At 42.6% G+C, this 139186-nt stretch overlaps 2 protein-coding genes across 6 annotated transcripts; both read right to left on the reverse strand.

Moving 5' to 3' along the window:
• Positions 1 to 6835: 6835 nt before the first annotated feature.
• ANKRD12 (ankyrin repeat domain 12) lies at positions 6836 to 62425 on the reverse strand. 4 transcript variants are annotated; one of them, XM_048507461.1, is made up of 14 exons: positions 62355 to 62425; positions 50764 to 50859; positions 47536 to 47672; positions 42825 to 42972; positions 36265 to 36333; positions 32411 to 32557; positions 29895 to 30095; positions 29133 to 29275; positions 28189 to 28336; positions 21313 to 25844; positions 19608 to 19706; positions 12266 to 12409; positions 9415 to 9510; positions 6836 to 8265 (listed from the first exon to the last, which is right to left on the reverse strand). In XM_048507461.1, the coding sequence occupies exons 3-14, from the start codon at positions 47620 to 47622 to the stop codon at positions 8080 to 8082; spliced, it is 6000 nt and encodes a 1999-aa protein (XP_048363418.1). In that variant the 5' UTR covers positions 47623 to 47672; positions 50764 to 50859; positions 62355 to 62425; the 3' UTR covers positions 6836 to 8079. The 4 variants fall into 4 exon arrangements, with proteins under 4 accessions (XP_048363418.1, XP_048363417.1, XP_048363419.1 ...); XM_048507460.1 differs by lacking the exon at positions 62355 to 62425 and adding an exon at positions 61757 to 61896; XM_048507462.1 differs by lacking the exons at positions 50764 to 50859; positions 62355 to 62425 and adding an exon at positions 61757 to 61896.
• A 7077-nt stretch (positions 62426 to 69502) lies between these two features.
• On the reverse strand, positions 69503 to 83992 carry NDUFV2 (NADH:ubiquinone oxidoreductase core subunit V2). Of its 2 annotated transcripts, none has more exons than XM_048507465.1 (8): positions 83822 to 83992; positions 75206 to 75271; positions 74446 to 74508; positions 74243 to 74359; positions 72901 to 73069; positions 71032 to 71141; positions 70443 to 70519; positions 69503 to 69661 (listed from the first exon to the last, which is right to left on the reverse strand). In XM_048507465.1, the coding sequence occupies exons 1-8, from the start codon at positions 83861 to 83863 to the stop codon at positions 69568 to 69570; spliced, it is 738 nt and encodes a 245-aa protein (XP_048363422.1). In that variant the 5' UTR covers positions 83864 to 83992; the 3' UTR covers positions 69503 to 69567. The 2 variants fall into 2 exon arrangements, with proteins under 2 accessions (XP_048363422.1, XP_048363423.1); XM_048507466.1 differs by lacking the exon at positions 83822 to 83992 and adding an exon at positions 83624 to 83692.
• Positions 83993 to 139186: the final 55194 nt, after the last annotated feature.

Here is a 139186-nt window from a genome sequence, read left to right on the forward strand (position 1 = left end):
TTTTTAGTAGAAGCATCAGAATATTTACGTTGATATTTGATAGAGGCTATTACTTTTCTCAGTAGGCACTGGAAATGATCAGCAGAGAACAATTTGGCTGACTGCTGCTGAGATTCCTCCTCATTCAATGAATTTATGCCTGCACTAGAACCTGAGATATCTCCAACAGAGAGAGATGTGAAAATATGAATCTTGCAGGTCAATTGATGTGAACCAGGCTTCCAATGCCAAATGGGGCAGAATGTCCAAATAGATACCATCCAAAATTTGCACATGTTGAGATGCTTTTGCAATGTGTGTAGGTACAAAATGGGATGCTTGCCTCTGGATTTCTTGTCAATCAAGAAATGATGAGAGTACAGGCTTCTGTTGGCTTGGTTGGTGGGAAGGGGAATCTCAACAATCGCACCCTTCTCACTCAGAAGACTGACCTCCTGCAGTCATTCTGGTGGGGGTCCCCCAATGTGAATCATGATTTCAATCAGGAAGAGACAGATACAAATTGTAAGTAGTAACTTGACTTTATTGATCGTTGGGTGATGGAGCTGAGGCCCATCCAAGTCACAGTCTGAAGTCTCCTGAAGGTTAGCTGAAAGCTAATTAGGAGATATTCTGGAGCCATAAGGGGAGTCACAAGCTACAACTTAACAGCCAAGAAGTCCTAGCACTAGAGGGAATCTAACAATGGCTGAGGACTGTAGAAAGACAAAATGCACCAAGCAAGTGACCAACCCAGCGCTGCCATGGGCTGTGTGAGCCACAATGCCAGGCTGGACTTCAGCATCAAGGTGAGCAATAGAATCAAGGACTCATTTTTAACTGGCAAAGAACCTTGAGAGGGAGTTCTACAATGACTGTGGGTACAGAACTCCAAGCGATGGCTGAGTGAAAAGGTTGTTCAAGCCATCAATCTTCCTGACACTGAGTGATATGACACCAAGAATCTTTAGAGTTGGATTGATGGGCGAGAGACTCTCTGGGACAATGACCTGGGACCTGTGTCACAGGCTGTCCCAGTGAAAGGGTCAAGGACTGGAGGGTTTCCCCAGAGCCTGTTGCTGATGGAGATTTCTGCATTGGCTTCACACTGGCCTGAGATGGTCCAAGCTATGGCAGTAATGAGTGGCGAGATCGACTTATAGACAAGGAGTGATGACTCCTAGAGTGACTAGGCTGCGAGTAAAAACCAGACCCATGTTGGTTAATCAACAAACTGGAGCCTTGACTCTGAGCACCACCCTAGGTGAACGGTGACAAACTGACATCAATATCTTGATGCTGAACTTCTATGGGTGCATCCTGGATGCTAGTGGAACTTGGGAAACAATCCTGGCATTATCCTGACTAGAGGTGGATTTTCTCAAGGAAGAGGACTTTGACTACTGGCAACAATGATCCCCAAGGGATTCCACGCTACGACCACGGGAGTAGTGCAGGGCCTTCCTCAAAGGGGACTAAGAACCGGACCAACGAGACCTCTTGGAAGTCACTCAAGGGGAGCAAGTCCTCATTACAGGCTTGGATTGTTTATTTGGCTTAGGGATGGAGGAACAAAGCCCTCTTTGGTTGGTTGGAAGATGAGGGTTGGGGCATTGGTATTGAGGAGTCTGAAGGGGTTTTCGAAGACCTACCCCCTGAGCAAACCACCAGGTTGGGAGCCAAAGATCTCTCATAAAGGATGGCCTTGAACTTGCTTTACAGTGAGCACTGAACATACCCATGCCCAGAATGTGTCCTCCTCCCAGGCAAAGAAGCTAGTCAAAATGTCTGTCGTCGTTAGACATCTTAGCTCCACACTTGGAGCATTTTTGAAGCAAGCTGAGCTCTTCAAACACCCGTTGGCTTGCAAGACAAACCAATGCAGGCCAAATGCAGAAGGAACACTAGAAAACACATCATCTGAACATGGCAGCAAAAAGAGAACTGAGGGGACTTCTCCCTCCCTCTCTGGCCTCATAACTGTTTCAGTGAGAAACCTTCCCATCTATGGTTCCAAGGGGAAGGGGGCACTCTTTTGCTAAGGGAATGCTAGAAGAAAAATTGCTATTCTTCTACACAGCATGCCTGTGCATGTACAGTCCCATGTGGGACTACATATGACACTATGAAGATGAATTGGGAGTTTTATTTAGTGGTTGAAGCTGAAGGTGGAATAGTAGTGAGACTTTTCACAGGTGATCATAAATAAAAGGGAAGGAAATATATCTTTTGGGAGAAGAATTCCTAAGGTTGGTATTAACCTTTAAGGCCTTTCACGGTCTGGGGCCTCCATACCTGCGGGACCGTCTTACCCCATACGTCCCGAATCGGTCTCTGCACTCGGCAGAGGCCAATTTACTGGTGATCCCTGGCCCCTCAATGATGCGGCTAGCCTCCACCCGGTCCAGAGCCTTTACAGCTCTGGCCCCGGCCTGGTGGAACACTCTCCCTCCAGCTGTCAGGGCCCTGCGGGATCTTAATGAGTTCCGCAGGGCCTGTAAGACCGAGCTGTTCCGCCGGGCCTTTGGGGAGGCCGGCTGCTGATGCCCCCCCCAGAACATCAGTGGGTCCTGACGTCCCCCTACCCCCTTTTTGTTTTAGGGGACTTGATAGTAGGTGCCATCTTTATGCTGATTTTAATCATGCTGCGTTTTAATAGGATGGGGTTATTTATATAGAGTTAAAAAATTACCTAATATTTATTGGATTTTAGCTTTGATTTATTATTATTATTATTATTATTATTATTATTTATTAGGTTTATAAACCGCCCTCCCCCGAAGGGCTCAGGGCGGTGAACAGTATAAAGAGCACCGTCAATTAAAATACAATGTAATATAAATAAGGATGGCTCCGATAAAAATAAACCTTACTCTGTTAAAATGCAGCATTAATACTTTAAAAGTTACGGATGGCTTCTAATATCCCCATTCCTTCTACAGGAGTCACAGAGTTGGGTTTTATAGGCCTTCATAAAAGAGCAACAAGAGGAGGGAGGGAGGGAGGGAGGGAGGGCCCTCATCAACGGGCTAGTCTCCCCAAAGGTCCAGTGGAACAGCTCAGTCTTGCAGGTCTTCCTGCGGAACTCAGCAAAGGCCCACTTAGGGCCCGGACAGCTGGGAGGTGGCTGCCTCCACAGAGGCTGGGGCCAGAGCTGTAAAGGCTCTGGGTCCGGGTGAGGCTACCAATGTGATCATGGAGGCCAGGGATCACCAGTAGATTGGCTTCCCTGCCGAACGCAGAGACCGGGTTCGGGACATAGTGGGGTCAGGAGACGGTCCCAGAGGGTACCGGGAGGGCCAGGCCAGGTCACAGCAAGGCCTTGGGCTGCTAACACCAGCACCTTGGAAATGATTCGGTATTCAATTGGCAACCAGTGCAAGCGGCGAGTATTGGTGTATGCTCTCCCATGGCACCTCCCACAAGCATGCGTACAGCATTCTGGACCATCTTTAATCTCCTAATCAGACGCTAGCGGAAGGCTCATGTGTAAGCGAAGCTGTAATAGTCCAACTCTGGAGGTAACCGCTGTACGGGACCACAGTAAGGCCAAGTCAAGCTGGGAGAGAGAAGGAGCCAGCCGCCGGGCCCGTCGTAATATTTGCGTAAACGCTTGTGACTGGGTTATATGGGCCACCTGGGTCCTGCATTAGAAAGAGACTAATCCAGAGTGGACCCCCCAAGGTCGCTAAGGATTAGAAGGGCTGGAGTGCCATTAAAGCCCCCCTCCCACACAATATGTGCTCTATTCCAGTTTTGTTCATCACTCTTGAGCCCTTTGGGGGAGGGGCGGTATAGAAATATAACCAATAAATAAATAAATAAACTAGTTAGAACAAAAAATTGGATTCTTGTTCAAATGGATTCCCTGTCTAGAGTAATAGTGTTCTGCTAAAGTTGCCAGCATGGTAGAGTTGACTTTGTGAAATGTTACCAGCCTGTTAGAACCCAAAGTCATCATGAATCTATTAACCAGTAAAGAACCTTTCATAACACCTAAGCAACTGAAAAAACTTATAAAACTTGATTAAGAACTGTGCCTGTGCCAAAACTGGTATCTGTACATAGTTATCTCTTGATTGATCTCCATCCATTAAAAATATCTCCTGATCCCATCTACTTTGTTCAGTAAATTTTACTTTTATTTGATGAACTCGCCTCAGTTCTCTGGTGCCTTGAAATGGGAGATTTGCCATGAGGGAAAAACAAGTTCCCTTCACCTTTCTGGAGTTCTTGAGGCTGAGCAGATAAGCATAAAATACCTCATCCACTACCATCTCAGTCTTGGAAAGGCCCAGAAAAAGCCTTCCTCTCAGGGTTGGTCTCCTAATGTAGCCTTCCCTTAACTTCAGCCACTTGATACTCACAGAAGATTGCAGAAGCAGCTATAGGTGTGCCCATAGAGGTGGGACCTGTAGAAGATCTCTGTAGTACACTTAGGTGTCCACCTAACCATTTCTGAGTGGAAGTTTTCTGGAAACTGCTCTATTGGCAGTAGGTTTCATTCCATTCCTTTTGCTGCTGTTTCCTCAGAAGCGATGCGGCGAAAGGTTTCCTTTCTTTAGAGCACATGTGGGTGGAAAAAACTGATTGCCAGTGTGCACAGGCCTGAGATTTGATTTTGGCTGCTTCACCCCTGAATGGCAAGAGTAACCATGGATTTTGTAAGCAAGAATTGTTAATTTTCCATCCGAAAGATCCTCAGGGAGAGTTCAGTAACCGGAATCTCTTCTGGAGCTTCATCTGCTGACATGAAGTCCCCTTCATCTGATGAGTCTACCCTACTAACTGAGGAATCAGTGAAATCTCTACCATGGCTTATGCAATAGCTTGTCTTAGTGTGTTGTGAAGAACCTCCCCCCAGCACTTCTATGAATGCTGGGGTGCAAAGTATGGATTGTCCTGGGGTCTGACATGGATCAGAGAATCCCAGTGCCGCCAATTGTTGAGCAACTAGTCCAGGAACCCCTGAGAGTGCCTCTAATTAAAAATACTAACTAATTAAAAATATTAACTCCAGATGCTTTTACACCTTGCTTCTGGGTACGTCTGCTGCACTTAAGAGGCATCACAAGGGTCATCCTCCTCTTCTCATCTGTTTCCAGGCCATTTGCCCTGATAAGCTCTCTGCATGAGAGGAATCGCGCCTGAAAGGTCATGCTGCCATTTTGCCTCTGCGCACCATATTTGATTGTTTGCTACAAGGCAGTCAGGATGAAGTCTGCTGTGGCTTGGGTCGGGACAGCCCTCTCAGGGGTTGTGCCCACCCTGCAGTATCAGGCCTCAGCTATGCTGGACTCCTGCATTTCTTCCTTGGAAACAAAGCTGCCATCAAAGGCAGAGTTGAGTGCATGCATCTTAAAGCCTGGGCGGCCAGTCCTTATTGAAGCTCGCTTCGCTCTTCTTGACTGGCCAAACAGCCACTTAGAAGTAGAAGGTTTGGAAAAAAGTAGAAAAAAAAAAAGTATAGGGTAAAAAGATAAAGCTTAAAAATGAGATAATAAGAGGCAGAAAAGACTAGAGGAAATGAGAAGCACGAGGCAGCTGGAGGCTAGAGACTGCAGCTCTTCCCGGAGAACGGAAAGAACTGAGGAGAGCAGTCTGCCTAGCAACAGGAAACAAGAAATTTGATCCTGCGTCCCTGAGAAAGACAGTAGGAAACACTCAGGTGTCCTACAGCTCAGAGAGAGAACAAGGCCAATTTGATAATGTCTTACTACTTCTATAAATTCTGCTATATTCCACTAAGGAGTCAGAACAGTCAAAGATTCTGAACTTCTAGCCTATTTCTTCTCTATCATGAATGCTGATTCATATATTTTCCCCTACACAAAGTATTTCTACGTAAGGAAACACAATGCAAAACCCATCATAGCAAATATCATGTGAGGATTACACATGCATTCATTTTGAGATATACATGCACTGGGAAGCCACAGCCAAGCTTATCATAGCTAATACATGTGTAGAAAATACAGACAATGACCACTTACGGGGTTTGTACCTTTTCCTACATGCCAGTGGTGTACAGCACTGTTACAGAAAGGTCAAGTAAAATGTACACCACAGATCTGAAAGAGTACGAACAACTCCAAGAGGACACCTTTGCAGTTAATTGCCAGCATCACAGATACTAGATTTTTACTTGGTTTTGATCCCGCAATCCAAGTCCTATTACTTTGTTTATTGGATATCCCATCCTACTGACTACATTGACTTATATTGTTTAATCTGCCTGGAATGTCACTGGAAAAGATGACCTATAAATAAAATACATGATAGAAAATAAATGAAGGCTTCCAGAAGCGGGAAGAATAAAAAACAGCAACCAAGTGTCAAGGAATCTGAGAAGTAAATTGCTAAAGGAGTAATAACCAACATTTCTTTAGAGACATCATGAACATATAACAATCCAAGGAGATTATAGCTTAGACAAAAAAGCTGAGTTTTTCTCCTGGAATTTATTAACTAGGACTCACATGAACAGCACTGCATTAACAGACTTGTCTTGGGGTTCTAAAATACATTATCATGCTTGTATCTTGTTCATCTTCATAGGAAATCAGAATGGGCATAGATTATTTTTAAATTCATTTTGTCATAACAATCCTGTGAGGTAGACTAGGCAGAGTGATAGTGACTGGCTCAACATCATTCAGTGATTTTCTACATAGCACATTAGGGGAGCTTGAAGGGTAGGGGTCTTATCTGAATTTTAATTTAAGTTCCATATTCTATCCCATAGTTCTTCTGTCCACATATTCCATAACTTAGTAGCAAGCATTTTGTTAGTATAATACACATATATTAGTAGTTATCTAAAAGTTATAAGAAAAGTGCTCAGAATGTACAAGGATTATCTTATAAATGGAACTTTCAAATATTTATTTGTCAAATTGTATAAAACTTCAAGGATGAAAATTTCACCATCACAAGGATTCAACCGTTTGTTAGCATGACCAATACAATTTATTACACATTGTATTTACAACTATTTACATATGCTTTAATAGGTAGATATTAAAATAGGCAATGTACAATTTTAACAATTTTTCATTGAGAGGCTTTTGGAAAGGGTGGGGTAGAATAGCCTCATTTTGAGATTAGCGTGTAAGAGCACGTTAATAATCATTAAGTTTTTAAACAAAAATAGTCTCAGAATAGTAAGTCACAGGCATGGAATTACAGTAGCAGAACAATAAATGCTTCTGGGAAGTTAAGGTGAAATCCATTAAGCCCTGCTGCAATGTACGCTGAAATGGACACCCATGCAAATTCCTCTGGAGTTTGTGCAGAAGCAGTGCTTGGTGGATTCGCAACCACACGTTGCTATCATTTAGGGACCACACACTAAGGAAAGCTTGAACTGAACTAGCATGCGATACCGCTCAGTTTCAAACCTTTACAGGGATGGTGATGAAACAAGCAGCTCAATCAAACACATGCCTCTTAAAAGAAAGTTGCCACGCTACACATAAGGAACAACAAATTTGGTCCAATAAAACATTAGACAAAACAGTTTTACACAATTAAAATATCTATCTTTATACAGGATTGAACATTAAATACAAGAATATTTACATTTGCACAATATGTATAAAATAAGTTATTTTAAAAAATGAAAAAATTACATCTTTTTCCAAAAAGAAAACTGTACAGTTAACCTATAAATTATATAAGATGAAAACACTAACTTCCCACATCCACACAAGGTTGTGATTTCTTCCACAGGTTGGTATTTTTTCCTGCAGGAATTTAAGCTGAATAATAAAAATCATTAAAGTGGACTTTAAATAACAAGTGCTTTTCAGTGGCTCTCTTGTAACAGCTGCCAGCGCTGTTAAATCTTCAGCAAAAGATTGTTGTATATAAATAGATCTGCTGGGAAGGAAGATGCCTTTTGGGCTTTAGAATCTAAAATAAATACCATCTATTACTAAATGGTATGCATTTACAATATTGAATGTGATTTTGTGAAACATTCTGAAGGAATACATGGAATACAGAAAAAGACTGTACTCCATATTATTCCTATATTTTAAACAAGTAATTACATTTATGCCCCACAACCTTAGGCAGAAAGTCAGGAGATGCTAATTGTCATATAGGTGTCAATTCAAAGTCGTCATTAACATCTACAAGAGGAACATAGAACTCCTGAATTTCATAAATGCTGATGGATTTGTAAGTTGCAGGATCAAGTTCTTGTAGTTTAAGCTGCCATTCCAATCTCTGCACAGCATTTAAAGCTGCTGCTTCATGTTGCTGCCTCATCAACAGACATGTCTAAACAAAGAGATGAATATTCAGTTATTCCAACCTATTCCAATGTGAACTATGCACTTCATCCTCTAAAGCAGTGCTGTCCAACTTGGCCATCCATAAACTTATGAGACCCATAAAATCGTTTTGTCCGGCTCTTTTGATTAACTATTCTATGATGTCCTAAGATTTGGAAGAGGCTAAATAATTTAGAAATTATTATATTTGGTTAATTCTCAGTAACTACTTATACTAATGAATGTGCATTCCCCAAATATTATAATTTCTATATTGTCTTTCCATACTTTTAAAAATTCCAGATCCAATTAGATATTTTCTGAAAATGAACTGCACCTTAATTAATGAAGCCCTATGTAATTATGTACAATGGCTGCTTCTCCTTTCTCCAGATCTACAAGTCTGAACATGCATAGGTTATATAGTGAAAATCTACTTATTACTTACACACTTAATTCACTCTATTTAACCGTCAGATTGATAGCATCCATGGCAATAAGGTCAAAGAATTCCTAAAGTGCCTGTAAGTTCTTAAGTGCATGCATCAGGATTTATCTCCATTCTCCTGCACTACCTGCAACTCCTAATGCTACACTGGGGGCCACTGAGAGTAGCTTCAAAGCAATTATCATGGTAGGAGCCACAGAGGGCTGCTTTAAAAAAACAATCTCTCTGATGCATTGTGTGGAAGGTATAAGGTGGTCCTTTTAGTAAGAGTCTGCGTCAACATACTCCATATACAGTTGAGTGTACATTCACAGAAAGTTTTGCATATTTAGTTCCCAATGAAATCAACACTATTAAATGCATACACATTTCTCTAGACTACATTCTTGATTGCTATGCTGAGAAGAGCTGATCCTGAACTCTGGAAATGTTCTGGTGGACACAAAGCACACTAGTAATCCTGAGCTCCAATGGAATACTGAGGGACAACTGGTTTTGATTATGAATGAAACTGAAAAACCTAATCCTTTTTATAGGAGCTTTATGTATCCACTAGACTAGAGCCCCACACCATTTTAAAACAAGCTTTAAAAACAAGACATACTCATTTACACTTTAATCAGGCAGAAATGTGACAAGAGATTGAGAGTTTATTGTTGTTTTCTGGTGAAGATAAGCTTCGTAAAAAGGTACAATAAACATACTTACTTTTAATTTGTCAAATTTATCATCCACATCCTGTAGCCATGACATAAACTGTCTTGCATTAAATCGATCTCTGACAGAAGTTTTCCCATCATCCATCTGAAACAACCCCCCCAAACATATTAGAAATTATAAGCAACATTAAATTTTATGGCAATTATATACCATTTGCCTGCTATAAAACTTTTCCTTTGATCTCTAACCCATTCAGAATAAGTCAGAATATGCATTTGTACATATTATAACACACAAAAGATACCCAGTAATGATCCACCTCCTCCATGCTGTGACCTTCATTCTTTTTAAAGTGTTACTAGTCCATATAGTATATCTAAAATACAAATTTAAAATTTCTGATCACCTACTTTGAAAATCGTTCAATGAAACAATGAACAAAGTTCTGGTGCTGGAAGACAAGCTCACCAAGTTGGCTAGCACTCAGTTTGCTACTGTACAAGAGCTGAGGACAAGTATGAGTAGCATTATCCTTAACTACACAACTGGATTAAAGTCAAAAGGATGTGAAGTTGTTGTGCATGGATGCAAAAGGAAAGTCCAAAGCTGTGTGATTGTTAAAAAACCTACCTCCCTGAGCAATGGGCGGGGATAACCCATATTCTGAAGATGCCCTTTGCCTCAGAGAGAACCATTTACACCAGTATTGGGAACACATGGAGGGAAAGGAGGAAGGGAAAGAAAGGAGGGGAGGACGGGAAGCCAATAGATGGAATATCATTGCTCATCCTGCTCAACCTATACCAGTGGTGGCGAACCTATGGCACAGGTGCCAGAGGTGGCACTCAGAGCCCTCTCTGTGGGCATGCGCGCCAAGACAGAAAGTTTACAGAAACAGGGAGCACAGTAATAGGCTCCTCAGCCAGGCCGAATTTTCCAGCTTGCTGAGGTGCACACACACACATCAAGTCCAGCGGCCCAGGCCAGCCTAAAATGTGGGGGGTTGAGGGGGGTGATTTCCCCTTTCCACATCTATAGGCTGGCCCAGCTGCTGGACTGATGTGTGTGCACCCCAGCAAGCAGGGAGGACTTGGCTGACGGGCTTGGGGCCTGTGCTCCAGGTGATTGCTGCCCAGGGGTGGGGGCAAAGGTGGGAAGAGATGTGCTAGAGAGGCACAGAGCCATGCATACGTGGGACTTGCCGGGAGGCTATAGCAGGCTGGCCCCTGCCTCAAGGGGGGGGTTATTCTAGGTTAAATTGCTGCATTGGCACTTTGTAATAAATAAGTGGGTTTTGGGTTGCAGTTTGGGCACTCGGTCTCGAAAAGGTTCGCCATCACTGACCTATACTCTAGATAAGAAGCTATGACTAGGACAGAATATGGGGAAACAGAATGGCACATGTGCTGGACAAGGATTATTTTATATCCCTGTCTGTTCAGTCTATATGCCAACAAGGAAACCTGCATTAGATTTAGATGGAACAAAAATTGTGGGAAGGAACATTAACCATTCAAATATGCAGATGACACCACATGACTGGCAGAAAATAGTCAAGGCTTGAAAGGACTCCTGATGAGTTAAAACTGAAAGCGCCTAAGCAGAGTTACAGTTGAACCACAAGAAGACAAAAGTAATGACTGCTGGGGAATTACACAACTTTAAGGTTAATGATCGAGACTGAAATGGTTGAAGATTTTCTATTCCTTAGCTCAATCATGAATCAAAAGGGATACTGCAACCAAGAAATCAGAGGCAGATTGAGATTGCGAGGGTCAACCATGAAGAAGTTAGAAAAGATCATCAAGCATAAAGATGTACTATTGATGGTGACCAAGATTTCAAGATAATAATTCATACTCGTGGGTGCTCCCCCATTACTTTGTCTGGGTATGAAAGTTGAACAGTGAAGAAAACAGACAACAAGATAGTTGATTCATTTAAAAAGTGGCGTTGGAAGAGAGTTTTATGGACACCATGGACTGCCAAAAATGTAGATGTGGGTTCTAGATCAAATCAAGCCTGCATTTTCCCTAGAAGCTAAAATGACCACACTGAGGCTATTGTACTTTGATCACATTGTGAGAAGACTAGAGTTATTGGAAAAGACAATTCTAGGAAAAGTGAAAGGCAGCATGAAAAGAAGAAGACACAACATGAAGTGACTGACTCAATCAAGGAAGCCACAGCCCACAGTTTGCAAGATTTGAGCAAGGTTGTTAACAACAATACATTTTGGAAGTCATTAATTCATAGGGTTGCCATAAGTCAGAAAGGACTTGACAGAACTTACTCATAATGCACCCATAAATATCATGCCATGCAATTTCACTGAGTGATCCTAATGATATAGGAAAGAGTGAAAGATATGTATCTATGGCTGCCCTCTTTGGTACTTAGAATCTTAAAAATCTTACAGCCCTACCAAAGTGGCTGGGTTCTTCAACAGCAATGCCACCCCAAAAGAGGCTTCTCAGTGGTCTGGGGAAGCTTAAAATGCTGAAAAGCCTCCCCACTGCCAGGAAGCCTCTGTTGGGCTGAATAGACTTATGCTACCTTTTTGGTGGTGCAAGTCAGCAGTCCTGACTGCTGGTGCAATGGGGTGAATGGCAGGGAGGGAGTTGACTAAAGTTGACTCCTCCCACAGTCATGTCCTTGCTGTGCTGGTGGCAGCAGGGGTCCAGGGAGGCTGGTGCAGCGTCCTGTGCTGCCAGGGAGGGTGGTGGTGGCTGCATGCTGCTTTCCCCAGCAGATTCGCCCACCCATCCCAGATGGGACCATTAATCTGGCATCTATTCAAAACTGTCACAAAAGGAATTGAACAACTGTGACTAACAGCAACTGTAAACAGGTCTACTCAGAATCTCACTCAGGGGGCTTGCTCCCAACTGTTTCTTACTTGGGTGTCCATGGGCACATTGTACACTTCAGCATCCAGCAGTACTGTGCATGCACTGAATGGCAAAGTCTGATTCGCTAGAGTTCTTGCAGCTCGATAATGGACACGAAGAACTTCTTGCTCATTGGAAACAATAAGTTTTTCCTAAGTAAAACAAAAAGCAAAACATGTAGACTTAAATAATATCTAATTAAGAGAACCATTTGCTCACTCACCTATCTGAAGTACGCTGCTGATTTGGGAGAAGAAATGTCTTTTTATGAATTGGCTATATAGAATGGAACAAATCCATTTTTATAGAGAAAATTCTGTGAGATTTGCCTCAGAGAAATAAAATTCAGGAAATAGAATTTTCAAAGATTCTTCAGAATAGTGACTAAACTTCTTGAATTAAAAATAGAAGGATATTTAAACTTCTTGAATTAAAAATAAAAGGATATTTAGTATTTTAAAGTAATCACTGTTTCAAATATTTTATATCAATCTTAAATATTAATTTTTATAAAAGATATAATTTTGGAAATCCACTTTTTATATAAATTTGGTTCCCTTTAAGCATTTTTTTTAAGCTAGGAATTCTTTGTACTACATTTTTATGACATGCCAAATCAGCTACAAAGAAGTACAAATAAGTTTATTTATGCTAGGAAGTTTGATGTAATTGCTGTGCCAAATCACAGGGAATTAAAATGGGCTTTTCACAGCTGAATTCTGTGAGGGTTAGAATTAAGTTAGAAATCACCGCAATATCAATCCTTTGGAATGATACATTTAGTCTTAAACTACCTGAGCCTCAATATCTGTAGAAACCAAAAGAAGCTCCAAATAAATATGCCTTATATTGACAGATGCAACTTCTACACAGGTTCTTTATCACCAGCCTTCTTATTATGTCACTGACACTATGCAAAATAGATAGGGCGCAAGGCAAAACTATTTAAATAACAAAAAAACCCCAAAAATTCAGAACCCATCCTGTACCTAGTAACAATACAGCAACATGAACTTCATGCAGAATTCTACAGAACTTAATTTTAAAGAAATACTCATTAATGTGATTTTACTGTAACAGATCAAAATTGTTTCAGAGGATATGGTATGGAGAGAAAAAAAGAATAGCGACTATATACTTTAAGGTTTGTAAAGTATACAGTTGCTTTTCTTTTTTTTCTTCACACCATATTCTCTGAAATGGTCTATGGATTTTAGCTCACTTAAACACACTTTTCCATTTTGTACACTGTGATGGTTTACATAGTTGGTAATTAGGCACTTGTAATTTTTAAGGTTTAGATTTTTGAACCTCTTATTACAGTGCAAGGTTAATTCTACCATGCTGGCAAGTGGAAAAAACTGTTATATTTGCTTATCACTTTAGAAGGATCCATTGGATACTCACCGTGAAGGGTCTTTCTACTGTAGGTAAGTGGGGCATTCCGTGTGGGTGCGGATCTCGACCAATTGCAGAGAGGCAGGAAATGATGAAATTCCTTCCATGTACTTCCCAGAGGTCTTGGGGTCACCTTCTTCAGTACCCCCCTTCGGCATAGTAGTATAGCACTTAAGCAACAGGAACATATAACCAAAACACGGAAGGAAAAACAAGCGGCTGCGAGCAATAACCAGGGATCACTAGAACAGTGACAACAACAACAACAACCCTAAACGCTGAACGAGTCTGAGAAACATGAATTTAGTTGATAACTGAGAGTAAATAACGCTTCGGAAACAAATTGAACTAGGGAGGGTTAAGATGCCCCACCACCGCGAAAGACCTTCACCAGTGAGTATCCAATGGATCCTTCTACTGCAGGAGTGGGGCATCTTCGTAATAAGCGAATCTCCTCGAAGCCAGTGTCCAGATGCTAGATTCGGTGGGTTTCATTAGTCCCCGGCGATACTTTTCCAGTACCCTTTTGCCAAAGGCTGATTCTGCCGAGGCCAGGGACCAGAATTTTATAATGACGTGGCGAAGGTGGAAATGGTATCCAGGTGCAGCTTTGCAGATGTCTTCCACCTCCATGCATGATTTCTCGAAGAGTTCGTTGCTATCGCAGTACGCGAACGAGTGAACTGCACTCCCTGAGGGACCGGTAAGTCAGAGCTTTTGTATGCTCGCGACATACAGGCTTTCAAGGAGTACTACTGATTGCTGCCTTGGACATTTGGCGCCCTGTTGGGCGGGCTAATGTTGATGAACATACTCTCTGGATTTAGCGTGAACTCCTCCGCACTTATTATGTAATGCTTTTACGTCCGTGCACAAGCATCCAATGTGTTGCCCACGATTTCTCTCTTGCCCCAGGATGAGAGGGTTTGGCATGAAGTTGGGAACGGCTTAGCGATCTCCTGGCGCATATGGAAAGGGGAGTTAACTTAGCCGGAATGAAAGTTGGATCTCTGTCACGAAGACATACTCTATCCCATGGAACAAGCAGAATTTTTTGAGTTTATTGAAAGGGCGCCGGTTCAGTTTCACTCTTCTGGGCCGGCGTTATTGCAATTAAAGAATAATCGTTTCATTCTTACCATTTTGATAGCTGTACAGTTTGAATGGAGTCTCGAACAGGACCCTAGTGAGTGCTTCGACAGGACAGCCGCTTCAGGCTTAAAGAGGGGAATTCCTGTGGACTACCGCGAGGTTGGGACAATTTTACCGCCCCTCTTAGGAAGTTCAGAACGCCCGGATGTGAATGTCAATTGGTGATGGGGTGTCGCCTACACAAATAAGCGATAGACGGTAGCAAGAGCTGCCAATTGGTTCGGCGTAAAGGTGGAACACTTGAGTCCCATTGAGTAGCCCATGTTGCAGGAACTCCAAAGATAACGTGACGTGGATGGTTCAGGTCGAGGTAGAGTCATGGCGATGGCACCACCTGACGTAGGCCTTCCATGAACAGTTGTAGAAATATTGACCGTCGCACTCCGGGCGCCTGGCTGTTAAGATGTAAAGATAGCGGAACTTCTTCCGGAAAATTCTTTATCCTGAGGTTTGCCCGCTCAAGAGCCATGCGGTCAGCTTGAACCAAAGCGGGATCGGGATGTATGATGGGGCCTCTGCGGCCAGGAAGTCGGAAGTGATTGGCAGTGTGAGCTGCGGTTCTGGCGATGGCCAGTTCCAGGATGGTAGTGAGCCAGGGTCTCCTACTGGAGCCATCTGGGGGCTACAAGAAGGATCACCAAGGCTGCTTTTCGGATATGATCCCGGCGCAGGAGCCGCAGGGATCAGTATGGAAAAGGAGGGAATGCATAGAGAAGATTTGAGGCCATGTCACACCAGGGCGTTCAGAAGTCCCGCTGCTACTGCCTGTGGATGTAATTAGTAGTCGACCATGAACTTTGGAAGTTGATGGTTCTTCTGAGGAGAGGCTTAACAGGTCTCTACCTCCGGAGTGCCAAGGTGTTGCATATCTTGAAGAAGACCTTGGATCGAAGTCGCCATTCGGCTTTAAAAGCACAGATTCAATGTCACTCGCCGAGTTTCTCAACCAAAATCGCCCTCTAGATTCTGGACTCCTCTGATGTGTAGCCAGGGCTGCAGGCTTATTACCAAGTTCTCCTCGGCCCATCGAGGAGGATTTTTTGTTGCTTCCAGTGCGTTCTCGCTGATCTGGAGCCGCCCTGGTTGTTGATGTACATCTTCGCCGCAACATTGTCTGTTCTGGCGATGACATTACGTTGGTGACTTAATTCTGTGGCTGGAAAATGTTGAAGGGCAAGGGAAGAGTCGCCTTCGAAGCCTAAACACATTGATGTGGGAGCCGAAGATTCTTCCTGGCAGACCAAAGTTCCCTGGGACATACATTTGACTGAGGTGTGGCCCCCCTCAGCCCTGAAGGCTGGCGCTGGGCCCGCGGTGAAGACTTGAGCTCGAAGGAAGCAATGCGGCATGTAGATAATGCTTTTCCCGTCTGAGGTTGGAGCGGCCCGGTTAAAAGGTCCCACCAGGAGTAGCGCTGAGACCGGACTCTTGGGGGGAATTATCAGAGTCAATTTTTTTCTGTCATATTTTTCTTTCGGCACAATACCCGTCCAGCTGGTATGCACGTAGGGAATCGTTGGAAGCGTCTCAAGGCTATGGAAAACGCGATTTCACAGGGCTTTCTCAGTAAGGTCGACATTGAGATGAAGGTTCCAGCAGACTTGCCAGTTTTTTTAGCAAGGGACGATCTATCTTCTGTTGGACATGACTCAGTACGTCGCTTTCCCCTGATTCTTTCTACCTTCTCTTCTGGCAATTTATGAAAAGCGGGAGTCTTTGTACCGCGGTCCAGCACTGTGCCTAGGTGTTCTAGCCAGTTTCACGGCATAAAAGCCATGCTGTGCTAGGGCTTTGAACTACACTCGGCGTCGGCTGGCGGCCTTGGGGACGGAGCTGAAATCTAATCAGCAGATCGCCGGCCAAGGTAGGGGGGGTAGACGTGTATCCCCTTGTTCCCTCAACATGATGACTGGAGCCAACAGTATCTTTGGCAGAAGGTTCTTAGCCGTGGGCTATTAGTCCGAATAATGGCAACGCTCTTTGAATTGATACAATGTTGATCCTGCTATGCAAGCTAATCTTCAGGATTACTTTCTGTGAGAGTTGCAATTAGGGATGTGCAAAATAGGCTTCGGCTCAGATCTAACGGCCAAAGGGCAGATCTTGATGACGCATTAAGAGTTGCCGCGTGATAGACCGGAAGGGCTTCCATCCCTGAATTTGGGGACCACGAATTTGTTGATGCGCCTCAGGTTGAGGATTGTTTCTTCCAGTCCCCTACTTTTGGGGACTGTAAAGAAATGTGAATATGTCCCTGAGAAAACGCCTCCGTCGGGTACAAGGTTCGGATGGCTTGGATCTTGAGCATAGGAGTGGAAACCGCCTCCAGAGTTCTGCTGAAAGCTTTGGCGAGGATCCTTTGAGAGCGGCTTAATGAAATAGGTGGTGATGTGGAATAACGCTTGAATTTAATCACATAACCTGTGGAGATGACTTCCTTTGTCCACCTGCCACGCGGTTTCCTGCCAACGGTGCTGAAAGTGTGTTGGAGACTCTGCCTCCCACCGGGATGCTTTGATCGGCCATTGCTTGTTCTTATTGGAGTTGAAGGACTTGCCCGGGCTTGTTTGTATTGTTTGAAGGACTGTTTGTAGTCTCGGAAGGAATGCTGATTCTGGCTAGTGTGGTTCTTTGCCACGCCTCGCTATGCGTCTTGAAGCGGGTAAGGGGATTTGTAATGGGACCGAAGGTAAACTTGCTGTTGGTAGAAGACCTGTCCGGGTGCCCCGGACAGATTTTGGCATCGCTCTTTTGTTTGTCCTTGGTTTGGACAAGGACTTCGCCCACCTCTTTGCCAAATAGGGGCCCTCCATGAGTAATATGAATAACCAGCCACTATGTGTTTAGATTGTATGTCAACGGCATGGGCTTACGGGCTTAATCCAGGCGCTATGGCGTCTTGCTATCATGTTAGAGGCTAAGGATCTCAAGCTACCAGTGACATGGCATCGAGAATTGCGGCATCTGCTATGAAGGAATTGGCAGAAAGGGACCGCTTTCGATGCTCTTCTCCTGATGCTCTTTGCTTTGACTGGAATCATCTCCAGGAGACGCTTTTGAGCCACACCATGGAGGCGTTCTGGCCACTGTGGAGGAGGGCTTAAAGAGTTTTGATGGCTGCCAACCACTCATGGGATCTACGGCCAAGCTTCAGACCTCCTATCAAGCGGGTCCTTCCATATTGCCCTCCCCTCTTTGGCAATACCAGTGCCCCTGAGAATGGTGGATGGACACAGGGGCATCAACTGGAGGATTCTGGAGTAGAATGACGAAACTGCTGAGGCATCAGGATATTTTTTTCTTTAAAATTAGGGCAAGCCTCAGGGCGAGTGGGATTGAGCCATTCCCATGGCGAATCCTTTTAACAAAGCATTCTGCAGCCCAGGGGAAATACTTGTCGCTCTCCCCATCGAAGCTGGGAAGTAGGATGATGTGCCTTTTTTGGATAGCCCCTTGATTGGCTTGTTGGAAGCGTTAATGGAAGGCTGGGGAATTTGTCTTCTCTCCGGCGTCCCTCAGGGTCACGTGAAATCCAGAAGCCGAGAGATAGTTTTAGAACATTAAGGATTGGATTTCTTCCAGTTTAAAGAACTTTGTATGGGATTGTTCTACAGCTGGCTCCAGGGGTTTCCTCTGTGTCAGAGAATTTTTTCTCCCCATCAGAGTCAGTTTAAACTGGATGAATTCTTCTTCCTCCTCATTAGGTAGGGCTAAGGGGTCCCTTCTGTAGGAGCCGGAGTCCTTCCCTCGGTGGGGATCTGGCGGGATCTATGGGACCCGAGTAGAGAGCCGGAGCATTAGCTGTTCTTTGATCTCTCTTGCATCAAAAGAGCTTTGTCTATCTCCCTTCTAAGGAACTCCTTCCAGCTGAACTGCAGGGGGCTGCTCATCCAGGAGGTGAGGCTGAAGTTAACTGCTCCAGTGTTAGATATCTCTCCCTTTCAGGATCCTGTGGGTCTTGCCTGTATTAGGGGCACAGGGAAGAACCAGTTGATCGGAGGCCCGCTGAGGTGTAGCCACTCCACTGCTCCGGAGGCCCTTGGAAGGCCGGAGGAGTCGGGCTATGGAGATCTCCTCGTTAGAGGACAGCACCCTGGGAAGGCCCTAGAACTCCCGTCAAGCTTTTGTAGTCTTTTTTCTTTTTCTTTGGCGGGTTGGGATGACCGCGCATGCCTTCGAGGCGCCAGATTTTCCCGCTGCTGCGCTATGTAAGGCGCCGTCCGCTTGAGTGGGAGCTTCCCGCTTCTTTATGGGTCACTTTGATTCTTTTGCGGGAGTGTGTGGCGCTCGCCGCTGGCCAAGGAGCCAACAAGGTTTCGCTCGCTCAGGCTAAAAGCTGACCTACGCTGGCCCATGATTAACTGTCTATTTGCCAACGCTCCTATTTTGCCAAGGGTGGGGAGGGGGGGTGGGTGGAAGGAAAGCGCTGCTTGCTTAGCGTCAGCGGCGGCTAGAGCTCACTCTCTTCCTCAAGCCGATCGCGGCTACTTTACTCACCCTCTAAGCGACTTCTTCAGACAAAACAGACTGACAATGGAAACAGGACTATTTAATAGGGTTTTTTGCCAGAGCCAAAAAACGCGTCTGCTCTCTGCAGAGGCAGGAAAATACTGAAGAAGGTGACCCCAAGACCTCACAGGAAGTACATGGAAGAATTTCATCATTTCCTGCCTCTCTGCAATTGGTCGAGATCACACCCACACAAGATGCCCCACTCCTACAGTAGAAGTGGAATTTCTCAATTTTTACTTGGTAGCATACAAAATCAAATCTACTGATCAAGATTTGTAGTAGCCTTACCCTTTCAATACTGTGTTGTAGACGAAGTTTCATCCTTACAACTTCTTGCTGTCGAAAGAGCTCTTTAAGTGGATCTAACAGGGAAGGAGGTGGCGTGATCTGTGGAAGGAATACCCATGAAACAACTATTTTGATGGGACAGACATAGTACATAAATATGAGTAAAAATATGATTAAATATTCTCTAGTTGACTAGAATGACTACATTCACAATCTTGAAATATTGGAAACACTCTCCCCTACCCCAACAACAGAAGTGCTGTTCTATCTGCACAAATGCTGGTGCATGAATGGAATAGCACCTTTGGTTACAACCCAATATATTTAAGAATAATTTCCTCTGAGGTGGCAGAGGGATGAAATGCATTTACATTTCTGCCCTGGATGCACCTCATCTCCTTCCCACCTCAGAAATGGACAAAACATATATCCAACTACACAAACACTCCACAGTGAGTGACACATCTTTCTGTGACATGCCTTTGAAGATGCCAGCTGCAGATGTGGGCAAAATATTAGTAGCTACAACTACCAGATCACAGCTACTAACGTAACAGAATACAAATTAGCTTTACTTTAAAAAAAACCCAAAATAATGTGAAAAATATTAATATGGTGCTCAATGAAATTAATCAAAGCACAGTGATGCTCATTTTGTACTTGATTAACTTTTTCCAGCTGTTAGAAAAAGTATCAGCAACAGCAAGGGGATAGGGGCATAACAGCACTGGATTAAATGGAAGAAACACCTGCGTTTCCACTGTGATACCATTAAGATTTCCACTGTGATACCATTAAGATTTCACTTTTTATTTTATATCAGCCTTCCCCTATAAGCCTATGGACAACATGTCATCCTTGTAATGCTTAAACCACGTAAGGCAGAGTTCCCTAATGTGGTGTCTGCCAGTACTTTCCTTGGTGCTTGCGGAACTTTCCAAAAAGTGTGTGTATGTGTGTGTAACAGGGTTTGTTGTTACATGATGTCATTCAAAGGAAAGAATTTTTCCAGTGGAGGAACAGTGAACATTTGGCCCTTCCGTAGTGTGCAGTTCCATTCCCCCTTAGTTGTTCCTCCTTCCAAGAAAGTATGAGGAGGGAGAGATTGCATTTGGCTCCACCTACTGTGGCGGCTGTTTTGGGGTGGTGCTCACCATACCTCTCAAAATTCAAAATGTGCCCACAGGCTCAAAAAGTTTGGGGAAGTCTGACATAAGCAGTGGGACCAAACTAATAAAAACATGAAAAAAATTGCTTAGAAAGAAGCTGTTTAAACCAAATGGTTAAGAGATAAGAGAATTATTTCCTACATTGTATCCAAAGTAATTCTGAATTATGTTTTTAATATTAATAAAATTTATTTTTTTAAAAAGAAAACTTGCTGACATAATTTGGGGGGAGGGAGATGAAGATTATGTTACTTATGTCTGTCTACTTGGGCTTTCTCTCTACTGCTACAGTGTCACATTACATGCAATTTGCTTTTTATTTGTTCAAAAGCAGAAAATGGAAGTACATGTATCCCCTTGCAGCATGGCTATTCTATCCCTTCTCTCATTTATTACATGAGGAATGTATATTGCACTAGTGTAATTGAAAAATGAATATGCACAGTTAGCAAATGATAAAACATCATTATGTATGTGCAGACATTTAAAAGCTCATCAAGAACATTAAAGTTTATTATAAATATTTAATCACTCACAGTTGGAATGCATATCTTGCTTAAGGGGTTGCCATCTAGGAGGTACGACCCATTGAAGGTCACATATTCATCATAATACTGAGGTGCTTGAGGAATCACACTACATAGTAGTTTACGTTTTTCTTCTATTTTCTTCCTTATGTGCAAATATTCAAAATATGGATTCGCTCTTTCTGAACTGTATGGCTGAATCTCTTCTAGTTTTAGAGAATCTACAATAGCTGCCAAGGACTGATGAGTTTTTTCTTTAGCCTGTATCAACGACGGATTCACCTGCACAGGCTGAGGAACACGTGAGAGCTTTCTTTTTCGTGAATGGTGTGTCTGAGCATCATCTTCCTCAGTTAATCTAATCCTGCCTTTTGTAGAAGCAGAAGAGTCAGAATCCCTTTCTGATATCTGGGAGCAACCAATAAGATTCTGCTTACTCTGATTAGCAAGCATATTTGCTCTGTTCCTTGTAATTCTCTGAGGAATTTCGTACTGCTCTGATTTATGGTCTTCCATTGTGTCTTCCACTTCTGACTTAATGGTTGGACTATACTTATGCACTTCATGTGTAGTTAACTGCGAATGGCTTTCCAAACAAGGCAAAAGGCACTGTTGCAAGTTTTCATCAGCTGTATAACGTCCTGTGCTTTCTACATTAAAAAGTTTTCCACTAGAATCATTTGTAATTCCTTTCAGCACTCTGGCATTTAGTTCTTGAAGATCTAAGTCATCTTTATTATTAGTCATATGGGACAAAGAAAGATTGTCACTTTGGATCCGAAGATCAATCATACTACTACCAAGTTCATCAGCTTCTGATGTCTTATAGATGAGCTTACTGACAACAGATGAATTAGCATTAAGGTGCAGGCGAGGGTCATTTGCAGTAAAATCCTTTTCAAAATTTTGTAAATTATCCTTAGTGAAACATTCAGGATATACAGTGATGAGCACATCTGCTTTTTTATTGTTTGAGAGAAACAAAGCTTTTTCTACCTTCTTTTTACCATTAGTGTCTATGTCTAAGGTAGAACTGGTCATTTGACTGGCACTTTGCTGGTGTTTAACAATCAGAGGCTCTTGGGTGTTACTATCAGCATTCTTTGACATATAAAGAGTCTCTGTAATTGGCTGACTCCGAGACAAGAAGGATGACTGAACAGAGAAAAATGCTGCTTCCTCATGTGATACAGGATTTATGTTTTCAGCATGATGAAGAAAAGGTTCTAAACTTTTCTGCTCTTTTAAGATTTTCTCTTCAGAATTACAAATGGCTGGAAAAGCTGTATCTTGTTCAAAACCAGCAAAATTTGAACAGCTGCACTCACTGTTTAATGGATTATATCTTTCCAAAGGCACATCCCATGATTTACTTGACAGAGTCATAGTATTCTGGCCCCCCTGTTCCAAAATCGTGTTACTTTCTCCTGATGGGCTTGACTGAGCAACAATTTTAATAACTGCTTCTGATGTAATGTGCTTGTTGTCAGAATTTCGAGCTGGTGATGAAACAGCACTGGAATACAAGTCTGATGTATCATTTTGGAAATCCTTTTCAGTCAAATTACAGCATGGGGATTCATGTTTAGGAGAAGCGCTACTATGACTCTGAACTGAGGACATAACACTGTGATTATTTTCTTCTGTCATTCGGGACTGCTTTGTATGTTCATGAACAGCTGGCATACTGCATCTTCTTACTTCTACAACTGGCCTGCAGTCATTTAGAACAAATTTAACATCTTCAACAGATGCTGATCTAACATAAGCTGGTGGAAGTCTGTTCTGAAAAGGTATCTTATTGCGCTCTGGCAACTCTGGTAAATTATCAGTTTCATGATGAGCTGGTGATTTGGCACTAGGTAAAAAAGGTGAGTGTGAGAAAGACATCTGAGAATCTGATCCTTCAGGTATAAAGTCTGAATCATATTCAGTTACAGGTCTTGGAGGAGTCACTATAGTATGGCAAGAATCCTCTGAGCTTGCTACTGAAATCATGGACACGGATCTGGACGTTAGGCCCATCTTTTCACTTTCTGATCTTGGGGATCTGCTTAAGCTATTGTCTGGCAGTAATGCTGTTTTTCCACCTGCACCATTCTTTACATCAACAGACTGTGACCTATTAGTGGTAGACTCTTTCAGTTGCTTTTCTTTCATATAAGCATCTGACAATTCTGAGCTTTTTGAACGAATAAGCTCTTTGTTTTTTGTTTCAATAGGGGGGTGTTTCATTTTTTCTTTATCTTTTATTTTGTTAAGTTCTGAACAAGATCGATTCTTTAATCTTTCTTTCTCTTTTTGTTTTATTTTTTCTTTGTGTTTCCTATGCCGCTGTTCAATTTCCAGATCTTTCAGGCTAAGCATTCTTTCAAAGCTTGTCTTCATCAAATCATCATTTAATAATCTCTTTTCTTTAGGTCGAGCATCTTTAGGTGCTGATGCAGGTTTACACTTAAGCTTTTCAGTTTCAACCTTTAGCTTATTAAGGTTATTTTGCTGTATTTTCTCTTTGTGTTTGTCGCGTTCTTTATATCTGTCTATATCTTTATCTTTTTTATCTTTCTCTCTTCCATCTGGAGTTTTCAGTAATTCATCCTTTGGCTTCTCCTTCAAGGACAATGTTTTTTCAATACTGCATCGCCTCTCTTCTGGTATATGCCTTATATTTGAAATTGTTAAACTATCCCGCTCTCTGGATTTTTCTTTTTTGTCAGTCTCTTTTTCCTTTTCTTTGTTTTTGCCTTTTTCCAGCTTTGAATATTCACCTTCCTTTTCAGAAACCTTTGCTTTCTTTTCAATACATGGTTTTTCTTTGCATTCAGACAGGTGTCTATCATTTTTTTCTCTGTCATGCTTCTTTTCAAACTTTTCCTTGTTTTTTTCTTTGTCATCAAACTTTTTAACAGTATTAAAGCTTTTTAATTTGTCATTTTCTTTATGAGTTTTTTCTGTTGGTTTTTCTTTTGCCTTTTCTAAATTTTCACTTGGTTCTTTTTCTGACTTATGCTCATATTTCATTTTTTTCTCCTTGTCTAAATTTTTTCTATCTACTTTTTCAGTAGCAGAATTTCGTTTTTCTAGTTTCTCTCTATGTTCTTTGGTGTTTTTTTCCTGTTTTTCAATGTCTATTTCCTTTTCTCCCAAAGAAACACTTGCTACTCCATCCCTAATATTTAAACTAAACAATTCTGTTTCTTTATCTATGGATATACTGTCTTTTTCTTCTTTTGTATCTTTTACTTTTTCATCCTTATCATTTTCTTTTTTATTTTTATCTTTCTCTTCTTTAAAGTTTCTGTCTTTCTGAAAGTTTCTCTCTTTCACCAAAGCCTTTTCCAACTTTGATTTCTTCTCTGACAGTTGAGAGTCATGGTCGATACATGATATATCTTCTGCCTCATCAGTTTTAAAAAAGTTCTCTTTCCAAAATTCTCTATCAAACTCAATGTTCCTTTGGACATCCTTAGAATTTTCCCTGTGTTTATGCTTTTCCTTCTCCCCATCCTGCTCTTTTTTGTGCTTGTCTTTTTCCCTTTCTTTGTGTTTCAATTTATGCTTCTTAAGAGTTTTTCCATCCTTGTCAGTCTTTTTCAGCAGACTTTCTGAGTTTTCAAAAGGTAAGCTATTGTCTTCCTCTTTAAATTTAGGACTAGATTTTTCACCAAATTCTAAAAGAAATTCTTTTTGATGCTTACTTTTGTCTTTGTGCTTGTAGGGTTTACCACTGGAACTTTCCAGTAGATACTCAGAGTCTGTATTTTGATCATATCGAACTAGTTCAGATTGTGATGATACTTCAGACCCTCCTGGAGATACACATGTTTTCACATTTTCTTGTTTAAGTGGTGTTGTCTGCTTTTCAATCAACCCACAGGGATGCTTTGGAGATCTGCTAGCATTAATATGGAATAAGTGTAATGAAGAATCTTCTTTCGAGCCAAAAGACTTTCTCAAGTTCTCCTCTTCTCTGGTTTTGTCTAAAGATTCTAATACAGAAGCACTCAGGTTAGCTACTCTGGAATTTTCTTTTTCTAGCTTCAGTTGTTGATTCTCCTTATTCTTGCTTTGATTTTTCAGTTTTCTTTTCACTTTTCCTTTTTGTTTATATTCACTAAAACTATATTCTTTTTTTACCTTTGTATCAGAATTTGAAGTTTCTGTGACAGTACATGGAGCTGAGATGATCTTTTTGTCTTGAAGAATATCTTCATCTGAACTCTCAGAACTTGAATATAAAACTCTGGAGGGCTTCTGTTTTTTATTTTTGAATGATTTGGAAAATGCTGTCTTTTCCTGGTTCATAAATAAATTGCTCTGGTCTACCTCTGAATCATCATCTTTTCTCAAATCCCTCCTGTCATCAATCATTTTTTTAACTTCTTCTTCATCATCTTTAAACTCATATTCATCAAGAGGTGATGAAAGTGGTGCCTTATTGGAAAGGTGCTTGTTGTCGTTAACTACACATTCTTTCTCCGTCTCAGAATCCATATTCCCATCAATACTAGAAGGATTTATAGAAGGTGTCTCTTCAAGGTCTAAAATAAAAAATGAAATATGTTTATTGTCTGCTAAGTATTAATTTTCTTAATATTAATGACAATTGTAGAGAATCCATCTTTAAGTTGTATCCATCTTTAAGTACTTGCTTTTATTTTTTTTGTAGTCCAAATGATTTTGGAACATAATATAAGAGATTTGGATCTTGTGGCAAAAAGCTACTTTCCTCAAGGGAAGACAGTACATAGTATTCAGGAGAATTGAGAAGCAAGAAAAGGAACAAAGGGAACAAGAGAAGAGATGTAGAAGCATGGTAAAGAAGCTATGTTCATGGTTGTCCAAGCAAAGGTCTGTCATGAATACAGCTGCGAAGTCCCAGGGGGAAAAACCCAAAAAAATTGGGGAAAAATGTTTTCGGGGAAAGTATTGAAAGAAACTCATGTGAAATATTTTCTCTTTTAGAATGAATGAAGTGCTTTTACAGAAAAGGTGGGGATGCTGTAGAGAAATACAGCTCTTAAATCCAAGATGCATTTCTCCACCTAAAAGGATATGTAATGTTCTCGACAGGAGCATGCAGAGTTTTCAATGCTTCTCAACAGTTGTAAGCATTTGAACTTAATGTGGTTGACCTTTACACCTCTCCTTCAAACCACTGTGAAAGGATCAGAAGGAGAAGGGGCAGAAAGAGCACCAGAGCCTCAGTGGAAAACTGAAAATTTCATTGAGAATTTAGATAGCACAGGGTGCATCAGCTTGCCATTTTCTCCCAACACTGGGTATATTTGTAATTTTGCTAAGGAGTTTATAACTTAAATTCCATAAATGTGCCAAATATTGCAATTTCATATGCTAACTAAATTGTAAATGATGCATTTTAGGTTGTTAGAGCAGTAAAATTAGTCTAGGTTTGATAGAACAGGTAACGTCCCCTCACATTTCAATTTCCCACCCCAAAAACAGAGAAATACCCAGAGGCCCTTTCTGCACAGGCGGAATACAGCGTCCCAGGGACGGCAAAAACGAGTGCTCGCAACGCCCAGGTGACATGTAAACGCCCCTTTTGAACCTCGCTCCACAAGTGAGGTTTTTCAAAAGGGGTGCCTTCCAGCCGCTGCCGTGCGAATGGCAGCGGCTGGAAGGCGGCGTTTCCCTCCCACCTCCCTCCCACTCCCCCCTGGCCTCCATCTCCAGCGCCGTCGCTCTGACCAGGGGGCGTGTCCCCTGACCTTCACAGAACGATGGGAGCCAGCAGGAGAAGGTAAACCGGTTGGGGAAGGCGCAGCCTGTGCAAAGGCTGCGCCTTCCCCTGTGCTCCTACTGGGACCTTCTGTGTCAACGGTCCCGGAGGGGGAGCATTGGCATAATTTATGCCGATGCACCCCCACTCAGTGCCCGTTCGGAAAGGGCCAGAGTCTTTTTCCCCCTGTAGCTTCAAAATTTCTGGAAATGCCACATCTCTAGTCATGTCATCTAAGGGTGGAAAGAGGAGCAATAAGATCTATAGTGTATCAGAAACACATTGTCCCTTCCTTGAAACACTGGATCTGTCTTTAAAAGGAGCAGGACTAGAAGCGCTGGTTCCCTCTCCCATTGCCCACAGCCCGAGAGACGGCCAAGCTGCCTAGTATGAGTAGCCCCAGTACCTAGATTAAAATAAAGTTTTGTGCCTTTCAACTGAATCTTAATTTGTCCTATGAAGCTCAACAGAACAATGAAAACCAAACTAGCCTCATTTGTGTAGCCTTAGCCACAGTGCTTTTTCTTAGTTACTCTAGAAAAGTTGTCTTCAATCCATAATTTGGGACCTTCAGGTTGACTGCAGAGCCCCAACTTATAGGTTGTGAGCCTCTAGAGACAGGTTTTTTTAAAAAAAGGAACTGCTGCTGAAAAGAAGATTGCCAAGGTGAGATCACTTAGTGACACAGTGGATTCCTCCATGACTATGCCCCTTAGCAAGTTCCTCAGCATGATATCCCTCATGGAGTTCAACATGCATTCCCTCTCCCTGGCTCTCTAGAATTGCTGGTTACAGTCCTGACTGTGGAGCTGGCAGGATCTTGAGTCTGACTTTTTTACTTCCTGTTGTCAAGTGATACTGTTGTCACATAACTTTCTTTCATGTGCCTATAATTCAGTAGGTCCATGCTGCTACCTAGCAGTTAAAACCATATCCAAGTCTGGAAAGAATGAAGACCCTTGCTCTAAAGTGTGACAGGATATTTTAAACAGGCTCTTAACAATTGTGAGATTTATTTGTTTATCTAATTTAGGTATTCACATCCAGCTTTTTCCCTCAATGGAGACCCAAAACAGGTTACAACATTGTTCTTATTTAACTCTTTTTAGCTACATAAATGCAAACAAAAGTTGAGTTCTGACCTGAGCAACCATCTTCATCATCGGAAATAGAAACTTCCCTTTTCAATAACTGTTCCAATTCTTCTGTTTCTGCTAAATCAACTGGTCTCTCTCCTTGCTTATTTGCCTGAAATGGATTTCCACCATGTCGGAGCAACAGCTTCACAATCTGAAACAGTTATGTAAATTTACTTATATGCTGTTTTTGGCTCTACAAATACAATCACAGGGGGTGAGCAAATTGAAAGTTACATAGTAAATTTCTGCAGGCAGGGACTGGCCTATTTTTTTATCCCACTTTCATTCCTGAATACTAGTACTGTGTTCTAGCCGATTGTTGCCTTTGAGAATGATCACTATTTTGTCTTGTATACACTTAAGCTTTTCATAGTAAACTCAGACAGTACCATTTACATTTAATTGTTTTTTGATCTCACTGTTTGTATTTTTCCCTGTATAACTTCCAGTATATGATAAACTTCATGCAACTGATTAAAGGGATGCGAGTTCATAAAAGCTTATGTCTTAAACAAATCTGAATGGTGTTCATCCTATAAATCCATTGAAATGGTGCATTCCACCAATGCAAGGAGAATTCCATTAACAAAAGAGCTTCTTTAGTTTGTGGAACATTTCTGGCATTAGAAACATACCTAAAGAATGGACTGGTAGGATCTAATCCTTAACTCTTTAAGAGACCCAAAAATCCTTATGTATTTTGATGGCATTAAATAAATATGATAAGATATTAGTGCTAAAGACTACACCACTTACTCTGAAAAAGTCCCACATTTAACTGGAATAGCCCAAAATCAATTTGTGAATTATAGCTAATGAAAGTATAAAAATATGCAATATGAACAGATACAACTCTTGTAATGTAAGACTGTGAATACTGTTTGTGCTTAGCTGGCGTTGACTGCTAGCCTATTAATGAGTTGAGAGACTACAGGGAAAGTACATACTTTTCTATGTCCACTGCTTGCAGAATCATGGAGAGGTGTATCATCATCCAGTCCTTGAGTGTTCACATCTGCCCCTGCTGCTATCAAAAATTTAGCAACCTCATAATGACCAACATTGCATGCTTCATGGAGTGGTGTCCAACCTGTTATAAAGGAAATCAGACCTTAGGTTTTGTTTTAGTAACAGTACTGTAACCTGTGTCAAACTTTCTGTATTGTATAAACATAAATTGAACTACTAGGTTTTAAACTACTAGGTTTTATTATGATTTTTTAAATTTAAAAAGTATTAACCATTTAAAAACTTTACAAGGATAGCAGTTCACAGTTAACACTAATATTCACTCCATTTCCAGAGACTGAACCACAGTTTCAATCTTCAATTCACATGAAGCTATTTTTTGTGCCACACACTTTGGATTGCACTGTCAACCCTTAAGCAAAAATGGGGAGTCGGAGGCTTGACATGCCCCAGTTTTCTTCCCTGCTTTTTCCCTTCTTCTTCCCCAGTTCTCCTTCCATTATTGCAACCAAAGAGGAAGTGGGTTACAGCAGACTGGTCATGCAAGGGTGCTTAGGATGGTATTCAAGGACTCTGCTTGGAGGCCAGGAAAAGAGCAAAGAAGTAGATTAATACGTGTTTATAAACAAATGGGCTTTTAGATATGCCTGGTAAGCCAACCTGGGTTTTTCAACAAACTGCATTGTAAACAAGTGAGGACATCTGAATGAAGTCAGAACTGAACTACTTTGCGAACTTACCTGCAAAATCTTTAACATTCACATTTGCTCCTAGACCAATTAACTCTTTAACTTGCTTAATATCGCCTCTAATTGCTGCTGTGTGTAAGGGGGTTTCCCCACGTTCATTTCTCTTGTTAACTTTGTCTTTTTGTCGCGATGAAGAGCTTGGAGTTTTCTTTTGTGCTGACACTGTTTGTAAAGGATGATTTAGGTTGGGATCTACAAAATAAAATTTTACGTATGAAATATATTTTTGCCAGTGAACAAAACTCACTTCAGTAAAACATTTTAACTAATTAATTTTTTCTGAGGAAGAATTCAGATAATTCATTAACAAAGCACCCAAATGGTGAGACTTTCTTCCAATTAAGAAGCTTTGGAAGCTCAGTAACTGTCATGAAAAAAATGTTATGAAGAAAGCTTCAGATATCCAGGCTTTCATATGATTGTTTACAATAATCACACAGACAATATGATCTTTGAATCTATCCAGGGAGGTAAAAAAAAATCTGTCCAACAATGAATATAATCAGAACCAAACAGAATTACATTATTGAGAAAATAAATTATAGTCAAATTAGAAAACCAAGGTTGGCCATTTCACCCCATTTAACTGCCCCATTTAAGAAATGGAAGCCATTTAGATTCCAACCCACTGTTTTATTTTGCTTTTCTTTAAGATTTAAAAATCTTTCTTAATTTGTTTTGGTAATCCATTTACACTACTGAGGTGTCTTCACTTTTCTACAAAAATGGATGTTGCCAGATTTGGAAAGTTAATGACGTTTCATTTAGGATACAGAAATGACTGGATCAAAGCCCTCTTGCTAGATTTTCAGAGAATATTTGGGTATCTCGATCTGACTTATTTTCTTAACACAGTTCATAACAGTTTCAAAGATAGTTTGTGGAGAATATCACTATACACTTAAACATCACTAACTTGGTTAGCTCTTCTACTGTAGGTATCATTAAGTCATTATATGAAGAGGAACTTCTTACTATATACAGAACTAAAAGACCAATCCAGAGCAGTGGCCCCAGACTCAGCCCCAGGTGCAGTCTTGTACTGATAGGAGTGTCCACCTCACTGGTTCAAGTTTCAAATGAGCTGGCAGAGGGAACAGATATGCAGGTGCCTGGCATGTCCCAGCCCCATCGGTGCTGGACGCTGCACTGGAGTGGCAGGGGGTGTTCTGGAGGCGTTTCTGCGGATGCTGCTGGAAACAAAGCACCCTGGTCCTTAGACTTATGCCACTCAGTCCATTAAGTCCCAGAGAGGGCTACCTGGTGGCAGTTTTTTTATTCTCCCTCCTCATGTCAACAGAAAGCCCTCAGGAGGTGGCAGGGTGATGCCACAGCCACACCACTCCTGGCCACTCAGAGCTCTGGACTGGGCTGCCCATCAGTTTGTTATTGCCTTTCCCAGTTGTCTACACTATACCTCCAGCAAGCTGGCGGAGAGGGCAAGATGTGGTGTGGCAACTCTGCTGGTGGAGAGGGCATCCCACAGTTCCAGGCATCCCACAGTTCCGTGGTGATGAAACCAGGAAGTGTATGGCACTGCTGGCACGTAAATGGATGCTGGGGCGGAGGAAGGGGGTGGGGCTGAGATGTTCCTGGGGATGGAGTCAACTTTAGTTGGCTTCCACTTGGGCTTTGGAACTAGAAACTAGAAACTAGAAACTAGAAACACTGCAGTGCAGGCCTTGGAGTGATGCTGCCCAAAAGGGTGGTATGACTTCATTTCATGCTATGGAGGGCTTTTCAGATGGCTAAGCGATTTTTCTTTTTTGTTGCCTCCCCATACCATCTGAAAGCTCTCTGGAGGCAGTGCGGCTGTGACACTGCCCCTGGCTGCTGGAGCCCTGTGAATTGGGCTGCTCATCAGTTTACATGCAAATAGCTTAGTTTGTCTGACCTGGATTCCAATGAGAGATGGGGGAGTGAGCTTGCCTATCTCTAGTGGGAACTGACAAGGCTAGTGAAACCTGAAAGTGGTCTTAAGTACTAGAAATATGACCAGTATAACATGAAATATTATAATTTGTAAATGAGATGGCAGAAATTAAACAGGGAAATGAATTCGGATTAATATTATGTAGATTATCCATAGAAAATCATACTTGAAAGTAAATAAATCTATATATATTAGAAAGAAAGAATAGTGATACATGTATATATTGGTAGCAGTTGATGATGATAATGCAGGTTCTGGCAGTTCCACTGATTTTTTTAACCCTTACAGGTTAACAAATTTGAGACTAAAAAAGGGAAACAAAGAGGAAGACCAAGAGTCTTATGCCACATATAAAACCCAACCTGTAGGCTCCTGCATACTTAGTTTGCCTCAGAGCTCTGCAGCACTAATGAGAACATTTAACCTATTTGAAACCAGCTTCCCATTCTGCTGTTAACATTTTAAAAGAGAAAATGAGGCAACCCTGAGTCATACTAAGTTTTGCATTTTATGGATGGAAGGAGTCAAGTGACCCTCCTGTGCCCTTGGGTATGCATATAGTATGCAGAATTACCTGGACTGTTGTCTCTAGCAGTCATCTGCATAAGAAGGGCCATCTGTTTGCGTTCTGATAGTGGATAACCAAAGAGAATGCTAACAGGTGCTGTTTTCTTATTTCCAGCTTCTTTTTTCATTTTCTTTTTCTCTGGAACGTCCTTCTCTGGAAACAGAAGCACATTTGTAAGTACAGTGAAGCAATACCAATTATACACTCTCTCTCTCTCTATATATATATATATATATTTGTAAATTATATATGTGTAAATTATTCACAAAATACAGATATATTATTCGGTGTAACGTTTGGAATGCTCTCTAGAAAATCAGTATGTGTATTTCCACTTGAGCTGGAAAGGCAGGAAAAATCAAATATTGTCTAGAAAATATTTGACAAGCTTAACCCAATGTGATGTAGTAGTAAAAATGCTGAACTTCGATGCGAAAAAATTAGGTTGAGATCCCCAGTCAGTAATAAAGCTCAATATACAGCCTTGGGTAAACCACGTTGTGTTGGAGGCCAACCTACTTTACAGTGTTGTGGGAAAATATGCTACTCTTAGGACCAAATTAGATAAGATGGCAATTATATTTAGGTGACTACTTAATTATTACAAAGCAGAGTGGGGTACTTAATTACAGAGACAGGTGGGAAGAAATGCTGAACTCTTCCCTTCTCTATCTTTTCCCTAGTAACTAGTGGCACAGGGGAAGAGTTTAGCATCCCTCTTCATACCTGCTCTTAAGTGCTTCAAACTGCCCCACCATTCTTTACAACCATTCAGTGTGACCTGATTGTGATATTATGAGTTGCATGATGCAACTTTGATCTAAAAATATTGGAGGAATGGAAATTAATATAATTAAACTGCACAGAATACCTTTATAAGTAAGCAAAATTTGTACTATTTTCATATTCCTTGTATTTAGCAAGCATATATATTTTACGGAATCACTCATTTAAAGTAAACTTTAAGTATCTGCAAACACTTGTACATTCTTCATTGCTCACACTTTATTTTGGTGAAGGATTGCTGCTCAATGGTTGAACACATACTTTGAATGCCCAAGATTCTCTGGAATTTCTAGTTATCTCAGGTTCAAGGTATTAAGAAAGACGCTTTTTCTGTCCAAAACTGTGAAGAGCTGCTGTCAGTCAGAGAAGAAAAAGTTGAGCTAGATAGACCAATAGTCTGACTCAGTATAAGACAGTTTCACATATTTGTATTTTAATCGTGAGAGATATTCAAGATGATATATGAAAAAGAAAGTGTGCTTATGCATTTTCAGATTTCAAACAGTGATGTATCTTCTGGAGAAAAAGTTTTGACAACGTGTTAAGGTGCACAAGAGAAAATGTTCTGATTAAATATAATATTTTTTTCTGGAAGAAAGAGCCTGGAACCTGGTTGGTGTCATGAACAGCCAGTCAAAACAAGCTGATTGACAAGAATTAGCATTTTTACCAGTGAATTGTCCATCTGCAAGTTTTTGTCCCTGTCCTCTGAAGGGAAAAGCCTGAATTCTGAACTATATCAAAAATCCAGAGGCTATTAAACCCCCTGGACGGCTGTAAAAATGTAAAATCTATAATGAAGATACAACATCAACAATGTAAGCTGCTTCAGAAAAATCATCCTGAGTTTGCCACTACAAGAAGTTAATCTTGGTTGAAAAATGGAAGAGAACACACGTAATTTTGAGCTACAACCATGACTCTAAAGTCCTTTCATAAATCTAAGTCAGTAATTTTCAGACTGTGTAATTGTGAGCAAAAATACAATTTGTGTGCATGAGGTATGTGTGTGTTCAGTAGCAAAGCCTCTGTATTGTATGCAGAAGGTATCAGATTCAATGACAAAAAAGTTATATGAAACTCTGAAAGTCATTGTTAAAGTAGACAATATTTACTATGATAGACCAGTGTTCTCATTCAGCAAAACACATTTCAATTTGTCAATAGGACATGCATAGCAATTGCTGGTACAGACTCCTCAATGATTTCAGAGATAACAAAACTTTTATCCATACAAATTAACAGAAAGACTACTACTCTACTAACTTGTAACATGTAACATGATCAGGAGAACTGTTGGGGATGGGGAAGATCATGGGGCAGGGGCAAGTCTGTCCTTATCAAAAGCATTTCTCCAGCTTTTACTTGTACCTCTTGTAGTTACCAGCATGTCCCGTCCCCCCCCCATCTGTTTACACATCTGCCTCTGTGACTCACAGCTCACATTTGTGGAAAAAACTGAATGGTCATGATCAAGATCAGACTCTTCCCCCAACAAACATAATTTAATCTGTGTGGTTTTTGTACATGGAAAAGATTGACTTTAAGGAATCACTAATTAAATAGGTAATTACATTGTTTTATAAATACTTGCATTATAAACTAATTTAAAATAGTCAGATATTCATTTATCAGTTTTCAAAAAATGTAGAACATGAAATAAATAAATAAACAAACAAATCGTGGCACCTGGCTCCTCCTTGCTTGGATCTTAGGACATGAAACATCCTGAGAAGAGGGGGACAGAGAGCCTACTGCTCAGGCAGCACCCTCTCTAGAATGAGATGCACAGCAGCAGCTGAATCCGCCCTGCTTGGCTCTTAAGATTGTAAAGATATCTTGTCCCAGGAACAGGGACTAAAATGGTAACTTAGAAGTAGAGACTAGTATATCGAGAATTGGGCAAGGGTTAATGTATTTGTTTTAAGCCACTTTCAGGTCTTCACTATTCATAAATAAATAAATAGTTATCTACTACTCAGCTTTCTTTCCGTCTTAATTTTTGGATAAATGCCACCTAAAAAGCTTCTACAGATGAGGTTTTCCTTGGTACCATTAATCAACCAGCATTTGAGAAAAAATAGTTATGTTTGGGTGCTGTGTGGTTTCCGGGCTGTATGGCCGTGTTCTAGCAGCATTCTCTCCTGACGTTTCGCCTGCATCTGTGGCTGGCATCTTCAGAGGATCATAAGTAATCCACAGATGCAGGCGAAACGTCAGGAGAGAATGCTGCTAGAACACGGCCATACAGCCCGGAAACCACACAGCACCCAAGTGATTCCGGCCATGAAAGCCTTCGACAATAAATAGTTATGTTATTCTTGTCAAAGTATTGGCAGAGTATTCAGTTTGTTCTTGCCAGAGTATTCAGTTTGTTCTTTTGCTTATTCTGCTCGCAAGGACATCCCACTTAATGTTCAAAGAACAAATCTAGACTGCAGAACCCTCATGGACAAACAAACTAACTAACTAACCGGAAAGGGAGTCAAGGAGGAACCAATGAAATAACCTGGCCCCTACTTCTACCAGCGGTATTTCCACTTCAAGAAGTTCTACTGGTTTCAAAGCTGGTGTCTGCTAAGTTCCTCTTTGTTTCACTACCTTTCCCAGTGATATTGCTTTTGGTTAACAAGAGTCAAATCATCTCTAACATCAGTTTTTCAAAGATCTCAGGGGGTTATTTGGGGAAGAGAGAAAGTAAGAAAACATGGCATCCATGAATGCATTTATACTTCATTAGATCCAAGTCTCTGGAAATTATTTTTATAATTTATCACATTTGTAATGTTGCTTTATTCCTGTTTTACATGAAATTTTATTCACTATGAAATTTTAAAAAAATGTTTACTACATGGTAACTGCCACCTTTCACCACAGACATGAGTACATTTCACATGCCCTCTTTGCGGGACATTTAGGGTTCTCCGATGACAGGAAGCATACATTGTAGTTATATTACTATGGGTGCTGTTTGGACCCAGGTCACTGTCACAGAAAAGAACAAGTGAAAGGTAGTATAATGATGTTAATAGGAATAATTCAACTATAGTAAGTACACCTGATGATTAATTTACCTGAATATGTCCTGTAAGTAGGTATTAATCTCTCCCCCCAGCTTTCATTTGCATGTCCTGGATCTGAATCTACAGAATGAAGAAGACATGGGAGAAAAGCAGGTGGAGGAGAGCAAGAGAAACCAAGTGGGGCATACAAGATAGAAATACTGTAACACATAGGAGTTTAAAAACTGTTTCACAGCACCTTTATGTTAGCTTTTCAGAAATCCTTGAATAAGAATTCCTAATACTGTTAAGTAGTTAGTAATACACACTATGGGCAGATCAACTGACTTCAAATATAAAAATATTACATAAAATACATGGGCAGAATACACATCATCATACAACATCTCCTGCTTGGTGCTCTACATCAGAGCTGCTTCACATGAAAGCCATTATGTCAAAAAAGAGAAGGTTAGCCATAGCTAGACAAACATATCATGATAGTCTTCATTTGGGCCATGGACACTTCTACCGCATGTCCAGAGTCTTTTTCCTGTTCACCTGATTTTGCACAAAATCCATCAAAGATATTTTGCATGGGTTCAAATCCCCACTCTGCCATGAAGCTCAGTGGATTCGTTGGAGCTAGACTCCTCTCCACTGGGCACCTGCGCATCAATCTGCATTTCAAGGGGTGTGGGGGGATTTTTGCACCTAAAGCTAGCTGTAGAAATCTCCAAACCATAGCTCTGCCATCCTCAACCCATTGCCAGCATAAAAGATGCATATAATACCTCAGATCCTGCTCAACATTAAGATATCACAAAGTTCCTAAAGATCTCAGGTCTGCAGACTTTCCAAATGCCATCCAGGAGATGCGTATTTCCCAGGAAGGCACAAAAGCCCCAGAAAGGCCTGCAAACTGAAATAAGTTCCCCAAACTTCTTATATACTGCACTGATGTCTCCCTTGTAAGCAGACTTTATGCAGAACTGCATGCTGTGCTATCCAGCTACCACTGTCCACACAGGCTTGTATAGAAGACTGAGCAGACAGCAAACGGTGGGAATCACTATATAGTGTGAATACTTTTCTAGTGTTGCGTCCTAGTGGAAAGAAGCGAATATGGCTTAACTTGAAGGCTTAATACAGCTGAACAACTGTTAACCAGTACTTTCTTTGTTAGCCAGTGTCACAGAATCCTCATTTATAAATTTCTGTGTTATTTTTCTAATGTTCTACAAAGGTGCCGTGAGTTTTACAAAGTAATATATCTAGTCATTTAAACATATAATTATCAACTGCATCTGAAACAAGATACCTTTTCTAGGTACATTTTTCTACTCCCTACATTGACAGTTTAATATTCACACCAAAGAGAGTGTGAAAAGACAGGGACTTCCTTTTAAACCAAACTCTTCAAAAGTTATTTATAGGATCTTTGCTGCTCTAGAGGAGAGGTTTCTGTGATTCATACCATTGTGCAATATCATCTCTTTCCATAGTTTAACTAGTGCTCATCCCCTCCCCCCAATCACATGTTTTTGGCAAGCATGAAGACTTGCCACCTGTAAAGATGTTTGGCATACTGTACTGAGCCTAAATATTGACATAAAACTACAAAAAAATCACAAAGTACTTCTATGAAGCATCTAGTCCTGAGTCATTTCATACTCAAAGAAGAAAAACCAAACTAGCAGCATTATACAACATTTTTGATACATTAAATAAGCAATGTGGGGATAACCTTGGTGTAGCTTTAAAAATTCCCATACAACATAGGCAGCCCTTCTGCCCCAACACACATAATACTTCTTGCAACAGCCCTAAACTCAACATAGCTTCATATACCAGCTAAGCATGCAGCCCATCACAGCCTTCTTGAGCACTATGCCAGCCACCTATAGTTCCAATGCAAGTGCACACGTGGCATGGGCTATACCTCCTACCCTCATATGGGACAACCCTTGAAAGAGCATTTTGCACTAAAAGGAACAAACTGCACAGACACTGTATATGTAATATGCATCTAACACAACTCTACTCACAGCATTGCTCGGAGGTATGTTACCACAGAACAGAAACACTAAACAGGAGTCTTTACTCCTCTGAATAAGCAAGGGGAGGGGGCAGTGTCTCAAGTCTTAAGGTGCGACCAGCCCTGGATTAACCATTAAGCAAAATGAGCACACGCTTGGGGTCTCAAGAGAGACCCATAGAACTTTTCTCTCCTTAGCTCTGCTAAGTAATGAAGCAGATTTTTTTACTTCAGATAAATTTTAAGGATATGATCAAAGAATTTGTAATTTAAAAATGCAGGAGAAAACTTTTTGTAGTATAAATAAAGTTATAAGTACACAACAGTAAACATTATTTTGCATCTTTGATTTGTGTAAGTTAAATTCTATGCATCTTCAAGGCAAGAAAGCAATGGAATGATAGGTGTTTCGTTTCATACAAATAATATTTATTCATTAGAATATATATATTGATGGTTTACTATTTTTACTTTGAATTGCATGTACTGTATATGGTGGTTCCATAATCTTTTCAGTGCTTAGGCCCTCCAAAGGTCTTAAATCCAGCCCTGGGTGTGACTGTTCCAATGTTTTCCCTATGCCCTATTCCAGTGGTGGAGAACCTATGGCACGGGTGCCAGAGGTGGCACTCAGAGCCCTCTCTGTGGGCACGCAAGCACAAAGTTTGTCATGTGGAGCACAGGCACCAGGCCCGCCAGCCGAGTCCTCCCTGCTTGCTGAGGTTCACACACATCAAGTCCAGTGGCCCAGGCGAGCCTAGATGTGTGTGTGTGTGTGGGGGGGGGTGATTTCCCCTTTCCACATCTAGGCTGGCCTGGGCTGCTGGACTTGATGTGTGTGCACCTCAGCAAGCAGGGAGGACTTGGCTGACGGGCTTGGGGCCTGTGCTCCAGGTGATTGCTGCCCAGGGGTGGGGCAAAGGTGGAAGAGATGCTAGAGAGGCACAGAGCGGCGCATGTGGGACTTGCTGGAGGCTATAGCAGGCTGGCCCCTGCTCAAGGGGGTTATTCAGGTTAAATTGCCGCATTGGCACTTTGTAATAAATAAGTGGATTTTGGGTTGCAGTTTGGACACTCAGTCTCGAAAAGGTTCGCCATCACTGCCCTATTCTGTATTGTCCTAAACCTCCCTACTACTTCAACAATTACTGACAGTATGCAGAAAAAGACAAAGTGGATTGTGAAGAGCTACAGGAGGGGAGTGGGCTACAATGTGGCAAATGAAGTTCAGTGTTGGCAAATGTAAGATGATTCAGACTGGAACAAAAATAATCCTAACTTTAAATATGTGTTGATGGGCTTTGAATTGGCTGAGACCAAGAATGCAAAGATCGTGGGGTTATAGCAGATGGCTCAATAAAAGTGCCAACTCAGAGTATGACAGTGGTGAAAAAGGCAAACTCCATGCTAGGAATTACTAGGAAACAATAAAACACCCAATATTGTTATGCCCTTGTATAAAACCACAGTGCAATCTCATTTAGAATACAGCATCTATTTCTGGTGACTATCTCAAAAAGGATACTGCAAAGTTGGAAAAAGGCTGGAGCACCTTTCCTATAAGCAAAAGCTCAAGAGTTTAGGACCTTTTAGTTTAAAAAAAGATCGCTTGGGGGACCCATGAAAGTATTTATAAAATGATTTATTGTAGGAAGGGATTTTTTCTTCTCCTTCCCATAACACTAGAACTCGGGCAGCTGATGGGCCATATGGGTAAGACAGTTAAAAGAAAATACGTCTTTACTCAATGAGTAATAATTTTAGCACTATTGCAGAGGGGCAGTGAGTTATAGCAGATGTGACAAGCTATGCTGAGAGCCAATAAAAGGCTGCTGCATAACATGCATGGAAAGAAAAAGCCAGACAAAAGTTCAAGGAAAGTACACAGAGAGCTTCCAGGCGTGGAAGCTCTGTTGCTAATATACATACTTCTATATTCTATAATGACAGCAACAATGTAAACAATATGGAGAATCACTGCTGTTGGAAGCTTTGCTGTTCGCTACTATCTTGTAACTGATACTGTCCTTCTGCCTTGACTTTCCAAAAGGGACAGAGTCCAGGATGGATTCCAGCCAACAGGTCTATTTATTTTTTAGAAAACTTTGAAGCCATACCAGAGGGCAGTAATCCCTAATTTTCCCCCGGAAAAAAAATGGAAATTTGCAGAAAAATGAATATATACAATACTGATTATCAGGCCTAAAATTCTGTATTATTCATAACTCAGCACATAAATGAAGTTGTATTTGGAATATTAACTATATCTAAAATTGTAAATGCAATTTTGATTGCAGAAAACTAAGGCAAATAAATTTAAATACTAGACAAAGAGAATAAGCTACAGAAGATAGCACTGCATACCATCTACCACAGGTATCTTGGTATACAGTGCAGGTATCTTAGCTTTTGCTGTATGAGGGGAAGCAAAAAGAAAAGAGAGAGAGAAATGACAGTTTTTTTAGCTAGAGAAGATAGTGTGTTATTTGGCCAGGAACAGCCACATACATATTATAATGAACAATTCAAGAGGGCATTATTATCCACATTATGGCATATTTAACCATGGACAGTTACTTACAAAAAAACAATAAAAATAAAACATCTTGTAAACGTTGCATTGGCCTACAGCATACACAGCAATTACCAACATCTAACAAGAGTAAGCTGTTTCACATAAAAAATCATCATACTATATTATACATTTGGGGGTAGGGGTGGTAAAATCTTGTCTTAAAAAGCATTCCATTCATTCCAACAGAGAAAATATTTCATGGGGAGCTGTTTTTTTTCCCAGTGCTCCCACAAATTTCCAGTTCTTTCTCTAGGAAAAAAAATCTGAGAAAGTCCTTCGAAAGAAATTATTTTCCTTTTTCCCTCTGCATTTTTTCATAGTCCTTCACAGCTCTAACAGGGAACATGACCAACAACTGCAGTGACCAGTGTGTATGCAGATACTTTTTGTGAGACTAAAACTATTGCTTTAGTCAGATTTCTTAACAGACCCTTAACTGACACTACAATTAACCACATTTTAGAAAAGCAGAGATAGGGACAGCGCTGTCCGTGATTATGCAGTCTGTCAGTAGCTTAGAATGGCACAAGAGCATTTCAAGGGACAAAGGCGTCAGCAGTCACTTCAATCTACCTTGTTTTGAATATCTATGCCTGATGATGTGCAGTACGTATATGGACTGTGTCTGAGCTATATCTTTGTATTAGAGTGGCTGTATGCATAGGAATCTGTTCTCACTTTCACCTGTTTATTAACTTTAGCTGCTTTTAGCACACTGAGACAAGATGGAGAATTCATTCAATGTTTATAGAGGTATGCTTTTGCAAATTGTCAGGTTGCATACTCCCCCAATTGCTGCTAGTTTTATAAGCCACACATAGGGGTGGGGAGAATTTAGCATAATAGTTTCTTGGATAAATTTAGCACAATGGTTTCTTGGATAAGAGGTGGAAATGATCACTTTTGAAGCAGGGGGTCAGTACATGGGCTGATCAAAATAGCTGATGTGTGGGGCTGCCAAGCAACATGAGTAGCCCATCCCAGGAAACTATTTTCCATGGTACAGACATCAACTGTGATCGGGACTCCATTCTAGGGCTGACTGATTGATATCCCTAAGTGATGCTCAGGCTCATTCCACACATGCAGAATAATGCACTTTCAAACTGCTTTCAGTGCTCTTTGAAGCTGTGCGGAATAGCAAAATCCACTTGCAAACAGTTGTGAAAGTGGTTTGAAAATGCATTATTTTGCGTGTGTGGAAGGGGCCTAAGTGTGGAGATCTTGGGCCTTCCTGGCAGTTCTCCTTGTCCTGTTATACATGGCTGATGAAAACACCAGGGTTGCTGAGGAATTCATAATGACCTTTTCCTGTGTGCCCAGCTGGCTATGTGGTCAGAGGATGGCACCCAACCATGTGAGATGTTTTTTGTCTAACCTCTTCCTTTTGTTTTGCTGCTAAATAAACTTGTTGTTGGCCAAAAGGTATGTTTTGCCTTCTTGCCAACCCTCAGTGGGATTGGAACACATGGACCTTGCTTGTCACAGTGTCAAGGATTTCTCTATGAAAATCAACAGGATTCAGAAGTGCTTAAATCTGATGAAAGATATTTACACTACAGCAAGTTGTGTCAAAATCTCTACCCGCAGGCTTCAATTGTTAGGTTTTCCTCATTCATTTTGCTCATCATAGGTCATACATGGGCATCAGTAAGATAAAACTAATTTAGATGCTTCATTTAAGAACAGTAACTTCGATTCTCAAAGGATAAACATCAAATGGACACAAATGGATCAACCAATATTGGAAAAACACCAGAATGAATAGATAAGGGGATCAATATGCCTAATAAAGGTCTTTGTATTGTATTGCATTGATAAGAGGATCTATGCAGCATGAACTGTCATAACATGTACTTTTTAAAAATTTGATTTCAGCCCCATCAGATTGCTGGACTGGTGACAAACAAACAGGATAGGAGCAAGCACTACACCCTCATTACAACTTTTGTGATAGGTTTCATTAACAAACTTGTCATCACCAGGATGCATCAAAGACAAAAATAAAGACCATCCTACCTGTGTCTGAATTTCGATCTTCATTTCTGGATGGACTAACATTAAACTGAAGTTTACGTTTCATGGAAGACTTTTCTTTCATTTCCTTTCCCACATCACTCCTATCCAATTTTGCAGTTTTACTGTAGGAGGCAATCTTGTCCTTGCTCTGATATAGATAGAATAATTTAAGTGTCATTTTTATAAAAGGACTACTAACAATTATAAATCTTACAAAAAGAAAAATTATTTAAAAAACTAAACAAACCAATCACAAAATAACTTTCACAGATCACATCAACTTAAGACAGCTAGACTTTATCAGATATAGTATAAAATAAAGAATAATAATGAAATACTAAAGAATCTGCCATCCTCTCATGCTGTTTTCACTAGTTAAGAAATAAAGCTAATAAAATAGAGACCAATAATGCTGAAAACTATTTAACATCACATTTCTATATTAAGGAAAGATATTAAACACAAGACACACAGACAATTCAAACATAAATATTTCACTGAACTCAGAAATAAAAATTAGCAAGTGGCTCAATCCCAACCACCACAAATGTAATCTTCAGGCATATCAGACTAAAGAAACAGGACCTTTGTAGCTATGTCTGAGTGTGTACGTACACACATATGTAAATTTTAATATCTCTCTTGCATACACACATATAATCTTTGCTGTTAAAATATTGTGGTAACTTTTCAATGTTGATCTCAATTGCAGCTTCCATGGTTTGGGATGATTGTAAATATTAAAATTATGATTACAGTAAATGTTCTGTTTCTATCTGAAAATGTCCATAAAGTCCCAAGTCTTACAAACTTGGCAAGAGACTGCATTCAGATTTATCTAGCCTAAAAAGGCCTAGAGTATCTTTGCATATTGCCAAACAGAAGAAAAAACATGAAGGTGGGATACAATCTTCTAATTTGAAGATATATCACCAAACAATTAAATTAAAATCACTGTTGAAAATGGTTACACAACTGAAATATGCCTTACTATGTGTTAAACAGTGTTACAACTCCACCGATGTAATTAAAATTTTTTGGCAGAAGACACTGAAATAATTATTTTTATCAATTTCTTAACTACATTACCAGATCATAAAGTATCCTAACATTTTATGCAACAGCACTTCACCAACCTATCAAAAATTTTTTCCAGTGTCAATACTTAGATTTTCTTAGCTTTAACACATTGAATTACATTAAATATTTCCATATATTGTTAGTTACATGCTAATCAAGAATAAATTCAGTTTAATCAAATGAAATATTATTATTATTATTATTATTATTATTATTATTATTATTATTATTATTATTATTATTTTATTAGACTTATAGGCCGCCTTATCCCCGGAGGGCTCAATATTATTGTTGTTGTTGTTGAGATATATTCCCTGCTCTATAAAACAGTCTCAGAGCAGGTTGCAATAAAAGATATAATACAACCATATACAATAAGACAACAAAACCACTATAAAACCAATCCTAAATCCATAAAACATTATAAATTCTAAAACTCTTACCCCAACTACCTCAAGAGTGAAAGTAGTGTACAGGACACCATGACAAAAGAGGAGCCTGGCGGGCCTCTGGTGGAAGGGCATGCTACAGTGCAGGGGCCAATATTGAGAAGGTATTCATTCCACCCACTCCCCTCACCTCCAAAAGGAATGGGACAGTTAGGTGGGTCTCCCCCTCCGACCTCAGTGCCCAGGCAAAAATTTATGGGCAGATGTGCTCTCTCAAGTAGTCAGGATCAAAACTGTTTAGGACTTTATAGGTTAGTACCAGCACACTGAATTGGGCCTCGTAGTGCATTGGAAGCCAGTGCAGACGCCTCAAAATTGGGGTGATGTGGTCCCAGTTTAGGCACCAGTCAGAGGACAAGTCGTTGTATTCTGTACTAGTTCAAGCTTCTACCATTCTCAAAGGCAGCCCCACATATTGCATGTTACAATAATCCAGTCTGGTGGATACCAAAACTGGGATGACTGTGGTCAGGTTAAAGCAGAGTTGGTGCACCAGCCAGAGATGTTGATGGGCCCTCCTGATCGTTGCTGCCACCTGGGTTTCAGATACAGAGTCCCATCCAGGAGGATCCCAGGATCCTGCACCCAGTCTTGCTGGGGTAGAATCACCCTTCCAGTACTGGTTGTTCCTCAATTCCCAGATTCAGGAGCCTGGCACACAGAGCATTTCCATCTTGTCAGGATTCAATTTCAATATAGCATGTGTCTGTGAGGAGCTCCACTGATATAATTACCCTGGTATAAATTTTTAACATGTGTCAATGAAATAATAACACATCTTCCAATTTATCCATTGTCATATTTTGTATTTAATCAGGCATTTACAAGTGCAAATACAATTTCAGCTAGGATGGGGGGGGAGAAGGCTGAAGGGTGTAACTGTGAATAGACAATTCATTTTATTTATAAATGTGAGATAAAAATTGGAAATCTAAATTTGTGCCAGTGCCAGTATGGTTATGCACTTATACTGTTGACAGGGTATATTTACTAAGGATGGCACCCAGGGCAAGCACTTTCTAGCTCTCAGCTGTGTGCTACACCATGTGGGAGGGCACAGTTCAAGGTTGGGATTACCTGGCTCCGGCTTTAAACTGCGGCTCCACCAGCTGTGTGCTACACCATGTGGGAGGGCACAGTTCAAGGTTGGGATTACCTGGCTCCGGCTTTAAACTGCGGCTCCACCTCTGAAGCCTGCTATTTAAAGCTAGACCCAGCCATGTTGAGCCCATTCTTGAACTGTGGACTCTGCCCTGGACAAGTTCAGCTTCATACTGCTAGCTCCACCTCTGAGGTGGAGCCAGCAGTATAAAGCTGGATCTAGCTGGGCTGAGCCTGCAGTTCAAGGCCAGCTTCTACCTGGCCAGGTCCAGCTTTACACTACAGGCTTAAAGAGTCTGACACAGACTTCCAAGAATCCAGGGAAATGTGAACAGTGCCAAGAGTCCACCAAGCCCTGCTCAGCCTGGCCTGGGTAGGCTGGCAAGAGTGTTCCTCCATCTGATCCTGGGGAATGGGTGCTTTGGCTGCAGCTGTCAGTGCTCCTCTGCTGCTTTCTAAAGCAGTCTGGAGGGAGGAGATATTTCAATCATCTTTTTCCTATACAGTCACCTTTACAACCAACTGATGACTACTCTGTATAGGGGATGGCCAACTTCTTTGGCGTATATAGAAGGGTGACAACATAATGCCACTATTATGCCACTTAGAAATATTTCTAATTTATTTCTGCAAGGGATACTAGCCAGATTAGAAGGGTGCCCGCACTGCCTTTTCCTAATTAGCGTTGCTTCTCAATAAACTGTTCACTCAGAGTTAAATGAGAAGATACCAAAGATCTCGGGATTATTGTTTTACAGTTAAAGCTAGCAACCCTGTGATCAGGTTTTATCAGTTTTAGATCATTTATTGGTGAGATTCCACTATAATCAAATTGGCTCAATAAACTCCTCAGAACAGGAACCAGACTTTTTGAACCAAATATTCTTCTATATAAACAAATGCTATCTTAAACTAGGCTTGAGGGAAGGCAGTCCTGCTCTCTGGAAGGAAAGGGGAAGGGAACATTTGGGAACCAGTTTTGGCTGACAAGTATAGTAGAAATATAAATAATACAATTTTTTCCCTTCAAACTATATTGTAATTTAGGGCCCCAACTAGCTGAGGTTAGTTATGATCAAGTTCAACTGGAAGAAAGAGAATTTAAATTAGACACCACTATTTGCTTGGGATTAGCCACAGCACATTCTGGCTGGGCCTTGGCTTACTGAATTGTAAGTTAACACTGCTGGGTATCTCCAAAAAAGTCATTCATGGTAATATGCAAACATATTTAAACATACTCAAATGTAAATGATTAAATAAATCAACATCCTTTCATACATTAATATCCCTTTCTAAAACATCATACAGAAGTCCACCTGGAAGCCTGTCAGGTGAGGGTTTTCATAAAGACTTCAAATACAAGAGACACATAAAGGAACAGACCATTTTTAATATGGTAAGCGGAATTCTACTAAAAAGGTCAAGGGCTTTCAATATAAAGCTTTCAATATAAAATCTTACTAAACATACTATAAAAATTAATGTTGCAGAAATCTCTACTGCAAAAATATGCAAAATTCCCTGAAATCAGAGATACAATTATCACTTAACATGCCTTCATCACAGTAACACTTTCAAACAAAATAATGCTGTCAGTTATAATACATGATACATAGTAATGTTATAAGGCTTAATATCCCCACCAGAATAGAATGAGAAAAGTTATACTAGGTTAGAACCATTTTACTTTAAGCCCCTCCTGCAACTCTTTATAGCAGCGGTTCTCAACCTGTGGGTCGCGACCCCTTTGGGGGTCAAACGACGCTTTCTCAGGGATCGCCTAAGACTCTGCATCAGTGTTCTCCATCTGTAAAATGGATAAATGTTAGGGTTGGGGGTCACCACAACATGAGGAACTATATTAAAGGGTCACGGCATTAGGAAGGTTGAGAACCACTGCTTTATAGCATAGTTACACCATAACTTTATATTCTATATAATTCCTCTGGGCTCAAATATTATAGCATAGTAATATCATAATTTTATATTCCATATAATTCCATTTGGCTCTTATATGTTATATGCTTTAATGGATTAGCTGGTTTTCAATATAATCTTAATCATATTTCGTTTTATACCTTTCTTCCAGTTGGCTTCTCCACCATGGTGCTATCACTGTCAGAATTTTGAATCTGAACTGTTTTTGCTGACCCAAATCTGGGCATTTTATAGTCCTTTGCTAACTTTATCTTGCATCAGTGTGTTCATTATGTATCTGTCAAAAAGAAAGAAAGAAAATAACTGCACAAGTTTTAACTGCATACATGAAATTATTAAAGTACATACATAACATGTAAAAACAAAATATTTTCCCAATGTGATTAATCAGCTCAGTTATAATATTTCAAGATGGCAAGCAATCAGAACTTAATATTGCCAATATTTTTATTTCATTATCTAGTATCTTTGTTGATAGAAAGCAAATCAGTGACAGGGATCAAGTTTTGAAACATGTACACAGCTTCTATCTTCCTATTTGATCAATTTCAAAGAACAGATTTTGCTGATTTCCCAAAAATCATTGACAATGACATTGTAGACATCTGTTACAAATGTTTCTGTTAATAGAGAAAATTTAAAATCAAGCTTCCTCTTACCTAAAGAAAATCTCACTGGGTTCTGTATTTGGGTCATACTAGAGCAGGGGTAGGCCCCCTGTACTAGAGTAACAGAACAGAAGGGAACACTGGAGGTTTACTGTGAAAGTTGATGCACTAGGAGGTAGGAGGTAACGAAGGTAATGAAGGTAGCTAGGAGGTAACGAAGACAGAATGAGGGATTCCCACCATTTTGTCAAGGAGGCAGGTCTTAACTTCAAATTTCCCAATAAGTTTGGCCGGAAGTTTCCGCAAGAGCTGACAAGCTAAAAGTAATTGCCTAGATTGAAACGCGAACTACTAGCGGGTTACACAGGGTTATCTAAAGGGTAAATCCTCCACATGTTGCAGGATAGCAAATAAGGCCAGCATGAGGTGCTACTTCTTCATTTTTTGCCTAAGTCTGCTTGCAGGAAACAACACACTTGCTGAGCTCGAAGTTTGAAAGCATGCAGCTTCCTTCTCTGACAGCAACATGTGTAGGCTTACTAGGTAAGATCACAGATTCTGGATGTGGATTATTTCCTTCAAGAAAACACAGTTTGGGTTACCTGAACTGAATACTCTAACCCTGTGGTTCCCAAACTTTTTCAGGCTGCTGCCCCCTCTGCTCCTAGGCCACATCCCTAGTGCCCCTCCTACACATATGTACGCACAGTGGTAAAGCTAAAGAGCTGGGGGGTGGGGGTAGAGCTCCAGGTTTCACTTTATAGGGGAGGACAGCAGGGCAGCCCTCCCTCTTGCAACAGCACCTTGCTCCAAACTCACTGGGGTTTGGGCAGGGGCACAGTTGAGGGCTGGCAAGGGGGCTCGCTCCATTCCCAAACTTCACGTGGAGATTGGGAGCAGGGCCAACTTGGGTCACCCCCCATCTCCACATGGAGGTCAGGAGTGGGACCAGCAAGCTTGCCCCAATCACCAAGAGGGGGTCAGGAGTGCCAAGGGCCCATTTAAACCTGATCAGACTGAGCTCAGCTTCTGTATAGCCTCTAGCTTTATACTGTTGGCTCCGCCCCGAAGCTCCACCTCTGGTCAAATGGAGCTTGGGAATGGAGCCAACAGTATAAAGCTGGAGACAGTGAGCTCAGAGGCTCAGTTCAATCCTGTCCTCAGAGAGGCTAAGGTCGAGCTTTAAACTGCAGGATTAAAGCCTGGAGTTTAAAGCTGGACCGGGCTACCTGAAGCCAGCATCAAATGGGCCCTCCCCATTCCCATTTTCCACTAGGGATATCAGTTTTCAGCATTTGGAAACATCCTCCTTCGTCTTATTAGGATTTTCAGACAGTCCCAAGCCTGTGATAGCTTTGGCTATAAAACCCTGATAATTATCCAGATTAAAGAGGTTGCTCTAGTCCAGTTATTAACTCCTCATAAGTTTTTGCCTCTTCTCTATTTGAGGAGTGTAGTCTGAGACCTCTGGTTCCAGGCTATGACAATCTACCAGAATAAAGGCACTTTCTTTTGTGCAGCCCTTGCTGACCAACTTCTGTGCCAACTGCCCAGCTGAGCTCCAGGGGCTGTACTGCTGCCAGAATTTCCTGCTTGAAGGAGGGAGGGAATGGTTGGGAAGCTCTAATTCTCCAATTGCCCATGCTGGCAGGGGCTGATGGGAATTGTAGTTCATGAACATCTGGAGAGCCGCAGGTTGCAGACCTCTGTTCTACAGGAGCATAAATTCTTCACCAATTGCTCTTCTTAATCAACCTTCCACTGAGGAGGAGGGTCTTAGGAGAGGTCGTAGTTTGTGTACCTATAGCATCTCTGGAAGACGTCCTAGATCATTCTAGGGCAGCCTCCCATGGCCATTCCAGTGTTTCCACACTATCCACTGTAGTGAAGAGTTTTCTGTGCAAATTCTTCCTACCTGTACACTCTGTGCTGATTCTCAGCCTCTGAGCTTGTACTCCTTACCTCTAGCCTAGGTTCTATACATGAGATTCTTAAAGGCTATTACATTGGTTATAATGGGGATCTGCTTTCTTAGCAGAGATCCATCACAGGCAGCCTCTTGGAGACAGTATTAGCTGGAGCAGGCTGCAGGTAGAGGGTTTTTTTTTTTAAGGTAAAGATTAGGAACAACTAAAGCAGAAGTGAAGAAAAGTGAAAAAGATGTAATGGGAAGACAGTCTTGAGAGGGGATGTCTTAAGTAGCAGCTCTAAATAATCACGCACTCCTTCATCCTAGGCAGGAAATGAACTAAGGATTAGTTCAAGGGCCCCAAATGTGGGTGTCTGTCTGTGGATGCTATGACACCAGCTGACACTTTTCTGGCACCTGCCAAGTGTTATTAGGAAGTGGGTGGGGCCAGATAGGTCTTTTGCCAGCAAGGCTTCTGGTAGGCTATGAAAATATTTTAAATGTTGTTTTGGAAGCAGCTGCAACCAGGATCTACACTGCATTACTGAAGTTAAGTGAATTGAAATTGTAACCTTTAATGGCATTGAAACTGAAGTTAAGTTGTGGCAATCATTTTGTGGTTGACTCCACCTCCTGCAGCAGCCATTTTGTTGCTGTACCCACCATGCCAAGTGCCACAAAAAGGTTGAGGCCCCCAAGATTAGAATGGCCTCCACCAATAGAAACAGGAAGTCTGAGATTAAGAACTGCCTCCTTGACAAAATGGTAGGAATTCCCCATACTGAAGTACCGTCTCCCTTAGAGAGTGAAGAACTGAACAGCAACAGCAAGAACAGAGGAAGATGTATTACCTAAAGTAGAATTGTAACAATCTGTTCCAGCCTGTCAGCAGTATACAAATTTTAGGTCAGTTAATCTTCAAGAGTCGTGAAACAGCCAAAACATACCTAAAAAGAAATTACAATTACTTAGACAAGTGAACTAATAAAGAACTAGGCTCAGGTAGCTTGGCACATGTAGGACCTATCATTAGATCTGCCAATATATATAATGCCAGCTACTGGAACCCAAAAGAATATAGATCACAGGCATAACATTTATTTCACAAATTCAAATCTCTGTTAAATGATGCATTTATTAGAGATGAGCATGATAACAACAGGCAGATCCTTTTATGACTACTGGGCAGACCAGTACTGAAAGAGTGCTATTACTTGCAGTTGCTACATTATGGACATGCTAGTTTTATGTTCAAGTAATGCAATTGCAATCCTATGCACATATAACAGCAAAGTAGAGACACAGCACAACCAAAAGATGCTGAAACATACAAACAATATCCCTGATCACCAGTAGAATCCCACTTTACCAATGAATGAAAGGCACCAATCAACCTATAGCACAGGTGGCATCACATTATATCATCATAACCAGGGCACCAAAAAAAATCATGTAACCACAAATACCATAGTATTCTCCCTTAACTATTCAGTGGTAGTAAAATAAGGCCAACTAATTACACCAGCAGAAAGATACTACAGGACTCCCTATAGCCAGAAGCTCCTATGAGATGAGCAATATGCTTTTCCTTTTTTAGTATTCACTTTGATAGCGTGCTGTTACAAAATCTTCCCTTCCCTTGGTGTTAAGCTGCTGTTGTCCTCCTCACTTGAACAGTAAGTGTGCTGTCTGGGCATGTGCAGACAATGCTTTTTTAAAAAACAGGGGGATTTAAGCCCCCCAATTCTGTTTAATTTTCAGACTTTTCTGCAGACTTAGGGGGGCCTCAAATCTGCAGAAAAACCAGTTAGGATCAGTCTTCCACCAGTCTGAGGTTTTAAGTATCTGCAGGAAGGGGGCATACCTCAGAATTAGAAGTATAGATAGGTGCCACTGCAATCTGTGTATCCCTATGTTGGGTTATGTTTCTGGGCCCAAAAATAAATATAAAAGATAGCAATTAAATCAAGAAAATTCAATTTCTTCAGAAAGTAAGAATGAAGAAACACAGGAAGAGATACCCCAGAATAAGAGCTTCACATGCAAAATTCACTGGACTTATTTTTAAGTGACTTTCCAGAGTACCCTCTGGTTCCTCTCATGTTGATGATGCATTGGACAGATTTCTTACGTTAGATCGTTACATTGCATAAAACATACTCAGTTCAGGAACAAGAGTACAACAATTCTCAAAATGACACCTCAGATCTGTGATACACTGAGCTATTTATGAAAATATATTGTTTTGTTGAAAACTCCTGAGTGGTCTAGGAGAAGTTAGGAAGTCACACTCTTATCACTCCACCATAAGTTATTGTGTGGAGCAGGCATCTTCAGTACACTGGTGGTTTTAACAACAACAACAACAACAACAACACAACAATATATTTTCATAAATAGTATTAACATAATATTTCTATATATCCTTGCATGTGTACAAAACCCAAACAGAAATCTGTTTTAAGTAGACACAAGTCTGCAATGTGTACAAGCTATACAATCAAAGGTTATGGATTATGTTCCCAGGTTGCATAAAGGAACAGTTGAAAGCCAATACGCTTTAATTGTTGTTGCTAGTATGCATGCTTGTTCAGGAAATGTATTAATTTCAAAGTAGAAATTTAATATGTCACTGATCTAAAACGGCCCCTTTCCTTAGTGATTTAAATGATAATTTAACTCAGTGTTCAAAGTCCACCCTGCTGAAGGCAGAACTCAAGAAGCTGACATAATTATTTACAAGGCCAGTAATTTATCTCTGATTTAACCTTATGATTTCCTCCAAAACAAGTAGATATACATGAATATTCCTAATATGTGAAAAAGACAGAAAAGATAGCAAAAATAAGACATCCTTGCACTTATCTGCACAATTCTATTTGGTTCTTTGGTAAGTGCTTCCATGCCAGTGAGATGAACCCAAGGTTTTCTGTACCAGGAGGACTAAAACCAATTATTTCTCTGTGCCTTCTCCTCCAAGCAAAGACAGGCAGAGACAAAAAGTCCAAAAAGTTGCAAAAGGCAGGCCACCTACTCTTTCACAGATTTTATTTCTAATTTATCCTAGTTTTTACAGGATGAGATGAGGAATTTTACATCTGCATGGAAAGGCAACATTATATTTAACCTAGAAATTAGATCTTCAACTTGAACAGTTAAACAGATCAAGATTTTTTTTTTAATGTGCATTAATATACCTCGCAACTGACTCTACCAAGCCAGTTTATCTGCCTGTTTCATGACCCCACTTGTGTGATGTTGGCCACTGGGCTGGACCTTGTCACATGGTGGGGGGGGGGGCATGTGACTGTGTGTAATGTACTCTTATTTTAAAAGGATCTGCTCCCATAAATATTAATTAGTATTTAATTCTGAGAGTTTCTGACATTGGTAATTAAAGCTTTATAAACATTCTGATCTCCCAGTTAATTAAGATTATTTCTCCTTTTTTCCTGGACTACCTATACTATCTTTATGCAGATTAGGGATGTAATTAAATGGCTAATTTGGAACATTTTTATGCTCTCTCTTGAGGAAAACCTGCTTGAAGAGGCTTACAAAATAAATGATAATGATTAAATGATAAAGATTCATTTACTGTTTATACAGTACTGTAAATGTAGAGGCTTTTTCCAACACTTAGAAAACTGGCAAGTGTTACCTGAGTATTCCAGAACCATCTAGGCGTGTAGAATGTGCATCTTTAAGTACTGGCATTACTATTGTACAAGACTGACAGAAAACAGGTTACAAAAGAATACTGCCACATTCACAGGCAGTAAATCTCTGAATGTCATTACTACAAGGCAACATTAGTGGATGGCCTTGGCCTCTATGCCCTGTTTGCCAATCTTCTACGGCAGCTGTGATGGGTTGAACTAGCTAGACCACAGCTCTGATCTAGCAGGGTTGCTCTTATGTTCTGAACATTGCATAAAACACCCTTGATTGGTTTAACAGTTATATTTTTCATGCTTTAAAATATGAAGTGTTGTGTATCTTAGATATTAGACAAAAACACTTCAGGAGTATTTATTTCTCTCATATACGCATATGGGGATTATGATCCAGAGCCTTTGGCAAGTGACACAGCTAAAGACAAAAACATGGCTCAGCTGTAGCTCAACCCACAGTACTTTAACAGTAACGCCATGCATCATGAACAGTTCTTCTCTGATGAAAGCTGGCAATGTTACACTGGCAGTAGTAGCCTTTTTCTTTTGCCAGTATAACACTGCCAATCTTTTGTGACTTGATCACATCATTCTGTAGTGTTGGCAGTGTTTCTGGTAGGTTAGCAAAGTGCTCCCTATAACAGTTGCCAGAGTCCCTCGCACTGGACCCTATGTCTAAACTAAAGTACTTCTCATGAGTGACTTAGGCCTGTTAACAATGCAAATAAGTGTTTCATAGTCTTTCTTAGGTAAGGAAAATTCTACTCGGTAAAGCTTCAAAATCTTTATGAGCACAAGCAAGGAAGACCATGAAAAGGGACCAGAGACACATAAAATTGGTATTTCTTAAAAATGTAAATCTTTTTAAAATCTATTCTCTCTCCCCCACTAGGGACATGTGACAAATTCTTATAGCAGGAACTACTATTTACTAATGTAATTGTTTGGTCTAGATAAGAATGTTCATCCCAACAACAAGCTAAATCTTTTGAATAATCAAAATATTAAAACTGTTAATCTTTACATATCATAAAGATAGGAGTGGGAAACAATTTTTGATCTCCACCCAGTATTTTTCCAATATTCTGCATCTAAACAAAAATTATATCCAAAGCTTGATATTTAGTGTAAGAATATAGTTAGAATATTTTAGAAATGGTGAGGTTGCTTACAAATAGAATACATGCTTATGCCACAGTATAACATGCCACATCTATTCCACCAACACTTTCATTTTTCACATGCCAGGCTCTATAAGCGTCTCTGGGCTCTGTAACCTCACCTCACCTGCCAGCCAGCCCACCCATTGCCTCAGCAGGCTTCTCACTCAACAACGAAGCCACCAGCCTACCTGTAGCACCACCTCCCTTGACTAACATGGCAGTAGGAGCAGCAAACAGTGGCAGGGGGGATGGTGCCTGAGGCAAACTAATGCCCGCCCATTCACTTACCTTAGTTCAGCTGGCTGCAAAGAGCAGCCGGCTGAAAAAGCAGCCTAGCTGGGCTGCTGGCTGAACTAGGGTAAGTGGGGGGAGGGGTAAGGAAGGAACAGGGGCGGGGCGTTCCTCCCCACAGGGCTCCGCCCCCCACATACCTCAGTTTAGCTCACTGCAAAGGGCAGCCGGCTGCAAAAGCAGCCTGGCTGGCCTGCTGCCCAGCCCGCTCTGGGCCACGGGGCCTGGCTGGTGGGCGGGCAGGGGTGTTAGCAGTGGCCTCCGCTGAGCCCGGCTGGTCCAGCAGTGGCTTCCTGGTGAAGCGGGGCGAGGGGGGAGGGTTTGGAGGGCGATTTTCTGCCCCCACATGACCCCAACAGCACACGCCCAGGGCACCCCCGTCTTGTGGTAGCTACGCAACTGACAGCAGGAGTTTTATCTCTTTCCACTTGCCCTCTTACTTTCTACTACTTTCCTGTTTCCCTTCCCTCCTCACCACTCTACTGTTCCCTTCCACTTAAGCCAACTATCTTCAGCACTCTGAGGGGATCAACAATGGTTCAACAACCCTTCTACTGCCTGCAGTTGCTAACTCTCATCCAGTATCTCTCATGTTTGGACAAAAGGGTAACGTTGCTGGGACAGCAGAAGAGTGTGGTCTAACTCTTTTCATAATTTTTATTTCCTCCACAAATCTGCTATGGATAATTTAATTCAAGTTATTTATAGTCTATCTTTCTTACAGAACTCAAGGCGAATTGCATATAGCAAGTCAGTACAATCAACATAATGGGACATCCAGTAACTAATGCATTAAAAATTAGAAGTCTGGAACCACCAGTAAGAAAAAGAAGCGCAGCATGAGAATTAACGTGTCACATTAAGCAATATACAAATTACATAATAGAACCCTAACTTACAATGTGCTATGCACAACAGTACAGACCACGAGTCCCAAACATTTACCCAAGTATGCATGTCAGCTTTATTACCTGAGCTGAAAGCCCTCTTGAATAATTAACTTTTGCATAATTTGCAGAAGGCCAGGAGAACAGGACTTTTCTAACCTCAGGTAGGCCATTCCACAAGGCAAAAGCCACAACAGAGAAAGAATACATATGGGCAACTGCTGATTTTGTCCATGTGCAGGTTGGCACCGGCAGAAGGATTACTGCAGTAGACCACAATGTGGTTCCATCATAAAGGCATCCTTCTGTATTGTCATGTCTACTACAGTACTAATTCCTTTATCAAAATGCCCTCCTGTTTTACAGATTTCCTTTTTTTACAGATTCTATGAAATGGTGGAAGAGAGCCTTTATGACTTTTTCAGGCAGGCAGGCAGGCAGGCTCCTCCACAAGGTACCAACATAGAGACTCCATGGGCAACTGCTGATCTTAACTATTTTGCAAGGTGGCACCATCAGATAGCTTTACTCAAGTGAGAAAAACTGTCACAGTGGAGAATAAGCAAGAGGAATGGTCCTGCAAGTACTTGGGTCCAAGGTCATTAAGATCTTTGTATGTGATAGCCAGTACCTTGAACTGAACCTGGTAGATGATCAATAGGCAATGAAATTACTGCAGAACTGATGTCACATGCATGTACCACTTAGTACCTAACAGCAACCAAACTGTGGTGTTCTGTATCAAATGGAGCTTCAAATTTACTTTAATGACAGATCCATGGAAGTGAATTACAATCTATGCCCTATTGCTAAAAAGATTATTGCAGAGCTGCAGAAAGCGCAGACAAATGGAACCAACAAGATTAAAGGACTCCTATGAAAAAAACCCTACAGAGTCTAGAGCAGGGGTCCCCAAACCTTTTGAGCATGCAGCCATATTTAGAATTTTCACACATCATGGTGGACACCACAACAAAAGGGCTGCCACATAATGGCTGGCATGCAATGGTTGTCACAGAAGGTGGAGCCAGCCAAACTTCAGTAACACAGGGTAAATCATCCTACTATATTGGTAGCTCCTACCAAGGCAACATTTTTAAAAATCTGCACAATCAAATATCCAATAGTTAATCAGAAGCTTTCTTGGGCAAAAGTGCTGCTTGGCTCTGCCCCGGAAGCGTATCAAGGGGAAATGGCGCCTGGGAGCAACACCTCCTCCGAGCGCCCCGCTGCCCCCCTCCCCAGCAGGCTGGTTCCTGCCATCCCCAGGGCCTGATAAATTATCAATAGGCAGGCCAGGGGCCGGGTGGGCTTGGCAGTGGAAGGTGGCCCAGGCGGGCGCCGTAGCTGCCTGCTGCCGAGCCCTGCCTCCCTGTGGGGGGTGGGGCTTGGTGGCATGCGACTGGGGTGCATGCCATTTTGTTATGTGGGAGGCACCTGGAGCCCCTTGTGACCCAAAAGCGTGTGCGCAGGGACATGGGTGACCCCATGTTCCTAAAGGCTGTATGCCTCTGCCCTACCCACTTCCTAAAAACACTTGGTGGACCCTATGATAGAGGTTCAAAAAATTATGCAAAGGGTACAGAAAGTGGATAAACTTTTTCAAGGTAACCACAGTATACGATCACAAAGTCAAAGGACAATTTTAAAAAAAGAAAATATTAGTTGCTAACAGTCAAATCAGGAGTGGGGGAACAGACCCACCTCTAGAGCCGGCGCAAGGGGCAAATGCACGAGTGGAGGAATGACTTAGCTGGGCAGCTGATGCACAGCACCACAGCACCTGACCCAGAAGCTACCATCCTTCCCTAGGCCTACTGATGCAGAAAGCTGCACCAGTGCGACTAGGGGCATTCTGGGGGTGGGCCACGGGGTAGAGCCGACCTCAGCTTCCACTGTCTACCCAGCCCCTGCACTCTGGTGGAGCCAATATTGGAGAAACACAACATTTTTTGTGGCATATCTCTGTCATCCCTTATGGGGGATTTTTGGTGCCCTATTTTTGTTTTTTTGAGCTCGATCTTGATGGGGTTGTAAGAAAATCAAATTACAAGATACAGAAAGTATAGTATATTTCTAATACAGATAGCAAAATATTAATCCAACTTGAACCTGGTGGATGCCGCCCATGTGGCAGACCCAAAAAACGGTGGATGGACACAATCAATGAAGACCTGCAGGCAAAGAACTTTACCCCAGAAGACACTCAAAATCGTGACCTCTGGAAGAGACAGTTACAAAACTGACCCTGCACATGCAGGAAACCAGTTCAGAAAGAATAAGAAGTAAAATGTCCTGGGAGGTCTAATTCTGAGCCATGACTAATTTTATCACTCTTTGAGAAGAGTAACTTTCGACAATAAAAAAATAAAGATGAAAAGATGCCACAGAAAAGGAACACTTAGTTTAACAGAGCTAGTCCTTTGGGCAAAAATTAGGCTTGGGAAAAGTGTGCTCCTGCAAGTTTATTCCATGGAACAGAATAAAAATAATAAAGAATATATATAACACCTGCTCTGAAACAATTGCACTACTTCCATATTTGCTGAATTTGGGTGCCATTTTTTACCTTTCAAGCTCTTCATGGCTTAAAACCCACATATATACAGAATCCCTGCACAAAACCATGCATAAATGTCACTCCTTGAGTCAACATGTGCTTATGGTTCTACCTGTAGTTCCTCCTACATTCAACAAAGATTTTTCAGTCATGGCACTGATTCATTGGAACAGATTTCTGGAGGTTTAACGTCATAAACATATGAGTGTTTTGTTTTACTCTTATTTTACTTTTCTATATTGGCCACACTGCAATTTAACAGAAAAACAAGATACAAATATTGAGATTAATACATACATTCTACAAACATATTCAGAAGGAACAACAAAACAGGAGAGAAAATGCAGGTCAGTGATAACTACGTACAACTACCGGTTTAGATTCCACCTAAATTTTTAGGCTGTGGGCAGGCAAGGGGTCCTGGATTATCACCAACTCCCTCCAGACAAGGCAGTTCAAAATACCTCTTTGGGAAGGACTCCCAAAACTAGTTTAGAGGAGAAACAGAGGCCTCCCACAGCAAAGGACTGTCAATAACCACCTACCCCTCTTTTCAGAAAGCTAGGCAGGATCTGAACCCCAGATCACAAAAAAAATCAGAATGGTGATCAGAAGCTAAATAAATTAATAACCTATTTAAATAATTTTATGACCCAAGAGATGTTGAAGGGAAGGCCACGGCTCAGTGTTAAGAGCATCAGCTTTTAATGCAACCTATCCCAGCTTCAATCTGCAGCACTTCCTGTTAAAAAAGATCACGTAACAAGTGATGTGAACTTTATTTCCCACACTGCTGCCCAATTAGCCAGTTTGAAGAAACTCTCTTACAACTCTTCATAATCAAGGACAGTGAAAACCACCTTCAGAAAATGAGAATATGTTTGTGTGTAAGTGCCTTCAAGTCGCTTCTGACTTATAACAACCCTAATAATTAATATCCCATAATTGTTAATAGCACTGCTCATGTCTTGCAAACTTGAGAGGTGCTTCCTTTATAGAGTCAATCTGTCCCACGTTGGGTCTTCCTCTTTCCTGCTGCCTTCAATTTTTCCTTGCATTATTGTCTTTTCCACTGCATCTTGTCTCCTCAGAATGTGATTAAAGTATGATAGCTTGCTTAGTAATTTTAGCAAACTTAAATAATCAACTCATTTCCAGATCATATATGAACAAACGAAAATACATCGGTCCCAAGACCTTTCCTTGTGAAATCCCACTGCTCACTGTTTTGCATTGTTAGAACTTTCAGCCAACGGTCAGATGTAGTATAACGCAGCTTCTTGCGTTATGATAGTTAAAGTATCTCTCCGACTTCAGTCTGAGACGTTTCGTCTCCTCTACATAAACCAGATATTACTTTAATTAGGTTTAATTAATCTATCTTAGTAGTGCCTCCCAGCCCCCATTACAACTTTGATAAGATTCAGTGATAGTATTTGATTTCATCCTCAGGAAAGTTTAGGATCAGGAATATATATCCTCTCAAGTCAAACACATTAACAAGCTTGAGAGGTTGGTGATAGTTCTCCTACACTGCCTGGTCAGGTTCACTCGCTTAAACTCGATGGACTGTTTCACTAAAAGGTGTACTTTGACAATGTAAACCAAATGAGCACTCAAGAACCATCTCTAGCGTATAGCAGCAAATAAATATTGGAGGGTTAGACCAGATGATCTCTAAATCCCTTTCAGGATAGCCATGTAGGCCTATATTCTTTTAAGTTCCAGTGTGATTCAATTCCCATTAGGCATACCGTTAGAACATGGGTTTAGAAAATACCAGCTAATGTCTATGGTGTTCAGTATTCTAAGAAGGCAGATATTGAACTCCAAAAAAGAGCCGTTACAACCAAAATTGACATTAAAAAAATGCTGTACTTTACTAAAGTATACTTCTTTGAGTCCCCATCAGGGAGAAAGGCAGGATACAAATTTAGTAAATGCATCCCTTTAGTTGTGAACATAGCTTACTTTAAACGGTACACAAACATTTTATTTACCAGACTTAGAACTTCAGCAAGTTGAATGTGTTGGGCCAGGTTAGGACAGTTGGTTTGGCTAACCTAGGATAAGCCTCTTCTAGATTTCTCACCTGTTACGTGAATGGGAGTCACTGGAGTGATATTAGCAGCAGCACTTCCTCATGCTCCAGAATCGCGGTTGAAAACTTACTGCATTCATTGGTGCTCACTCTCTCTCCCCTCCCTCCAGCCGCCTTTATGGACGCGCGCAAACACACGCCCCACACACACACACACACACACACCCGACTGCCTCTTCCCTTTAGAAAAGGCTGACAATGCTGCAGACCAGAGAACTCGGTGCTATCAGCAATATTATTATTACTGAACACGATTATCCTCCTGCCCATGCTCCCAAAAATATAAGCCTCAGCGAGGGGCGGAGACCACGAGGGAAAACATTACCAGACATAGCTCCACAAGGAGGCAGACGGAGTGACAGCCACGGCAGCCATGGCTCTGGCAACAACAGTGACAGGCTGGGAACGAAGGAGCGGGGACTGCAGAGGGCGAGACCGAGCGCATTCTCGTGACTGACTATTCACACACACACACACACAACGCGAGAAGCTCGGGTTGGGGGCACGGGGGGGGGGAGGTGCGCCAGAAGACCTCCGATGCGCGTCCCACTAAAGGCTTAAAAGGGTTGCAGGACCTCCATTACTAGAAGGCAGCGTAAGAAAAGGGGGTGGGAAGGGAAGGGGGAGTGTTCTCTCCCTTACCCCCCCCGCCCCCAGCACGGTGGGGACAGAACAAACCCAGTCTGTAGCAGCCCTATACAACCCCACAGCCCTGTCACGGGGGTGGGAATACAGCGGGCTACAATACGAGGGTGGGCTTACTCGCGCGCGCGCGCACACACACACAGATGCCTACATACCCCGAGGGGGGAGGCACCGAAAGGGGCGGATACGCGGTCACATCCACCACAGGAAAGGTTGGGAAGGGGAATCACAGCTAATAAAAAGAGGAGGGAATTTGACACGCGCGCCCTGGGCACAAGTAGGGTAAGGGGGACCGACATAATACCCTCAGGTGGATCCGCACAGCGTGCTTATAACGATTGCAACTCGTTACAAATACGATGTGCGGAATACAGTTCAGAGAGGTCCTCCCGCCGCTCCCCTCCTCTCTCCAAGCGGGTGTCATCTGCGTTATCTACCGCGGTCCCCTCCTCCTGCAGCAACGACTCCGGCGGTTGCCTCGCCTTCTCTCAGCGGAAGGGAGGCGGCTCCTCTCGAGACTCACCGTTGAGGAACCCGGGCCGAATCCGTCAGCCGCTCCTCGCGAGCCAGCGGCGTCCAGCCTCAGCGCCTTTCCCACAGCCACGGCAAGAGTCGGGTTTGGCGACTCCCCTCCCCTCGGTCGCTCCCCTTCTCTTCGCCTCCCCTTTCCAGACCGTCAGAATGTCGGTTTGCGACCGTCTCTTCGGATTGGCTGAGGAAGCACGTGACCGCGGACGGCCGCGAGAAACGGGGAGGCACGCGCTACCGTCGTGAGCGTTAAAGGGAGGGGGAAGGGAACAAAACCGTTGCCAACGTCACGACTTCTTTTTTTTTTTTTAGAACCTCTTAGCGGGCCAAATTAGGGGCACTGTTTTTTCTGGTCGCATGCGGATGTAAGGGAGGAAGGAGGAAAAAAAGAATAACGGGACCTGTTGGCGGTTGGGGGCGGAGACGGAAGGCTAGTGCGCAGGCGCCGAGGTTGCTTCGTTCTGTTCTTGGGCGGTGCGGCTGGAACTTTCTGGAAATAGCGGCAACGGAGACCCAGGGTGGTCTTGCAAAGAGAGGTGGGTAGCAGAGAATACAGCGCGGACGTCGCTCCTTCGGGGGGATACGATACTAACCTAGCCATCTTCGCTTTGGAACTACGCATTCCAGTAGTTCTTCTCCTCAGGGGCTTCCTCGCAGTCGTGGCGCAGTGAGTTTTCAATAAACAGCGAGTGCGCATGCGCGGGTGAAGAGGATGGCGGGAGGGCTGCGCTGCATCCTAATAAAACGCTCGGACGGGGAAGCCCGTTTCTGATCGCTAGTTATCCTCGTCTGTCTCGGGCAGGGCGCTTCCAAACAGACGACCATGGCACCTGGAGAGGCGACAGCTTTTGCGCACAGATGAACGTTGCACCAGCTTTGCAGCTGGACTTTAGCTGGCATAACCTGAGCCGCCGCTGCGGCCTTTTGTCTAAGTAGGCTTGCGTGTTGTTGTCTTCGCAATAGAAGAGCGCGAAAGATAAACTCGTCGTAAGCAAAGATGGGTTTTATTTTTGTATGAAACTTTATTCTTTACATATCTTTCATGTTAGTGAAACAATTCTAATTTGGTCCAACTGAGTAGATGTTTCACTTCAGAGTTTATGGGTGTGCCTTTGTTAAGGTGTATGATCGTTACAACAAGGGAACTGAAACGAGACCTGGAAAGATGGATACTCCTAATAAGGTGGTATTTCGGGTCTGGTATGGCTTTTGAGTACAACCCTGGCTGTCTTTCCTCATGAGTAGTGCACGCCATTGGCTGCTTATGAACTGGTAGTTTCATGGTTCAAGATACAATCGCTGATTCTCGATAGAAATATTTTGGAACACGAGCATAATTTTACAAGACTCTTTAACAGGAAAATTCACAACCTTCATGATGTTTATGTGACTATCGTTTCTGGACTGGATAATTCACATTGCTCAGTACTTCTAACTCTTGTAATGTAAAATGTCATTAACTTGACAGGTTGTTCATTCTAAAGTACTGAACCCTAGAGACTTTATCTAGAATACATGTCAATAGAATCTTGTCATTTAAGAACTTTGATACTTGGTAGCCTGATTCTACCACGTAGAGGGCTATGTAGGTTTCTCTCCAATCACTGTGCTAAAAAATGGCAAACATGCCAGTTTGTGAAAAAAAACACTGAAATCATAGCTCCCCTGAACTCCGTCCTTCCCACACACGTCCTCCAATCTCCAGTCTAAAAGGTAAAGTGCAGTAACTGACTTGTTTTACTCACTGACAATTGGATAATTCTTCCAAGTTGTTTTGCATAGACCTGTTCCAAATCAATTCTAACTGAAAAAATGCATTATTTCAGACAGAGATAAGTAGGTGTAAAAACTAACACATTATGATTACAATACTATTTTTACAAACCTTAAGGAACCTTGATTTTGAATATATAGAAGGGGTGAGAAAAGAGAAAATGAAGTACTATAATATATGTAACACGAATGAGCAGCTTCTTGATCTGTTAGCCTGGAACTTTGATGATTTGGGCAATTATTATTATTATTATTATTATTATTATTATTATTATTATTATTATTATTATTATTATTGTAGATTTCACAGCTGCCAGATCTTTAGCTGGTTGTTGGCCTTCATTACAATTCGAGCCTCACCCAGAAGCCTAGGAAGTTGTAATGTATCGGCGTAGTATTTGTGCGGATCCCAGCAGGGCTGCCTTCTGAATTTGACAGATGTTAATTTTGTCAATTTGAAGATGTTTCAAGTGCTTATTATTATTATTAGACTTAATAAACCACTCTCCCCCAAGGGGCTCAGAGTGGTGTACAGACAATAAATACCAAATACAAAAACATTGAATAATATTGTTAAAATACATACATCAATAAAAATAGTAGCAGCGATATAACCCACCCACAATTTGGTGGATGGCGCCCAATTCTAACCCTGGGAGGGAACCGGCAGACAGCCGAAGAGAAACAGATGGTACATTGGCATCAGGAAGGGGTAGCAGGTCAGTGGCCAGCCCCCCCCCCCCAAAGGTGGAACAGCTCAGTTTTGCAGGCCCTGCGGAACTCCCCAAGGTCTCACAGGGCCCTAACAGCTGGAGAAAGATCTTTCCACCAGGCCGGGGCCAGGGCCATAAAAGCCCTGGCCCTGGTGGTGGAGGCTAGCTGCATCATAGAGGGGCAGGGGACCACCACCAAGTTTGCCTCTGCTGAACGGAGGGATCGAGTCGGGACAAATGGGGTAAGGCAGTCTCGAAGGTATGAGGGCCCCAGGCCATGAAGGGCCTTAAAGGTCAATACCAGCACCTTGAAGATGATCTGGAATTCCACTGGGAGCCAGTGCAGGTGGCGAAGCACAGGGGTGATATGATCCCTGGCTGAAGCACCCGCAAGAAGCTGCCGCATTCTGTACCAGCTTCAATTTCTAGATCAGCCGCAAGGGAAGGCCTGCGTAGAGCGAGTTGCAATAGTCTAATCTGGAGGTGACCGTTGCATGGATCACAGTGGCCAGGTCAACCTGGAAGAGATAGGGGGCCAGCCTCCAGGCCTGGCAGAGATGGAAGAAAGCAACCTGGGTTACATGTGCCACCTGGGTCTCCATTAAAAGAGACGAATCCAGGTGGACACCCAGGTTGTGAGCTGAAGGGGTCAAAGCCAAAGAGACCCTGCCTGAAAATCCCCAATTCCCCTTTCCCAGCCTAGCCAAAGAACCTCCGTCTTCGTTGGATTAAGTTTTAACCTGCTCTGCTTCAACCACCCAGTGACCGCCTCCAAACAATGCTGAAGAGCCACAAGGGCAGCAGCTGCCCCCACTCCATCAACAGAATGAGCTGAGTGTCATCAGCATATTGGTGACAAATCAACCCCAAACTCCGCACTAGCTGAGCAAGGGGTTGCATGTAGATGCATAGTGGGGGGAGGGGTAATGTGATACTTTTAAAAAATCAGGTCTACTTTTTGTGCCGGTCTCCATGTTCTTCAGTGTATCATTCACAAGTATTGATTTTTTATGTTTTATCACAGTAGTTTTTAATATAACCTTTCTGCAAGTATACAACATTATAATTGAATATGCTCTCCCTATTTATTTCTGTGACACCTTCCATGCTCCCCATTGCAACTCAGTGAGTTTTGTACAAGGTAGCAGATAATTAATTTTAGGCACACACAGCTGTAATATTGTTCTTTTGAAATTTAATTGCAATACTTTTCTAAAGAGAAGGGCCTTACAATTTTTAGGAAATTTCCCCCCAGCGGCGCGAAGCCGCTGTTTCCAAACCTCGCTCCCCGAGCAAGGTTTTCTGGAAACAGCGGCTTCCGGTCGGCAGCTGCTGGAAGGCGCCATTCCCCCCCTTTTCTGATTGACTTACCTTCCCTGCGACCTTCTGGCGCATCACCGAGGCCTGGGGACACGCCCCCTGCCCTGCGACTCCGGAGTGGTCGCGAAGGCAGGGGGGGCATGTCCCCTGGTCTCGGTGATGCACCGGAAGGTCGCAGGGAAGGTAAGTTGATCGGGCCACGGCGCAGCACTGCGCTGTCTTCCCTGTCTTTACCGGGACCGTTTGTGCGAACGGTCCTGGGGTGGGGGGGTTTGTCGGCGTCGTATACGCCGACACCGCCCCCCCCCCGCCCAGTGTGGCCGTGCAGAAGCAGCCATAGAGACACAAATGCATGAGAAACATGCTGACCAACTGTAGCCACCCCATCATCTCCTATCCCAGGCAGACAAGGGAGACTGTCCCAGTCAAACAGTTTTATGCATGCATTCTGAAGCCAAAATAAGCTCAAAATACAGTACTCCAATAGAGATAACTGAAATTGTCCCTGTATACTGCAAAACTGCAGGGTTCAACTGGAAGGTCAGTCCACATTCTGGCCTTTTTTTTGCAGAGTATCATCTGGACCCAAGGGATTTAATTGCCAGGATGAACACTGTTGCTGCTAGCATGAGTGCATCTATGGAAGTCTGTTTACAATCCTCCCCTCCCCTCCCTTTTAATGTCTAAGACAGTATTAAGCACATGTCATGAACTATTATTTGTTATGTAAAACATAATTGGAGCCCTTTAGATGAACGTGCTACTTTCCATTCTCTCCTTTATCCATCATATACAGCTTAAACTTTCCATTTAGCATACTATGTCTGAATTAAACCATGGTCTGCTTTCTTCCCTCTGTATTACGGTTAAATAACTTCTAAAATCTTACTTGCAAAAAATGACAACAAATCATGGTTTATCATCTGAATGAAAAACCATAGCTCGCTGTTAAAATGACCAGTTTCCAAGTGGGGTGGGAGGATATTCCAGAATTAGCTGGAATAAGTTTCCCTGTACATGTTACAATTTTAAATTCCTACTTCTGAGCAATTTTCAGCAGCCCCCCCTCCCCCATGGCATTCCTAGTGCTGTTCCTGGAGGCTTCCTGATATCTAGGGCTGTACTTTAACAGCGACTTTCCCCTACCTGTGATTCCTGACCCAGGTATAAATCATGAAGCCTGTGATAGGTGGTCTTAGACTTTGTCCATGCTCTTTTTAAGTAGATCACTATATCAAATAAACTTGGACTTTGTGTCACCCTACCAAGCCAGGATGGGAACCATGACTTTAAAGGATACAGTGAAAGGAAAGAAACAAGAAAGTTACGTTCCACAAATAGAGCTCCGCTAGCAATACTTTGAATCCAGCCCATTAAAATTCTAAATTAAATACTTAATTTGTTTATATATTTTTATATTTATAAAAAATTAATATAAACATGTACAATTTCTTCTGTTCTTTGTTTTAAGTCAGCGATGACACTGAGCGACGGCTAAAACAAAATGCTGTTCCTCTGTCAAATATAAGAACATCTGTCCTCATAAGAACAGCTTTTAGGTGCTTTAAAAATAACTTGGAAGATTTTGCAGTCACCGTAATGAAACTAAAGATAATCTCCCAAATGCTTCCATCAGTAGATTGCAGTTCAATTTAAAAAAGTGTTATTTCTATCTGGGGTAACTTACTATAGTTCATGCACTGTTAAATGGAGATTTATGTTTACAACTTCTGCCTGGATTGCATGCTCCTTGGCAAAAGGTTTGCAGAAGTATGGATTGTGATACCTTCAGTGAAATCTTACCTTATTGGTTTCTAATGTAGCAGTTGCCAATCATTTTAATTATAAAGGATCACACCAAGTTTTCTATTCAGGATTCCTCACAGGGCCACTGGAAAGTATGTTTTTTGGTACTGCATGATTACAGTTAACCAGGAAACCAATCTACAATTCTTAGCTCATTTATCTGAAATCGCAGCTGTGCCCTTTAGCAAAGTAGTCATCTTCATGGTAATGATATGGTAACAAGATGAAATGTACCTTCTCATTCCAATGCAAGACTGTCTACTTTAAGTCACCTAGTTAGCATATACAGGGAAAGAAAACTGTGTTTGAGTAACAGGTTCCACATTAGAAATCTGATTTCTCACATATCTACTGGATAAGTGATGAATATTGACTAGTGTGTGTAGTGAAAATTAAGATGAAGAAGAATTTGGATATATAATCTAGTTTTCTCAACCAAAGCAGTCTCAAAGTGACTTACAAACACCTTCCCTCCCTCTCCCTACAATAGACAGCTTGTGAGATATGTGGGGCTGACAGAGTTCTGCGAGAACTGTGACTAGTCCAAGGTCACCCAGCAGGCTTCGTGTCTAGGAATGGGGAATCAAAGCCAGGTCTTTAGATTAGTGTCCACTGCTCTTAACCATAGACCACTTTGGCTGTCAGTCACATCTATATTTAAAACTATTAAATGTAATAGGTGGAACACTAGATACCAATATCTGCATTCAACAAGAGCTGAATTGACAAATAAGGCATAAGCCCATTCACACTCAAAGCAGTTTAGTCTCTGGTTGGTAGGTGCCCCGCCCTCATTTTTCCGAGGGCTCCTTACCAGTCACTGGCACCTTGTTGCTTCATTTTATTTTACCTAGAGCTATGATTAGGTTCTTATCAGAAGAGGGGAATAAAAAATCAATGATATTTTAAAAATGGGATTTTACAAATTTAATCGGATTTAAAAAAATAAAATGCTTTTTGAGGAAAATCTATGATGATTGTTTTCTATTTAGGGTACATTAGAGTTCATAGGTTATTCATAATGAAATAAGGATTAGTTTTTAATTATGTAACACTATTCATGCAGTACTTAAAAAATTTGGTAAATGAATTCCATTAATCCATTCACAGTTATGCTCCTTCAGAGGTTTCTGTAAGATTATTTTGGGCTGGTTTTCTATCTAAAAAGATATCATAGTTGCTTTGTTTTGTAGTTCTCAAAGCCATGAATTTGTGTCTGCAGAGATAACATATCTCTTCTTCACAGTAAAACTGTTATAAACATTGAGTTGACAAAAAATTAATCTCATTTCTCCTTTGCAAATCTGTATATATAGAATCAATCCCATACCTCTTAATTGTTAAGTTTCAGGAAGTTCAATGAATAGAAAATTGTTTGGAGTGGAATGGATCTGCAAAAGGAGTTGAGTGTGAGGAAGGAGGGGCAAGCAGTAAAAATGAAAGAAACTTTTTGAGCAGAATACCACATAACTCTTGGGATTTTTGTACATAGAGTCTGAGGTTTATATTATTTTCATGCTGGAGGGTAAAATCTAAAATGGCAGAAGACCATAGAAGAGACACAGTTTGAAGTTCTTCTGCCTATGGGTAAGGCAGGCATGTGTACAAAATGCAAACCTTGCAAAAAAGAAATGCATGGCCTGAATGAAACTGGAGATAGTTCACCTTGCAATAATTTCATAATTATGTATGTATTTCTAATAGCGTAACTGAATAAGTAATGTTTGATATAATTGTGAAACTAATGTGAAAAATTATTCTAAAAATGAAACCTGTCTAGTTATAAATATTATGAGTATACAAGCAAGAATGAATCTTTATGTAGAAAACCATGATTTATATCTCGTTTTACTGTCTAGCAATTTAAATCAAGTTCACATTGGTCCTTATGCATTTCAGTTAATTTTTTTATTGCTTCTGTGTATTTCAAGCCAATTTATTGACATTGAATGTTGTAAACATCCTCATACATGCAAGCTCATAAAAAGGCTGTATTTTGGATCATTTTCAATGAGTATCAAAATGAAAATAAATTTGTTTTAATTCCAGATAGTATGTTTCTGTTGCTTGAACTATGCTAAAAGAAATTATTTCAAGTTATCTTATTGAATTTCATAGCTGAACACTTGTTTTCATGTATCCACAGTTCAGATTTATTAGTCTTTTTTGTTATTTTACAATTAGTACAAGATTGTTAAAGGTCTGGCCGAACTCCAAAACCAGGTCCTTTAGGTGGTTCTGTCAAGGAAGTCAGTTCACCAGCTGGCTCACATGAGAAGCGTCCGTTCCTGAAAATAAATGAAAATCTTAACCATTGCTCCATGTTGCACCATTTATCTCTAAAATGAAAACAATGTTTTCCAAGCCCCTATAGATAGTATTAACTTGAATATCTTTATGAAAAAGGAACACAGTGATGAATCTAAAAATCAGTCAAATTATCCAATTTATGCCACCTACCATGCCTGTAACCCGACACATGCTTATTTAGGAGTACTTTCCCCCAGAGACTCTGATTCAGCATAACTGTATGGGCATAACTGGGTTCTACAAGGGCTAGAAAATGGATTGGAAACAATGGTAACCTTGTGCTAAAGAAAAGAATCTCAGATTGGAGGGAAGGCATCCTAGCAACAAAGATTTCTTGCTTAGTGCAAGAGAACCACAAGCTGTAGTATGGATTATGTTTTTTCAAGAATAGCCAGTAAAGTCTCATTTATTATTTCCTTTACAAAGCCAACATAGCCACTTAGCATCAAGTTACAAGGAAAAATTGGTTGTGGAGCATATATTCTTTCAATGAAGAATGTAACAATTACCAAAAAGATGGAAATATGTATACATGTTAAGTAGTAGTGTCCAAACTGAAATTCTTGTTAGCAGTCTAAGCAGGGAATAAAACCAAATCCTTTTGGAATGAAGAACCATGTCTCATATTAAGTCAGACCACTTGGTACCTGTGAGAAAAAGCTTTTAACTTAGCTCTGATGGGTGTTGATTGCTTTGGTTCAGTGAAGTGTTTTATCATTGTTCACCCCTAATATTCTGCATTGTATAAAACAAAGGTACCTTGGGCCAGGTGTTGGAACTTTTCCAGCTTTCAGTTCATCAATTATGTCTTCAATGTCTTTTGGGGTGAGGTCTTCCTGTAACGCAAAGTATAAGGAAAATGCAATATTCTTCAAATACGGAATCTTTACAACCATTGAGATTGTTACTCATATAATTTTTTTTAAAAACCCTATCAGTTTAGAAACTTGACTACAGTTGTGTCTTGCTATGTCAAGTGCTGAAGTGAGACTGATTTAGCCTACAGGATTAATATTGCTGACACCTGAGACTTTGTAGGCATCACTGGAATTAAAGCTTTGAACAGGAGAGCTTCCTCATATTCAGTGGAAAATTTAATCAGTCCCATAATCAGGCAATATGCTTGTGATCTGTACTGGAAGGTCTGAGCACTCACTGTAAAACAATCATGTAATATGTGGTTACTGTATTGCAATTGAGTGCAAATAAATATTTGTTATTTTAGCCATTCTATGAATGGTCCTCGGTCTAGGCAAGAGTTAATTCCTTTTCTCAAAGTTTGATGCGGTAATCTTAGAAGAACACAAGACGTTTATGTGCAAATACGATTTTTGTGCAAGTCACTTACGTAATAATTATCGTTTATTTGCACCATCGGAGCATTTACACAGGCACCCAAACATTCTACTTCAATGAGTGTGAAGAGTTTATCAGGTGTTGTTTCCCCTACTTTTATACCTAAGGAAAGAAAGATAGGTTTAATTAATTGATGCAGTAATAAAAAATATAAAAGGAGTAACTATTTGTTTCATCTATACAAGAGTGGTAAACAAATTAAGCCCTGAAGGTGTACTCTTAACAGGTTGAGCTATCATGTGCACATACAGGTGCTGCACCTACAACTCCCCAGCAGCTGGTGTTAAAATGCCCCATTTCTTTTTAATCTGGCTACAGTGGTATAGCCCTGGTTGCTCGATCAGACTAGACTATCCAGTTTCTTTCACATGGCACAATACTAACATGTCAATTTTAAGCCATTTTAAACCATCTACCTTCTCAAATGAAACACTTTATGAATGAGTTTATAAAACCATAAGAAACTTTTAAAGAGCCATAATCTTTTAATACTGGTAGAGTAGAAAGAGGTATAGAACCCCTAGATCAGTGATGGCGAACCTATGGCACTGGTGCCAGAGGCGGCACTCGGAGCCCTCTCTGTGGGCACGCGCACACACAGTTCGTCATGTGGGGGGCGGAAAATCACCCCCCCCCCACACACACACACATCTAGGCTGGCGTGGGCCATTGAGCACGATGTGCACACACCGCAGTGAGCAGGGAGAACTCAGCTGGTGGGCCTGGTGCCTGTGCTTCGGGTGGCTGCTGCCTGAGGTGGGGGGCGCAGAGAAGACAGAGATGCTAGAGAGGCACAGAGCGATGCACGCGGGACTTGCTGGAGGCTAGAGCAAGCTGGCCCCTGCTTGAGCGGGTGGGGCGGAGGAAGAGGGAGCCAACCAGTTTTTTCTAAACTAAAACCTCAGCATTCAGGTTAAATTGCCGGGTTGGCACTTTGTGATAAATAAGTGGGGTTTGGGTTGCAATTTGGGCACTTGGTTGCAAAAAGGTTCGCCATCACTGCCCTAGATAGTTTACATAGCTGTTCTGACTTTTGTTTCCTAATTCAGGGTCAAAATATTTTACTCTTTATATTATATTATAAAGAGTTTTGACATACAGTAGAACTTCCAATTCAGGCTACACAGGTATCCCTAACCATGGTCACCTACCTATCACCATGATAGGGTATAATTAATACATTTAAGAAATCATTGAAATGTTTCTTTCATGACTCAAATAACTGTATACGTGTTATGTAGCAAGCCTGTGTTCCAAGTTTCTATTAGGACAAAAAAAGTGTTCTCTGACAAATTTAGCCCTGTGTTCTCATGTACAGTGTAGCAAGATGCTTCACCCTGAAGAGACATGGTATTGTAACGTGCACCCAATGGAGGATATCTAAAAGCAAAGCCTTCTTTTAGACACACAGAGCCTTGCTTCTGCAGTTAGTGTTATTGTTGTCTTCAGTGCTGCAGTGACAGAGTTCTCCTTAAAGCCTTACTGAAGTCTTGCAGCCACAGATTTGGCAGGTTACTACAAATCACTACACAATTAGTCACCTCTTCAGCTCCTAGCCATATACAGTTTTCTCTCTCCACTTCCCTGAATAAATTCTTGTACAAGTTCCAAACTTCATTTTTGTATCCTACACCAGCTCTTTTGGACTACCAGTTTCTCGAGCCGCTAATTCCTGTTTTTGTAAGTCTACACTTTCCTCCTTTCAATTTCTTCTCATTGTATCCTGCTTATATTTGGGATCTGAGGATGTAGCCAGTGGCATGTGAACATCTGAATGTTATGCTTCATTACCACAAAATCCTTTACTACATTTGATCTTAGCCAAAAGGGATTAAATTAGAAAGGCAATATGGCATCATACCAAGCTTCTTCTGGATGGCTTCTAAGATGCTATCAGAGTCTCGCAACATGCAAGGTGTAGTTGTACAAATCTGAATATGGTACTTTCCAACAGGTTTACGATTATACATGGTGTAAAAAGTTGCTACTTCGTATACTCTCATGGGAGGCATCTGAAGAATCTCAGCAACCTATAATATGAGGAAACATATTATTTCAAGCAGAGATGTAACCTTTTCAAAAATCTTGAAGCCATGGAAACAATCCCTCCTTCCCCCATTTCTCTGGAAAAAAAGAAAAGTTTGGGAACAGTTGAAATATAAGCAATATGTACTGTCAAACCTAAACTGCTTTTATTGCTTTAACATAAAATACATAAATTACAACTTCTTTATATAAAATTGCAATATTTGACATATTTATAGAATTTAGAAATTAAAACGTACAAGCAAAATTACAGATATACCCAATACCTAACAGAAAACTGCAATCTAATAAACAGTTTGCTATCCTAGCAAATTTACCTACATTTGTTTGGTCAGAGAGCTAAATTCTCAATTAAACTTTCAGTTTTTCTCCGAGGCTTTGGTGCAATTTCTGTACAACCTCCTTCTAAGTTTTTCTCCCCCCACACTGTAAAATGGGACAATAAGCTCCTTTTTACTCAGTCTGTGGGTAAATGTGTCACAGCGGTTTGAAGGAGAGTTAAAATGTTTACATCTTGTAACCTTTTATCATGTAATTTTTAATTTTTTAATTATTGGTAATTGCTGGTCACTGATCTTAACAATAAAATTTTATTTACCTTCAAGGCAATAAAGGAGCAGTTTCAATAAAACATTTCTAAAAGAAATCATCCCAATTGTGGTGTGAGTTTTCATAAATCAGAATTTTCCACAGAAAGTAGCAGAGGCTAAATGTTATCAACAAGGTCCTGCATACGGTTAATGCACAAATGCTGATACCGCTGGTTTCCGAATCCCTTTCAATACAAGTTTACAAGATGTACATACCCGACCTAAATGAGAGCCACTATCTGCTTATATCAAACCATCAAGCAACCTACAATTGTGTCATCTATTTATCAATAATAACTTATAACTGCCAAGTCCCTGACAGGGCTATTTTTTTCACTAGGACATGAGTGAAGCGCCAAAGACAGCAGACAGTATACTTTTAGTCACTCAGAAGCCTGTTTAACAGATTATACAACTTAATTTAACATTTAGAATACCAAAAAGAGGACAACTTATGCTAAAGTCTTGTTACAAACTCTGATTCCAACCAACAATTAACTGTTACTAGGAGTGAATTTGAAGAATACTGTAACAAAAATGTATGACAAGGAAAAAGTATTTAAGTACCTTATTCATAGCTGATATAGGTAGCCATCCATTCTGTCTCTGAGCTAGATCAAGGACTGGCATCACAGCTGCAGATCTGTGTCCCTCTGGGAAGTTGTTTACTATTGCCTCTATTCTCTGTTCCAGAAAAACACACCCATCATAATGAGCCATAGCCTCAGTTTAATATAGGAATTCAGTTTCTTGCCATCACTTAGACATACCTTATAATTTTCAGCTGTGAAATCAAATGGAGTATCTGGATTGTTTTCAGGAGTATCTCTGTGCTGTACAAAAATACAAAATTTACAAGATGCACAGAAGACAGCTAGTTTCGCTGGGGAGGGGCTAAGGGAAGAGATGGACCTTAACAAATCCTTTTGCTCAATTATTGCAGGCTCCTGTACTTGAAGCTGGATGCCTCTATTCCAGTTTAACTGTCAATCTTTCCATGCCACATCAACAAAACGTAGCATATGAAGGTTATGATGACAGAAAATGTTGAAAATTCCTGTCATAATACAAGTTAGACATGTACACTTTAAACAAAATGGATAGTTTAAAAGGTTGTTTTACTAAACAAAAGTTACATCAGTAGTTGGTGTCAAAATGTATTTATTCCAACTTTTTATGAAAATTGTCTCATTCTTCTCCAAAAATTTATTCATATTTCCTGCTCATTCTTGTTGATAGAAAACAAGAGAGTTTTCCCTAAAATAATAATTAAGGTCTCATTCTGAAGCTCAACATCTTTTTAAAATGTTCAGTGCAGTATTCCAAAAACCAGAATAAATGTTGCCATAATTGATTAGCTTATCCAATGTCTGTGAAACATTCTCTTGAAACTCATCTACCCAAACATTGCAATATATGAAAAAAGCAATAGATATTTCTAACTAGAATATACACATTTCATAAAATAATCCTTATGCAGTTTTCATCTTCAGTTACATTTGCTTTAGTCAAATATACAAAATTACTTACCACAAACAAGGCTCCACCAGCACTACTGCGCACAGCGGCTGCATGAAAGCAGCGAATCTGCTTCACCTTAAAACCAACAAGCAAACACAGGAGGTTATTCTTCAATTGCAACTTCTAGGTATTTTCCTTGCTGGATCAACAATGAATTTTGTACAAGCAGAAGACAACAGAATATGGAGATTATTTGGCAGGACAAAACTGAATAAATTCTTCCAAATAATTTTTTATTTCACCTACATTATAAAGTTTTATGTCTATCGATCCATTTTCTGTTCTGATTTATTTAAGGCCACACAAGTGGAAAAGGTATCAGGAAGCTCTGATCCTGGGTTTCTGTCTGCTTGCAATCTTCTGCTGATAACTGCCCCTAAATGCTACCTATCCAGTGGAATTCAGAATACTGCAGCAAAGCTTAGCTGTGTATTCTGCCTTCAATGTCTCTGTGACATCAGCAACTGTTAGACTTATTCCCTATAATCTGTTTAGGATGGCTTACTAGGACTATCAATTGCAACTGTGTGCTTCCTAATATCTTACTGTAAATAAAACTTTTCCCCCAAGAGGTTCTTTGCAAAAGTCAGATAAAAAGGCCAACATACTTTTGATCTTACTCCCCTCATTTGAAGAAAATATGTAGGTTTCTTTAAAAATTCTGGGAAGTTTTATAAAACAGAGACCATAATGGAAAGTTCTACAGGACATGCAACACAGCCTCTTCCCCAGCACAAATGTCACCTCTTGGTCTGGAGAGTAGGGCACCTCTTCCTGTTGCTAGGGTATTGAAGAAAAATCTGCTGAATGGCTGGCCTGCACACAGAAAATCCCAATGTGTGTCTGCACAGAAGACCTCAATGAACAGGTACAGGTAAGTGCAACCTTGTCTTCTACAGAAGATGCAACACAGCCTTGTCTTTAGCACAAATGTATTGGTACCATCTGACATGGGAATCAAACACACTGGAATAGCATATCTAATTCATGTAAAAGGCCTGACGATGACAAACCATTCAGGTAACGTCTAATGAACAAATAAATAGTTATTCCTTATTACAAACAAAGAAAGATGTCAATTTCCAAGACTCAACTTTTAGGAGTTTAAATACATAACAATTTAGAAGTTAATAGGAGATTCTTTATGTATAAGTGAACTAGATTTTTGGGAGCTAGTCCAGTGATTATATGATTTATGCCATCTTGTAACACTGGTAATGCTACAACCTACAAATATAAGAAAATATTCAATTCCAAACAAGAAATACCTAATCAATGTCAGACAACTGTGCCAAAAAAAAGCTCTAAACAGAAGCACTAAGTTTAGTTCTTTAAGTCTATCATATATGTTTATCTTTAACAGTCTGCTTTACTGAAACAATCTGCTGCAATCTATACTTCCAAAAACATTAATAATTTTAGAGACTTATAGGACAACAGAAACTAGAGTATAATGATTACTTTCTGCAAATATGATGTGCATCCCTTGGGTAGCAATTTCAGAATCAAGGTGCTGGCTAGAGGAAGGCAAAGATGGGGGGAAATTTGTGCATTTCCCAAGCATTTCACTGGACCAAACTTAATGTTCAGGCCAAATTTGGTGAAGATCTTCCAACTTCAAATCAGTTTACAGAAGCAGTTAATACAAATTAATTCCAGATTAGCAGTACAGACCTAAATAGAGTTAAACCCTTCTAAGATCACTGACTTCAATGGATCTAAAAAGGTGTAACACTGCTTAGGATTGCACTATAGGTACACTCTGTTTCAACCAATGTTATTTGCAAAGAAGTACGCTTAGAAGAATTTCAGACCTACTGATACAGATACTATCATAAATTCACTTTAAGACAGCTGAGAACACAGGTTCTGAAGCCAAGGGAGGAGGACATAAGACCAAACAAGTGGAAAAATACAATGAATGCAACATTTAATGGCATGTCTTATACAACAGGAAACCAAAGCACACTAATTTTGCTCTGTCCATTTTCCATCCAGACAGAAAACAAACAGAAGATCTTCATTTGCATCCTCTGACTTGGGTGTTCAAGAACTGAGCTGCTAAAGAGATAAGTTAGGGTGCTATTTTCCCCTCATGTCTGGGTGATGCAAAAGGAAACAATAGAGAGTGGCTATTGGGATGTTTTGATTCCTTTTGACTAACCACAGAAATTACTGGTTTAAAAAATGGGAAAAATTAAAAAAAGGATAGGTTGTTCACTAGCTGTTCTCCAAATTGTACATTCCACAAGGCTTACATACAACACACGTACTTTCTAATTTTCTGAGTTATGTCTCTTCAAGCGAGCCTCCTTTCTGGCCATGTAAGTAAACTATATTTGGATAAGTTGATGTAATGATACAAGGCAGCACAGACATACAAGATTCAGCTAAAGCAGGGGTAGGGAACCTGCGGCTCGAGAGCCACATGCGGCTTTTCTGCCCTTGCACTGCGGCTCCATGAGCCAAGCCACCGACCCCATCCTTGTCCGCCCTACAGGCAGTAGGGCGGGTGCACTAACTGCCCACCGTTGGCTGGGCCGCGCCGTGGGCTCCCCCTCTCGCCCGCCCCGTTGGAGCGGGGCAGGTGCTTTCCCGGCGGCCGGCAAGGCCGAACCGCTGGCCCCATCCTTGCCCGCCCTGCAGGCAGCAGGGCGGGCGCATCCATGTGCTTCTCAGAATGAGCGGAGTAAAAGGTTAAAAAACCCCAAAATATATAGTGTTATCTTTATTTTAAATGTCAAAAATTATTTGCGGCTCCAAGTGTTTTCTTTTCCCGTGGAAAACGGGTCCAAATGGCTCTTTGAGTGTTAAAGGTTCCCTACCCCTGAGCTAAAGTAAAGCAATATACAATTCATCTTACATTTGTACTCTCTCACTTATTTCTCTGTCAGGATATAACATTTGATCATGGTGCTAAGTATTTTGGTGGCAAATCATTTGTTCATGTGATCTACAAAAGCTGTCAGAATGCATTTATTTCAGTAGTCTATCTACATTCCTATGCAACTCAGTAGGCATATACAATCTCTACTTTAGCTGGGAGAATTAGCTGGAGACATAGAGAGGATGGCTGGGATCAATAACCCAAGTATACCAGAATAGTCCTATGTGAAAACTCCCAAACGAGCAGGTGGTTGTACAATTAGCATTGGTTTTATTAAAGAAAATAATAGTAAAGCAAGAAATATATTTTAAACAATGTCTGTGTATGGCCTCCCATTACATCCAGAACTTGCCTAGCACCCCACCCAAAGCCCCCACACTGCAGTGACTGCCCAGTACACTGCTACCTGCCGGCCCCCTCACGTATCACCTGGGAGGCATGGGACAAAGAAGGCAACCTGTGGTGAGTCACCGTGGTTGGGATGTGGCCAGGAGGCAAAGGAGCCCGGCAGGAACCCTCAGAAGCTGGTGGAAGCAACCAATGCCTAGGCCACCCAAACCCCTGAAGCAGATGAGCCTCCATCATCAGGCCCAGCAGTTGGGTCCTCCATTTTCCACTTGCCACTTCTCAGCTGCAGGGGTGGGATCAGGAGGCCTTCCCCCCCCCCCCCAGACTTAGGGAGGAAGATGGGGCTGAGAGCCTGGCTACATGGGCCTGGCCAAGCCTTACAGACAGCCCAAAAGTCAGTTGGCGTTGGGAGGATAGCTCTACGACGGGTTTGGGGGGAGGGGGAGAATCGGGGAGAAGAATAGGAGACAGATTGAAGAGACAGATAGGGATAGAAATTGAGTCAGTGAAGTGGAGAGGGAGGAAGGAGTAGAAGTATTAGAAGGAGAGGTGGCAAACGACAGATCTGTGGCCAATGAGCCAGACCCTGGGGCTTAGGCCTGTGGTTCTGGATGCTAGCCAGCTGTGCCACCTGCTCCCTGGCCAGCAGGAGCAGGGGGGAGGGGGAGAATCGGGGAGAAGAATAGGAGACAGATTGAAGAGACAGATAGGGATAGAAATTGAGTCAGTGAAGTGGAGAGGGAGGAAGGAGTAGAAGTATTAGAAGGAGAGGTGGCAAACGACAGATCTGTGGCCAATGAGCCAGACCCTGGGGCTTAGGCCTGTGGTTCTGGATGCTAGCCAGCTGTGCCACCTGCTCCCTGGCCAGCAGGAGCAAAGATGGGCTGGCCATCGCCAGGAAGGCAAAGGAGGGAAGGCACACCCGGTGACTCCTAGTCTGGAGACAGGGAAGCTCCACCAACATACACACAAAGCAAAGAATGACTGAGAGAAAAGAGGAAGATGGATAGGGTTGCAGCGATGAGTGATAGTTACTAGTCTTGAAGGGATTCCAGAGAAATCAGTGCTAAAGAGGAAAACAACCAGGAACAATGGAAAGTCCACACATAGTTGAGGTTGTGTGCACAGATTCAGAACACACACGCTATGAATGATCAAAAGACCAACATTTATACCCTAAAATGGGTTCTGAGGTAGTATAAGCTGGCAGGAAGGCTAGAAACACAGAATTGATTGTCTTTTTGGGGTACCATCAAAAAGATAGGAGAGACATGATGAGTTGCTGGACCCAAGAGAATGCCTGGACTATTCTGAATACTGACTGACTGCTGGGATGGGCACAGATAGGGCAAGTAATGTTCTGCTCAGATCGCTGATTAATCACTTTAAGATGACACAATGGGGATTATCTAGCCCGTGTTCAGTCAGGTACACTTTAGGGCCGGGGGGAAATTCAGTGGCCAAGTTGCCTTCCAGGTCTGGCTTGGTGAACAAGATGGATCTGAAAACTCTGGGAAAAGCATCCATTTTGTAGGGAGCAGTGTCTCATGCTTATCCAGTCTTTGGCCACTGTGGCTTCATGGCACTCCTTAACAGGAGGAGGAATACACCTGCTTACAACTGAACTCTGTTTGCATACACAGATAAATTATCCCCCCCCCCCCCCACAGAGTTTGCTTATGTCATCAAATGTGAAGCCTGCTTTGAAGGACATAATTCAACAATGAGAACATACATCTATTCATTTACTCATTCACCTTTCTCTCCAATGGGAACCCAAGAAGATAACACCCTTTTCCGTTCCTATGAGGTAACTACTACTATGTGAGGTAAGTTAGGTAGAATGTGTGAGAAGCTTCCCAGCAAGCTTCCACAATTGTGTGGGGATTCAAACCCAGCACTTCATCCATTACACCACACTACCTATCAGTGTGCTGGATGTTTTATGTACACATGTGTTGTACTTTATGTGTTGAACAACAGTATTGTTTATGTATGCATAATCCCTGTTGAAATGGGCTAAAATGTTGATGTTTGAAGGCAGACCCTGAAGATCACCTTGTGAGCAGTCAAAGTCTTGGTTTTAAGGCATGACCCCTTCAGAAAGTTAATGGATTCCTCCAGTCATTCAGAAGGAACCAGCGCATCTCAAAGGTCATCTTCTGTTGTTCATTTTCACATCACCCATTTCCCTCTTCTACAATCGCTACACATACGTTCTGGGTTGATTCTGCTTAGTTTGATAGTCTAAGAAAAAGATATCTAAGGATAAAGGAAACAAGTTGGATAAGGCAGTATTTTCCCTTAGTGGTCTCTCCTGCCTGACCTCATCTAGGATTATACCCTTATTTCCAGTGGCGTTCCTGCCTAGGGACAGGGGGTACCCTTTGTCCCCGGGCGCCCCCCATTTGGTCACGTGGGGGGGCGCCAACATTTCAGGGTCGTTTGTGTGTTTTTAAGCGTTTTAAGTGTTTCACGTTTCGGCCTGCAGGGGGCGCATTTTTTTTAAGGCTAGCCGCACCAAAATTTCAGGGTATCATCCAGAGACTGTCCTGATGGTACCACCAAAATCTGGTGATGTTTGGTTCAGGAGCAGCAAAGTTATGGACCCCCAAATGGAATGCCCCCATCCTCATTATTTTCAATGGGAGCTAACCTGAGATGGGGGCTACCCATTTGAGGGACCATAACTTTGGTCCCCCTGAACATAACTTCACCAAACTTGGGTGGCATCATAAGAATAGTTAACAGATGATACCCTGAAAATTTGGTGTCACTAGCTTTAAAAATACACACCCTTCCAGCACTTAAAGAAATTTCGCCCCAAAGATTCTTTGTTTTGCAGTGACTTTGCTCTCCATTGTAGCCAATGAGGAATTTCTGAGTGTGTGGAGCGCAGGCTGCACATTTTTTTTTTTGAAGATAGAGGCAGCAGAACTTTCAGGAGGTGGCTCAGGAGGAAGCCTCCTGATAATAGCATCCAGGTTTTACAGGAGACGCTTTGCTTCTGGGGTTCAATTTTATGGGCCCCCCAAAAGGAAACTTATTTTGTTCCCTGCTCCTGCATACTTGAAAGCCTGTGGGCTGAGTTCTCATCAGAACTCTCTCTCAACTCCCCACTCCAGAAGCAAAGCTCACCAAGCTTGGATTAGCTACAATGGAGCAAAGTCACAGCAAAACAAAGAATGCTTGAGGCCAGAATTTCTTGGGGTGCCTGGAAGGGATGGTTTTTTAAAGCTGAGTGATACCAAAGTCTCAGGGTATCATCTGTTAACTATTCTTATGATGGTACGCCCAAGTTTGGGGTGAAGTTCCATGTTCAGGAGGAACCAAAAAAAGTTATGGTCCCTCAAATAGGTGGTGAGTCCCCATCTCAGGTTAGCTTTCCCATTAGAAAACAATGGGAGATGGGGGCATTCCATTTTGGGTGTCCATAACTTTGCTGCTAACCAAACATCACCAAACTTCGGGATTGGTATCATCGAGGAGAGCAGTCTCTGGATGATGCCCTGTAAATCATGGTGCCTTAGCTTTAAAAATGCACTCCCTGCGAAGGCCAAGAAAACACCAAAAATACCCCCCAAAACCCCAAATGCCTTGCATTTAGTACATTTTGTTCATATTTGGGCGGGACATATCAGGACCATTTTTGGTCGAATGTTATTGCCCAAATTTGCCCAGATTCAGCCAGAATCTTAACTGTATCTGTTTTCCATCTGAATCTCCAACCCTAAAATGATGCTGTTTCAGGGGTGGGAGGGAGAATCCACCCCAAACAGCATCACTTTCGAATTTTGTTTTAACTAGGGGACCCCAGATTCTCCCTTTTTAAAGGTGATAGATTTAAAGAAGAATCTGGCTCCTGGATTTAAACACCATTAGAAAGTGATGCTGTTTTGGGGTGGATTCCATGGAGGTGTTTTGTGAGAGATGCTGCTGACATTTGTTTGGTAAGTGTTTTGCTGGGGGTGATTTGTGAGAGATTTACATGCTTAATACCCACTTGCACTGGCTTGAAGTTGTTTCTCAGGCTAACAACCTACATATGGGTTGTTGTAACCCGATTAGGAAATTAGGGAAAAGAGTTGGTGGGGAGAGAGGCCATGTATGCATTTTGCTGGGAGGTGGGAGGTGTTTTTTGTGAAGGCTGGTACAAAATATCATTGTTTTGGTCTCATGGTGGGGAGGGTGGAAGCCCATGTATGCTCGGGCGGTAGGCGCCAAACTTAGGTTTTGTCCCCAGGCGCCAGTTTGCCTAGGTACGCCCCTGCTTATTTCTTTAGGACAATCAAATGACAACTACTCTTTTCCCCAACTACTTCTCCAGTGCTGACTACTTGTTAGGAACACAAAAAGATTTCTGTTGGACTGGACCACAGGCCTCACCCATACACCACAGCAGAAACCTGTGGAAAGCTTATTAGTTAACAGGCCATAACAGCAACAACCTGTTTCCTGCTGTGTTCTGCATAATCTGCTATTCAGAGTGTGCGAGTGTGCTGCCTGGCATCAGACATAGGGGTTCCACACAGCTGCAGTCACTAGCACCATTAGATAAATTTATTCTCCACCAGCCTGCCCTTTTTTCTAAAGAGCCTCCTCAGAGTAAAATTCAGTATAAAGATATAAGTCTGTAGAATAAACCCTGCCAAATTATTTTAGAGTGGGGAATTAATTGGTCTGGCGCTTGCACCTTTACCTTCACAAATTGGTCAAGTAAACAACCTTCTCCCTAATGCTTTCCACCGTAACATCACCAGACCTCAACTTTTCTGTTTCCAGGTTAGACTCCCAGACTATAAGTAAATAAATAAAGGTTTCCCCGGAGAAAAGCACATACGCTCCAGCCCACGTACGCTGCACTCAGTGTCACTTCTCACCTCCCACCCAAGTTTTTTCACAATGAGAATCTGGGAGACAGTGACACGAAGTTTGACCTTGGGGATTCGGCTGTTCGCAACTGGCAGAACAGGCAGATACAGTCACTTCCATAAGGGAAAGGTAATACCAGGAAGAGGTAAACAAACGGTGCGTGTGTGTTGGAGCCTCCCAACAGACCGACACGGATAATCCCTTCAAACGCGTTCCAGTTTTTGTGTGAAGGCTGATATCCGTGACAATCTGGGCCTGGGAGGCCAACCCTAAAGCACAACAGCCTTCCCAACGTGTCTGCCGTTCTCCTTGTCACTCACCGCATGCATCCGTTATTTTGTCCCCTGTTATTTCCCGTCCTCCCCGGGCTAAACAGACATTGGGAGATGCTACCGGCCTCATCCCTGCCCATTTCTTACTGGCAGGAAAGGCCATGCCCTTGGCCTCTACCGGACTCGGTCCGCAGCGTCACGGGCGTGCAGCGCACCCGGGGAAGCAGCCGTTCTCGGACGCCTTACCGCATGTCCAGGGAGCCTCCGAAAAGGCGCCGAGAGCAACATGGCAGCCACCGCCAAGCGTCCCTTCTCAACACCACTGCTCCCCGGCTGGACATGCACCCCGCTTTCCACGCAGGCGCAGTGCGAGCGGGAGGGCCGGCCCGGAGAACCGCGTACCTCCTCTCACACAGGGATGATTGACATGCGCCTTCGGTAGGCGGGGCGTCCTGAGCGGAAGTCGGCGTCGGCTGTTATGCAAACAGTGGATTGTGGTGGGAGGGGGTGGATGGATGGATAATGACAGTTCCACTTTCTGGGGCCTAGAAAAGCCCCCTTCCGCCTCGCCCCCCCCCCCGCCGAGCCCACGGTGGGTCCGGCAAAGCACACCCCCACCGCGTGATTAATGAATTCCATCATAGCAACATAACCACTGTTGTGCTCTCATGAAGTATGTTCTTTATTGTGCATATTTTTTGCTTTAGGATTACAGAATGATAAGGAACTAATAACCAGTTGATTTAATTATTTGCAAAACAAAAAAGGACCATTACCCCCTTTCCTCCTTTTCCCACCATTGCTCTCAACGTACAAAACAAAGAGCAAGTGCAACAAACAAAACAAACAGGACCTACTGAATATGCAGCTCAAGCTGAAAGGGAAGTCCCCTTCCCTGCTCCCAAACAGCAGTTGACAGTCTTAGTCGAATCTTTTGTTGGGTCTTGGGGTCATGATGTGGCAATTATACACTGACAACAAATGGGGCATTTTTTTTTGAGTTGTACATCCCAGATCTGCATACTCATTTGGACTATACTTTTGTGCTAAGAAGCCTGGTCTGGACATAATGTTGGAAAAACACACCATTAGTGGGGGTTTTTTTAAATGGCAAAAAAGGAACAAGTCTTTATTAAGATTATAATCTGTAATTTGCTAGTGGAAAACTTGGCTATAAAAATGACACTTGGGCTTTAGAGTATATAAAATGGTGCTGGAGTTTACTGTAAATAATCACATGGAAAGGTCATAAAGTTCTGAGAAAGCATCATTATGACACTGAATCTTGTTATGAATGCAATTTTTATTTTTTTCTGGAAGAATAATCCATTATTCTTATTTTCTCCATTTTGTCCTTACAACAACCCTGCGAGGAAGATTAGGCTGAGTGTGTGTGACTGGATCGAAGTCTCCCAGCAAGCTTCCATGGCAGAGTGGGGAATTGAGCCTCAGTTTTCCAGATCCTAGTCTAACATTCTAACCATTATACAATGCTGGCTATCTAAATGTTAGCATTTAGGGTTGGATCCTATAAGCTTTTTTTTAGTAATGAAAGGAGAATGTCCCCTTTTTCACACCAAAAAGACTCTGCTAGGAATCTTGGGACCCTCATAGACAAAAGTCATATAGAATTTACACAAGCAAATTAGAAAACTCTTCTTAAAAGGCTCTGAATGGAACAGCAGCAATCTCTTAAACCACATGTTCTTGTAAGATCATACTGTTCCGTGGACAGTGAGATTATACTTCTGTTTCCCATTTCCAACTCCCTGCAAACTTCTTTGTAATTTCAGCCACGCAGAAGATTAAACTTACTCAATTTCCGTTCTGTGTGAGGGGCCACATTGTCAAAACAGCTCCAGAGCCAGATGTTTCAAGTTCTTAGCAACCAAAATCAGGATAAAGCTCTGAAATCTTACCCTGCTGGATGCAAACAATCATGCAGTGGTAATTATAGTGTGCTGTTTTTAGATAAGTGGCATATAAGAAGGGAGATTTCATACATACTGGATTCATGAATCTCCAAGGCTAGCTAAGATGCAGAATTTTTGTCTCTAAAACAATGGATGGAAGGCAAGTAATAATAAACCACTTATTTGCATGTTGCCACCAATTTGAGGTTTGCTTCATAGCATTCCTTGTGTGTGTGGGTTTATCAGAGCATGCTGTATGTGTGTGTTTACTGATGGTGCTACGTAAGTAAGCTTATGTAGTATTACACAGCTTCAAGGTGTACCATTATACTAGAACAGTGGTGGCGAACCTTTGGCACTCCAGATGTTATGGACTACAATTCCCATCAGCCCCTGACAGTATGGCCAATTGACCATGCTAGCAGGGGCTGATGGGAATTGTAGTCCATAACATCTGGAGTGCCAAAGGTTCGCCACCACGGTACTAGAATATGTCTTGGAAAAGTAGCAACAGTAAAATTCATTCTGTTACGTGCCAGCAAGCTGGGAAAATTCATTATGATATGCTGCTTATCAGTTACAATGATATTAGATTGCTACCTGGTGCCAAGTGCATGTTGTTGCTCCAATGTAGATAGTTCTGTGTTGGCCAGAGATCCTTTGGGATGGCATGTGAGCAAGGTGACCCACTGAATAGAAGAAGGCTCCTTTACTTTAAACAGACGTATTGCAGAAGGAGTGTAATCAACGTTAACTTCTGTTATTCCTATGGTGCAGATTACATACCTGTCACCATTTCTTCTACACAGCCTATAAAGGTATGGACTTTAATCTTTCTTTGCATCTGGGCACCATACCTTCCAGTTGCCTGCAGACCTCATCCCATACTTCCTACATGAATAGCACCTAGCTCCATCTGTTTTGATAACTGCTGTCCCAGAGCCTCATCTGGCAATAGTCAGTGATTGCTGATGGATTGAAGACCTATTTGTGCCACTACAGTGTTCTGGATTAGTTTGTAGTAAAGTCATATTTGGAAGGGCAGCACCTAAAATGCTGTGTGTCAATAATACCAACATTAGATGTTTCTTTACTGTTTGAATTCAGCATACGTTCCTTGAATTTGAATGAATTGTGATTTGACATATCTCCAGTGAACAGGCTGGACCATTGTTTTGTTCACTCCTTTTGACAACCATGTAAACATCAGAAAAGCAGCTGTCGAAGTTTGTCATTCAATCAGTCTGCATCAGAAAGGTGAAAATTGAAAGCTGTTGGTGAAAAAAGGTGCCTTTTGCTTTTTTAGTTTAATATGTGTTGCAGACAACAGACGATAGATTCTAAGTTTTTTCCTGCCTCAGAGGAGACAGCTGTCTGGGCAAATATTCTCTGCTGCATCATACATAGCAGCATTGAAGCTGTTTCCTCAAAGCCAGCCAGGTAGACTGGGTTTATTTGCAAGAGTAACCAAATCCTACTGTGATTTCAGAGAACCTAAAATAGCTAGTTATCACTTTTCAATGTTTTCAGTGACAATGGTATTTGATATTTGAGCACTATGTCAAGCACAAATCAGCTTACCTTGATCTAAGAATATAATAAGAAAAGGTTGGGCAGCACCATTGGTCCTTTTGCCGAAGATTAGATTAAGTAGTCAATTGTAGACGCCACTTTTGTTTTAAGAAAATTGATGCTGTGTTGTTACTTACTGCCACCTCCTGGACATATGGAGAATTTCTCCGGTCCTGTTGCAATGTACAATGTGCATGAAGCAAATGAATAATTTTTCAAACCAGTTTCTGAGGATGCATTTAGGAGGACTATTAGCCCTTGAACCAGAGCTGCCAACTCTGGTTTTGGAAGCTCCTGGAAATTAAGGAATGATGTGGAGATTTGAGGATGGTGGAGTTTGGAGAAAGAAAGGAGCTCTGTGAGTAGATGAGCCCCATTGTTGCCTTTCCTGGCACCTGACCAGTGTTTCTGGAAAGTGGGTGGGGCCAGGTGGGACTTTTGCCCAGGAAGGTTTCTGATTGGCCATCAGAGATGTGATTGGTTGTGCAGTTTTTTTTTTAAAAAATGTTGGTTTGGCATCAGCTGCCAAATCTTTTCTGTGCAGCTGAAGGTAAGCTGCAGCAGCCATTTTGTAGCTGGTTCTGCCTCCTGCATCAGCTATTTTGTAGCCGCCATTTTGTGGCTGGTTCTGCCTCCTGCATCAGCTATTTTGTAGCCACCATTTTGTGGCTGGTTCTGCCTCCTGCATCAGCTATTTTGTAGCCACCATTTTGTGGCTGCTGCAGAAGGCAGAGCCAGCCACAAAATGATTGTCACAGCTTAACTTGAGTAACGCAGTGTAGATCAGAAAACTTACTGGGCAAAAGCCTACCTGGATCCATCTACTTCTTAAAAACACTTGGTGGGTAATGTATTGTCGAAGGCTTTCACAGCCGGATTCAACTGGTTGTGGTGGGTTTTCCAGGTTTTCAGTGAAACAGACTTCCCTCTGTGATACACCTCTGAAGATGCCAGTCACAGATGCAGGCGAAACGTTAGGAACAAGATCTACCAGACCACGGCCACACAGTCCGAAAAACCCACCACAACCACTTGGTGGGTAGTTTATAGAGAATCCCTGCTAACTAGGGAGAGGACCACATAGTAAGAATTAAAGAGAGCATTCTGGGAAACTAGGAGAATATTGTGCTGGCATGGAGGTATCTGTGGACTGAAAGTCCTTTGGGAACTGACTAAAGTTGGCTCTGCCCCCAGGAATGATCCCTGGAACACTGGTGCAACTTCCTACAATACAGGAACAGCAGCATTGAGGAACACTTCCTAGTTGCTGCAACACACTGCTCCGTCATTGGGCTAACTCTCTGCGCCGGCATCTGTGCCACTTTGCACTGCACTGGTGGCACAGGAGCCGGCACAACACTTCTGCTGCATGCATCCAATGTAGTTTTGCCCCCTCTCCCTTTGGTTTGCACAATAAAAAATATGAAAGGAAAAATAGAGTCAGATTATCCAAGCTGGAGCTGGGTATTGTCAGTTAACCTGTGACACTTTGGTTCAAACATTTGTTCAGTGACTTCTTATACAAAAAGAATCAAAGGAAGTCAAAATGAAACCCTGCAGGATCCCACCATGAAGATTCCAAGGAGGCGGTAATTATCAATCTAGTGCAATTTCCTAATCTTTTTTCAAAGATGTCAGGGCTACTGTTAATGCCTCATTGCCCAACCATGAATTCTAATTATTTGACAAGCTTGAAGAAAACAATCATTTCTGTCTGTAATTGTACATATGGAACAATAATTTTAAAAGGTAAAGCAAGAAGGTTGAATGAGACATGGTGGCATGGATCTTCCCAACGTTCACTGACCTTTAAACACCTAGAGTCTAGCAAGAGGGATTTAGCTAAATTATTTTGATATTTTCATGGTTTCACGACAAAGCTCTGTATCAGTTACATTTCATTCTGCCAATACATGTAGTTCATCTTACATATTACAGAAAACATATGTTTTTCGAATAATTTTAGTATTTAACTGACTTGAAAAGAATATCATTATTTAGTGCGGTGATAGCAAACCTACGACATCATGACATTTTGGGTGATGTGCCAGTGTTTACCAACACACAACAATAAATATTCTCCCTGAGTCAGTTTTGTAATTATGTGACATTTCTTTGTATAATACATAGTACCGCATATGATTGCACTGTATTTTTCAAAATAAATTAATATGTTACTGATTGTTACTCATTTTTTTTGAAGGCAGGGTGGGAGGATGAGGGGAACAAGCCAGCAGAGTCAAGTTAGGCATTTTCTGAATTTTTGACACACTGAGCCTGAAAGGTTTGCCATCACTTATACAGTGAATAAAAAAAGGGCATTACATTTGCTTTGTATTTCTTATCATTGTAACATATTCCAAACCTAAGGATTTGTTCCAGTATGTTTACCTGCAGTTCACAGTCAAATATATTTGTGCATGGATAGCCTAGCAGCTGATATGACTCATTCTAAGCATTTGCATATTGGATCAGCTCTGGATCTTGATACTAATTTATTCCCAAATATGTCAGAAAAGAGGTGCAGTGGAAAAGTATATATAAACAAAGGCGGATTCTGCATGGGCCAAAATCTCTGGTGTTGGCCCGGTAAAAACACCGTTTGGAGGGAGAACTTCCCACGGCTGCTACCTCCAAATCAAGGCAGTGCTGCTCTTTTCCCCTCCAAATGGTGTTTTGTTGACTCGCTAAATGAGTGAGTCATTTAGAAAGTTGTGCCTTCCACCTGGTGCCTAGCAAACAGCACTGGATGGAAGGTGCCATTTTCCAGCATGCCGCTTTTTAAAAAAACCCTACCTCCTCTTCCTATGTAGCTCTGTCAAGACGAAGAAAAAAAAAGAAAAAGAAGTGGTTCTGGAGGGTTTTCCGGGCTGTGTGGCCGTGGTCTGGTGGATTTTGTTCCTAACGTTTTGCCTGCATCTGTGGCTGGCATCTTCAGAGGTGTATCACAGAGAAAAACCCTCCAGACCCAGTTGAATCCAGCCATGAAAGCCTTCGACAATATATTAAAAAGAAGGGTTGGATTTATATCCCCCCTTTCTCTTCTACAAGAAGACTCAAAGGGGCTTACAAACTCCTTTCCCTTCTCCCCTCACAACAAACAAACTGTGAGGTAAGTGGGGCTGAGAGAGCTCAGAAGAACTGTGACTAGCCCAAGATCACCCAGCTGGCATGTGTGGGAGTGCACAGGCTAATCTGAATTCCCCAGATAAGCCTCCACAGCTCAAGGGGCAGAGTGGGGAATCAAACCCGGTTCCTCCAGATTAGAGTACACCTGCTCTTAACCACTATGCCACTGCTGCTCCTCTTCTCCTGCCCTCCATCCCTTCCTGCCCTCCAACCCCGGGGTGTTGCCAGAGCCACAGGAGTGTGTCTGCTTGTCCCAACAGAGCTACATAGGGAGAGGATAATAAGTTTTTTTTTTTAAGCGGCATGCCCCATGAAAGGCGCACCTGTGTGCGATGAGCCTTGGAGCTGCACTGGTGTCATATTACTGCTACTGTTTTATTGTATGTTATTGTTTTCATTGGGATTTTATTCAATTTGTTTCTTAGTTGTAATGTACTGTTCTTGTTTAGTTTGTGCACTGCCCTGAGTCTTTCAGGGGTAGGGTGGTCTACCAAATCGAACAACAGCAGCAACAACAAAAACAACAAAAACAAATATGCGCTGGTGCTCCAGTGCTCCTTGAGCCATGCAGAATCATCCAAAGAGAAACCACTATACCTGGACTACACACTCACAAAGGTAGTGAAATGATAGTAAATCAAGTGTATTAAAGGTGGAAAAATGCATAAAGAGCAAAATAGAACAGCCAACAATACAAAAGGACAAAAATTCTTATGTCTGCATCAAAAAGACTGCATAATATAAGAATAAAGAATCACAAGTATATCAGATTGTATGTAAAACCTTTCATAAGCATCAACAAGACTGCATGAAATAGAAAAGAATCTGCAATAACATCAGGCAGTATGCAATACAGCTCATCGGATAGGTATTCTGGATAAAAATAGTCCCTGTTCCTCAGCAAAGAACTGTATGCTCAATGAGGAGAAACACCCCTTCTCTACACCAATTTGCATAACTCTGTAAATGCCTGCCAATGCTGTCAAGTCAGAGAATTCAGTTTCTAAGGCACTTCTCCCAATCTAAGTTGATTATCTAAAATATACAGTACAAAATAAGATTAAATACTCTGTCAAATGCTGACAACCCTCGTCTGCATGCCCAAGTTAGCCTGATCTTGTCACATCTCAGAAGCTAACCAGGGTCAGCTCTAGTTAGTATTTGGATGGGAGACCACCAGGGAATATCAGCAGTGGCGTATCTGCCTAGGGTGCCACTCTTCTGGTCACATGGGGGGCGCAAAATCGGCCCCCCATGTGACCAGGAGGTCCTGCTGTCTCGTCGTTTTTGTGTGCCTGTCCGAGGCACACAAAAATGACGCAACAGCAGGACTTCCTGCTGCCTCCAAGCACCCTCAACCCTGCCCTGGACTCCCCCCTCCCTTCCCCCCCTGCTGGCTGGGCTCCCAGCCGGCAGCCTGAAGTCTCTTCTGACCTCCCCTCCGGGCAGTCCAACCCCTTCCTGCTCCCCAAGCCCCACCACCCAGCCTCAGTGCTTATAAAAGAAGGTCTCCGAGGCCGGGACTGCAGTCTCTTCTGCCCTGCCCGGAGGGGAGGTCAGAAGAGACTGCAGGCTGTCGGCAGGGAGTCGGGGGGGGGGGGAGCTGGGCACCCTAGACCTTGCCCATGTCCATGGTGACATGGGTGGGGTTGAGGGCAGTGGGGGTGGAGTGGGGGGCAGAGCCTGGGGGAGGGGAGGGGGCAGAGCCTGGGGGCATCCTGGAAACAATTTGTCTCCCAGCGTCATTTACCCCTGGTACTCCTCTGAATATCAGTATCACTATGTGGAGGAAGGCATTGGCAAACACCTTTGTTAGTCTCTTGCCTTGAAAACTCTACTGAGTTGCTGTAAGTCAGCGGCAACTCAATGGCACTTTACACACATAGTTTCTCACACTGATATATTGAGCAATCACTGTTCTTTTAAACTTTGTGATCAATTCATGCAGTATCTGATACAAAGACAGTAGGTTCCTTAAGGGTAGGTTTTTTTTTAACATCATAGTTTCTGTGGATCTTTACCTCGAGTCAAGATTTCTGCCATATCAACTGTACATTTCTGTTGAGGAAAACTGTTCTTTTTGATATAGGGGTGTTGTGTGGTTTCCGGGGCTGTATGGCCGTATTCCAGTAGCATTTTCTCCTTGCGTTTCGCCTGCATCCTTGGCTGGCATCTTCAGAGGACCTTTTTGATATAGCTCACAGTTTCCCATACACTTACATAAACACCTAATTAAAGAAAAGTCAAACCTCCTAAAGGCTATTTGACACATTAAAGCAGGTATACTAGAAGTACACCTTGCTCCCTGTAGTGCGTGTACACAGGAGGAAAAGACACATGCCTTGCTTATTATTAACCTTCCAAGTATTCCTACGAAACTGTATATTCTTAAAAAAAAAAATAGTAAGATTCAAATCCAGTAGCACCTTTGAGGCCAACAAAAACTTATATCCTAAAACTCTTGTTGGTCTGTACTAGGTTGCTACTGGACTCAAATCTAGCCGCTTTACTGCAGACCCACAAGCTACCCTCTAAATCACTAGAAAAATGTTCATGTTGCTGAAAAACAGTAGGTGGCAGTATTGGATTCACTTGGTACAGAAATACAGCTATCAACTATCAACCCATTGGTTTGAGATCAGAGCAAAGCAAATCTGAATGTTTTGAGAAATTTGCACCTATTTATTGACAAGTTAACATGTGTTAAGTTAATTTCAAAATATCATCCTTGAATTGTCACTAATGATCATTTGAGTCAGCCATGTTTTGTTCTAGCTATCTACATATTGGCTCAATATAGACAAAATAGAGAAGGGGAGAAAGCTGAAAATCACTTTGAGTTCCCATTGAGGACGAAAGTGGGAAATGAATGAATAAATAAATAGAAGTCATATGAAGCTTGAAGGGGTGGAGGTGGTGAAGCCAACAGTATAAAGCTAGTCAACCCTTGGTGCTCAGTCTGACTCTGGCCTCAGACATACTTTGATCCAGCTTCCAGCCTGCAGTTTAAAGCTGCACGTGGGCGAGCTGAAGCCAGCATCATATGGGCCTGCCTCACCCCCAGTCTCCATGTGGAGATTGTTTGGGGCCAGCTGGCCCCACCCCCAAACTCCATGTGGAGATTGGGGTTGGGTAGGGCGAGCCAGATGGAGTTTGGAGCTTGGAGAGCTCACCAATGTCCAATTGCACCCCTGCTCCAAACTCCACAGGGAGTTCAGGGCAGGTGCAATTGTGAGGGAGACACCCCTACAATGCACCCCCACGATGTGGCACCTGGGGCTCAAGCCCCCTCCACTCACTCGCTAAGCCAGTGCCAGAAGAGCCTTGCTGCATGTAAGCAGATTCGTCAGCATTTGATAGCCAATCTTGCACTTTTTTTTAAAAGAACAAGGAAGCCCCAGGCGGAAAGAGGCAGAAAGGTGGGAAGGAGGCAGGGAACCAATTGGACAGGTTGCACGTAGAGGTAGGTGGGCAGCAATTGGTGACAAAAAAACCCTCAACGGAGGACGGAGCATGTGCACATGTTGAGTGAAGCTGACTCAGAATCAACTTGAGAAAAAACCTCTGATAAAAGAGCTTGTTAAAAAGCTGGAGAGAAGCTTAGGAAAAATTGAAGCTCTTTCTTTTGGGGACAAAACACATGTGGAAAAGAAAAAAAAATTAAAGTAGTTTGGGACCAAAACTGACAAAAATCCCATGTGTAGAATAGCCCCCCACCCAGCTGAATATAAATACATGTTTGCTTGCAAAAAACAAAATATTTATGTGCTCCCAGAAAGGATAAGACATATGGCATTTAATGAGTGAAATGTCTACTGAGTGGCAGATGTTTAAACAATTTTTTAAAAAGAAAATTTAGATGGCTTTTGGGGAAATATCCAGTTTAATTAATGGCTACAGTAATGAGATGAGCTTGAAAATATTTTTATTATTAACTGAAAAGTGATCATTAAAATAGTATATTAATATTCCATATCAAATCTCCTTATCTCATTTTTAAATGAAAGCAAAATAATGTTTTAAAATAATTTGCTAGTAGTGCATATGCAAAGAAGAATAGTAGTAGTACTTTGGATTTATATCCCCCCCTTTCTCTCCTGTAAGGAGACTCAAAGGGGTTTCCAAACTCTTTTCCTTTCTTCTGCCCACAACAGACACCTTGTGAGGTAGGTAGGGCTGGGAGAGTTCTGAGAAAACTGTGACTAGCCCAAGGTCCCCCAGCAGGAATGTAGAATCAAATCCAGTTCTCCAGATTGGAGTCCTCCTGCTCTTAACCACTACACCATACTGACTACAGGTCAATGGATATCCTGTTTTCTAACATCAGGTCCTTGGCATAGTTTAAAACATTTTATAATACAATTTTGCTTGTAACCTCATCTCTTCACAATACATTAGGCCTCACTTTGGGTTCTGATTCTTTTGTAGCTCATCCCCACCCCAACATCTCATTTTACCACACTATTTTGAACCCAGTTAAGGGAAGCCCACCATTATTCTCTCAGTTCCAAAGGAATATCCCCAAATAGACTTTTATGTTGCCAAAGATGTCAGAGCACTAAAGCATCACCCTTTGGCAGCTGCATAATTATAGGCAATAGCATTGGAATGCTAATCAGAACCACACCCTTCTATGGCCATTGAAGTCAATAGGCTTAGTCAGGTATTGCTGAGGACTGCAGTGTAAGGGCAAACTACATTATGGCAGACAGAGGTCCAACTGTGGCTGCTGATACAATTTTAGAAGAAAATTTAGCCATTTAAAAATGGCTGTGAGGGCCCAGTCTTGATCAAGCCCATGTTATGGTGCCACCAGACAATCTTGCTGTTATGGCGCCCCCCACCCCCCACCCCTCATGCCTTTTCAAATGCCAATATACCCATGGAGGGTCTGCTTGGACACTTCAAAAGCCACAGAGGATGGAAATAAGATTGCTTGTTGCTGCTGTTCAACTGGCCCGATCAGATTAATTTTCCTCTAAAAAAGGTGTTGGCAGCCACAGGTTGGACCCGTGTCTGCCATAACATGTAGTTTGGCTCTGAGATAAACAATTTGCAAGCCTGAACAACAGCTATCAGATTAGTAATTAGGCTGTTTTTGTGGTGAGGCTATCTAGTTTGGCAAATCAGCAAAGCATTCAATAGCCTGAGCCTGTAACTAGCTTCAATGACACTGACGAAGACATTCTTGCAGCATGCTATATTGGCATGCTGGCTTTCCTCTCTTGATCACACCTGCTTTAGTAAGTAAATCAGGTGTGAGGTGGAGTGTGAGCTCAAATACCAACCGCATATTCCTTTGGTTGCCTCTTATGGGCAGTGATTGAATATTATTCATGAGTGCCCTCAGCTGTGGCTATACTAGTGGTGAAGCTCCAAACATTCGGCATTTCATTCTCTCTCTCTCTCTCTCTGTCACGCACACACACAGAGTTTAGCCTGTTTCTACGAATATTGTATTCATATGCATTTCCAGCTGCTGAAACCACCCTTTCAATTTCCCCAAAGAGGGATGTTTACTCCAAAGTCTAAGGCCAATTTCTCACAAGCTGTTTGCTGCATGGTGGAGGCAAATGTCCGCCATGGCAAGATTTCTGGTACAGATGTATTTCCTCTAGCTCAGCTTTCACTTTCCACTCTCTCTGTGGCAAGCAACTCCACTTAGAGCACAATTTTAATTTTACTTCACTGCCAGAGTGGGACAGATTTACCAGTGGGCACAGTTTTGCCCCAAACCTCTTCCCTCCACCAGCAGCCAGCCCACCTAGTCTCACCCCCCACTCCCTTGGACTGCTTTGCATGCTTACCCCTTGCCCTCCTCCCTGCTGTTGACTCCTTTCCTGCTGTATTTCTTGTCCTTTACAAAGTAGCCAGGGGGCGGTGGTGGTGGTTGCAATTTGGATTGGATTGCAACACTGAAAAACCCAATCAAACACATCCTACTTCTCCCCAGACAACTCAATCCCAGAAGGGAAAAAAAGACTATAAAGAGAGGATTCTTGTCTTGTTTCCCCCCTACTGGAACTAATCTCTCCTAGGATGCTTCTCACAAGCAATGGCGTGCTTGCATTTGATGTGTATGCAGAGGATTATCCTTATATTAAGTAGCTTAAAAATAGATTTGAACTTGATTGTGAGGTCAGTTATAATTTGTTACTATTCAGCATTTCTTTCTCAAAATGCTTTAGCCCTGTAATGTTATACAGCCTGCTATTAAGAGATGTTTAAACACCAGGCAAACAGCAACATATAAATAATTAAAGTCATCTTCCAATTACACACATGATATTCTCCTGCAAAATCACTTCAAATGTAATAAATGTAAATAGGAGGAAGAATTTGGCTGAAGGGCAGTGATTAAAGCAACAGCATTCGTTCTCGTTATCTAGTATGAACGAAGGATTCCAACAAAGAGAAATTATCAGATTAATTTTTTACATTCCCAGTGAAAAAGATCAAAGCCTGAATATGGGCTGAAGCTGTCTATCACGTTACAAAGTCCACCTAAGAAAAAAAGGGGGGTATGTCTTCTGCGAGCAGACTCACTGTTGCACTGAAAGTAGATACCTTAGACCTGCACAGCATCACAACATTCATTGTTCTTTCCCATCTAACTTTATATACAACTTCCTGCATTATTATTGTTTTTTCACAGCTGCTGCAACAAACAGCTTGATCCTAAGACTTTCTACCCAAAATGTGCTACTTGGTCCTCATCTATTTTATTGACTGATTCTTCTACCCACCTACCCTCATTATTCATGCCAACATATCTGCCTGAGGCATCAATGTGCTGACCCTGCGATGCTGGTGTAGTGTCGTGTTTTGAAAGGTTGGACAGGAGCAGCTGAAAGGAGAATGGAGAGCCCCTCTTGTTATCTCTGGGCAAAGATCTCAAGACATGGCATTACACTAGCACTGAAGGGTTAGAACAGTGGTGGTGAACCTATGGCACGGGTGCCACAGGTGGCACTCAGAGCCCTCTCTGTGGGCACGCACAAACAGAGTCGCCCCCACCTTCCACAAACACACATCTAGGCTGGCCTGGGCAGCTGGGCTCAATTATTAGCATTAAACGTAAGACCTAGTTTTGGGGAAGCAGTATAGGTAACCCTGTCAAGTGCTGTTAAACCCCACTGATTTTCATGCGAAGAACTAAAGCGCGATCCTTTACCTGGGAGTAAGCTCGGTTGCTGGCAATGGGGTTTGCTTCTGAGTAAACCCTCTTAGGGTCGTGATTCACATGTTGGAAGAGCTGCACAGTTGCTTCAAAGCAAAGCCGCCGACTACCACTAAGCTTACTCCCGAGTAACGCACACCATAGAGCCAACCTTTTTTTTCTAAACTAAAATTTTCAGGTGAAATTGCCGTGTTGGCACTTTGCGATAAATAAGTGGGTTTTGGGTTGCAGTTTGGGCACTCGGTCTTGAAAAGGTTCACCACCACTGGGTTAGAACATTGATGTCAGAGGCAGATAAACTGACTTAAGTACTTAGGGTAAGTGTGCCAGTTGTTTTAAGGGACAAGGCCAGTTTGACCATTTAGAAGAACTGAGGGATAAAGCTCTTCCTGAACTTTAGGCTGCAGGTTGTGTTGCATGTTTGAATGCTACCCGCAAAATAGTTTCTTGTACTCATAGGAAAATAGCATGTCACAGAGAAGGCTAGGCTGAACTCTACTCCTTGATCTGTGCATTTTGCATGTGTAGGTAATATTTACATTTATGTTATATTTACATTCAGAATCACTTTAAATGGGCAATGGAAACACTTTGCTATTTGATCGCAATTCATGCACAAGTGGACATCATGTGATGTAAAAAAAGAGCTTAGATGAAAGGGTTTCCTCTTTTTATGTCACCTTTCCTACATAGGAGGTCTTTGCCAGAATTCCCCCCCCACACACACACACCCTATCCAATGTGACAACAGAATCTGCAGTGCTATTGAAGGTGACATTTTGATCTGGTACTGAAGCTAAAATTCTAGTTAACTCTGGTGGGATAATTTCTTCACTACAGCTAAGTGACTCCCAGAGATTAATCTGAACCTCACAGAATCTGCAACCTTAGAGAACACCTGTCTCCTCGCTTCAGAAACAAATTAATTGTATTTTTGTCCTCAGAGCTGCATAGGGTGTATAGCATGCTGTTGGCAGCATCTCAATAATAAATTACAGTGAGTTTAAAATGTCTCCTCTTCAGTTCGCTTTAAAAAGTCGTTTATGAAGATTCTCAGGTTCCCATATATCAGCAAAAATCATGGTAGATACTGGAGCTTTCTCAGCCTCCTCTAGAGCACATTAATGATGAATGCATTTAGGTTATATAGAGGTTTCAGGGGTTTCTCTCAATCTTACATAGTCAAAACAAAGAAAATGGAAGGCAAGAAAATTTTCCCCAGGAGATCAACAAAGTTTGTGGCAGTAATGCAACTTCCAGACAGAAATGACTTATTTAAAAGTAGGTGCACTTCATGAAGAGAGAACAGCATAATGGGACACAGGGGATCCATGTAATAACACTGCAAGTATTTCTTTGCCACACAGCAAATCTAACCAGTACCTACCTACCAGTCCCTTTTCCTAGTGATACAAGAAATCCAGCATATATGCACCCAGAGTTGCTGTTTGAAGCAAGATCAGGTGGTTGTGCAGCTCACTACACTGATGTCAAGTAATCCTTTTATAGAATAAACCTGCACTTTCCTATTATCTTGAATTTGTCCTTCATTTGGGAATGAGCTCAGAATGTCTGCTACTCAATAACTGCAGCAGCAGGAGGTTATTTGCATGTGTGAAGCAGCCACCACAGGTAAAACATTCATCATCTCAAACAAAATAGGAAAAGTTTAGATGCAAGACTAACAGCACAATCCTAAGGAGATTGCTCCAGTCTAAACCCATTAAAATGAATAGGCTTATCTGGAGTTACTCTCCTAAGAATTGCACTGTAAATTGCTGAATGACAACATGCCAGTTAACAGGAAGGGCAGGTGAGGCAACCCTTAAGGGCAGTCATTTTTTCAGTATACCGATGTACTTTCTCATTTATCTGGTTTTCACTCCCACCTCCCTTGCCTTGACATATAAGGCAGAAATGAGAGCCATTGGCTAAAGCGATGGTTATACTGTGAGTGGATATACTGTGAGTGGCAAGACCTGGATGCAAATTCCCAGTGAAGCACACAGGATGATGTTAGCCGGTTGTTTTCTTTCAGCTTAATTTATCTCACAGGGTCATAGTGAAGATAGTTGAGATAGGCGTCATCGACAGAGAACAAAGACCCACTGAAAGTCTACTTTTTGCACTTGAAATTCAACACAGTTCTGCTATTTCTCTTATTCTCGGTCAAGCATAGCAATCATTTGTATATTTAATTATACAGTGGGTTCAAAAAGTGCCTTTGGTGGGAAAACTGCTAGCAATAGGAGAGTAGCTACAATCCTTTTTCTTTTGCTTCCATATGAAGGTTTCTCCCTCTGTTCCCCCTAAAACTCCAGTGGTCCTTTTAGAGGCTTCCCCACAACACTGTAATTGGTAAATCACCTTTCTGAATTTTCTTTGGCTCGACTGCAGGGTCCCCCAAATGTGATCTGGTACAATCTTTCTAAGAAGAATATACGCAAAGCAGGTTTGGGGGAGGGGGGTGGGAGTGGATAGTACCATTTCCCCGCCACCTACAGGCATGTAGCTGAACATGTCTTAATCAGTAGTAGCTGTATTGCTATACTCTATATCTATACTCCTGCTGATTTCCATAAAAACCTGGCCAAAATCCAACTGGAATGGGTGGAGGGAGGTTATTGCTATCATCGCTGCCCATGACTTTGCATTTGCAATGCACTGATAGCAGAACAAGAAACCAGCCCCATGTAGAAGCAGCCTTGTTGTGCTCCCAGCCCTCCCACATTCTCCTCTTCTCAAGAGTTGTGCAGACCAAACCTGTAGCTGTGAAAACTGATGTTACTAAGGCCGTTTCTGCACGGCCCAAATACGACGGCCTGGGGGCGGTAAAAACGCCGCCCCCAGGCCGCCGTTCGCACAGGCGACCTGAATGCGCTTCCCTCCCCGCAGGGCGGCCTCAGGCCGCCCTAAACAACAACCCTTTAAAGGGTTGTTGTTGGGGAGGGAGCGTCTTCCCTGCGGCGCGGTGCGAACCGCGCCGCAGGGAAGACGCTGTTCCCCCTCCTCCCTCCCACTTACCGTGTCGTCCTCGTCGCCTGCGGGGCGTCGCAACCCCGCCCACACTGTCCTCCGACCTCCAGGGGTCGGAGGGCAGCGTGGGCGGGGCTGCGACGCCCCGCAGGCGACGAGGACGACACGGTAAGTGGGAGGGAGGAGGGGGAACAGGCGGCTCCGTGCGGAGCCGCCTGCCTTCTGCCGGCCTCCCCCTCGCCTGCTCGCACGCTTCCGTGCGAGCAGGCTCCCGCCCCCACGCCGGCGAAACTCTCGCCGGCGTGGGGGCGACCGGAGGCCGTGCATAAACGGCCTAAGGCAAAAAAAGAAGTGAGTTTGGACTTTGACTATAATTTGCTGTAATGGAGTGTTGCTTCGTTAGGAAGGAGATATCCTTTAAAATCATGAAAACTTGTACGGCTGTATATTTAAAAAATTGGATGGAGGACTGCAAATGCATTTCAGATAGAACTCTTCACAGGTGGCACAATAATCACAAGCTGAATTGCAATGTTAAATTACTATAAAAGTCAGAGGCAGAGGGAAGTGGTTCTAGAATTTGAAAAGGATTCAGATTTGCATCAAAAGATCTCTCTAGCTACAATATTAAAATTGACCTTGTTATCAATGACTCTTTGCCTTGCATTTCCATATATTATCATTGATGTGTTCTTTTATATTCAAATTAAATTTATTCATTGGCTCAAAGTAGGAACTCAATTCAGTATGTGTCCCTCCCCAATGAGTCCATTTTATTTCAAGGACCAAACCCAGTCCTTGGGGTGGTTGCAACTCTGAGCACCGTAGGCTCTGAACCAGAAACTCAAAGATGCCAAAAAATCATTAAAAAATTAATAAAGTAAAACTACAGAAATACAAACTTAAAATAACAATAAAATGCATCAAGGTGCAAACAGTTATACCAGCAGAAAATAATTAAGGCTAGCTTCTACATACTACAGTAGACTCTCACTGGAAAAGGCACTAGATGTTTTGAGTGCATGTGCAAAGTTCCATGCATGCAGAGTGGAGGATAAGAAAAGAATCAAGAGAAAGGTAATTAGTTAACACTAAATATGGATTTATGGTGTCCAACTCTGGCCAGGGGTGTCCAACTCTGGCGCTTCAGATGTTTGTGGACTACAATTCCCATCCATCTAAAAGGCACACTGTAACCTTGAGCAGATGAACACTCACTGAATGAATGGCACTGGTACATTTGAACATTAGCAACTCATGAAAGGAGACAAAACTTTTTTCTAGGTTTTTAGCTTTCAAGGAAAGCATTTCTCTTGACACTGAACTTGATGGACTCAGACCAGCTGTTCCTCAACTGTCCACTGTAACTTTGGAATCTACATTCCTAGTGTAGCATGCCTAGTGCTGCAAAAGTTCCCCTAATGTCTCTTGCCACATGGAAATCAGCAGCCAAAGTCTACCCATAGTTTTATTCCGTCCCTATTTCAGTCATGGCTCATTTACTTTTCTTTTCTTGGGAAATACACTTTGTATGCTTGACATACATTTCCTTCTGGCATAGTATAATTTTCTTTGGAGTTATGCCTTTTCTTAATATCACTGTTAGTACATTCACATACACAAACCCATACTAAAGCCAGTCTCTCTCCCCCCCCCCCCCCCAATTAATCTATAGCTTGAAACATAAAGGAACATATTATGGTTTCTCTGTTTCTCTACCCTAATCCCCACTAAATGCATTGCAACTGTGTTTCTGTGAGGGGAAAAAAAGATAATGAAGGAAAGGGGAGAGGACGTGGGCAAGAAGTAATGCCTTGGGAAAGTTAAATACAAAGAAAGCATTTTGAACCCAGGACAACAAAATCTCAAAGCACTATTCATCTGACTTCCAGGTGAAGGGGGCAACAGGGCACAACCACCACTATGGTCCTCAGGGACATCTGAACCACCATTGTATGAAATCAGTTACTGGATTAGGTGGGCTTCTGTCTGAGCCAGCAAAGCCATTGTCATGTTCTGATGGTGTTGTGATCTTCCACTGTGTCAGTTTTCTGTTCCATTATGAATCTCTGTGTGACTGAAATAGTATAGAAATAGTTATGGTTGGGGGTTGGGTTTCAGTGATGCCTCTGCTAGTAGCACATAACGATACGCAATAGACGATTTGCAGCTACAGCAGAAAAGCTTTCTCTGAAATGCTGTCTAATGCCATGGAGCTTTTGAAATGGTGTCCATCCATCTTAATCCAACAATTTACCATAAGAAAGCTCTGATGTTGCCATAGAGTTCAGCCTCAATGCAATGGCTTCTCTATTCACAGCAGATGGGAATTCTATACCCACATTCCTTTCCAGTGGTGAATTATTTCCTTATTGAAGTTAATGGAGTGGTTTTTATGCAGAAAGGGTTTTTTATTCAGAACAGTCAGATGATACCTTGAAAATATAAAATACACTTAAGTTCTACTAAAATCAATTTAAATTGAATATTCCTGGGGATGGTATGTGGAATGGCAGAGTATATGGCAGATCTTGTCAGATCTCAGAAACTCAGCTGGATGGATCAGTACTTGGATGGGTGACCACCATGTAAGATTTTGTATAGGAAGGCACTGGCAAACCACCTCTGCTTAAACACTTGTCTTGAAAATCCTGTGGGATCACCCCAAGTTGCTTGTGGCTTGGCAGCACTTTACACACACACACACATTTCTTGGGGTTCTGACTATTAAATGTTTTACTTATTTTAATTTCTTGACCCTCTCCCAAAGACTTGGGCTGGAGCAAAAATTTAAAAGTTAAAAACAGAAAGGAAAATTGATCTCTAAACAGTTTGTACTAAACAGATAAAATTTGGGGAAAATCTGGGGTGGGAAAGAGAGAATTTCTTTACTATTTTTTTCGAAGTCTCTACTGGGCCAAGGAGTACTAAATGTATTAGTACGGAACACAGAGACTTTTATCTAGTACAGCTCAGCTCCTTCGTTGGTGTTCTGTCTAATGAATCTCCACCAGCCTTGTGTACAAGTGATCTTATCAATAAACTCTGAATTCCTGGAAATTAATATGTCTCAGCTGAGTGTTTAACCCCTGAACTAATTAATTTTTTCTAGCAGACTTGCACTCCAGTGGAAAATGCACCAGGAATCTAACTGCACTCCCTTGGTACTTCTAATCATCCAGGCTTTCACAATTTCTCTGTGTTGTGACATATATGGTGCAATTGTAAGTGGAGTTCCACCACTCTAAGTCTACTAGAAGAGTGTAACCCAGCTTAGAATGGCACTAATGGACTGCTAAACTAAGGACACCAAAGTGAAACGTGGGCTTTCTGTAGGTCACAAATTCAAGTTCATATTGTAATGAACCCATTTATAGATGTAACACACCCAGTCATAAATTAATGTTTTCCTGCTCTCCATTGTACAGTTTGATATATAATTAATGTTACACATCCACCTCTGTTTAAGCCAGTTAAAACAGGTGGGGATTTCTTTGTTCTCTCCTGCCAACAAGCAGAAAAGCAGTGCACTGATGAGAAGATTAATGAGCTTCAGCAATAGATCTTGCCTTTCCAAAGCCTTAGAATGAGATGATGGATGCCGGGGCATACTGCCTATAGGGACATGAGGTAACCCATGTCCCTGGGCGCACGCCTCTCAGTCATGTGTGTGGGGGGGGGGCTGTCCTCTTCCATGTCGTGGTGACCCAGCCGGCGCTGGGACTCCCTGTGTGCTGGGGCACCTCTTGCTGGCACCTGAGGCTGGGCCCAGCTGCAGGCCAAGAGGCCTCTCCCCTTCCGGGGGATTGCAAGATCAGGCCCTGCTGCACAGCTGGGAGCCCCCCCCCCCCCGCAAAGTGGGTGCTCTGGGCTCCTGCCCTCCGTGGCCTCCCTGCTGATGGGGAGGGCAGGAGCCAGCAAAAGGGCAGGTAAAACTGGATAAGCCCTTTGTTAGGGAGGTCCTAGCATGACTGGAATGATTCATGTGTTTGAGCATGCATGCCTATCATGGTTTGGTTTGGCCAATGATAGTCAAAGCAATAAAATAGGATCTCTACAGAATCTACCTCCAATATTTGGAGGACTATTGCCATTAGGGTTGCCTTCACATAGTATTTAAAATGGCTGTGGCACCAGTTAATGCCAGCTCAGGAACCATTTTCTTTAGCATTCTGTTCCCTGATTCTTCCACAAGTGCCTTCCCCTCAGCATTCTATTGCTAAACGTATCCTTAAAAAAGGACAAAAAATGGTGGTGGTAAGAAGAGCAGCTTGCAGTAGCTGCTCTGTAGGATAATTGCTTTTGTTAATTGCTTATACTTGTTGAAAGAGTTTTGCTTCACATATTATTTAAAATGGTTCCAGCTAATACACAGTTAGGAGGCATTTTGTGGAGCGTTCTCTTCTCTGACCATTCTGCATGTGTGCTGATAGTCCAATCAGTAAACAGAGAATCATCACCAGTGATAAACAGCTTTGATAGAAGAGGAAATGTTTCTAGAGTTTCTCCAAAGTAGCGCTAGAGTCTATGTGCAAAAAATTTAGAAAGGGGGGTTGGTGCTGTGATGCCACCAGTGACGCAATCAGTGGCATGCAAGGGAAGCAACATGGGTGGCATGCAAGGGAAGGGGAGGGGTGAGGGAGTGAGGAGTGGCATGCAAGGGAGGGGGAGGGGCCGGCATTTGGACATGGCCCACCCACTCTAATGGAGGGAGGGGGAGGGGGAGGGGTAGCATGCAAGGGAGGGAGGGGGAGGGGACCCGGCATCTGGACATGGCCCACCCACATCTCAATGGAAGGAGGCGGGGAGGTGGCATGCAAAGGGGAGGGAGGGGAGGATCTGGGTGATCTGGACATGGGCCCAACGTAAATCTCTAAATTTGAAGGAGGGGGAGGGGTGGCATGCAAGGGAGGGAGGGGGAGGGGACCCGGCATCTGGACATGGCCCACCCACCCTAATGGAAGGAGGGGGAGGGGTGGCATGCAAGGGAGGGAGGGGGAGGGGACCCAGCATCTGGACATGGCCCACCCACCCTAATGGAAGGAGGGGGAGGGGGGAGGGGTGGCATGCAAGGGAGGGAGAAGGAGGGGGAGGGGATCCGGCATCTGGAAATGGCCCACCCACCCTAATGGAAGTACAGTTGCTGGAAATGGCCCACCCACCCACATGCATGCCTTTTCCTATGAATCCCTTCTGCTGTGGAGCTGATATATTTCTTTAGCACATGGCCAGATTTAAAGGAATATCCAGCAACTGTACTGAGAGGGAGGGGAGAGAGGGAGACAGGTGGCATGCAAGGGAAGGGGAGTGAGAGAGGGGAGGAAGTGAGGGGTAGCATGCAAGGGAGGGGAGGGAGGGGGCCCAGCATCAGGACATGACCCACCCACCCTAGCAGAGGGAGGGAAAGGGGAGAGAGGGAGATGGGTGGCATGCAAGGGAAGGGGAGGGAGGGAGGGGAGGAAGTGAGGGGTGCCATGCAAGGGAGGGGAGGACAGTTGCTGGATATTCCTTTAAATCTGGCCATGTGCTAAAGAAATATATCAGCTCCACAGCAGAAGGGATTCATAGGAAAAGGCATGCATGTGGAACTATTTTCCCAAGTCGATTTAAATGATTGGGGATTGACTGTCAAGAAAATCCCGAGTAAGTTGTGCATGCAGAACAGAGAGATGCAGACATACCTTCTGCAGTTTGATGCAGGAGTGCTAAAGTATGTCTCTTGGTGAGGAGCCAATTAAATCAAGGGCTGTCAATATGCTGCAGTGAAGAGTTTTATGGCACTGCAGCCCGAATAGACCCCCTCATATAACACAAGTCGACACTGAGAAAGGCAAGGTTGGTGATGACAAGGTGAAAGTGCCTTTTCTCTGGCTGAAATATAATTACTAGAATTCACAAAAGCTGACTAGTCAACATCCTGTCTAATACACTGTAAGCACAACTATTAACATTTCTTCCTGAACTTGTTCATCATATCTCCTGATTTAGGAAGCTAATGCAGTGCATGGTAATTGTTAGCCAAATAACAAACACAGTGACTTCATATGAACATGTCGGTTGATGTAAATCTTTGGCAGGTAGACTGTCTTCATTGAGCAGCATTTGCATACAAAATCACAATTTCAGACAGACTGTGGAGGACCATTTTCAAAGTGTGTTTTTCAGTCTTTATAGAGCTTGCAGGATTTGAATGTACCAAATAAATAAATAAATAGCACAGAATGAGAAGCTCTGGAAATCCCATTTTCAGGAATTGTTTTGGAAGCAGGAAAATGTAAATGACAGAAAGATGGAAAGGGAACCTGTTATTGATTTAACAAAAATAGAAGAGTACTATTCCAACACACTGATTATTCCTTTCTATCATGGTTCAGATGTTTCACATAGATATCTGGGGACCGCAGGAGCCATGGTACCAAACTCTGCCCCCTGTCCCCTCCAAGCCCCCCAACCTCGGCAGAGGCTGGCAACATGGTTGGGGGCAAGGAAGATGGCCCTGGGCCTGATGTAGCAGGCAGGGACTGAGAGCCTTTGGAGTTCAGCGGTGGAAGGATGGGTTCGTCAAGTGATGGCCTGAGCAGGGAGCATGAGGTGAGCTGTGACTAGACTAAAGCCATGACTGTTGGGTGGGGGATGAAACATAACTGCAGCCCCTTTGCCTCCTAGGCCACCTCTCCAAGCCACAGTTGGCAAAGAATGGCTGAGAGGAAGTAACAGCCTTAAAAGCATAGCAAGGAGAAGACCCCGGCCTCGGGGCCTGAACGCGGGTTGGAAGTTGGGTGGTGGTGGTGAAAAGGAAGCCTGTGGGATAAAAGGTGGAGGATCCTGATGGCCAGGGAGAAGGGAAGTTGACAGGCTAGCTCTCGAGTCAGGGCAACCATCCGAGCCATTCTTCTCCAGAGAAAATAACCTTCGGCTCTGAGACCACAAGACAGACTCTACCAGGTGAGGCAAAGTATCGGGGCAGAGCCACAGGCCCCAGGGCACCACAATAGAATACCCCTCACAGTAGGGAAGAATCAATTAGGACTGAAATCAAGAAAAAGGCAAACTTGCTAATTGCCTATTGCTCATACAGCAGGATAAAGTATCAAACCGAGGGAAATAAGTTCTAATGTTTTCTATCCCACTGCTATCTTGTTGGGCAAGAACAGTAAATAATGAACATGCTCATAGTTTCTCTCTCATATACAAGACAGAATGACTAGACAGAATAATTTCATTTATCCCCATTAAAACAAATGGTTACATTTCTGTCCTGTTGACTTAAAATTCAACTTAGTAATCCTTTAATAAATATTGTTTAAAACTCCAAATGATTGCCCTACACCCCAAATATCTCTGATTTTTCAATATGTACAGCCAGCTCCAAACAAACTTTTTAAAAACTATTCCAGTATGATAAAGTCATTTTGTCCTCTTACAATGTCATAGCTTAAGTTCTGTGCAGATCTAGAAATGCCTACCATTTAAAATGTAATCATTCTCCTATTAGGCATTCATTGGAGATTCATTCCAGTTCCTGAAAATGAATTTGGCTCCTTAAGAACACTTAAAATATTGCCTCCCCTTAAAAAGTCCAAAATGTAATTGCACAAGTTTTTGGAACTTAGATTTTTATGACTGCTTCTGAAATCTGAAAATGTGGTTTATGATTACAGTTTCAGGAGTAAAAGAACAAATGTTATAGTCATTGCAGAAGTCAATGGGAAAATCCTTCCAAGGTCACATATAGAACATACAGTTTTAAGTTTGCAGACATGGCATATGCATCATTCAAGATACAGAGAATACATTTTTTTAAAGATCATGAGTACTGCCACTCATAAAGATCTCTCCAACAACAGGTAAAGAAAGAAGAAAAATGCCATGCAGCTATAGAGATAAACAGGGTTATTTTTCATAGCCAATAACTTGCGTTTATAATCTAGTCTCCCAATGTTTGAAACAAATTGGCATCTTAAATTTAAAAGGTGCTTCTATGTAATTAATTGCTCTCTAATTGTTTACCAATTCTTGGTCTCTTGTCACTGGTGTCTATGGCTCATTAGTTGTTAGGAAATTTCAAACCAGCCAAATTTTATCCATTTCTTTAACTGAAATCTCTTGTTGCTCTGCCTTCCCCTTCACAATTTTTAAATGTATAAACTGAAACCATCTGCAAGGAAGAATTGCGAGTTTAAAAGACTCTTTAAACAAGCACTCAAAGGTTTTTAATGAGCTCTGATGAAAGGTTATCTCCTAGTTTAGGATAATTGCCAGTTATGTTGTCTAAGTTGACCTAGAGGATGGGGCGGTATAAAAGTTTAATAAATAAAAAAAAAAAAAATAAGTGCCGGCACAGCAGTTCCAGTTCCTTCAGAGTTTGCCATTATGACAGGTACAATCCCCTGTCAGCACTTTGATGATTTCCTCCCCGGGTCATTAGACAACAAGCCTTTTAGTGTTCAAGAACAACCCAGCTTGAGTTGTGATTAGTACTGACTTTAAAAGAAGAGGGAAGGGAAACATAAAGCTGTTGAATGGTGATAACTTATGCTTTACCTGCTTATATAGTGGTGAAGTCACAATTCACACTAGCAGAGGTATGATAGCTATTTGAAAAGCAGCCACAAGAGGCCTGACATAACGGCCAACTTGTCACAGTCAAAATGCCCCGTGGTAAATCTGGGAGCATGCCTACCTCGATGCTTTTTGGCCTGCTGTTGACTCTGCACTGCTACTTGGTTCTTTGTGGGATTCGTGGCAGGACCGGCACGTTATGCCCGAAATGTTTTTTCATGTGCCCGGTGCTTCTCCATTTGCACCGTGAGCTCTTCCGCAATGTCTTCCTTACTCGCATGGACAACCTCCGTTTTCTGCGTTCTGATTGGCTGAATCTCCCCCCATCCCCCTCACTTACATTCACTATTCTAGTTTTAAATGACTCTGAACACAAAACAGACGCTGAGGATTGGCGCTCTCAGCCCCACTGTCTAAAATCCTTGTGGGTGTGACGGAATCGCTGCCCCCCCACCCCCAGTCTAAAATGTAAATCTAAAATCCTTGCGTGTGCAAGAAAACTGCTGCCCTCCCGTTCATAGCGCCTGCACACACCGCTTTTCTGTCCAAGGTTTCTCCCTCCTTTCTGAAAATCAAGGTTTCTCCCTTCATTTTTTCTCACTGCAGGGGGGGGGGGGTTCTCAGCGCCTGTCCATTGGTGGGGCAGGCCAGAACGCTGAGGCAGGAAAAATGGCTCCGGTTCTGCTACCAAGGAGTTTTACACTGGAAATTCATGGAGCAAAGCCAATGCCGCAGGGTGGCACCGGGGCAAAAACGCGGCACACAAGCTGCAGCACCGGGGGCAGTACAGAACTCCTGATTGCATCAGGGCATTCTCCGTGCCAACAAGGAGCAATTTCACCTTGCAAAATCAGCTGTGGTCAGAAGTTTACTCCCCAAGGCAAGTGATTTGCTTCAGACCAGCTTTTTGCCTATAGAAAGCCCTCTGCGTTGAGAGTCACCTGTCTCCTACCCATTCTCTGTTCTATGCCCCATGCTAAAACGTTTATTTTATCCAGTTTTTCAGCTAGAGATTTGAACATTTTAATTGTTTTTTGGAATCTGCTTATTTGCTGAGGATTGATCATTTGGGCTGCTGACTATTTTATGCTTCTGGGTTTTTATGCTTCTGGGTTTTAAAATAATCTCCAGTCCTACAAGCCATTCCACATCGGCAGTTTGCACCTTCATCGCACTCCTGTTGGTTTCCATTCATTTTATTAAGTTTTACCATGAAGCCTCCATTTTGGTTTGTATTTTGATGCTGACCTGCTCCTCTGCACGTCGTGTAGTGAGCCCAAAGAAGAGGCTTTTGCCAGTCTCCATGTCAAGGCAGAGTCAGTAGGAATGCACCTAATCCTAATCCTTATTTAGCCAACCTCTGCCTGCCTGCTCGAGTTTGGCTCAGTTACCAGACTGCACCTTTGTTAGTTACCAGGTATGTGGACTGTTTCTCTTCCTATTGTGTAGTACTGTATAGATGCCAGTTAGTGGGGAGTGGGTTGTTTGATTAGGTGTGATCATGTTATAGAGAAGCAGTTTGTTTATATGTAACTTATTTTTTATTGGTTTTAGAAACTACTAATGTACCTTTTTTATGTTGTGAACTGCTCTGAACTCTGAGTAGGATATAAATATAGTAATAGTAATAATGATAGCTATTATTATTATTATTATTATTATTATTATTATTATTATTATTATTATTATTATTATTATTATTATTATTATACAAAATACATGGCAGCCAGGTATCACTGTCGGTGTTGGTCTACGTCACCATCGAGCCCCAGCCAGGGGCCTGGGATGTTGTGACGTATCGGTGAAGGATGTTTGCGGAGCCCAGCAGCGCGGCTTTTTGAAGTTGACAGATGTTGATTTTGTCAATGTTAATTTGTTTCAAGTGCTGCCCCAGGTCATTTGGGACAGCACCCAGCGTGCTGATGGCCACTGGCACCACTGCTGCTGGTTTGTGCCAAAGACGGTGGATCTCGATCTTTAGATCCAGGTATTTTGTGATCTTTTCATGTTGTTTTTCATTGACCCTACTGTCATTGGGTAGCGCGATATCAATGATCCACACCTTTTCTGGTATTATTATTATTATTATTATACACATAACAACACAGCACAAGTGTCTGGAATTCATCTCTGAATATCGAGTCCTTCCCAAGGACCTAGGATATTAGAGGTATTTGCGTAGAATGTGTGCAGTTCCTAGAAGTGCTGCTTTCTGCAGCATATGGACTGATGTTCTGTCCAAGTTTAGGCTTTCCAGATGTTTTTCAAGATTTCTTGGGATTCCTCCTAGAGCACCGACTACTAGTGGGATTACTGTTGTTCTTTTCTGCCACAATCGTTCAACTTCAATTTGTAGGTCCTTGTATTTTGTGATCTTTTCCAGCTCTTTGTCCTCTACCCTGCTGTCAACTGGCACAGCAACATCTATGATCCAAACATGTTTTTTCTCTATCACTGTTATGCTGGGGTGTTGTGTGCCAGGTGTCTGTCTGTTTGTATTCTAAAGTCCCAGAGTATTTTTGCTTCTTCATTTTCTGTGGTCTTCTCACGAAGCATTGCTGCATCGTACCAGGTCTTGCTACAGGGCAGGCCGTACTTTTTTGCAAAGGTTCCAGTGCACCATTGCTGCTAATAGCCTATTGTGGCGTTCAAGATAGTCAGTTTGGGCTATTTTCTTACAACAACAGATGATGTGCTCCCGCGGTTTCATCACCCTCTTTGCAGAGACGGCACTTTGGGTCATTGTAAGACTTTTCGATTAGATGTCTTTATTTGTGCATTTGTCCGTGTCTGCTTGCTCCTGGGCAGCAAAAATCAGGCCTTCAGTTTCCTTCTTTGAAGTTCCCCTTCTGCCCCACTCCCATGTTTTCTTGCTGTCAATCTTCCCTTCAATGTTCTTAAAGTACTGCCCATGGAGTGGCTTGTTTAGCCACTGCTCCTTTCGTGTTTTAAACTGTTGGACTCTATACTCTTTTGATTCTTTGGCTTTCAGCATCTCAGCCTTGTGGACTTCTTTTAATGCTGACTCTTGACTTTCTTGGATGTATTCTTTCAGGCATCTTTTCTCTTCCTCTTCTGATTGCTTGTCGTGGAGCAGTCCTCTTCCTCCTTCTGACCTTACTAGGTAGAGTCTGTCTACATCACTTCTTGGATGCAGTGCTCAATTGATGGTCATAATTTTCCTTGTTTTTCTGTCCAGGATGTCCAATTCGGCTTGTGTCCAGTTAATTATGCCAGCAGTGTAGCGTACTACAGGCACAGCCCAAGTATTAATTGCCGTTATTGTATTTCCTTCATTTAACTTCGATTTCAAAAAATTTCTTACCCTTCTAAGATATTCCTTCCTAATTGCACCTTTGACTTCTGCATGCTTGATGTTCTCTGCTTGCAGTAATCTGAAAGTATGTTGTAGCTTTCATTCACTGTTAAGCTCTTTATTTCTATGTCATTTTGGCATGTTCACGCAGCGCATGTTGCAAGTTTACGCTTTACTGAGTTCCAAAGCTGCACACTTGTCAGAGTCCAAAATCCATTGAAATGTCAGTGCTAAAGGCTCTGCTGTGTTCGGTAGTGACTCAATCTCTGCTTTTGATTTTCCATAGAGCTTTAGGTCATCCATGTATAGAAGGTGTAAGAATTTTTTGGTCCGTTTCTTGCTGTCAGATATCCTTGACCTGTTTTCTTCAGCAGAATTATGAAGAGCGGAATCATAGCAATGATGATGAGAGTAGTGGGGACAGGGAGTCTCCTTGGAATATTCCCCTTCGGATGTTGATTTCCCCTATTCCTGCTCCATTGACTATTAATTCTGTTTTCCAAGTGTGTATTGCATTCTTGACCAATTTCTTGATGTTTTCACTGCCTCCAATTATCTCCAGGCAATGAAGTATCCAACTGTGTGGCTTGAGTGAATCGAATGCTTTCCTGTAATCAATCCAAGCTACATGCAAGTTGGTTTTCCTTCTTTTGCAATTCTCAAGGATCATTTTATCTATGAGCAGTTGATCTTTTGTTCCCCTACTGTTTCGTTTGTTTCCTTTTTGTTCTGGGGGCAGCAAGTTCTTTCCTTCCAGGTGGTCTTGTATTGCATCAGCTAATATGCCAGTAAAAAGCTTAAAGGTTGTTGGTAGGCAAGTGATTGGCCTGTAGTTGCTAGGGATTGCTCCCTTTTCTTGGTCTTTCATTATCAGTCTTGGTATTTCTTCATTATTATTATTATTATTATTATTATTATTATTATTATTATTATTATTATTATTATTATTATTATTATTATTATTAAAGAAAGTAAGTAATCAGTCAGGGTGTTTCTAGCATCTCATTGCATTATTACTCTGTCAAAAGACTAGGAATCTATGCTTGAACATTTTTTGAGTATTTTAAATTAATGGCATTTGATTAAGCCACAAGTAGAACTTAAGCCAACAGGTCTTTGAGGACAAAAATGAGAGACATCAGAAGGTAGCTTCCTTACATTCAGGCTGTTTCAGTGTAAATGTGTATGTTAATTGGAAAGTGAAACACATTTATACATGTTTTTAAGGGGTATGTGTGTCCCCTAACTGCTTGTGCTCTGGTGTGAGGCAGAGTTCACAAAGTTTGAGGTGCTCAGGCCTTGGATCCAACCTGCAAACTCCATAACTTACATGTTCTCCTCTTTCCTTAAACATATTGTTTCCACACTGGGCAGGACTGGAGCAGAAGGAGCTTTAGTTGTCCTCCCTATGCTGTTACCCCAAACAGAAACATTCTATAGGGAATTGTTTGGCTTGTTGGAGAATACTACTTGGTCTTTTTACACCTTTTCCATGATGAGAGGTGCTCCAGGGTGGCACCCCATATATTAGAGGTGGGGAAAGAGGTGTGGACACGATTTTCCCTCACTTTTTGTCTATGGTCCTTTCTGCTCAACACAAATCATAGACTTTAAAAAAAGAACCAACTTGGCTTTTCTTGTCTGCATAGTGTGGACAAATAAAGCTTTGGCAGAGAAAGCGGTTCTTTTTCTGGCTTCTTGCGAGTGCCCCACTCTTGCTTTGAGTTTCCTCTGAGTAGCTTGCACTAGCCATTTTCTACCCACTTCAGGAGGCTCCGTGCTGCTGCCATTGGACGAGTGTTCCCACAGAGTTTCCTCTGCTTGCAGCCATTTCAGTGTATAAAGTTCATTCATAAAGTTAGTTTTTCCTGGTGATCCCACGCATGTGTCATTTTTTTCCTTTTTTGTTTGTTTGAAATGAGATATCTTCTGAGTTATGACATCACAATATGAGAATCAATTTTGCACATGTGACCAGGTTCCTCAAGCAGTGTGCAGGCATGATAGGTGTGTGGGTGTGTGATGCCGAGAGCCAGTGCCGTGCAGTGGTTAAAACATTGGACCAGGATCTGGAAGACCCAAGTTCAAATATGTACTCTGTTGTAGAAACTTGCTGGATGACTGTAAAGGGGTCACTTACATTCAAGGCGAGGGAGAGATATTATCCCATCACTAGCCACCAATTGTAACGGGACGGGTGGCTTACAATCAAGGTTCCCCTAAACTGACCAGTGGTGTTTCCTTTGCCACCCAAAATATCCCAGGCTAGTGTTTAGGGATCTTCTTTTTCTTTTTTTGTCTCTGCTGCCACCATTAAAGGGAAGGGACTAGGAATCCCAAAAACTGCTGCTGGCTACCAAATATATAAAGGATCCCATTTCACATTCACTCTTGGTCTGAGGGGGAATGTCCTTCAGAGTCCCATATACAAAAAATGGAGGGAACTCAAATTGGTTGGGATTCTAGCCACACAAACAGACACTCTTCAATCTCTCAATCTGGAACGGGCTTTTCCCAGACTGTTGTTGTACAGGGGCAGGACAGACTCCTAGGTCTGGTCAGTGTCTACTGACAAGCCTCTGGCCGGTGCTTCACTCTGCACCAAAAAGCCAGTGCCTTCCTTTCTCTCGCAAGCTTCCTTCGCTTGAGGAGAGTCACTAGAATCCTGCCAGCTATCTGAGCTGGACCAGAATTCCGTTACACCAGAGACAGAGCTGAGAGACTTAACTCCACAGACTCTGCTCTCAACTCAACACCAGCTGTTCTCTTCAGAACTCCCAACAAAGAACTGACTGACAGGCTCTCTCTGTCTTTCTGTTTATCTCGCAGCGTTTTAGTGCCCCCTTACATTGGCCAGGGGCAACAGTGCCTTCCATCGACCAATCACCTTGCTTTTATTTAAATTAGGGCCTGCTGCCTTATTTTTTCTGTCACACAGGCCTCTTTAAGCAGGCCTGCTTCACACCAGCCCTTCAGGGTGGGGCAAGTCCGTTACAACGACCCTAGACAAGGCACTCCCTTTTAGACCAACTTTCCTCACAGGTTGTACAGTGAGGTTAAAATGGAGCAGTGGAGAATGATGTTGTAAGCCGCTTGAGGTCCCCCCACTAGGGAGAAAAAAATGGGATATAAATATCTTAAAGCAATGAACAAAACACACTAATTATAACTGACAGCATTTGGCGATCCTCTGCTGAAGTGGGACTATGGGCTTTCCTCCAAAATTCCTGCCCTAACGGTGCTTCTGCCATCATGTATAAATGCAGCACAGTGACCTATATTGCAGAAATCAATCCTGGCCTGTCAGATGTTTGTTTATCTTTGAAGCTTAACATTGCCATCAATTGAAAGGGATGATAGCTTTTGATGGGTAGCCTCCAAAATGTATCTTCTCCCAGTGGCATCTGTTTTGCTAAAAAGAGGCATTTAATATGTACACTTTAAAGATGCTTCTTTGTCAGTTTGGCATGATGCAATGCATACTATTGACACTGTTGATATGCCTGTCACACACCATAATGTGCTGCTCTCTTCAAGAATACATCTTTGCATCACTGAATGTAGAGGCAGCACTAATCTTCTTTGAAGTGACATTTTTGGAGAAGTGTGCAAAAGTATCTTTCATGCAGTCCTTCCAAGAGCCCAATAAAAAACCTGTTGAAGCTTACATACGTATATAAATTGGGTTTAGCAAATAAGGAAGAGCTGTCTATTTTCCAAGTGACCGGACAACCTCTTTGGAATCCAGTTTCAATTGTAGGGCAAACCATTATCTGCTAGATTCACGTGGATTTCTCAATGCATACTAATATGGCAGTGCTTGGAATTTCATACAGTGCTGCTGAGCTTTCAGATAAGATCTTTCTCATGATTTTTAAAAAGATCTATTCTACTTGTGACCCCTGTCAATATTATCATATTGTCTTCCCACATAATGGATGGGTAGGTGGCCTTTTTGTAGGGGTAATAATTTATGTGTTACTTATTTAAAACATTTTAAAGCTGTGTTTTAGTTATGGTCCCAAAGGTGGTGGACAATAAAAAAAATCTCCCCTTCTTAATATTTCATGGTTTCTATAGCCTCCCTGGGATCTTCTCAGAGTATAAGATAGAGCTGAGTATTAGTCACATATTGGTGACAATGCAGCCCAAATCTCCAGATTGTTGCCTGAAGTGGCAGGACTGGGAGTCTTTCAAGATGACCTCTCTGAACTATGTCATGTAGATATTGAAAGGAGTGGGGGAAAGGATGGAATACTGCAGGGCCACAGGCCAAGCAGCATCCTCCAAGTACTACCCTCTGAAACTGAAACTGTTTCCACACACACACACACGGAAACGCCCCTCGAGGCTCAAGGACTGCTCGCACAGCAGCATGCAAGCAGCCCCAATTTTCTCCCCAGACAGAGAGGTGACTTCACACGGAGCCGCCTCTCTGTCAGCCCCTTCCACTCATCATCCCGTCCAGCGCTGCTCTGGAGGGCTGGAGGGACACGCCCACGCTGCCTCTGACCCCTGGAGGTTGGAGGGCAGTGTGGCCGTGTTCCCCAGCCCTCCAGAGTGATGCTGGATGGGACGGTGAGTGGAGGGGAGGGGGGAAACGGTGTCTTCCCAGTGGTGCAGTTCACACCACGCCAGTGGGAAGATGGCGCTTTTCAAAAACCTCGCTCAATGAGCGAGGTTTAAAGTGCTGGCTTCACGCCACTCCAGGGCGGCCAGGACAGTGCTGCTGCAAAGCAGCAGCACCTCCTGTGCGAATGCTTCCCCAGGGATGGCATTTTTGCTGTCCCTGGGGTTCTCTATTCCGCCTGTGCGGAAAGGGCCTTACCTTCCAGATAGGACCAAAACCACTACAGAACAATGCCTCCAAGTCCTTACCCTGAAAGGCATTCCAGAAAGATAGCAAAATCAATGGTACTGGCAGCCATTGAGAGGTTCAGTAGAATCAACAGGGTTTAATTCCCCCATTCATAAGGTTGCCAGCTCCAGGTTGGGAAATACCTGGAGATTGTGAGGGTAGAGCCCAGTGGTGGGATTCAGCAGTTTCGCATCAGTTTGGCAGAACCAGTCGTTAAAATGGCGCTTATAAACAACTGGTTGTTAAATTATTTGAATCCCACCACTAGTGGAGTCTGAGGAAGGTGGGGTTTGCAGATGGAACAGACTTCAATGAGGTATAATGCCATAGTGTGCCACTTCCAAAGTGGCCATTTTCTCCATCTGAGCAGATCTCTGTTCCCTGGGGATCAGCTGTAATAAGAGATTTCCAGCTACCACCTGGAGGTTCAAGTTATGGAAAACCTGCATCAGAAAAACATAATGTAAGGAATTCCATAGAAGCAGAAATAAAAGGCTCTTTGGTGAAAAAGACCGTTTATTCAGACATCTTAGAAAGCTCAAGTACACGCAGTGGCAGGAATGACACTTCCCGCCAGAAGCACAGGTTATAACTCTATTCATCCCATCCCCCTTCCTGCTTCCCATGGGAGCGGAGACCTCATCTCCAGCGCAGAGATAAAGAGTCTCTCCGCCCGATGAAGCTGTGATCGCCCGGGCTGTGGAATGCACTCAAAGGATTACTTTACCATCAACACCATTGGAGAACCTTTTACACTCTGCTGCCTCCCTTAAAGAAGACCCTTCCCCAGGTTTATCGCGGAAAGGCGCGGTGGAAAGCAGAAATAAGAGAATGGGAGGCGTCAATATTTTAGAGGAATAAACCCATTGATTATACCCAGAGGAATATTCCACCAAGAGACCTTCACAAATATTGCAAGCGTTTCTGCGATTAAAGCGAGAGTCCAGGATGGCGTCAATTTACGTAGTGCTTGTGGCCATCAATAATAATGATCGGTTGGGGGGAGCCTCTCCGAGGAATGCGTGCCGGAAGAGCATCAGGCGAAGCGGGGAGCCTCCTTGAGCAAGCTGGAATGGAAGACAGGATGAATGTTACTAAAGAGAGTTAAGGCAAATCCAATCGGGCGAAGTGGCACATCATTAATCACTTTAGTAATCTGAAAAAGGTCCACGAATCTTTTTGCCAAGATTTGGAGAAAATTTATGCTGCGTCTCTGAGATTTTCTGAAGACCAATACACCCAAGCGCCTGCATGCAGAGGGGAAATCCGAGCGGTGTTTATCAGCTTGCAGCTTTTAGGAGTCCTTAGCCTGTTGTAAAGTGGTCTGGACCGATTTCCACCCCTCGACTGGGGATGAAATCCATTGTTGAAACTCCTGGAGGGTCCAAAGCTGCCGAGGCCAGTTGTGGCAACTGCTTGGCGGGGAAAGAGCGACCAGACACAATTTCAAAGGGGGTTTTCTTTGTACTGCTATGAACACATTGTTATAGGCGTGCTCCATAAGCAGAATGAGCTTCGCGCACCAAATGTCCTGGTGGTAGTTGGTGTAACAAGCGTAAATACTGCTCTAGGGTTCTGTTCGTTCTCCTCCGTCTCACCGTCACTTTGAGCGTGTGGTAGAGAGCGACGACCGCCGAAGTTGACTAACAACCCCAAAAGCGCCTTCCAGAACTTTGAAATGAATTGGGGGCCGCGGTGGGAGACCACCTTACTTGAGGCGGAATGTAGGCGGTAAACATGTTGAATGAACAGCCCGTGCCAACTTAGGGCCGGAGGGGATGGAAGCCTGCAGAATAAAATGATAGGCTTGTTTAGAAAATAAGTCCACCACCACCCTGAAAACCGTGTTGCCATGACTTTTCGGGCAAATCTGTAATAAAATCCATGGAGATGACTGAAGCGCGGGAGGCCACGGGGAGAGGTTTCAACAGCCCATAGGGCTTTCCCGGAATAGTTTTGGCTTCTGCACAAAAAGAGCAACCTTTAATATACGCCCCAATGTGCTTGCGCATTGCTTGGCAGCGCCACAAGAACTGGCCCGGGCCAAATGCAGAGTTTTCAAGAAAGCCAAAATGTCCAGCCGAGCGGGCATGCGTGGCAGGCTTCAAGAACCTGCTTGCGGAGGGAGGGAGGCACGATACCAACATTCCCCCCTCCGCCAAACTCCATTCTCAAAGCGCGGGTGGGAGTCCACTTTCCTCCGCTGGAGGCTGGTACAGCCCCGCCTCCTCGAGTTCCCGCAGGAAAGGAGGCAGACGAGACTAGGAATGGGGCGGTGGAGGAGGAGGGGTGGGCGTTTGAGGTCGAGGGTGACAGCCAGCCCCAGCTGGGAGAGGGAGAGAACAGTGCGTGGAATGTCACCGTAAGGCAGCTCCACCCCCCTCCCCGGGTAGACGCGGGAGCACGTCAGCTAGTTTATTTGTGGTCCGAGGGAAAAAATGGACCGTGAAAGATAAGCGAGAATGGAAATCGGCCCAACGTGAGGTTGTTTTGCGGACATCTTGAGGGGGGTGGAAGAAGCGGCCAGGTTTTTGTGATCCGACCAAACCTGAAAGGGGTGTTTAGCCCCCTCCAGCCAGTGGTCAAGTGGAGAGTGCTACTTTGATGGCCGCAGTCTCTTTATCCCCTACCAGTCCAGTTGAGTTCAGCACCAGAGAATTTCTTAGATAAATAAGCACACGGAACCAGCCTACCATCTTTATTTTGGTGCAACAGGGCTGCCCCAAGTGCTTTGTCCGAGGGATCCACGTGAACCACAAACGGTAGATCTAGTTCAGGGGGCTTTAGGATGGGTGCGGTGGTAAAGGCAGACTTTAAGAGTTGAGAGGCTGTCTGACACTCTTCAGACCAGGAAAGGGGGGCCCCGGGCTTGTCGGACAGTGAATATTTAACCTTAGTGCGTAAGAGGCCTGTGAGAGGGAGGGACAGTGCAGCGAGTTGGGGAAAAAAGTCACGATAGAAATTAGCAAAACCAAGAAAAGATTGGAGTTCTTCGCGGTTGGTGGGGGGCGAGCCATTGGAGGACAGCGTCAATTTTAGCAGGATCCAAAATTTTCAGAAGCCCTCCGGCGAGGCGAGATCCGATGACCCAAATAGTCAATGGAGGTCTGAGGTGAAAACAGCATTTGGAGAGTTTGGCAAAGAGAGGAGTTGTCGAGCAAGCGTTTTGTACCTCAGGGCAATGTTTCATGCTCTTCTATGGTTTGTGAGATAAATTAAAGTATCATCTAAGTATACCACAACTCCCTTGTACAATAAATCATGGAGAACTTCGTTGATAAGGGGCCATAACCAAAGCACAAGGGGCCCCACTTAACCCGAATGGCATTATCAAGTATTCAAACTGTCCAAACTTTGTGTTAAAAGCGCGGATCAAGTGTTCATAGCCCTTCAGCAATTCTGACCCTGTAGTAAGCTTCTCTCAAGTCCAATTTAGTAAAAAAAATGCGCCCTTTGCCCGAAGTGCATCTAAAAGGTCCTTGATTAAAAGGCAAAGGATATTTATTGGACAGGGAGACTGCATTGAGACCTCGATAATCTGTGCAAAGCCGTAAAGACCCATCTTTCTTTTTTTACAAACAAAGCGGAGAGCAAGCGTGTGTGTGTTTGGTAGCCCGCCCGTGTTATGAACCAGCGGCGAGGTTCTTGTCAAAGAAGGCACGAAGTTCCTTCTCTCCTCATTGGGACTCATCACCCGGTGGAATTCTACCTTTGGGCAGTTGCGCCCCTGGTTGTACTAACGATTTTGCAGTCGAAATTGATTGTCTCTATGGGGTGGCAACTGATCGCATTTCTTGCTCCTGAAAAACTCTGGCTAGATCATATGTAGATTGCCCGGATTGGGATGCCAATAGAATGCGAGAGGCAATCGCTGATGGAAGCCAGGGAGGGGGGTGTGTATGGAGAAGTTGGGTTTTCCCCCCAATTCATGTGTTCACCGCAGGGAGGGTCAGTGAATTCTAAGATCCGTTCTTTCCAAATGAACTTTGGTTCATGTAACAATAACCATGGCATGCCCAAAACTATGGAGTGTTTGGCCACTGAAAAGCCAAAAATAAAACTAATTTTCTCCCAATGGTCGGCGCAGCGGAGGAGAACGGTTGTGTTTTGAACTGGGCGGTCCTTACGTTCGAGGGGCTGCCGTCCATTTGGAGTTGAATGGTATGGAAGCTTAGCCAGGGGAATTTGGTCCAGACCTAGCTCCTCTGCCACCTGGGGGCGCATTAAGCAATGGGAGGCAGCCAGAATCCCACAAGGGCCGAGGCTATAATGCGAGAGCTATGTTTAAGCGGGGTTGGCCAGAAGCGGCGGACAGTAATGGGAGAGCTGCCTTCACTCACAGCGTCAGGAGTCAGGACCCATGTCCATGGGGGCTGAAGAAAGGCAAACAGCTGCTTCCCCTCCTCTGGAGTTAAGCCGCCGATGACCGCCTTAAGATGAGCCCGTCGAGCCCGACTAGCGTGAGTGGCAGCAGATGGGGTCGCGACTGGCTGGAGCCAGTTGGTTTTGTTTCTTAGGACAGTTGGCGGCTAGATGACCTGGTCCTCCGCTTGAGTACAGACACAATCCCAGTGGCGGCAACGCTCGAAGGTGGACTTCGGTGGGGGCGGCTGGGCTTGTCTTGGTGAAGCGCAGTGGCAGGCTTCGGAAGCCAGTGGAAGGCGGCCTCCGGCACGAGCGTATTCCAAGCGAGCGCCACCTGGGATCCCAACTGGACCCAATCAGCAATAGTCACGAGGAACCCGAATTAAAAACACTGTTTCACGCCAGCTTGTGCCGTCAACAGCATCCGAGAAGTATTGGCATTTCATCGCGTTCAGGCCACTCAGGAGGAGTCGAGGCAGCGCCGCCGCACGAAATTCCGCCGGGCAAATTCTGCAAGCGGTTACGGTTGCCCTGCTGGACCGTTTTGATAGTGCGAGGGATAGCCTCATTTTTCGGCGCCCGGATCTTGGAAGCCCGGCGCTCTTAAAGGCTTGGAGAATCACGCGGGCACCGTCGCGGGGAGATCTTCATCTTACCAAATCCCAAAAGAGTCACAAACCAGTCGGCTGCTGCCCCATCCAGGACTGAGCCGATGTCCCGTATTTTTTAGCTCAGACCGGTATATAAATCATCATAGTCCTCCATGTGGGCATCAAGATTTGCAAAATGAAGTAGGGAAGTTTGGAAGCCCGGTCCCATCAAAGCGGGCAGGTATCGGGGGCCTATAGTAACCCCTTTCCGCGGCTCTTGGCGCCGGCAGGCGGCGATTTACCGCGGAGTTGAAGCAGGTTAGGCGGGCAGCGGTTGCACAGGGGGGGGCGGAATCGGGGGTGGAATCAATGCGGTGCGCTGGCGTTTGGGTGGCAAGGACCCAGCAGCGTTGATTGCTCCTCTGGGCGCCGGCAGTATTAGTAACAGCATAGACTCCGACTTACTGGGGCTTCCCTGGTCTGCTACCTCCTCGAGTTCCCTCTCTCAATGCAGCCAGCTCTCTCTCCTTAGCGGGTCAATGCATCACTGGTGCGCATGCAGAGCTGCTTTTTCTCGTTCCAATTTAGCCAGGTTCGTCCCGTTTAATAGCTGCAGTGAGTTCACTTTGCGTGCGCCAAAGGCCTACAAAACGCTTTTGGCGTTGCAGCTGTAAATCCAGTCTGGAGTGTTCCAAGGACCTTATCATGGACTGACAGATTCTGCGCATATTGCCCGTTGGGCGCATCTTTTTGAAAGCGCGGTCCAACTTTCGAGTTGAAACTTCTTTGCGTTGCTGTTCCCGGTCCCTCTGCAGGTTTTGGCGCTCTTGCTGCAACTGTGCCCGTTCCCTCCTCCCATAGCTGGCGTTCACGGTTCCATGCTTCTTGGGCATCTGCGCGAGATCGCCCACTTCCTCATCCCAGTTCTCTCTCGATGGGAGAGGGAACAGATCCGGCTTGGGAATGCAGGCTTTCTTCGGACTCTTCGATGCGTCTGGAAGCCGAGACATCCGGAGACTTACCCGTAGCCACGGTGGCTCCCGGGGGGGGGGCCACCTCCAGAGTGCGCGACGCTGGCCCGGGATCAGGGGGAGTCCGATTGGAAGGCGATACGGATACCCACCCTCCCAATCAGGTTTAGTCCCAGGTGTCGCCGGACCGGAGCCCCGGAAGATGATGCTGTGCCCGCGGTGGGTCTTTGCCCCAGGGAGCATCACCCAAAATCTGAGGTCCAGGAATCGTTCGGCTGAACTCCTGGAGTTTGCGCATGAAGAAGGTGGTCAGGCCCGTCTCCTCCATGAGCTTAAGGTTGCATCTGAGGAGTTTGTAATCCACACCGCAGCGAGGTAGAGATCCGATCCACAGGCTCGATCCATAGACAGCGCCCCAAAGCGACTCATGTAAGTCCCCATATGAGTTGCGTCGTCACGTCCCACCTGCGTTCCAACAGAGTAAGGAAGACTACGTGCTGATCACGAGGGGCTGGGGAAAAGAAGTCACCAGCGAGACCCGTTCTCCGGCCGGTTCCTCAGATCCAGAAGGGAAAGATTAGAGGAGCCCATCTTTAAGGGGCTACCGCACCTTCCGCAGCAACATTCAACCTCTCCATGCCAAGACACCAGAGGTCCACTGCACTAGGAGATATAGATGAATTAAGATTCCTGCCACAATGTAAGGAATTCCATAGAAGCAGAAATAAAAGGCTCTTTGGTGAAAAAGACCGTTTATTCAGACATCTTAGAAAGCTCAAGTACACGCAGTGGCAGGAATGACACTTCCCGCCAGAAGCACAGGTTATAACTCTATTCATCCCATCCCCCTTCCTGCTTCCCATGGGAACGGAGACCTCATCTCCCGCGCAGAGATAAAGTCTCCGCCGATGAAGCTGGCCCATCGCCCGGGCTGTGGAATGCACTCAAGGTTACTTTACCATCAACACCATTGAAACCTTTACACATAAAGTATCTCAGTACCTATTATGTGTATAATGAATACAGTTTCTTAACTCTGAACCTAAGTTTCCAGTAATTTTTACATATATTAATAAATGTTTGGCAACACTCAGAATGGAAAGTCTCCCCTAAAAATACAGCATCCAGCATCCAAACTTGAAATAATATACAATCACATTAAAGAATCCAAAACTTAGCATCAAAGCAATGCAAACGCTTATTTAATGTAGCCACATAGGCTCCCAAGCGCAGCTATGCAAAACAGCCTTCCCAACTTCTAACAATCAGAATGGTATCACACTGCCTAAAGATAAAATTTAACTGGAACAATGAAGAAGTTTCCACCATAAAATTTACTTTTTTAATTTCAAACACAGTACATGAAGAGGAAAAAGTTTTTTTCTCCAGTTTTTTTTATTGACCCTAGCAAACAGGAAAACCTGACACTTGTGCAACCACATTTCACATAGAATTCAAACTGCAGTAGATTTATTAGTTGAAGAGCAAATCATGCTAGTTGAGGGGAAGATCTTTTTCCAGCCACAAAATATTGCAGTTTTAATACATGTAAAATACAAGTTTCCTAACAACAGGAGTCCCTAACATTGTGCTCAGAGGCACCATGGCACCCATTCTTTCCTGATGTCCACCAAGAGCTTCTAGAAAGTGGGTGGGGCTAGGGGAGGCTTTTTTCCAGCAGGGCTTTTGATTGACTGTACACATTAAAAGGTATCCTGTTAAACAGAACTTCTGCATAAAATGTTGAAAAGTATATAACCTCAATTCCTGACATTTTGTAGTTGACCCCACATCCTGTGGCAGCCATTTTGTGATTGTGCCCACTGCTCTTTGTTCAAATTCCAGAGGCACCCACAGGCACAGAAAGGTTGGGGACTCCTACGTTTCAACATACACAAACACGAATGTAAGATTTTTACAGTAATAATTATCACTTTTTAAGAATGCACTAAAAAGCAGAATTAGAAAAATGCTAGTTTTCTTTAAGTGAAAAGTGTCATTCTAAGCAAAGTTCTACACTTAAATAATTTAAATAACTAAGTCCATTAAAGGAAAAGATTTTACTACCTCGGTGTTGGGCATCTTTAAACCTTATACTAGCTCTTATTTCTTCTCAGAGAGATTAAATGCTAACCTGCTGCTACCAAGAAAGCGACCATTAAAATTTTGCATTAATCTGGATGGATTAAGTCCTGCAAAAGTGGCAAAGCACCATTTGAACTTGTTGGTCTAATAAAGCCAAACACACACTCTCTTTCTCTAGTGAATACCATTCATCAAAGTCATGGTGCCCTTGGATGGTACCTACCACCCGTTTCTTTTCAGATAAGATAGCTGTCAAAGGTACTGTGTGATTTTAACTCCATAATATAACAATGATACACAGCTCATTATAGCTGTAAAATTTAACATGTCTATCAGTTAGTTGTTGCTGATGCCTTTTAATTGAACTGTTTGGTTCCACTGTCACCTTCAATCAATACTTAGGCCGTTTCCGCACGGCCACGATTGGGGTTGGGTCGGCATATACAACGCCATGTAGCTCCCTGGGACCCGTTCACGCAGACAGTCCCAGAAGCAGCCGGGAAGACGGCGAGCGGGCAGCAATACGCCCGGCCGACCTGCTGTGTCTGTGGCCGTCCGGCACGTCGCCGAGGCCTGGGGACACGCCCCCTGCCCTGCGCGAGTGCTCTGGTGTCACAGGGCAGGGGGGCGTAATCCCAGGCCTCGGCAGATGAACTAGACGACCACAGAATTTCTGATAGGTGGAGGGCGAAAGGGGGGGAGGGCGCCTTCGAGCCGCTGCCGTTCGCGCACAGCAACATTTCGAAAACCACCGTTTTCAGCAAGCCTTGCTCGAGGGGTAAGGGTAGGAAAAGTAAATGACGGCTTCATGCGGCGCTTAGACGGCCCAGCGGCTGCAAAGCAGCTGCACCCCCTGTGCGAACGGCTCCCTGGGGACGGCGTTTTTGCCGTCCCCAGGGCGCTGTATATGGCCCGTGCGGAAAGGGCCCTAGATTCATTTAGATTTTTCACACTTACAATTTTGCTCATCAGTTACAGTCTTCCTGTAATATTCCATTTGAAAGAATGAAATGTTAAAAAAGAGAGAAAGTGACTTCTGAAATATCTGGTTGATTCAGATTTATGAATATCTCATCCAGTAGTTATTAATAACATAATAATTGCAAGTGGTTTTGAACAGAAAGATTCAGAATTTTTAGAATCTCCAGTGTTGGAGAACATAATATTCTGAAAGGCTGAGAGAGTGAGAGAGTAGGTGTGAGAGATCAAGGCAGCAGCTGTTGACCATTAGCAGCTAATTTGTGCTGCCAAATGCTGTAACCAACTCCCACCCCTAAACAGGCCAGGAAGGTCTTAGTCTAAACAGTATCTAGAGATTTTTCTCCAGAGCCGTAATTCATGGTTGACAAGAAATTACTCTAAGACATAATTAGACAATTTGAAAAGATATTGAAGTATACTATAATTTACATATGGAATTATTTTACTATTTTTTAGTATTTCAGCATTACTTTACTCTGGCAGGAAAGAAAACTGCACAACGTTTCATGGCTGTCTTTTCTAAATCACAGGTAGATATTTTCCTGCTTCTTTTGTCCACACATGGCTGATAGAGATAGAATCAAAATTACCAATAGGATGGTAAAAGACTCTGCTCAAAATGGTATGGGAAGGGAAGATGCCTATGTCTATGAGTATTTCCAGTTATCAGTTTCCTTTTTATTTATTGATTTATTAAAAGATCTATACAGCCTACCTTTATTGATTTATTAAAAGATCTATACTCTACCTTTCCTTGTGGTTCAAGACAGCTTTGTAGGCATGTAAACCCAACATAGACAAATATAACCCAGAGGCAATGGTAGTACCATGGTATGAAACAGTCAAAACAGAGCCTTGTGCCCATTCTGCCTTCATGCCTCATTAGCTCTCTCTGGGTGTATTTTTGTGCTTATTAATTAAGAATCCTTGAATTGTGTGGCATTCATTTGACACAGGCAGATGTCTAATGAGGACTGTGTTGAAATTACAAATTATTATCAGCATAAAGCACATTGCAGTTCAGTTAGTTTTTTTAAAGAGGTAAAACTACTGCTTATTCAAGTTTCTTCCAATACCTAATAAATGTGCAGTGATGGACAATGAAAAAGGACAACCCACAGTCCCTCAAAATGTGTGAAATCATGTTGTAGGTCAGATGTTCTTGGTAGCTATGACATTTTCAAACATATTACATCCCACATATTCTCATTATTGTTGCAGTCTAGGATCAATACTAATTCCCTTTGAAGTAATTAGGCTTCCCTGACTAGAAGACCCGGGCTAGCTTGATTTTGTCAGATCTTGGAAGGTATCCAGGGTCAGCCAAAGGCATAACCAGGGTGCTGCTGGGGGAGGGGTACCATACAATCAGGAGCCACTCCCCCCCACAAGCCCTGCCCCTGCACTATCAAACTACACTCCTCCCCAAACTCCATGTGGACTTCAGAGGCAGAAGTCCAGTTCAGGGATGAGCCCGGGTCCAGCTGTGCTTCCACCCTGAACTCCACATGGAGTTTGGGAGTGAGATGCAGTTCAAAGCTAGGGTGGGTCCAGCATTCAAATGTGAGTCATGCTCCTGAGATCCACATGGAATTGGGAAGGGGTGCAGTTCAAGGCTGGGCTCAGCTGTGTCTAGCTTTAAATTGTGGACTTTGCCTCACAACAGTGGCGTAGCGCCCATGGGACTGGAGTGTGTGCGACTCCCTGGGTGGAGCCACGACAGAATCATGGCTAGGCCATGCAGGGGGCATTTTGGGGTGGGGGTGGGTGGGGGTGGGCACTGCGGTGGCAGGGGGCAGTTTCCCCTCACTCCACCTTCGCCTCTGCCTCACAACTCACAGCTTAAAGTTAGACACAGCCTGGCAGAGGCCAGCCTTGAACTGTAGGCTCTGCTCTGGCCAGGTCCAGCTTTATACATCTGGCTCTGCCTCCAAAGGTCTAATGACTTTAGAGGTGGAGCTTCAGAGGCCAAGTCAGCAGCATTAAGCTGGACCCTCTCCCCCAAGGCAGAGCCTGCAGTTCAAGGCTCAGCTTGATCTGGCTGGGTCCAGCTTTAAATTACGGGCTTTAGAGGTGGAACTTGTATTTTAAAGCCTGACCTGGATGAGCCCAGCCTTGAACTGCATCTCCCATTCTGTGTGGACTTGTGGGGAGGGCTCAATGCTTGCCCCTGGAGTCATCCCTGGCTAGTACATGGATGAGAGATCATCGAGGAAGGTCAGAGTGGCTGTGCAGAGGGTAGGCAACAGCAACTACCTCTGTGCATCTCTTGCCTTGAAAACTGCACAGGGGGCTTTTGTACATTTATTTGCCCCATGGCTGCTTGCTTCCCAATGAGGTTTCCCACTGCTGCAAAGTGTCCCAGCTTCTTCCTTTTCCTTTTTCTCTGGGGAGACTGCCTGCTGTCTTTTGTGTGTGCGCTGGAGGACAGACTGCACTGTGGAATGAGGTATTCAGGGGAGGGGGGATGAAAATTGGGGTTAAAGAGGTTGCTGAAGCATAACTAGCAAAGCTCTAGAGATTGACCATCAGTGGAAGGCAAATCAGCATGAGCCCTGCAAGCTGGTGGAGGAAAAGAAGGCAACACAGGAAACCAGGAATGCCTACATAGACCCATCCAACTGAGTTGCATCCACAATGGTAAGCTACTGCTCCACCTGGGCATAAGTATCCAACCAACTTGCTTTCTTCCCTCTCCTCTCCTTCTCAACCCTCCCCATCTTTTCCTGCAAGTGGTCAGAAGGGCTCTGCTTGCTCTTTCTCTCGCACTTTGTCACATACATACTCCTTGCAAAAATAAAAATAACAGTACTTTTGACTCTGGCTAGAAGAGCTAGTTGTGTTTATGTGGAGGGCGGGGTGAGTGAGGAAACCCGGAGAAAGTGAAACGCTTCCTGTTTTCCTTTTGGGGGGAAGTGGAGGGGAGAAAGTTGCAGTTTACCAGGTTTCCAAAAACATGGAGCTTCTCTGACTTGGGATGTGATGACTTCAGAAGTGGCCAAGATGGAGACAAAATTAAAAACCAAACCCAAAGGAAAGGTAAGTTGACTATGAGGCAGACCGTAAGTTTGCAAACACCCAGGGTCACCATAAACCAGCTGCAACTTGGTGGCACTGTCCACCACCATGCCATTAAATCTGTTATTTGAAAAAAAGTGAAACAAATAGCAAAACTTCTGTGTTATATATTGCAAGTGCTAGGAAAGAGCAAACAAGATGACACAAATCAAGAAAGATCAAAATCTGCTCCCAGAATTCTACTTTTATTTATAATACATTCTGCCCCAGTTAATGACATATTTGGAACATAGCATAAAATGCAGATTATGCCTCACACACCAACTTTATTGACTGCACATCTGCAAGATCGCGCTCTCAGTGCCAATTAATGTTCTAGAAAAAGGGAGCTACTTGGCAATTTTTTTTCATCTCACTTCACTTTAACATTTACATATATTTCAGGAAATTAGCATATGCAAATGAACAAGAGCCTCCCTTCCTCCCTCTCTTTCTTCCCTCACCCCTGAGATGGCAACTGTGCATTGAAGAGGAATTCCAAATTATGTTACTCTAGGAGCTTATTTTCCCTGCTGTGCCATAGGTGCTCCATTACTACAGCAGAATCTTGGAAGCACTAGGCACCACGTGTCTGCTGCATGCCAGGGATGAATGTCCACTGCAGCAATATTTCTTTTACAGATGTATTTCCCCAAGCCCTGCTTTCAATTTCCATTCTCCTCATGCCAGCAACGCCACTGCAAGCATGACTTGAATTGTCCTCGCTGCCAGAAAGGGGGAGATTTGCCAGTGAGCACAACTTTGCTTGGACCAGTCCCCTCCCCCTTTTCAGAGTTATTACTTCAATTTTTATTTATTATATTGATATATTGATATAAACAGAATCACTGCAACATCACTATCTTTTATTGCATTTAAAAACCAGGAAGTGTGTTGTGTGTGTGTGTGTGTGTGTGAGAGAGAGAGATCTGTTCCCTTCTTCAGCAGAGTGTGGTCCAGGGAACTGCTTTACCTCTTTCTTTGGGGGGGTATTTTTGGAAACAGGTTACAATATCAATATAAGTATAATCATAGGTATATCAATATAACTGCAATTTATCTTGCAGCTACCTGGTGTGATGAGAGCTGTGCCTTTAAGAGGGAATTGATGGGTTGAGTTAAGACAGGGGTAGGGAACCTGCGGCTCTCCAGATGTTCAAGAACTACAATTCCCATCAGCCTCTGTCAGCATGGCCAATTGGCCATGCTGGTAGGGGCTGATGGGAATTGTAGTTCCTGAACATCTGGAGAGCCGCAGGTTCCCTACCCCTGAGTTAAGAGAACCAAGAAAAGTGAGGCCCACTGAGACTTCAGCAAGCAAGCTATGGGGCAGGCGGTGAATGCTTTCTTGCATGTAAACAGAGAAATGTGTGGAGACCACAATACAGCCCTACTGTAAAGCCCAGAGGTAAGCACTCCATACACAATGGGCCTTGATTGGCTGGCCTGAAGGATTAACTAGGGACATCAAAAGATAAAGGGAAGCTTGACCAACATATGCATGCCTTTTTATAGCATGCTCTATAAGTTATTATCATCATCTTGACCTTTCCAAAGGATCAGGAAAGGATATATACAACAAAAATAACCTTAAATTATACCAAAATAAACACATATAGCAGCTTGAATCCTAGGCCTGATCCCAACGTGTGATTTGTTCCCACCATAGTGCAGTTCCTCTGCCACTAGTATTTCCATTTGTGCAATGCTAATTGAACACCATTGATCTGGTGTATAAGAGGCAGAGAAAATGAACTGTGCTCTAGCTGGAGTGAAACACATGCAGAATGCAGTCATAGATCCAAGCCATAATCTATTCCTAGTTAATGCCTTTCCCCCACATCAAGCTGTTCCTTCACCATCCTGCTTCTTTTTCGTGGGGCTATTGCTTACATGGGGTTAGGTCTGATGTGAACTGATGTGAAGCACTCACTTCAGGCAGCAGATTCTTGTGTGAGCATATTGCCTGCCCTCAACCTCCTTCTGCGTGCATCATTATTTCAAAAGAGCTTCCTTTCCAGAACAGGAGGAATGAGTCACTGTAATTGTTTACTTTAGGTGTCAAAATGTCTAAGGCCAGTAGAGTTCTCAGGGCTCTACAAGACCGCCAAGTATACCAATCTGGAAGCAAAAATTTGTTTTGAAAGATGCTCTGACAAAAAGTCAGCCTTCATTTAAAGATGACTTCTTAACATTGTTGGCATAACTCTAAACCTTTCACCCCTATCTCTACTTCTAATTTGCTGCTTCTTAGTGCAAATTAGGGAATGTATGTTAGAGGGATAGTAGACATGTATATATACTGTAGTGTGTCTAGTTGAAGCTGCAGATATTAAGCAACAGAGGCTAGTCTATGCAGAGGCATATTGTGGGGAAATGGCACCCAAGGACAACACCTGCTCTGGGCATCCCCCCCATGCCCCCCCCTGTGCTTGGGGGCAGGGATCAGGGGTGGGGGAGGCTTGGACAGGCACTGCAGTGGCAGGCTGGCTCCTGGGCCAACCTGCTGCCATGGTGCCTGTCTGAACCACCCCCCGCCTCCTTGCAGGCCATCTCCTACCCTCCCCAGGTCCTGTCCTCCTCCCTGCGGCCCACCTCCTAGAAATTATGCAGCCTTATTTAAAAACAACAACAACAACAACAACAACAAACAACAACAGTAAAAAAAACCCTAACCTTTCACACCTTTCTAAATAAAACTTAAAGAAGACTGGTAAACAAATGCAAGTGCATTCACACAATTCAAAACAGTTACACTTGTTCACCGTAGGGCAGGAATTACAGACAGACAGAAGAAAACAAGTGACAGTTGCACAGAAAGAGCCCTGCATAATAAACTAAAACTGTTGCTAAAATATGAATTGCTTGGCTTACTCAGTAGCTGTTTGGATGTTTCATGAAGTGAAAGGAAAGGATTTTAAATAATTCAAGCACAATACATTAAGCATGGTTTCCAGGCTGAAAATATCAGAGGTCTCTATCTGCTCCAAAGCTCACAAAACTGTCATGTAAAAATGATGAAGGCTAGGCATAAACTGGTGGCATGAAATATGGACAAACAGTGCTAATATAAAACCAATAACTCATACAGCTGAATCCCGCCTGGTGTTTCCAGGTTTGACTCACTGGAGCTCCACCTGGGTCCTATGTTGCCCAGTGTGTGTACTTGACCAAAAAGATTAATGTGAAGGCAACACTCTAACAACAGTTACAGGAATACCCTCAGGGGATGCTGGATGAATGATGCCAACTCATCCAAAATCAAGTCAAAGTAAACAGCAGGCAGAGAGAGAGGTGAAAAGTAAATTGAGTCAGCATATAGATCTCCTAGATGGAAAATGCAGAAGCAGGAGGAAGCTAGAACAAACAACATAGTGCTATGAAAAAGAATTCGTAAAGAAAATGAAAGATCAGTATGTTAAAAAGACTTATTTTCCCAGGTTGCAGCATAATTTTAATCAGTACCAATAAATGTAGATCCAATTACTCTCTTAGCTGGAATGGAGTTCTGCTGGGGAGAAATGGTTGTGTTGTGAAACTTGCTTTCCCAGTCCTATTGCTGTTGCACCTCACATTTTCTTGCTTCCTTCTTGCCTATAATCATATACCATGTAGGCCAAGAAGAAAAAAAAAGAACTGCTCAGGCCATTCAGCACAAGAGTCTAGCACATTATTTATTTATTAGGTCCATTTACTGCCCTTCCCAGGAAGCCCAGAACAGTTTGCAATAATCGGTAAAATAAGACTTAAAACAACAACACATAGTTTAAAACCACCTATATAAGAATATCATTTAAACCAAAAATTTCCAGCAAGAACTCTTGCAGGTTCTTGTTCTAATTCAATACATGGATCCCATCTGCTATTTTTATCCCATTATTCAATTAGATATAAACGGGACCCTAGCAGAGGAGACAAAAGGGGGTGCTGTTTTGATGTATCACCGGCACTGCTTCAACCATCTGCCTGGTGGAACAGATCTGTCTTACAGGCCCTGTGCAACTGCATTAAATCCTGTGCCATCCTAAGCAGAGTTGCATCTTTTTAAGCCCTTTGAACTCAATTGGTTAAGAAGAGACCAACTCTGCCAAGGATTGCACTGTAGAAGTGCCTGAAATTGGTCAATTCTAGTAAAATGTTGCATAGGCAAGTTCTGTAGTATAGAGACCCACTTCTAAAGAGCTCAGCTCAGCCCTAAAGTTCCACTGAAACATGATTAGGTACTTCAGATCAATTTATGAATATCTGCTTCTTTGGCCCTCAGAACCTCACAATAGCTATGCAACAAAAATAAATTACATTGAGCCTACTATGGTCAGAGAAGAGGGACCTTAAGCAAATTGCAATAGATTGCTCATGTCAGTTCAATACAAGACATATGTATTAAGAAAAACTATTAAAATATTATGGCCTTTGGTGCAACCCTGATACTTACTTGGAAGTAAGACTCGTTTAAAGAGCCAGTGTGATTTACTGGTTAAGAACAGTGCACTCTAATCTGGAGAACTAAGTTTGATCCCTCACTTCTCCACATGAGTGACAGACTCTTATCCGGTGAACTGGATTTGTTTTCCTGCTCCTCCACATGAAGCCTGCTTGGTGACCTTGGGCTAGTCACAGTTCTTTGGAACTCCCTCTGCCCCACCTACCTCACAAGAGGTTTGTTGTGGGGAGAGTAAGGGAAGGAGTTTGCAAGCCACTTTGAAACTCCTTAAAAGAAAGAAAACTGGGATATAAATCCAAACTCCTCCTCCTTTTTCTTCAAACCAGAGAGTTTTACAGCAGGGGCGAGTTATGGGACATGAAGTCGGAAACTTCAGGTATGGGGTTGAGACCCAGGTTAGGGAAGAAGGATGATTGTGTTATAACCAAATTACTACTATTGTTGCTGTCCTTTTTCAGACTACATTTGAATTTTACTTAGTTATATCCCACCCTGTATTTTCCACATTTCACTTTCCTTTGACTCTTCTATGTGTGCTGAAAAAGGATCCATGTCGTACATCTGATTAAGCAAACCCTAGTCCTTAAAAAGCAAACCCTAGTCCTTACAAAGTTGTGCTAGAACAAAAATCTGCCAGATTCTTGCTTATATTTCTCAGAAAAGCCTTTTATCCATTCGAAGAAAGAGAGCAACTGCCTTACTTCATGGAAAACACAGGATGATAAGGCAAGGGAATAAGACTGCTCTTCACATCAGATGTAAAAAAACCCCTTTGTCTGCAGTTCTTGTGGCATCATGTGAGTGAGCAAGCTTGTCAAAACAAAAGGAAGCAGTTAGACAACCTTCCAAGTTTCATCTTACTACACTAAGAACGTGGTGGGAGTTTTTGGATTAGTTTCTGAGTGATTCTTGAGATGTGGGTGGGATACTTTCCTGTTGCTGTTTCTAAATCCAGTCTCAGTTTTTCAGCAGTAAATAGAATTAAGAAAGGTAATAGTAAGTTGTTTAGTGGGTCTCTTGGGAAATATATCATTAGTCAGAGAGTTGCAGCTGATTTGCATACATGTGTATATAATTTACCCAATTTATAATTATGTCCTTCCCTTTCATCTTCTGCAACTGAAGGGTAAAACTGTCTTAGGCTGATTTTGCACTTTCTAAATGCTCTGTGGCTTAGCCGGGAAATGTACCTGCTGCGGGGCTTCTCACCCTGCTTGTAGTTCCCCACTGCTGCTTGCCTCTTTCCTTTGCTCAAGTCAAGGCTGGTGAGGGAAGCCCCGAATGGTTCCCCACAAGACCGGGGCTTTCCCATAAGCACAGCTTAAGCACCATGAGCTCTTTTGTAATCTTTTTCACGCATACACGGTCAGCCTCCGTTTCCTGTGTTCGGATTGGCTGAATCTCGCCCCATTCCCCCTCCCTTTCAGTTTTACATGACTCTGAACACAAATCAGGCACCAAGAATCAGTGCCTCCATCCCCCCAGTTTAAAATCCTTGTGTGTGTGATGGGATCGCCATCCTCCACCTCCCCTCCATATAAGATGTAAATCTAAAATCATTGAGTGTGCAAGAATCTCCGGCCTCCCATTTGCGGCGTCTGCACACTCCACTTTTCTGCCCAAGGTTTCTCCCTCCTTTATAAAAACCTTATTTCACTCATGCCCAGAAGAAATCAAGGTACAGGCTCATTCCAGACAACCAGAGAAACTGGGCAAACCATGTCCAGTCCAGCACCTCTCTGCTAAAACTAGCCCCTGCCATACACGGCTCTGTCTTGCTATCTAGACTATGCATGGTAACTGAATGCTCACCTCCAGTCTAAAGAGACAAATAAGGCACACGATTTAAAAGTTACAAGAGGTATCATCCATCCAGCAGTTGATCAAAGTGACAACTCACTCCCATTATTTTACCTTCCTCCACAAAACATGGAGGGTTACCCCTAATAGCGGCCCTTGCAAACCCTGTTTGAAAATCTTTACTCAGGCATGGTGCTGGTGTCTGTATAGACAGAAATCTGTCTGATTGGACCTCACTTCATGGCTGTGGTGGGCTATCCAGCATTCTATGGATATTCTCAACCTCTGAACTCCTGTAAAAGAATAATATGAAGTGTTTCCTTGTTGGAGATATGTGTATTAATAATCCGTAGAATTGTATGCCCTCTGGGAAGCTGCTGCCTTGGCAAGCAGGCAAGGTAAAAAATGACAAACTAAGGAAATCACTAATATTAATAAAGCCACAAATGTTGCAATGCTCCTCTGTATATTTATAGTGTATTAAAAGGAAGCAGGCAATAATGTGGCAAATGCACAAATGTTACTTTTGATCCTGAAGGCAGTAAAGATGCACAGTGTGCCCATTTTTTAAAAAAGAAACAATAAATTGTGGCAATGAAATCCTTCCAAGAGAAAATTCACTGGTGTAAAAGAGAGCCTCCAGGAAAGCTGCAGAGTGCAATCTATGCTAGCTGTAGCAGATTGTAGGCTAGACTGCAGACCAAGACTCCAGCTGAACCACTGAAAATTGATCAACAAAATACGCATGTACAAAGTGTCATTCTGTTCATTAAACACAAGTAATGGGAGCGACAAAAACCTTCCAAAATGACAGATTTTCTTTGGAAAGAACTGGACTTTTGCAGCTGTTCTCTTTATTGTACTATCTGTCCCTTGCTGAAAATATTGCTCCAGAATGGGTAAATTGTAACGGCATGACTCCTCCAGATGACCATTCCTTTCACTTACATTGGTGAGTGAGGAATGATGTTACCTGGGAAGAATTTTATCACACAGAATCTGGATAGGCAGTCATACAGAATGTACAAAGTAGCCCTTGTCAGTCACACAGAGCAGGGCTAATCAGTAAAAGCTGAAGCACATGACAAATGAGGATGATGTTTCAGAAGAAGCTAATATTGAGTTAGATGGATCAATGGCCCAATTCAGTATGGCTACTCTTCTTCTTACCTTGGCTTCCACTCTTCCCCCCACTGTTTCTGGCTCATACTCTTTCTCTCTCTGTGTTGTTCTCATTCATTCTTCTTTCTTTCCTTACCCTCCCTTTTATCCCCTTCCAGTGTGGTGTTTTTCTGGCAGCCCACTGACCCGCTCTTTACCTCACAGGAGAGGGGTGCCAATGTGTGAGTGACTTGGAAGGATCCTTGCCATGAGTCTCCAGGTTCTGGAGGAAAAACCCTCTCATTGATGAACACAGAGTCACCTACTTCCAAAGTCCATGAGCAGCTTTGCTAATCTTAGCAGACTTTTCTGTTAAGAATTCACATCCTTTGGTAGTTTGATGGAGTGCAATATAACTTGTGGTCAGGTCAAATGTAAAAAAGTTTTGATATGGCCCTATTATTAATATTCATCTTGAGTTCTTTAGTCTATGTATATGTTGATGATCAAATACTTTTTTTCACTATCACCAGGGATCTGTCTTTGGATTTTAAAAAGCGGGGATTTTGTAGGCCTCACATTTATGCAACAAAGAGAGATGCATGGTGAATTAATACCCCATAGTATAATTAAAAATCAAAACCACTCATGAATTTTTCTAACCAAACATAGAATCCTTTAGCATACTAAAATAAGTCATGTACTGACAATTGGTGGGGCGGAGGGGGGGTGGGGTCTGTCAATAGAAACAACAGCTAACCCAGTTTCTACTTTTCTGAAGCAAATATTTAACTTCTTCAAAAATCCAAACTGAGATAGTTATCATAACACACACTTTCTATTTGAAGATCACAATAAAACAAGATTTGCCAGTGGTCCATTGCCCTGGGCATACAAATATCACAGTTGTTTGTACCATAATATAATTAACTGGAATAGAATTTACTGTTGTTATGGTGACTCTGCCCATAAACACTCCCCCTCTCTAAACTAGAAAATACTTCTTTCTAAGGACGCCCATCTGGCGATTGCACTCTTGTTTCTGTCAGTGAAATTAGCTCGACTGTTCATTTGTCACTTTAAGGTACAGTAGCTCAAAACGTGTGGGGCAGACAGGACAGCGTAAGCAGATGGCACTCAGGAACAAATCAACATCGACAGATGTATTAAACAGGCATAACACTGCTAGTATGAAATACAGTCTGGAAGATGATAAATTACATTTGCCAATTACATTATGCAAAATAGGCCATTTCCCCCCAACATTTTCTGAACGTTTTGGAATCCTACGTATTCGATATTGTTGGATTTCCTAAAAAGCTTTAAATGCATATTCATTATGAAAAGGCAGTCAGTGTTCTGAGAAAGGCTTGTGTGCATTTCTGATAAGTGAAATGTAATTTTGTTAGGTAAAGGGACATTTAATAGAATGTCACATGATATTGCTCATGATATTGCTATGAAATCAGTATTTAACGCTACTTCAAAAAGGATGGACCCTTCCCATGCTGAGTTCTTTGTGTAGAGTGACAGAACACAAAACGTTTGTACACATCATACTAATGGCACCCACATTACTGTCTCTATAAATCCTCTGAAGACATATAAACAATTCTATTAAAACCTGATATTCTCTGAATCACAGTTTTATTGGGATGGGAATCTTATTTCCACTGCAATCCTATTAACAAGAAATAAAAAATCTGCTTTCTTTTCCTACCTCTATTTGTATAGCTGATCCTTTTTCTTATCTTTGCTGATTTATGGGTCTATTGACATAAATTTCCATTGTGGGTGTTTGTTTTTTGCAGACATGTTATGCATGTCATCTTCTCAAGAGACTCTTTTGTGATAGGTTTAAGTCTGTTGTGCTTTTAAAAGGGCAAAACTTTGTAAAAAGCATGCTATAACAGATGCAGGATAGATTGTATTTACCATGTTTAGCAACTGCATTATTTGTAATAACTTACATAATGGATCATTATCCTAAGACTGAATAATGTTCAACTGAACACGAAGGTCGCAGTAGCTGATCCCAAAGAGAGTATTCACTTGATGAAAAGTGCTGGATTTTATGTTAAAAAACAAGAATCAGAGTAAATTTTCCAGGATTTTGGACAAACAAAAGAACTTGCGAAAAGAATTAAAATATTAAGGATTAGTGGAAATATGCTACATATAACTGTAAGACCACTGTAGCAAATCTGAAATGATCAATCATCATTAGGAAGGAATATCCTTGTTGACTGACAACTTCTTGGAGACTTTGCTGGGCTTATGTTTGGCTTGCCAATTCTTGAATGAGTTTCAAGAACATTCGGTCACCTGGCTCAGTTTTTTAAAAAATCCTGCTGTGACTTCACTCTGCTGAGTCACAACTTTGGACCAGAACTTGCTGCAATTTAGGGCAAAACTAGATGTAACGGCACCCCTGAGTCTGATAAGAAGATGCCATCATGTCTAGTTCAGCCCAAAGAACATCACATTTCTATGTGATAGTAAAAGGAATATTAGAGGGGGCATAGGCAACCTTTTTGGTCTCAGTGCTAAAACTCCCAGCAATGTCTACCTGTGAAATTGTTCATGTGAAAGCAAGTCGGGTGTGGGGAGATGAGGGGTGAATTCGGCTAGATATACTGGGAGCAAACGAAGTCCCAGTGGTTCTCTCAATCTCAATGCATCAGGGATTCACCTCAGTCCTTTGAGTAAAG

Source organism: Sphaerodactylus townsendi, linkage group LG09 (genome assembly GCF_021028975.2).
Source record: "Sphaerodactylus townsendi isolate TG3544 linkage group LG09, MPM_Stown_v2.3, whole genome shotgun sequence".
Classification (NCBI taxonomy): Eukaryota; Metazoa; Chordata; class Lepidosauria; order Squamata; family Sphaerodactylidae; genus Sphaerodactylus; species Sphaerodactylus townsendi.

Bases quoted from the DNA above. Each gene is read 5' to 3' on its own strand.
- ANKRD12 (XM_048507461.1), bottom strand. From the start codon at position 47,622: ATGCCCAGATTTGGGTCAGCAAAAACAGTTCAGATTCAAAATTCTGAC. The intron at 36,334-42,824 runs GTAGGATGGTCT...TTCATTCTGTAG, and splicing joins AGATCGAAATTCAGACACAG to ATTCAGATCCAGGACATGCA. The intron at 19,707-21,312 runs GTGAGTGATTAA...TTCCTTCCACAG, and splicing joins GCAAGATATGCATTCCAACT to ATCACGCCACCTCCTTCCCT.
- NDUFV2 (XM_048507465.1), bottom strand. From the start codon at position 83,863: ATGTTGCTCTCGGCGCCTTTTCGGAGGCTCCCTGGACATGCG. The intron at 74,509-75,205 runs GTAAGTAATTTT...ATTTTTGTACAG, and splicing joins CTGGTGGAGCCTTGTTTGTG to CACAGAGATACTCCTGAAAA. The intron at 74,360-74,445 runs GTATGTCTAAGT...TTTCTGGAACAG, and splicing joins TCACAGCTGAAAATTATAAG to AGAATAGAGGCAATAGTAAA.